Here is a 144179-nt window from a genome sequence, read left to right on the forward strand (position 1 = left end):
TGAGACGAGATTAATCAATTGTGAGTAAATAATAATTAATTTTTTGTTTAACTCTGTTAAAAAAAAAATAAAAAATTTTTTGTGGATTTGTATTTGATTTATGGCTAAAAGAATTTTAGTATTATACTCAGTAATTTTTCTTTTGGTGAAAACATTTGTGTTTAAACAATTTTGTTCAGCTTTTATATATACACACTAGCATTTCTCCGCCGTGGCTTTGCCCGTGATATCAGTGTGCTTTTTTTAATAGCAAACCTATTTATCTCACATATGAGTGCTAGCATCTGTCATGGCTTTGCCTAGGCTGTATGATTACTGTGTTTCCTGTAACATTCAGGGGATATTTAGCCATCATGGCTTGCTTCACTTGCCCTTCCTATCTAGCTAGAGGGCTCTAACCATTGGACCCTGCTTTGTTCATTAAACTCATGCTTATGAGAATAATAATGATAAATAAAAATTAAAGCCTATTCAAATTATAAAATTATCATTGTATTGTAATTTCGAGTAATCTAAGATTGTGGGTTTCAAAACAGTTGGCCTCCATCTTAAAAATATTACTTATTGCTGGTTACCTGTAATTCATACAGGTAATATAGGTACAGGTATTTTGCTTGCTCGGTTCTTAGCATTACCTGACAAACACACTAGGAAATGACTATACTTTGTTTTTCAATTTAATCTTTTAATTACTTTTTAATGTTTTAATTATTTTTATTTTATGTTTTTTATTCAAGTAACTGAAGGCAGGTACAACTAGTTGCTATGCATGTACAGAAACAGTGGATGTGTTGGTTGAGCCACCATGCTGTACACTATCACACCCCTTAAAAAATTGAAAATAAAAAAACCCAAAAATGGTATTTAAATATTTATCTGAAGAGTATTCGCAAGCCCATTATTTTCACAAGATGTCATGAAAATAATGTAAGTAATTCATATAGAAACATATGTAAGAAACGGAATTTTTAGGCCGTAAATTAATAGAGCAGAATTAGCGGTTCATTCTGGTTTTTGATCTGAAAAATCTAATAAAATAGGTCCCAGAAACATATATGCAGTAGTTTTTGAGAAATATAGGGTGAAAACCAATAAATTGGGGGTAAAAAACCTGGTTTTTTATGTTTGTTGTGTAATAATTTTGTTAGTGTTAGTTAAGGGGTAATTGAAATTCATGCAAAATCTTTCACTAGCTGTAATTTGCCAGTAAAATATTTTAAGACATAGGTTGTTATAAATTATTTTCATGAGTAAATAGGTTGTGAAAGTCCTGAGAGAACTTTATGATACACTTGCATATATAACATATGTTAATTACTGTGTCTTGGTGTATGATCTTAACAGTAGAAAACTTTTCAGTAAATTAATTTTATTGTGGTTATAAAAATTTTAAATGCAACTATAAAAATAAACATGTTAGTGTCCTGGCATGGTTGATGAATGGTTCATAAAATTAATTGTTCAAGTTTACTATTTTACTCTTCCATAACTGTACTTACCATATACCCTTCTACTGCAGAGCTTACTTAAAATATTTTTTTTAATTTTACAGTAACGGATGATTTACAATTTTAAATTTACAACTTATATGAAGTAACGGTGAATTCTCCAGTAGAATTAACCCTAGATAGTTCAAGGTGTTTCTGTAATGTGCAGGTCAAAGGGGAAGTCAAAAAATATTTACACTTATTCATATACTTTTTACCACATGTTTATTTTAATTAAGAAGGTTAATATTTACAGATCTGTTATAAAGTATGATTTTTTTTTTTTTTTTGTAAAACAACAATTTTCTAGATCACATCTTAAATACTAAATTTTCTTAAAAAATAAATGTTCTTTTATCATCAGTAGATTTCAAAATTTTTTACTAAACTACTCGCACTCTTCTGGTTCATTTTTACATTCAAAACAAGTGTTTGGTTTTTATGTATGTGCATATACTGCACTTTGCACAAGTATTAGTTATTTTACTCGTTTTTCTTTCTTTGAAGAAGCTTCACTGCAGCAGGTATAGCTAAGAGTTTGCTTATAAAAGATTCTTTTCTAAAACTTTGATGAACCGGTTTCAACCAAAAAAGTCTATCATTCCCAGTGATTTTTTCAAATATTGCAAAAAAATATTCAACTGGATCTTTATATGTTTGTTAAAACATATAAAAAAAGAATTTTTTTTGTATATAGAAATTGTCTAATTTTTTATATCTTTCCCTTATTAATTCTATTCCTTATACATTTCTTGTTAAGATGTAAAGAGAAACTTAGAATGAAAAGTTCTTCCTACACATCAGCTATTCCCATATTCTATTGTCTTTTATTTACCCTCTTCTAACTTTTACTAGATTGTGTACACTTTCCATCTTGTTTTCTTATACCTTCTGGTTTTCTTTCATCTATCTCGGGAGATAGATAAACCGGTTAGAATGGTATCCAAAACGGATTACCTGTAGATTGTTGTAAGCTTGGTTCTTCTATCACTGTAAATCATCTTTTCCCATCTATTCTCTTCAATCAGCTCCTTTTCTGCATTTCTTACTTCGCTGCCTAAATTTGTTTTTATTTTTATTGCTCTTTTACATCGATGATAAAAAAAAAATGAAATAGTGAAAAATATGTATGATTTTGCATTTAATTTTTCTGCCACGACATGCTTTTACATATTTTTATTATTTTTTTAATTAAATATTATTTTCTGAAAAATATGAAAAAATTCACTGAATTTATGAAGATTCAATTGTAAAAAGTGCAAAAAATGGAATGATTAGGAGAATGGTGATTGACTTTTCAGGTTTAAGTTAACAAAATGTTTAAATAAATTTTGGATTATTTTTCCTAGAAATTAAATTTTAAAAAATTTGATACAGAATTAAAGATTTACTATAAAATTTATTATAATTAAAATAGAATTCTAATAAATATTATTTTTGATAATATCAAGTTGAAATCTATGAAATGTTTACGATTGAATTTTCATCTGTACTTTAAGTATATGGCTGGTTAAAAGTTTGATCTAATGTTGAAGGGTTAATGGATCATGCATGAAAATGTGCAGTACCTCATTTATTTACTGTGGTCAAAATGCAGATCGCTGTGTAGTTGTGCAATTTTGTATATGTTATGATTTCTTGCTGTTGGCCCAAACAGTTTTTATGAAAATTGCTGAATTTTTTGTATTCATTGTAAAGTAAAAATTAATTTTATTTTTGTTATCTTCATATTCTTTAAATGTATTCTCTTTTATTTTTTTATTCTGTGTTGCTCATGTGTATTTAATTTGTGTCCTTTATTTTGTGCATATAATTTTTATGTTGAGTTTGTGCAAATGTGGTTAGTTCAATGAGGAGATTTACAAAAGTGGCTCAATGATAGACTGAAATGATATATATTATTTTCCCTCTATATTAAAAAATGTGATTTTTTCCCTTTATATTAATAAAATGTAAGATATTTCAGTTATCTGGGAGAAAAAAAATTTTATTACAGTTACAGTAATATTTATTTAAGCTCTAGATTAATAGCAGTGATTAGTAGATTAAAAATTCGGCCGATTTTTCTCTTTATTTTGTTACTTATTTTTATGATTTTGTTTCTTTAATAATATTCATTTTATGCTAATATTCAATTACCATGTTATATTTTATTTGACCTGTAAATAAATAATATTTTACATTTTAACAATTTAATTTCATTACCTTGTTTGTTTGATTTTTGTTTTTTATTTTCGAGTCCTAACTGTAGTCTGTTATTGATTTCATGTCCTTGTTTTATTTTATTAATTTTTTGTCATAACCTTATTTTGTTTTTAATGTTTAAGATTAGTTTCTTTACACTATTATATGTATTGTGTACAATTAATACAATTTTTTTCATGTTGTGTTTATGAAAAATATTTCTAACACGTTTAAATACCCAGTTTGTGACTCAAGATTAAATAAAGTTAAAGATTTAACTCTATTTATCTTGATGATTCATTCTATCAATTCCTGTTTTACAAAAACGAAAAATTATTTGAACTAAAACTGGAAATTTGTTTCAATCCTGTTATAGTCATATTACAGAAAATTTAAACATATAGACACGCAATAGTTCTACTAGTTGAAGTCTACAGTAAAAGAAGCCAGTTGCGAGGCCAATGATCCATTCTTGCTCTGTGTGTCAACTGATTTTTCTAAACTCTGACAAGTTTATATGAGCACTGGATTGCATCTATTTCATTATATATATATACACATTAAGATAAATTTTATATTTTCTTCATTTAATTTATTTTTATAAATGTCCCTTCTTTCTTAGACATATCATGAAAAATGGTAAGATTATTATTAGTCTGTTTAATTTCTAATATGTATATCTTTTTGCTAGAATATGGATTAATACAAACTTTTGGCATTAACCAGAATCGGTTTTTATTTTTCATTGCAGTGAATGGGTTAATCATTATCATCTATACAATTATTTTATTTATTAAAATCTTTAATATATATATTAACTGTTATGAAAATATACTTTATGTTTATTGTAGCCTTATTAATGTGTATATTAATCATTAGAAATAGAAAACATTTTTAAGATAATTAAATAGATATATTGTACAAAATTACTTATTGTTGTTGTTCACTGTTAGCTAAAACCCATCAAATGGGAAATGCACCTGGTGGAGCTGTTCAACTTCAGTAATATATGTGTTATTAAATAGGACTTATGATGTTAACTTTCTTTTTTTAACGAACATTTCATGTTTATTTTATCCTTTAGCTGCTATTATTGTTTAACTTGTCTGCTACTTTAGTGTTTGTGTAGTTTATCCAACTCTTTTTCATAAGAGGTAATTAAAATAAAATTCCCATAAAACAAGTTTAAAACATGATCAATCTTATTGCTATTCTCTAAATATTATTTTACATTTCTGTAGATTTATTTCTTGAAGTATTTTTGAACGATTAGGTTTTGAAAGGTACTGCAGTCCATGATGTCCTCATCCCACCTGTCTGGTACTTTGAGTTCCTCAGGTGGCAATGTTTGGTTTATTTTTCTTCCTGCCTTGGGGGTTTGGGGGCAGATACTGCTGTTGACTTCTTCTTCCCTTGTTGTCTTTTGTGTTGTCGTCTTTTAGTTGTAGTCTGATCTAGAGCCGATAGTTCTGGTTCTGAGTAAGAGGAGCTCCTGCTAGATTTTGTACCCCTAGTCATTTTTTTTGTCTTGTTGTTTTTAAGGTAGCTGATAACGTTTTCTTGGTCTGCCATAATTTTCTATGTAATCTTTTTGACCTTGTTTTTTGTGTCCCTGAAAGATGTAGAATTTTTGGGGGAAGGAAGGTCGCCGAGCAAAAAAAAAAAGGGGGGTCTGGCCTGGAACCCTGGGGGTTTGTGGCTCGGGGCCCTGGGACAGCGACACAGGAAAACGGCCCTTTCCCTGTATGTTTAGAGAGAGAAAAAAATAATTCTAAGTTTTTTCTGACGTTCAAAAGTCGCGGTAGACTCCAGTGAGATTGGAATCTAGTTCAACAAAATCTATTGCCAACTTAATTTCAACACTAGATGTTGAAAACTAGCTGTGTGCCTAGTCTAGAGTTGGCGGACGTTTTTAGGTATGTCAACCTAACACTTATTAAAGCTATTTAATCTACTTAAACTAAAGTAAAAGTCTATACTAATATTAAAAACTTACTCTACACCTTTGATATTATTGTTTTTAAACTAACAGACTATTTTAAATGACCTATTTAATTTTATATAAGATATCAAAAGTCACCTTGCTTATAAACACCACGTGTTCTTATACTGAAATCTTAAAACATTAATAACTTTATGAATTCTGAACAGATTTTAATGTTTTACGTCTCGTTGCACTCAGAAAACTTATCTCTAGCACTTTTTCATCTACTTAAACCATTACTACCTTTATACCACTTTTTTGACACTCTCAGGAGCACTCCAAAGTATGTCGTAGTAGGTAAAGAATACCGACTTCTACTTAGTTGGATATGCTTGGAGAGGAGCAACCAGCCAGCCATACCCGTAAGTCACATTTGCATGTCACTAGCAAAATTTCTGAGCAGGAGGTACCATCAATTGTTGTGTAACAAATTATAATCAGATCGCTTGCCAATGAAAGTGTCAAATCCTATGAAATTTTGAATCGACTCCAGGCACAGTTGGGAGATGCTACCTTGTCAAAAACTCAAGTGTTTGATCGGGCCAAAAAATTTCAAAGCGGTTGTAACGCAGTGGAGAACAGAAGTCACAAACGTCGTCCATGGACCAGCATCATCGGTGACAACATTCAGGCTGTTGATGACCATGTGGAAGGTGACTGCTGCAAAACATCTCTGAAATTGCATCAGAGGTGGTCATAAGTGTTGGAAGTGTGCATACAATGTTGTCAGACATTCTTGGATACAGCAAAGTGTCGGCAAGATTGGTTCCATGTCTTTTCACTGAGGCACAGAGAAATGTCTGAAAGACATTTGTCAGTGGCCTCTGAGTCGCTTTGAGGAAAAAGGAGAGGCATTCTTGGACCGTATTGTGACCTTTGACAAAACGTGGTCCTCCACTACACCAAAAGCAAGAGAACAAGCATGGAGTGGTGGAAAATTGAAGAGGAGGTACCAGTCAAGGCCAAGAAACACTTGTCAGCTGGAAAAGTTTTGGGACTGAAAAGGTGTGCTGTTGATTGATTTCTTGCTTGAATGAGGGACGATAAATGCAGCATACTACTTCCTCCCAGTTGTATGATGACATAAGGACTGCTTATCGCAACAGTTAATGCCAGCAACCGTATCTCAATGCCCTGCTTCTGACTGCACAGCCGCATATAGCAGGTCAGACTTGCGATAAACTCACTAAAATTCATTGAACACCTGCCACACAATTCACCATGTGATTTCCACATGTTTGGTTTGCTGAACCAAACGTTTTCCTAAAGAAGTTCTCTTTTCTTTTCTCCTAAAGAAATTTTAGGAGAGGAAAGACAATGACTGTAGTCAAGCATTATATGTGCAATTGGTTGTTGGGGCGGCCATCTTGTTCTTTTAATGAAGGAATAAAAAAGGTGTCCAAAAACCATTCTTGGGCCTTTATTGTTTATGTTAATGATACGTTTGAACTACAAAATCCTGATTATAAAATTTTATCTTATGCCGATGACACAGTTACAATAAGTTATGGAAATTCTTGATTTGTATTTTATAATAAATTGGAAAATCAACTTACTGAATTAAAACGTACGGTTAGATTCTAATAAGTTACCGACCGGGTTGGTCTAGTGGTGAACGTGTCTTCCCAAATCAACTGATTTGAAAGTCGAGAGTTCCAGCGTTAAAGTCCTGGTAAAGTCAGTTATTTTTACATGGATTTGAATACTAGATCGTGGATACCGGTGTTCTTTGGCGGTTGAGTTTCAATTAACCACACATCTCAGGAACGGTAGAAATGAGACTGTACAAGACTACATATCATATTTACACTCATACATATTATCCTCTGAAGTATTACCTGAACAGTAATTGCCAGAGGCTAAACAGGAAAAAGAAAAAGATTCTAATAAGTTAGCTCTAAATGTAAATAAGACTGTCTGTTTAATTTTTGATAATCATTATGACTACTGACTTTAATGTTGTTATCAGAAGTGAATTTGTTAAAAAAAAAAAAATGGTACACAAACTATTTAGGTATTATTTATCGATCGACATTTCAGATGGTATTTTGAAATTTCAAATAAAATATATGGTTTTCATACTATATTTGTTTATCTAGATTAAGCAAAATTCTTACTGCTCAAAATCTATTTACTATTATGTATGGGATTTATTACAGTATTGTGTGGTATAGTGTAATTGCTTGGGGGTCAGCAAATAAAAATATCAAAATACAACCTAAGGAATCATAAATATACCGCTATGTTTTATTTTAATAAACTTCCTCTTGAAACGAAAAGTCTAGTATCAAGAGATCGGAAAGGTTAAGATGAATGAACTTAAAATAAGGCTATTTCACATAGATGAATACTTAAGTGACTGTATTGGATGGTATCATATTTGGTTTTGCAATTTTAGTTTTAAATTTTTGTAGACTTTTTTTATATTTTTATTTTCTTTGTATTATTACTTTTTTTTATTTTGTGTATTTGTATATATGATTTTACATATGATTTGGCATCAGATATTGCATCTCTGCAAGAAAGACATTGTGTTATTACATAAAAAATAAAATAGAGTAAATAATATAGTAGTGAGGAACTAAAATTTTGTTTTGTAGTCGACAAAACGCTTCTGACATAGGCGGTACATTTGAAAAAACAATAGTTACCAGTGACAATGTAAATACTGTTTTAATAATGTGATGATGATGGAATGAACATTTTCGTCTGTGGTCAACAAAACACTTCTGATATCCTGATCGCAGATTACATATTTGTATGCCAGTTGTGTTCTGGTTGTAACACAGTGACCGGATGGTGGCACGTTGATGGCAATTGAACGCATCAATGGACCGGTGAAACGAATTTGAATTTTATCTAACTTTTTCATCTTATTTTTCATTTTAAATCGTTTGATGCACACCTGGGGGGGTTATTCCCTGTCCAGCAATATCATGTTTGAAATAAAGTCAATACACTTTGCAATCAGTATACTTCATAAAATTTAATGTTTAGCAACATAAATAGCAACCGTAAATTTTAATTTTATTTTGTTATTCGTGTTGTATATTTTATCGTAGCAAATCCATCTTAGTTTTAACCTTACTTTATTAATATTTTAATATCCAAGAAGGGTTTTTTGTAATTGTTTTTGACCCGGGCAATGGTAATGCGAAACCGTTATTTGCCCGATAAAAATATCACATTTATGAGGGTTTGCGTTGATAGTGTCTGATAAATGGTGCTTAACCGTAATTTTTCCTTAGCGAATCATATATAGAAAGATATACCAGTATTAGTAGAAAAAATGTTATATTTGTAAATTAAAAAAAAAACAAATTGAAAAACGTTTACATTTTGGTTTGTTGTATTATATTTTTTAAGTTAATAAATTTCTTTGAAATTTTATTTCACCATAAAATTTGATGAATTTTTATGAAATTTAGATCAAACTTTTAATGTATCACGAAATACGAATAATCTTTCAGAGATTTATGTAAATTTATAAAAAAACATTTTTTAAACCTGTGGTTATCTTGATTGTTCTGGATTGAGCGATCAAATAGTTTTCATCTTTTCTCTTACCCATTTTATTATATAAACCTAAATAATGAAATTAAAATATTTCAAAAGCTAGATATTATATTGTATTGTTTATCGACTGAAATTTTTGTATGAGTATATTACAATCGAGTTTATTACTATTTTCCATACAGTTAATCTTCTTTGTTCTAATATATAGATAGGTTCATCATAAAAGAACGGTGAATGTTTAAGGCATGAATTAAATAAAAACAAAAATTACAGTATTATATCGTTAAAAAATTTGACAAATACAACATATTTTTTTATTTGTCAAATTTTTCATTTCAAATAGTCTTATTACAAAGTGAATTTCAATGTGCAACCATTTTCACCTCGGCAAATGTCCAATCAATATTGTTTCTGCCTATATGTGATGTAACACATCTTCTGTTACGGTTGTAATCGCTTCATTATTATTTCCTTTCACCGATTCAGGTCATTTAGTAAATAGCGGTTTTAATATATCCCCTTCCCGCAAGAAAAGTCAAGAGTTTAGGTCTGGAATTGTTGGGGTTAGGCTATTTATCTACGCACAAAGTTTTCATTTCAAGACTAGTCAACAAATGCATTAAAGCGTGCTTAGTCTTTACTTAAGCCGTCTTGTTAAAAATAAATTTGACATGTATTTTCACATTCGTCCAGTTGAGGTAAGCAACAGCCTGTTAATATATTAGGATAAATATTTCCATTAATAGACTTTTCAGCAAAGAAAAAAGGCCAAGATCAATGATTTTCATTAAACCACACCAAACATTCACTTTAAGAATGTCATATACTTCTCAAAGGTAAAGTCTGTTTTCAGATCCCCATATTCGTGAATTCTGTATCTACTACATATCCATTTAACGCATTGGTTGCAGTTTTTTTTAACGCAAGCGATTTGCATGCGTTACAAATACCTGTTATCCAGTATTTATGTTTCTATCGGTATGTTACAAGATACTCGCATCATGTAAGCTTTTGGCTCTTGAAATGGTACCTGTCGGTCATTGATAGAACTATTAGTGAATTTTATATTCAAATGATGCGGTACCGGTCTCTCATGTCAGGTGTAATCTTTCTAATGTCAAAATATTATTTTTAGAATTTCTCAGTACGATATAAAAATATGAAGAGGATAAATAGCGGATACCGGTGTTCTTTGGCGGTTGGGTTTCAATTAACCACACATCTTGGTAATGGTCGACCTGAAACTGTACAAGACTACACTTCACTTACACTCATACATATCATTCTCATTCCATCCTCTTTAGTAATACATGACGGTGATTCCTGGAGGCTAAACAGGAAAAAAAAAATGTATAATACAGTTGCCACACAGAAGGGAAATTGAGGGGAAATTCTGATTACTGACAAAACACATTGTCCTTTTTCTTGAACAGAAAACATAGTAAATAAAGAAACATCTGTGGTTAAAATGGCTGTTGCACAAAATTTTTGGATGGAGGTTTTTACTTTTAGTGTTATTAATTTAACTTCTCAAAATGTTTCTTCTAATGATTTGATTTGAATTACTGAAATTTTACCGTTCTTTTATAATGATCCTTAACATTTATAAACGTATGACTACCAAAGTTAATTTCTATTAATCAGATCATTAATATTTTTATATGATACTTGTGGGTATTTAATAACTTCTTGTTTAGTGTTCAGAATTTTGTGTTAAGGATGTTTTTGATGAAAGTATTACTACAAAATGTTCATACTTCTTAGAAGTAACGCGTAATAATTTTAGAAATAATTAACCTACTAACGATAAAAGTAGGATTATATTTTTAAGTTATTTATCATTTTAATGCACGCGTAACTGTTTTATGTTAGTTAATTTGTTTAGTATAGACGGTTTAATTTTAGAAAAAACTAATGGTTTTTTCTCTTGTGTCTTAAATATAGTAGTAATATGTGTGCCTTTAAGGGAACAATTTCTATGATGAACATTATAACTGTTATTTTTGATCTTATAACTAAACCTTGTCTCACAAAACCGCTAGCAAACCAAAAAATAATAGTATGATGATTCTAATTTTTATTTTAATTTAGTGCCATCCATCTGAGAAAAAACTTCTCTTTACTTAATAACTGGTAATACAAAAATTTTGAAAATAATGATAAAATTGTGTATTTACCTTAAAAATAAAACTTTTAAGAAATTACGTTACCACTATATTAAAATTTCCTCGAGTAAATGAGAAAAAATATTTATTGCCTTGGTGTATTTTTTTAATATCCAATAAACTACTGCCTGTTGAACCGTTGTCATCGTTTCTCAAATTTATGACAATGTCTTCAAAAATATTTTCACACATACTATCTGCTTCCCGTCCTTTTTTTCCTCTTTTATTACATATTGAATACAATTTTTCCAAGTATTTGTAATTAACATCTATCGGTAGATTTTTTACGTCGTTTTATTATTTGTGTTCTGTTTATCATCCGCATGCCACAGCAACAGACAAGTTATAGTTTACATTGCAATATTGTATGCGTAAAGCAATAATTGCACTTATACATGGGAGTGACAGAATGACTCGGCCTAAACTACTGAGATATTACTTTATTTGCTAAATTCATTCTATATCTGTTGCAGGTTTTGATAATATCGATAGTAACTGTTTATAAAAAATATTAGCTTTTTGGTTATTAACATATGTTCCTAAGTATACTTTTGCGCTTAAAACTTTGATCGACAAAGCATTAGACTTATATGAGTATTTTAGGACAGAATAAACAGCTATAGTACTTTGTGTACTAATATACTTTAGTATGCTGCTTTATCGTATTTTTCTAGTTATCTGTCAAAAATATTGCGGACCGGATTTGATAAGCGGCACTTCAAGAATGACTTTTTTACAACTTCTGATGGCAGATCATTTCAAGCTTTCGAAATCCATTCTTCAGTCGTCTAATTATGTTCCTCGGTGTAAGGGGGATGAACGTTTTCAGTCGACCACTGATTGTATCTTGTAGGAATACAATCTTTAAAATATGTATTAACCCCGACATCCAGTGTTTGTAATTGACTTTTCATACCTCCAGGAATTACAACTAAGCAGTTACTCTTACTTTCTTATATCCAGTTGTTTTTACCGTTACTTGTTTTTCTCTCTTCTCGCTTAATGTAATTTTATGGCATATCAAAACAAACAGCGACTTCAGCATTACCGATTTGACCGAGACGGTATTGTTTTTTTAATTGTAGATCGATTACGTAATGTTTATATCTCACTAATTTACGCTTGTAATCTGATTGTAACTTCTGACAAATGGAGGGTTTGCAATGCAGTGACAGACATTGCCTTGTCACGAATTTCTCACATCATTCGTGGCTAGCTTTAAATTGAAGACTGTTATTCCTGGCCTTTAACATCACTAGAAGACCTTTTGTGTGGAGTTCCTTGAAATAGGCAAAAAGAGCAGCATTGATTTCCAAATATTTTCCGTGTTTTGGTCTCAAAAAAGATCTCTTCATTCATTTACATGCAAATAATCTTTGTGTCATACTGCATCACTAACGCGCGTTCGCTTCACTTACCGAAAACCATTTACCGGCGGCACAGATTTCTGATCTGTTCAGCGCATAAAATAACCTTGTGTTTAAAGTCAGCAATGTATGTGAATACTTTACCACGATGATGAAACGGTTAGAAAAAGTCAACAAATAGGTAGAAAGGAACGATTATGAAAAATCAGACCGATTTACAACTATAGTAGTACACCGTACGCCTGTTCAACATCAAATGGATGTTAGAGAGGAAACGTGAAAGAACTTTTGTCATCATGCATAGAGCATATGCACAAATTCCAGAGCGATCACTCATTAAATTATGATGTCAACAGCGATAAGCTATTGAGATGTAAAGCTTTCTGATAAGAGTCATCTTTCTAGAAATTTATGTACGATGACAAATGTTCTTTCATGTTTTTTGTCTGGTCTCCATTTGATGATGAACGTGCGTACAGATTCAGCTTTCCAGCTATTAACTCTGCATTTATGTCAAATAGCTTTAGACCTCCAATTTAAGTCGCACCTTATGTTTTGACCCTTTAATCTGTTAAAAAAGATGCATCTTATATTTGAAGCAGTACTGGTAAGTTATGTTAAAACAAATTTCAAGGTGTAAATATTTATTGATTATATATATATATATATAATATAACTTGAAATAAGATCCTGGAGCTTCAATTGTGAAAAGATTTTATGTATGCGATTAAAATGGGATTCATACATCCCTGAAAAGGAAGATACCTCGTGACAGATCCAATTGCCACACCACCCCCCTGTACCTAACCCTTAAGAGCTTTTCTAAAGGTCATCTTTTAGGCTTGAAGACATATTTCATCTTGCCTCGGTCAGGATGCCACTGATGCAAATGTCACGTGTGACATTCTATGGAATATATAATTTATTTAATCTTGTTACCATATTGTAAAGAGCGTGTCAAATACCGGTTAAAATATCTTTATCTCATTCCAAAATAAACTTAAAAGTATGTCAGTAGTTCGTGTACTTATTTTATTCCATCGTACTTATTTTGACATGTGCCCGTATCACAACTTTGCAATCGCTAAGTTTAGTACTCCTTTAACTCTACCTATATCGCATAAAGGCTTTACTGTCTTCTGGAGATTCTATCTGGTTAATCGTAAATAATCGATCAGAAAATCTTTCACGTTGCCTTCAGCTAATAATCAAAAAGCATTTGACAATTAAAACGATAAAAAAATGAAGCGAACAAAAACTTCCAAATCGCTTTTCATGTCGGTTACTGATGATTTTATTATCATTATTTTATCAAATTCAAAGTTCAACATTTTGGAGATAAATCTTTTTAAATTACTAAATGTTTGTTCTTTCTTATAACTCGTAAATTTCTTTGCGATGAGTTATAGCTATCTATTTTATTTGGATAGTTTTCATAATTTTATATAGGAAATATTGCATTTAACAAAACCAAAAACGGCGAGGCATTATTGTAAAAGCTTACATTTAAAATCTATATTATTGTAGGTTTATAAAAGGTTGATATCGGTATATTTTTTTAATGAAAATAAAAATTTAGCAATATTGTATATATCCTTTTTTGTTCATACCTCATCGATTTCAAATATTCTTTATAAAAAAAATTATAATTTTGTTATTTTACGTAAATAAAATGTTTGTTATAAATTTTAATTCAAATAAAATTACTAAAAACCTCACAATCGTGTCTTATAGAGTGTCTACAATTTGTACCACACAGTCGTCGTATGAATGAAAACATTAAAATTTTCCCTCTCTTGAATTATAGGCCTGTTTGATTCAAGAATTTGAAAACATGTATACTTACTTTCCTTCCTAAATTTTCTACTAATTCAGATGCTATTTAGTCAGAGTTAATCTGAACAGTTGATTTTTACTGTACGTATTTTACGATTTTGTCAAAGGAAACATTTTGTTTTAAATTAGGCGAAGGAGTTTTTTTTATAAATTAGTTTAATTTTTACTTATAATTAAAATCGCATACATTATAATAAATTCTTTATTTTAGTTTATTTGCAGAACTTTACTATAATCTGCGGGTTTTTATAAAATCCTAAAAAAAGCAGTTTAATATAATTTATGATTTATCAAGGTAATGTTGTTTATTCTCCTATTTTTAACAAAGAATAAATTTTCTTTTATATTTTTGTTGGCGAACGACTTGTGGATGGTTAAATTGATTTGAGTGAATCTTTTGATAAAGAATTAGTAACCGCTTTGATTACATTTCAAATATCGATTATTAAATGTATTCAGATTCCTACAATAATAAAAGTTTGATGGTAAATTAAACATTTACTTTAATACGCTGTTTCACAACAGAAAATCATACTTTAATTTGTTTTCTATGTGATTTGCCATCTCTTTTTACGACTAGACGCATGTAAAGCACCTAATAGTCTAAGATCTGGCAGCTGATTTCTGCAGGTGTCTGTTTTTTAATGAAACTCCCAGAAAATCAGGCAGGAATTATCTATTCGATCTTGCGTATTGTTTTTTAACTTTTGTCTCGATATTTTATCGGTGAAATACTTAAATAAAAATTCATCAGAAATTAGTTTCAGCGACCCAAACCTAAAATTATGCGATAGATTAATTACTCAAATGAAATTAATTGAGCCTCAATTAATGAGTTTTTGGCAACGAAAAACATTCCTGTAGTTCTTCAACCACTTTATTCACCTTACTTGAGTCCATGTGACTTCCTGTTCCCACCTTTAAAAATACACCTCAATGGTACCATTTTGGAACAATAGAAAACATTAAAAAAATGTAATCGACCACCTGAAGTATCCTCCGGTTTCTAAGTTCCAACACCGCTATGAAGAGCGGGAAACTATCACCTTCAAAATAGTTCCCTTGGGAAGCCACACAACGCTTTAAATAAAAGGTTTTTCTGAACCGGTCTCATTACTTTATTTACAGACCTCGTATGTGTCAGCAGGTCGAACGCTAACTTTTTAACGCATGTGGTACACTCTTGATCTACCGAATCATGGTTATCTGGAAATTAAATCATTAAATTTGACAAGGTGCATTGTCATGATGTAGCATCCGGTTGTCTGATGGCTGGTCTCACGTGGGCAACTCCTTTCCGCAGTCTTCCAAGAATTTCTTGGTAAACATATTGAATTACAGTCTATCATGCAATTAAAAACTCCTTATGGACGATGCAGTTACTAACAAAGAAACAAATTAAATGCTCTTTTGGGATGCGGTGAGTTTGAAGTGTTCCACTCCTTGCTCTGGCATTTTGTTTCTGGGTCGTACTCAAATATCCAAGATTCATCACCGGTATTAACATTTTTTTAGAAAATCAGAACAAGATCGCGGCACACTTCCACCCTGTTGTTTTTCTGTTCGACAGTGAGTTTTTTTTGGGACCAATTTTGCACAAACTTTTTTCACATCCAATTTGTTTGTCAAAACTTGAATTGCGGTACGGTTCAAATTCAATTGTTCTGCAATCATTCTGACAGGTAATCGCCAGTCGTACTATATCAAGTCTCATTAATTTATTTGCATACCATTTGAATTGTGAAAATTGGACTAGCGGTTGCTGAAAAATTACAACGGAACCCCAACCAAACTTCTGAACGGCGCTGCGGGGCGCTTGAAAATATTGTCATCTGACGGGTACTACTGAGAGCGGACGGAATTATCGTGGTGGGGAGTGGGGATCGACCGTTTGAGATATTTGTGATTTTCTTCTGAAAATTCGGATCCGATTAAAAAGTATTAAATTTTTCCAAAACTTACATATATATATCGATATATCATGTAGTAACGAATCGGGATTTTTCGCTACTGATCGATACGTTCCCGTGCTAAGCTAGGGGACACACACACACAAATGGCATTTAGTAGGGTAAGATTTCAATTTACGTAACATCAAAAACTTCAGCTACTGGTAAGAGGCGCTCAAACACACAATAACCCGTTTAAAATCGTAGTGTAAAACAACTGGATTCACATTTTGGGACTCTTGTTGACGAACGACTGACATGGCTACACATTTAAAGGAGCTGAATATAAAATTTTTTAAAAACTAGACATGCTGAGAGTTTTATGTAATACTTGCTGGGGGATGATCGAATACGCTTGTTGTGTTTCTACTGAGCTCTGGTCTGTTCCCGCTTAGACTACGGTGCGTAGCTTATTCGTCTGCTCAGAATAACGCTCGATGCAGTCCATCATTCATTTATCCGACTTGCTGTAAGTCTACTAGTGAATTGCGGTGAGCCATCCATTTAGACTAGACGAAACCAAATTTTCTGCTCTTACGTAGCTATAAAGCGCAACCAAAGCATCTGACCTTTGATGCGGTGTTCTCTAACCCGCATCTTTATCGATATCACGAACAGCAAAGATCTACTGCTATGCTAGGCATCTGAGCTCAGCACCTTTTCTTGCTTCTAAATATACAATTCTTCTATCCAATTCTTACTGTTGCTTCGTGTAATTACCCGCTTTGGGACGGCCTTTTCTCATTATTTACTGTATAAGGCCTTAATATAACCAGCCCAACATTTCGATACGTAGTTGTCTGTTGGATTATAAGAGCGCCTTACAAGCGATCAGTGATATGTATTCCAGAGACCCTGTTGTCCGTGATGTACAGTGTTATCTCTGAAATGATTTTGTGTAATACGATTGTGCACCGGGTGAGTGATGCACACAAGCGATACTATCTGGGGAGAACACCCTCATTTATAATTTAGGGTGTAAATGTACCTTCACTCTGTACAGAACGGTTCATTTTAAATCGTGTACGTAAATGATATATAATGTGTAAATAAAAAAGATTTCTGCTTACGTTAGCCGAAAGAAATGTGCAAAGCTTCCGTGACCTGAAGGGAAGGAAAGATCAGTACGTAAGATTGTGAGTACGGCTTGAATATGACAAGAACACGACATTAACAACCGCTTCTTTATGAAGTCTGTTAAAAGTTTGCAAGAGAATAGAACGGCTAAATTTAATCGTTTGTCGAGTCTTCATTGCGTAGAGTTACGTATAATTACAGTGAAAGCTCTCTAATTCGAATCTCAAGAGACCGACATTTTTTTTCGATTTAGGGAGTTTTCTATAGACTGGTAAAATAATGAAACTCAAAAATTGTACAGAAAAATGTCATTATTTAATAAAAATTGATTTTAATCTATAATAATGTACTACAGTACTAAATTACATTAGAAAAGACAAAATGTGCATAGTATTACGTAAAAATTAAAAAAAAAAGAAGAAATTCTGTACAATACCTTAATTATATATCTTGTAAATTTTTTTTTTTTTTTTTAATTTTCTTGCAGATTTGAAAATCAAGGGCATTTTGAAACTCCACTAAATCTTCTACTTCCGTGAACCTTCAAAGAATGTTCGAAGGTTATTTATTGCCAATTTAATTTTTTTTTTTTCATTTCCCGGAAATTAATCTAAATAAAAACACAGTTCAGGTACATTATTTAAAATGTACAGGTACATTATGATTTTTATGTTAACTACTGTTTGCCTTTCTTAGCTTCATTCTTTTATCTCTTGATGTGTTTCGAAACCGCTCTGTTGTCAAAACTTATTGTAATCTTACTTTTACATTTCTGTTAATCTTTATACAGCGTTTCGTCAACGCCTATCCTTATAATTCACGTCACGCCTTATTTGGCCTTCTTTTGTTTGTTACTTATCTATTTCCTGTTTTCAATAAATTGAGTTTCTTGAAAAGGACATCCGCTTGATTGTTAATCGGTTCATTTATTGTTACTTTTTAATTTAACGATTTTTTCTAAAACGTTCATTTTTCTTCCTTTTAACATATGTGAATTAATTTCATCGATTCTTCCATTTAATGAGGGTATCCTTTTATCAGATGCGTCGCATAATTAGAATATTGTTTTAGATGTTTATATCTCATGCGTTCATTCATTATATCTTAATTATAATCTTCCTGTTTGTCCGATATATGTTGCATCGCATTTAAATTTTATTTTGTATATACTGTTACTGATTCTATGTTGCTGTTAAAACAAATTTTTTAGGCTATTATTTGTATTTATAACCATTTTTAAATTATATTTACTAAAGACTTGTTTAATCGGATAAATTTCTTTCCCGGTAACTGTTAATTTACTCCATTTAGAGATTTGTTTATCGTGTGTTTTAATTTCATGTAATTTATTTCTATTTTTATTCATTTTTCCGTTCGTTTATTTTTATACCCATTATTTTCTGCTGTTTGAAAAATATCTAACTCTTTATATGCCGATTTCTTTAATGGTGATTTACGTAGTCTATCTATCTATCGTGCATCAAAAAGCCGATCATTTATGCTCCATCGAGTGATTCGAATCGTAAGCTATTATGTTATCTGTAAAGGTTTATTTTTTGTATGTTTCAAAATCTAGATTATTATTATTATTATTTCTTTTAATCGTTAGTTCTAAAAAGTTAATATTTTCATCTTTTTATTTTTCCATCGTTGATGGAAACCGTTGAACTTGTTCATTTCTTCATTATTATTAATTTATTTTTTAATTACTAATACTGTTACGTACACTTATATAATAAACTGAAAAAATCGGTTGCGTTTCCGCACCACGCTGAGGTAGCAACCTTGGTGTGTTGACAATTTATTAACGTGTGAAATCTCTCCCAGAGAGGCCTACCGTAAAACACTCGAAGTAAGATTTGATTTTCGCCTGATCTGGTAGAAAGATCTAAACTGTTCTCTTATAAACGTAATGTAATACGCATAAATTAACAAATATAAAAATAAAATTTACTAAGCATACCAGTATGTAACACGGCAAACCCTTTACAAAGAATCTTTTCACGATTTCAGACCGCCAAAAAATGTTTTCTTCGTCCTGTAAAGGAAATTGTGTAACACGATAAAAAATAAAATAATTTGTGTTTATCGGCGTAAAATAGAATTATAACAGTTACAAAACGTATAAAGATTCACTTATAAATACTACCGTACGTTCTGCATGGCCACGACGGCGTTTGCAAAGTCGGCTTCAAGAATGCAAAGCAAAAATAAATAAGTTTATTTTAAATAATGTTCGATATTAGTTTTGCTCAACATTCGTAAACCAGACAGGATGTAAATAAAGTGTGAAATTAAAGTGCGATCAAGATCAAAGTGTGAAATTAACGTTATCTTCCTCACTACAAAAATTTACAAACTATAAATAAAAATGAGACTAGAAATAATACAGATTACCAGATTACATTCCACATCTCATCAACTCTTCGCTTCATGCTGCATCCTATTTCTTCAGAGTACCAGATCGACCGATTTTTTCAGCTGCTCAATGGATTTGATCTTTGGATTAATCGTGGCGATAAATGTAAAGCTGTGTTGCCAAATGGTAAAATATTAAGGTACTACTAATTCTTTACTACACCATATAATTTCATGATAATACTAGTATTTATTAAGAGTCCATCAGTTTATGTAATGTTTAGCTTCAGTTAGAGCAACCAAGTAATGGAGCTACTCGCTCTGTGAATTCAAACAGCCATTATCACGGCATTAGCCCACTGTGGCTAGTCTAGTGGTTAACTCGTCATTGCAAGTCAAGAGTTCTAAGGTTCAAATCCTAGTAAAGACGTTTAAATGGATTTGAATACTAGATTGTGGATATTAGTGTTCTTTCATGGTAGGGTTTCAATTAACCACACACTTCAGGAGTGGTCGATATGACGCTGAACAAAACTACACTTAATTTGCATTCATACATACCATCCTCTGAAGTAATACCTAATGGTGGTTCCAGAGGCTAAACAGAAAAAGAGGGTAGGCCATTAGTTTAGACTCCAGTTTACATCATTGATAGGTAACTTTCTCTTTTGATACTGCAGTTACTTTTATTTTTTAAATATTTTATTTGAAATATAAACCACCAAAACACAGTAATTAGATAAGTTAAACTTGCCATATTAATTTCCACCGACTGTTTTTTGCAGTACCCTGCATCTCCAGTATGTATTAAATTCTATTTTTATTACATTAAAAGTTATTCGTTTTAATGATATCTCTTTTTTATGATAAATTATAATGTTATCTATTGTGAAATTTTAAATGATGATATGAACATAAATAGGGTATACAACGTATCCTATTCTACAGGTACAACGTATACCAAAATGAAACAACTAGCACTAGGTAGGGAATCTCGGAGAGCTCCATCAAAAACCAGTCAAATGACAGAAGACAAAAAAATGAACATAAATGTACTTGTGAAAATATTTATAATTTACACAAAAATAATACCAATAAATTAAAAAGGATAAGATAGAATTTAATAGCAAGTGAAGGTGCAAGATACTGCACAAACTGGTTATTGGAAATAAATAAGGTAAGTATAAATAATCTAATTACTGTGTTTAGGTGGTTTATATTTCATATAATGTTATATATATTATATATATTTATACAAATTTTTATGAATTTTGTTAGTTACAGCAATGAAAATTCATAAGCTTATTATGTACATTTCTTGGCTTACGATATTTCAAGACGGCTGTTCATATTTTTTAACCTTTCTAATAGTATTTTGAGTATTTATCAGTTAACAGTACATCATTTGATTTTTTTTCATCATTGTTAATAAAATTGAAATGCAACATTTACTTATAATTTAACTCAATTATTCTTTTATAATGTAAAGAATAGCCATGAAAAGCAACTGATTTTGTTTCATAGTGTAAAATAAATGAAATAAGAATCAAATTATTGTCGTGACAGTCATCTTTTCACTTAGATACCCCCAAACTTTTAATCATAATAAAAATGAATTTTATGTATGTTTACAGATAGAGAATGGGTTTTGATAGATGAAACAAAGCAATATCTTCATTTAACGTATTATTTTAATAGAAGATATACTGTGTAAAAATTTACAAGTGGTTTCACAAGTTATTTCTTTTTTGACATGGAAATTCTGTTGAGTCCTTTATTGTTTTGCTTGCTTTGGCAATGAATCTCTTGCCTGACAGCGGTTTGAAAATTGAATGAAACCATACTTGCACCTCTTTCTCAAAATTTGTAGAATATACTTATAAAGTAGATGGTACATAAATATTTCATGAATTTTAAATACCAGAGCAATCAAAGCAAGTGGAAACCTATATAAAATTGTAAAAAATAATAAGAAAATAAATGATGCATTTCATTCTATAAAAATATTACGTATGATTTAAAAGAAAATATATATATAAAAATTAGTAAAAGGATCAGGTAGTAAACCGATATCCTGTATCGATTTTTGTTACCATTCAACATTATTCTTAGCTGAAAATTTTAGCTCAGCCAAGTAAGTTCATATAACACACATTCCTGGATGCGATGTAGATCTGTTACCATCTATATCGGTGAACCTTAATTCAGAATAATGTTTTTGCATCTATTCTTGGTAAAGCGCTTTGATCTTATACGAGAGGAATCCTTGCTGCCTTAAAAGGCGCTTATAATTTTTTTGAGCGAGTTGTCTTGTTTAACAATCTTCTGTGGATTACTCCTTTCTAACCTCCACTTTTTTCCTTTATTTTCTTCCACCTTGATCTATTAAACGGGTGTTTTTCAATGATTTCTCAATGGATATCTAACGATGCGGGGTCCGTAAAAAATTCAGTGTTCTTTGTATCTATCTAGTCTGGAGGAGTGTATAGCTTTTCTTGTGTACCTACTTAGCTAGCGATTCTATTTCTGTAAAAAATGCCTATATAAATACTTCTACCTCAGGTTAAATATTTAAGGAGTAAAAATGGACCCCGTAATCATTCCTAATAAATATTTTGTTAGAAAAAGTTCAATGCTACCATACATGAAATAAATTTAATAACTAAAACAAAGCTATATTAATTTCACAACCGCTAATTGAATTTGTCTTACTTTCTTTTGTTTCAGGTAACTCAACGGTTCATTTAATATTCTAAGGGAGAGCTGCCATGTAAGTGGCCCTCCTTATATTGTGGTACCCCCTTTTATTGTAGTTTAATTTTCTACTAAAGGTACTTACTTTTGTTATTATTGTTTAATATTATAAATTTTCATGTTAAAAATAAGTTGTGTAGTTTTTAAGTTGATAGTATAATATTCTTATAAAATTGCGGTAGGTGCCTTGTCCCAGTAGGGTCCCCTGATAGGAACTTTCCTGTAGGGAATTTTTTATGTCTATTTTTGTGTATGTGTATGTTTCTGTTTCAGGTTTAACATAAATTTTACATTAAAATTACTTAGATAAGCAGTGTAAATTAAGTTTTATGAAAATAGATATAAATTTTGTATATGCTGTGTATGTTTTTTCAGGTACAATGTGATATTATTTTATTATTAGTTAGGTCGCGTCCGCGATCCCAATCCCTAATAGGGTCCTCCTCCCTAAGGGGGAGGTTTTTTAGTCGGTGAGAGCCCGACACTACCGTCTGTTGCGGGCGCAGATGGTGGCTGATACAGCTTTTTCCTCCTCCTACGCAAAACAAAAAAAAAAAAAAAAAAAAAAAAAAATTAACAGTTCATATTATGTGCATTACTAATCTTTTTGCAAAGTGATTTTGAGTTGTAGGTGCTGTACTTAGAGTATTTTTAAATTCATGGAAGCTGTGACAAAAAGAATGGTTACCGATTCTCAAATGTAATATTGAAAGCGGAAAATGATTATGGAAGATAAAGAAAATTTCAGTTAAACTGACTATCAACTTAGTTTCAAATCTGGATTGAATAAAAAGTAAGTACCATAAATGTCTAACATAATTTTTAAAATGCAGCAAAATATAAAAAAAAAACGACTATAATTTAGATACATACCATTTATTTACCAATAAATGCAAAATCAGTGTCATACCAATATTTCAAAAAAGTTAATATTTTTGTGTATTCATTTATAATTTGTTTAAATTAGCTAAGTTTTTGTTATTCAAATACAGATGAATTGTAATATATTCAATACAGTTTTTAAACGATTAAATCATTGGAACTAAATTTTTAAAATAAGTTGACAATTGTTTTCTCACTTTTACCATGTTTTGTCACTTTCTCTAAATAAAAACCAACAACAGTCATCAATCATTGTAGCATCCCATCTTCCTTGGTAGTGATGCTGACGGAAACAGTCTCCCTGCTCATCACTGACAAAGCACAAATTTTCAGGAAAAAAGTCTAGGTGAGACTGTAGGAAATGAATTTTTAATGACATCCTACGTACAAAATATTTGTAGTTTTTAAACAGTTTATTAACTATAAACATAGTATTCATGTTTTCTGTTGCCTAAAAAATACAAACTGTCTCTGAAGAACTTCCATGCAGCTAATGCATGATAAATAGCAGGGCTCGTCATTTCCTGTTCAACCGTTCAATTACTGAGCACGATATAAAAATAACATGAGGCACCCAGATTTTATCTTGATCCCTGAGTGCGAAACCAAAATTAACAGGCAGTTTTTATTGATTCATAAAAAAGTTTTTCTTTGAGATTTATGCGTACATTTACCTCTAATGTAACAATAATTGTCTTGATGATTTGAGCATTCACCAACTTTTACAGAGGCCATGTAGCAAATAAAAATGAGAAAAAAATCTCTTCAGTATTATAAAGAATTTATGAAAATATAGCAAAACACTAATAACTGTGTGAACACAACAAACAGTATAGACAATAGAAGCTAGACTGAATAAAATTTTAAGCTCTGTAATAGACAACAACAGATGTCTGTATGATATCATATATATCTACTTCCATGATACAATGTAAACATAATTTATTTATTTTTTCTTTATTAGGCATGTGTGCGTACTGTTTAAAAGTAAAAATACAGAAACTATTCTTAATTGTAACGAGTAGTCCATCAAAATGAATTTATTATAAAAAAACATTACAAATTTATGATTTATGTCAAACCTTTACATAGTAACACAATTTCAATGGCATATTGGAGATGAGCACCCAAATTACAGTGAGGAAAGTTGTGTAACATGTTAGATACAAATTTTGCATCGACAGTGTTATTTCAACGTTTGACAATATGTTTAAATTTAAAAAATGTTTTATTTAAATTTAATTATTTAAAACAAATAATTTTTATTAACTATTTTACATCTGCAATGATATTAGATTATAAGAATTAATTACATTTTTAGTAAGTAGAAGCAAAGAATATAATGCGCTAACACCAATCAGCTATGCATAATCTAATTACATGTACCTTCATTTAATGCTAGTAAAAGAGTAATCGATGAAACACATGATGTTACTGTTTCCAACTGTGAGGTACATTTCGCGAATCATCTTCTGTGACGTAGCAGAAGTTGTAACTTCGGTTATTGAATTACATAATCTGTCATAATCACAATGCAGTGATGAATATAAAGCGCAAAAGAGGTAAGAGGTACAATTGCTTTCTATTTCATTAAGAATAATGATTTTCATACGCGACCAGTCCCAGTGGTGAATGGAGCGAAGGTGTTGCTTGTAGAGCTGAAAGATTTCCTGCCTTCATGTTTTAAAATAAATATCTAAATATCAATCCGGTTTAAGTAATTATTGATTACAAACCATTGTTTAACTGTTCTTCTGCAATGTTAGGGCAAATTAATAAAAACTCCCAAGTTTCACTTTAGTAAAAAAATCATGACTACGTCGCTCATAATATTAGTATAAACATGAGATTATAATCTACAGATTTTAGTTTCACTGTATGCTTGGTCACAAAAAATGATTACAAAACACATCTCACAGTTGGAAACTGCAATATCATCATGTCTTTCATCAATTGCTCCTTTACCACTAAACAGAATGGATAAGTGGTTGAACAAGTCATTACATTGGAAATTCCTGATCTGCGACTTCTGGGCTATACAAGTCATACCATATAAAGTTGATTTCTTTAAATTTATGATGACACTATACAACCAGTCAATGTGATGAACAGAGTGAAAGGACCAATTTCAGTGCTGAATATCAGCTGTAGTTAAGTCAGCTTCGTGCTGGTATGCAATAATTTTTGTGGAAAAGGCATCAGGAAAACCATTAAAATATCCATTTTCCTCAGAAAGCCTAACTATTGATGTTCAGTTTTTATTAAGATTGTTCAGCGTTTTTTTGGAAATAGATATGTCATGTCAGGTTATCTGTTGAGTTATGACTCCTTCAGAGACATAAAAATATTAATTATTATAGTGAACTAGATTCCTTGAGTCTATTAGAATCCCTTATTCCCCAAATAGATTCCACGAATATCGATTACATCTTTGAGCTTTGTCTTTGATAAAATTCTGGATTTATCTCTTAGGCTGAGGCAATAGCTACTTTCTTAATGGCCCCTTAACAGAGTGATATCTGTCTGCTTATGAGACTTATATCGCAGGCAAATTATTATATTAAAAGCACAACAGACTAAACTTAGATGTCTTGATGAAATTATTTACACTTCTTATAATTTAATTCACCAAATTTCTTCATAACAAAAAGCATAAAGTTAAATTTTATCATTTTAAGGCGGATTAAATTATGTGTTAACTAAATATTGGTAAACAAAAAATTATACTAATACAACTTACAGACTTTGTTACTTATTTGTAATTTAATCATAACTAAACTGGTAAGTTTTCTTTTTCAGCAATGTCAGATGGAGGACTTTTATCCCAGAATTTAATCATAAATAGAATTGTCATTTTCATCAAATTAGATTGGGGAGGAAACTATAGGGTGAGTTTTCAATTTAATTATTACAATGTATAAAACATGCGATAAGTAAAGCGGTAACATCAATGTACATTTAAGAATGTCCATCAGCTCTTACGGAAGGGAAGACATGTGCAAGGAGAGATGAGAAGGGCTCTAGCAAGAAGAAAAAAAGTTTCATAGGTTTTTTAAGTTGAAGCATTTAAAAGAATTAGGAAAACTTGGGATTAACTCATCTTCTTGATTCTACTAATCTTTATTTATTTTATTATAATATTTAAGGCTTAGCTCTATGTAGGGCTTATGAATGTAATTAAATTCCATTGTATGAATAACAGTTTGTCTTTAAAATCAATACAATATTAGTAATGAAGCGATTAATTTGGATAACATCTAAAGTTCCAGGTTAACTCTTTCAAATTACTTCATATAAGAGGTGAAGCATATTGTGGCAGGTTTTAATGTATCTACCAAAGAGATTAACGATTTGTTTAATTTTCATGAGAAAGTTTTTTATGTTTTTTGGGGTAAGAGTGACATCTCCACTTTCACTGTTGGGAAATGATATTTATAACTACCGATATTCTTATGCAGAATTTACAAAATTTGCTAGAGCAAAGTGTTAAGAGAATAAAGCTCACACAGACGAAAACCCTTTAAATCATTAATTCACTTTCAGGTGTGATTTTTAATTACAACTTACCTGCAAATTACGGTAGTAAATAATTTACTTTATCCACTAAAAATTTGTGTATTTGCACTTACATGTCGTTTCTGCCTTAACTTAAAATTATGTTTTAATAAAAAAATTATTCACTAGATGGATTGTAACCATCTAACATAACATTGCAGATAGAATGTCCAGAATTCCCATTAATGATACAGATACTATTTTTGTTGTCCGTAAAGCAAGACGTCTGGGTTCTTTATTTGATAAATTCTTGTGGGATGATAAAATTGATTTTGTTTAACAAAATGGAGTGAACCGTTTTACTCTGAAGAACCTTTACAAAACACTAAGCTTGTAATCATTATGAATACATATTATGATTAAATATTTTCGCGTATAATGTGTAATGTCCAGTTTTTGGACTTCCTAAAAACATGAGCTTTTAAGAGAAAAAAAAAATGGGCTTTTAGATCATTAGCGATGCATACTTTATGAGAAAGGTAACTGTACAATCAGTTTATTTTACAATTACAAGATTAACTTTTACAAAAACAATATTGTTCTGTTGATGAATTAAAAAAAGGACAAACATATGATTTATCTGCGATCACTTCAACATGTACAGATATAAGTATATGCTCGAAATAATTTTCAGTTAATTATTTTGTAGTAACATATTATTGATGTATTTACATTAATATTATTTCATGTGTTTGATTAAATAATTAAAATGAACTTGAAATACAACTATAATTTTTTTCAAATTTTATGTTTATTCAGATCAGAAAAAAAACATTTATTTATAAAGTAGCAAGTTAGGTTAAATAATTTGTTATAATAAAAAAATCACCCTTACCAACAATTCATATTATATCCCTAGGGCTTTGGATTACTCGACAATCCTCAGGAGACATATTTTTTTGTAATTTAAAACGTTAAAATTAAAAACGTAAATAAAAAATTATACACTACAATCACCTACCTACGCGGGTCATTGTATAGGGAAATAAGTTAGGCAACTTGATAATTATTAATTTAAATAGAAAATCATCTTCAAATTTGATATGTTCCTTTATTAATTTATTGTTATTACAATAATGTTTTGAGATTGCTAGTTTTATAATAATCGGTGGAAAAATCTAATATTTTAATAAAATTATTTGTAATTATTTTTATAATAATTAGTTGTAATTATGTTTATTTTATAAAATGTGATTAGCATAATTGGATTTATCGAAACAGCCTTTCTTTATATTATTAATATGTTCTTTAGCTCTAATAGAAAAATAATGGTTGGTCATAACAATATATTCAAGAGGGCGGTTTACACGTTTGAAACTACAGCCAACTTGCCCCTTTTTTTTTTTTGAAATTGACATTACACCCACGGGGTTGTTGTAGTGGCGATCTTCACAAATCAGCTGATTTCGAAGCTGCGAGTTCCAACATTCAAATCCTAGTAAAGACGGTTAGTTTAATACAGATTTGAATACTAGATCGCGGATACCGGCGTTCTTTGGTGGTTGGATTTTAATTAACCACACATCTCAGAAATGGTCGACCTAAAACTGAACTAGACTACACTCACATATCATCCTCAGAAGTAATACCCGACTGTGATTCCCAGAAGCTAAATTTGATAAAAAGTAGAAAAAAAGGAATTGAAATCAAGTTGTATACAGAGTGTATAAAAAAGTTCTCCCGGGATTTTCATAACATATTCTACACCTTAAATTTATGGAAAATTTCATATAAATGTATGCCCTAAAATGCTTCGTTTGTGAGTAACGGCTAATGACAGATTTCACTCAGACGTCAGCAACCCCGGTGAAACAGGTCATACTGAAATTTTTTGGACATTGATTACGGGGCAGAATTAGTGATTTCAATGGTTTTTTATCTTAAAAATTAAATAAAATACCTACCACAACTGTATCTGCAGTAGTTTTTAAGGAGTTTGGGATGAAATTCAATAAATTAGGGTAAAAACCCCGTTTTTATGTTTGACGTACAATAACTTTGTTAAATGTGTAATAAACATCTAAAACCTTTAAATAAAACTTGTAGAGAACTTAATTATGAACAAAATGGTGTAAGATAATTCGAATAAAACAAAGAAAGTTTAGAAAAATTAGAATTTTATTTAGAACCAATACAGAAGATCATACTTATCAAGACTATTTATATATGTTTGCAGATTTCATCAAATATAAGATAATCATGACAGAGTGAGTACAGCACTTATAGTTAAGATTTTATTATATGATAATCGGGTTCAGAAATTAAGGAACCAAATCGTCGAATAACATGTGTTTAGTTGATTCATATGACAATCGCAAATTTCATCGAATTATAATTATTTTTGTTACCTTCATCAGTTTGTAAATATCAATGGTATTAAACATTAACTAAAAAGCTGCAAGGTACTTAATATAAAAATCATTTACAAATTAACTAATTTAAGAAGATGCATTAATTTAAGAATACAGTGTAAATTCAAGTGAGTTGTGTTACAGTAATATTATTTATATTTAAAATATTGATTCTTTTGAATACTGTTGTCGATGTATTGAAAATTACTTCTTTAAAATAAAAGATTTGTTGGATGTTTAAATCCACTGAAATTGATGAGGCAGACGACTTAAAGACTTGTTGGCATACTCTACATTCCAAATACTATCAATTAGACATTTTATAACCACAGATTTACCATCTTCTAAAATATTTATTCAGCTCATGAAATTACAAAAATGTAATTTATGACTGTAAAAAGGTTCCGTACATTAAGTTAAATGAATTTTTATTCCAGTAACAGGCTGTACTCTTATCTGTCTTACTGAGATCATGATTATAAACTTTGAACAAGGTTTAACATTTTGAGGTTGCAGAAGAATATACTTTCAAACTGATTTCATATCGAATCGTTTTCTATGACTTTGTGTCACTACTAAACATATGGGCATAACATAATCTTATGTAAAAACATTAGGAAATTATTTAAATATAAAATTATTAGTAAATAATTTTTAAAATTAATACAGAAAATCAGATTTTCAAGTAAAATGAAAACAAAATCCTAATTTATCTTTTTAATTCACATTGTTTTATTATTAAATGTATTGTAATGTTATAAATCCTTATTTGGAAATATTGTGCAGAAATTTTTAATAAGATTATAATTCTTAGTTTTATATTATGTAAAATTAATTTTTTTTTCGACAGAGAAGGTTGTTAATTATTATTTCAAGTACAATAATTTTTTTATATTTATTTGGTTACTTTCTTTCTGATTTTGTTGTGTTAAATTTATAAAATATTTAACAATTATTTTATTACTGAAAAACTTTTTTTAATTTAATTACTTTTATACTATTTATTTATGTAATTGTTAAAATGGTTATTTGTTTTACAAAAGAAAAACTAAAAATATTTAGTGTTAATTACAAATATTATGAATAAAAACTTTCATGTTGCCCAGTAAGTATACATAAAGTATTAAAACTTAATTTCATATATATGTGTAAAGAAAATGTAAATGTTTGATGTTAACTAATGTAGACTTCCTGACAAGAATATGTTCAAAAAAATATGAGATTTTTCTTTCTCAATTTATTTTATTTCAGAATGTAATATAATTGGGAGAACTTACAATTATTTCTGATCGTAACGTTTATTTTTTCATAATGCTGTACGGTTTAAAATATTGTCGATGTTCTGACCAAGGTTTTTCCATGGTTTCCCTTGGTTATAAGGCAAATGCCAGAACAGTTAATTTTGCTTCCATGGTTTGTGCTTAAATTGTTTGGTGAGAACATATTATAGTTTAATCAGAATAATCAACCAATATTTATTTTCTTATAACAAATATTTGTTTGTAAATATTTAATAATAATAATGGACATGTTATAAAACCATACAAGTATTAAGTGAATTTATTTATCTTCCCCTACTACACCTTTATTTATTTACCTAATATAGCACAAATATTTGAAACTTATCTCCATTGCCTACGACATCTAAAAGTAAATTGTGGGGGGGGGGGCAGAGCTTTCGTCATTTCAACATTGTTGTGAGAACACCAAACAACTTTGTTCAAAGTCGCCATTGTACATACAGTACAGTAGCACCATATGAAACATTAATGACTGTGTTGTTTTATTTAAAACCTTTTTTTGTCTTCAGTCATTTGACTGGTTTGATGCAACTCTCCAAGATTTCCTATCTAGAGCCAGTCATTCCTTTTTGGTATAATCCCTGCATCCTACATCCCTAACAATTTTTTTTACATATTCCAAACGTTGCCTGCCTGCAAAACTTTTCCTTTCTACCTGTCCATCCAATATTAAAGCGACTATTCAAGGATGCCTTAATATGTGACCTACAACTCTGTCTCTTCTTTTAACTATATTTTTCCCCAATATTAAAATTCTTCTACCTCCATAATCTATTCTCTTCCTACTTTTATATTCAGTGATCCATCTACATTATTTCTAAACCAGTTTATATAATCTACCTATCGCTTCCTTACCTTCACTGTGCAGTAATTCTGCAGGTATTCGTTTATTCCAGGAGTCTTTCTGCCAATCAAATATTTTAATGCTCTCTTAACTTCAGATCTTACTATTGTTTCTCCCAACTTTTCTCCTCTTTTTCCTATATAACACCCCTTTCTAATTCATTTCCTCTGTATAACTCTTCAATATATTCTACCCACCTATTGATCTTTCGTTTCGTATTATAAATCAATGTACCATCTTTGTTTAACACATTATTAGATGTTAATTTATATACCCCAAAATTTTCCTTAACTTTCCTGTATGCTCCGTCTATTTTACCAATGTTCATTTCTCTTTCCACTTCTGAACACTTTTCTTTAATCCACTCTTCTTTCGCTAGTTTGCACTTCCTGTTTTAGTATTTCTTAATTGTTGATAGTTTGTTTTACTTTCTTCATCACTAGCATTCTTATATTTTCTACGTTCATCCATCAGCTGCAATATATCGTCTGAAACCCAAGGTTTTTCTACCGGTTCTCTTTGTTCTGCCTAAGTTCACTTCTGCTGATTTAAGAGTTTTCTTTTTAACATTCTCCCATTCTTCGTCTACATTTTCTACCTTATCTTTTTTACTCAGACCTCTTGCGACGTCCTCCTCAAAAATCTGGAGTAGTTTTTAAGGAGGCCAGGTTGGTCCTCCTCCCGAAACCGGGAGCCGAAGAAACCAGGAAATACCGGCCGATTTGCCTCATCAACACGATGGGAAAGCTGTATGAGAGACTGATCGCTGAAAGACTGCGGTCGGAGATTGGGGCGGGCGGAGGTCTTTCCCCGGACCAGTACGGCTTCGTTCGGGGAAGATCGACCGTCGACGCCGTCCGACGGGTGCTAGAGTGGGCCAGAGTTCAGTCGGCAGGCACGTGGCGACGAAGGAAAATCCCATTGATCATTCTCCTAGACATCAGGAATGCATTTAACAGCGTGCCATGGGGAGTGATCATGGGAATACGCCGGGAGAGAGGGATCAGCGGCTACTTGCTCGCCGTAATAAATGACTATCTGCATGAGAGATCTCTGCGGGTACGCACAGAGGAAGGAGAAGATGACTTCAACATGTTTGGAGGCGTTCCGCAGGGGTCGGTGCTGGGCCTCTTCCTTGGAACATCGCGTACGACGGCCTTCTGCGGGAAGAACTCCCGGAAGGATGCCAGTCGGTCGCGTACGCACATGACCTCGCGCTGATGGTGTCGGGACGGACGGAGGAGGAGGTAGAAGATAAGGCAAACTTGGCGGTGGCAGTCGTCAGCAGATGGCTGGGGGAGAGAGGACTACGACTGGCACCGCACAAGACGGCAGCTGTCCCGATCACCGGCAGAAGAAGACTGAGGGGAATGTCCTTCATGGTAGACGACGTACGGGTCCACACGTCCGGTTGCGCTAAGTACCTGGGCGTGTGGATTGACAAGAATGGGCTGTCTAACACCCACCTCAGAGAGGTCACGAAGAGGGCCGAGAAGATACAAGACGCTCTACAAAAACTAATGGGCAACAAGAGCGGACCACGGGCGAGCAAGCGACGGCTGATCCTTTCAGTGGTTTCCTCCGTCTTTCTGTACGCGGTCCCGGCCTGGAAGGACGCACTTTCGAGAAAGAAGAACGTACGGATGCTAGCCTCCCTTACCAGAAGAGCGGCGATACGCATAACATCGGCGTACCGCACCGTATCTGGATGCGCAGTGGCAGTCATCGCAGGGGTGCCTCCCATCGAGCTGCGGGCCACGCAGCTGGTCTCCACATACGAAGGAACGCCGAAGGCGGAAGCCGGGAGGCAGCTGATGTGGAGAACGGCTACGGCTGGGGCATGGACCAGGAGACTGATCCCGGACTTGGGACCGTGGGTCAGGCGGAGGCACGGGGAGGTAGATTACTTCCTCACGCAGTTCCTGTCTGGACACGGGGAGTTCGGGGTCTACCTACATCGGTTCAAGAGAAGACAGACACCGAGGTGCTTCTACTGCGGTCAGGATGACACGCCGGAGCACACCTTTTACGAGTGCGAAAGGTGGGCTGTGGTCCGGCGTAGGCATGGCACAGATGGCCTCACTCCAGAAACAACTGTAGCTCACATGCTGAAAGGGAAGAGAGAATGGGATGCGGTACAGAGCACGGTGGCTAGCATCCTGAAGACGAAGGAGGTACATGGAAGAGAGTGGGGAGAAGACTTCTAGGCGCGGGTAAGCAGCAATGTCCGTAGCAAGTATACTGTGTGTTTCTTCTACTATATATATTATTTTTGTGTTGTATTGTATTGTATTGTGAATTCATTGTCTCCATTGTCACTGTGGTTGGTACTCTACGGCCGGCTCGAGATGACAAGCACGATCGCTTCGACCGTGTGCAGGAGGGCCACAGCTAGAGGTGACATCGCCGAAGAGACAACATGAAGTGTGGGTTTCATTTATTATGTATTTTCCTTGTATTGTATGATTGTGGTATTATTTTATTTTATTGATTGTGTTCCTTCTAACGGTTACGAGGGCACTCACAGCGAACGTGCCCGCGGATTGCGGAAGTAGGAATAAGTTCAGACGCCAACGTGATGGGCTGCAACTGAAGGGAGGGTTCTTCGCTATTGTCCTGATTGTGTTTTATTTATCTTATTTTATGTCATTTTATTGAGTTGTTTTGTGTTTTGCTGCTGGTTGAGGAGTGCAATCGCAGCCAACGTGATAGTGGTGGCTGACTGCGACGAGAGCTGCCGCAGCAGCGGGAAGTTACTGTGTTTACTGAATTTTATTTTATTGTAGTGTGTATTTCATTTCTTTTGTTTATGTTTTTGTGTTTATATTGCTGGTGGGATGGCATACACGATCACTGCGACCGTGTGTAGGAAGGCCACGACCAGCGGTGACGAAGCCGAAGAATGAGACGGATGGGAAGAATAGACTTTTATTAATTATGTATTCTGTATGGGTGTGTTACTAGGCTTAACTGCGTTTTCCTGATGGCGGCTAAGTGGTGGTGTGAGTGTGTTTTATTACTTGTGTTGTGTCCTGCGGATGGGTGAAAAAAAAAAATAAAATACAGGGGGCGAATCGTGGTCGCCGTGCAGGGCCAGGGAGGCAGCCTGGATGCAGAGGATGCTTTGGCTCCTTCATATGCAAGAATGAAGGTCAGTTGGGGTGCTCCGATGATGCATTTGGGACCCTCAGGTGTGAGAGGGGGACGCGGCGGTTTGCCGGCTTCGCGCAATGCGTAGCCGGCAACCTAGTGTAGGGACGGGAAGGGTAGCCTCTAAGTGGAGGGATGTAGTGGTCGTCCAGAAGGGAGGGCTGCTGCATCTTGATGAAACTGAGAGGACCCTGATGGGACGCCAAAGAAAAGGCAAGACAGGGGGGCAGTCGACTGCCACGACACTCCGACATTCCTGCGCATAGCCTAACGGCGGAGGCCGGGGATGTTGGGGGTGTTTAAGAACAAAAAAAAAAAAAAAGGTCAACAAACACCAAACATTATCATAGGCTAGACCCAGAATTATTTTAGCACAATTTGAAAGAAGCAATGAAAACTGTTTAATTGTCCAGTCAATCCAGTCGATTTTTGAATAAAATTAGTAGAATTTAGGAAAATCATTTAAGAGGTTGTAGATTAGGGTAAATATAAGTTGTTTATATGCAACTGGATAAAATAAAGGTCGTTCAATAAAAAAGTTTGCATATTTAAAACATGCACAAACTGATTTGTTTTTATTTTCATAAAATTTAGACTGAATGATTATTACAATGAAGTAAATTTCAGATTAATAACTGTTGATAAAGACTACATGTTAGATTCCTTGTAACATATAACTGATGTGGAGAGTTTTTGGTTGTGTGCTATAATTTAGCTGTAAAATTACACTTAAAAAAACCATTACATCTTTAATAAAAAAGATTATAAATTATTTGGCTGTGAAGTAGGTGGAGTTCACTAATAAGATGTGGACTAACTGTTTAATCTAATTAAGGGAATGACTAAAAAGAGAACAAAAGACTGAGCTATTTCATGTTTTTATGGTTTGATGTGAATTAAAAGATCACATTATTAACTGCTATTTTTATTTGACAAATGTATTTAAAGTTTCTATGAAATCATTCAGTTCCTTTTTGCAATGATGTAAAACTTATTCGCAAGTCCTTCTGGTTCACAAGGTTCCAGAAATAGTTTAGGTTGAAAATAATGATGATGAATTGGGAATAAGGATGAAGGCGAGCTTTTTTCAGACTTTGAAATACATATTTATGAACCACACCTAATTTTCATCATTAGCTTGCTAGGTGAGCTAAGATTTAATTAGGTATTGTAAGATAACCCACCGGGTTGGTCTAGTGGTGAACGCGTCTTCCCAAATCAGCTGATTTAGAAGTTGAGAGTTACAGCGTTCAGGTCCTAGTAAAGCCAGTTATTTTTACACAGATTTGAATACTAGATCGTGGATACCGGTGTTCTTTGGTGGTTGGGTTTCAATTAACCACACATCTCAGGAATGGTCGAACTGAGAATGTACAAGACTACACTTCATTTACACCCATACATATCATCCTCATTCATCCTCTGAAGAATTATCTAAACGGTAGTTACCGGAGGTTAAACAGGAAAACAAAGAAGGTATTGTAAGATAAATACAAATTAGGTTGACATTTATAGAATGGAGGTAAATTTGAAATCTGGTTGAAAAAATTTCAGTATTTCACAACATTCCGAACTTATTAGTACTTTGGTGAATAAATCTTATGGAATAAAATAATAGAATAAAACTTTGTACGAATATTAAGAATTCTAAATTGCAATTAGATCAAGCTTGTTAACCTGGTAACTCTTTATAGATTTGTCTGATATAGTTTAAAAACTGCTCTATAATCTTTTTTGTCTTTACATCAAACCTTAGAGATTGAACATAGTAGACGTTCCCACCAACATATTTCTGTGATGAAAACTACTAAGAAGGTAATGGGTGTGCTTATATGCTAGTAGGTTATATCTTGGCCTTTCATTCGGAGGTCCCGGGTTTGAATCCTGGCCAGACATGGCACTTTTCACACACGTGACAAATCATTTATCTCATCCTCCTAAGCAGTACCTAACAGTGTTTCTGCAGCTTAAACAAGGGGAAAAAACAAACGTTATGTCTGGACATTAATTCAGAATGTGTTCAAAACTAATTATAAAAGAAGACCGATTGGTAATTTAGTCTTCTTTTGTATTTTAATATATTTAAATGTATTAAATCCATATAAAAGAATTTAATTGTATAACATCACAACTCTATTTTTATAAATGTTTATTTCTATATTATTCCACAAAAAATCAGTAAAGAAAAAGCTATCTATCGATCGTAGAGAAACATAAAAAAAATATTTTTTGAATATCAGTTTAATACGTGAAAGTGGTGAAAATGAAGGGCATTTTCTTTCTTTTTCTGTTTATCCTCTGGAATCACCATAAGGTATTACTTCAGAGAATGATAAGTATGAATTTAAACGAAGTGTACAGTTTTGTACAGTTTCAGATCGATCGTTCCTGATATGTGTGGTTAACTGAAACCCAACCACCAAAGAACAGTATCCACTATCTAATATTAATATCCGTATAAAAGTAAATGCCTTTAGTGTGATTTGAACCGTAGAACTCTAAATTTTGTAATCAGCTGATTTATAAGATGACGAGTTCACCACTAGACCAACACGGTGGGTTAAAATAAAGCACCTTCGATTTAGTGAACGTTTCGGTTCGGTACGAACTGTTTTGTTCATAACAATCAGCTTTAAATAAAAACTACCGGTGTTTAATTTGCCTTAAATTATATGTATAAAAATTGTAAAAAAATATTTTTGTCGTTTGGTATAAATTATGTCAAATTATTTTATGTTTCTACTTTATGAAATGATTGTGCATATAATTCTGTGTATGATATTCACATTTAATGATTAAACTAAAAAATATTCTTAATACCACAAAGTTTAGAAAATATATTTTTTATTCCATTAAATGTGTAAGTAAATTTTTAACTGCGTTCAATGTATAACTTGTGTGATTTATCCAATTTAGATGGCAGTGTATAAGAACTATTTTACGTTAGTGGACAGTGAAATAAGCAAAAATGACTCAAACTAATTTTGAGGTAAAAAGTTTTTGATTTATTTAACAAAATTAATTTAAATTAAAAAAAAAAAATTATTACTCATAATTTCTTATTTTATGTTATTTGTCTGAAGGGGTTAGTAAATATAGTTCTGAAATGTAATGCAGAACATAACCTAATCAGTATGAGAAGTTTTTTGTTTAGATATTTATTATATATGTTGTAGGTGTGATCCTGTTTTTTCCTGCCCTGATACCTGTTTCCTTCAAGTCCGATTCACATTTTTAAAGACTTTTTTGTATTTCTTTGAACGACTTTCGTGGTTTTATTTATATTTTTTATAATGCCGAAAAGAAAATGGAATGAAACGTTTGGTTTGGTACTGTCTGCTTATATGTTTTAATTTTTCCATAAATGTTAATAATTTATTAACGTATGTAATATGATTATTAAAATTGTATTAATAATACAATTATGTTTTTAATCTAGTACTAAAATACGCATTATTTGACGTGAGAATTCAGAATAGGAAAGACAAAATAAAAAAATGTATGATAATGATTAGCATTTTTTTTTAAATATGCTGGTTTTAGCTTTGATCTTTCTAGAAAGTGGATTTAATTTCTGAAAGATATGCAATTTATATAATTACTTTGATAAACATCCCATATGTAAATGATAATACTGTAGCTCATTAATCTGCTAATTATTGTAATTAAAAAATTCATCATGTTATTGACAACAAAAAGATAGTAAAATTGAAAAACTATGGTAGTGCAGCACTTTTTTTCTAGTTTATTAACATGATTGTAAAGACTTATGCCAAGATTATTGATTGCTGAATGCACATCCTCTTTCTAAATAATTACCTCCCTTTTACTTTGTAAAAAATGTATTACTGCTACTACAGTTTTGCTCTTCTATCACCTGTTACTTTGGTAAAACACAAATTTGTGCTTATGTCAACCACAAAGAAAAATATTTATGGATTGTTGAAACTTTTTTACGATGTTCTATTTCAATCACTTAATTACTGTTACTTATTTCTGTTTTTGGGTACTTATCAGTTATATCTGCTCGTCACGTACTATCGTTTAAAATCAAAGTTTTAATCAAACCGTTTCTTAGATGGCACCACTGAAACGCCGTACTGAAGTAAGAAAATAAGTATTCATTCATTATATTTATTATTTTATTTATCTATTTTCTTATTTCTATATAGTGTTTCAGTACGCCATCTAAGAACTAACTACAGTTTTACCCTGTTGGAACAAAATATTGTGGTGGGCAGATAACCGATACGTACCTGTTTTTGTATGGTGTAGTTGGAATTTTTTTTTTATTGTTACTTGTTTTGGGCCTTGTGTGTGGGGCTTAAGAATATGGTTTCATTGATGCAATTTCATTTTTGTTACAAGTGGTTATGGTTGTAGGGAGATACGGTCACCATAGATCCCGTATCAAAAATTTACTCAATGAGTAGAATAATTTTTTTTACATGATTTAATCTCTTATTAGACTTAAAATTTTTGATTATTTTTGTGTGCTGTTTGACCCTAAACTAAGAGGATAAGGGAAAAAGTTAACAGTTTTTGGGTCATGAAAATTCCCTATTGGTTTATTTCCTTTTAATTAGTAGTCGGCCGAGGCAGCAAATTCCCTTCACCAGTCAGAGTTATATATCTCTGCCAAAAATTTCTTTGCCAGGATTTTTATTTCATTCACTAGTGTTGTACCCCCTCCTTTTAATGCTTGCCTTTAAATGTTTACTAATTTATGAAACATTCTTACTCTATAAAAGCCTGTTAATTATAATTTTTTTCAATTATAGGTCCCCTCAAACTTAAGTTTTAAACTTGTTAATTGTCATTAAATTTTAAACTCATTAAAATGCTTATATATTTGCTTAGAATTTTATCTCATTTGTGTTTTATAATGGAATTTTCAAGCGTGAATTGTTATTTAAAGAAATAGAAGAATTTTGTTATTTGGGAAGTAGAATTACTAAAGATGGACGAAGCAGGAGCGATATAAAATGCTGAATAGCATGTTTGGAGTGTCGCTTTATATGGAAGTGAAACTTGGACGATCGGAGTATCTGAGAAGAAAAGATTAGAAGCTTTTGAAATGTGGTGCTATAGGAGAATGTTAAAAATCAGATGGGTGGATAAAGTGACAAATGAAGAGGTATTGCGGCAAATAGATGAAGAAAGAAGCATTTGGAAAAATATAGTTAAAAGAAGAGACAGACTTATAGGCCACATATTAAGGCATCCTGGAATAGTCGCTTTAATATTGGAAGGACAGGTAGAAGGAAAAAATTGTGTAGGCAGGCCACGTTTGGAATATGTAAAACAAATTGTTAGGGATGTAGGATGTAGAGGGTATACTGAAATGAAACGACGAGAATAGTCATTGAACTAAGAGGGTAAATATTATTGTTTTATGGGCTGAGGTCAAGTACTTTTTTATAACACCTTATATTTTAAAAAATCTGGTTATAATTTCACTTTTCTATGTGAAATCATAATCAGAAATGCATCCATAATATTTTTTTTTTTACATAAATACACATGTATAGGAAAAATTGACTTGTTTAAAATATTAAGTGCTGTGTTTTAACTATATTAAAATGTATGCTACAGCTTATTTCACATTCTGTAAGTTATTGTTTGCTACTGGAAGATATTTACTCTGATATCATGTTACCCAAAAAGAAATCCAGTACGGCAGAATTGCTGTAATGGATTTCTTTTGCAGTCAATTTAAAGAGCCTTAAAAAAGAGTATTACTTCATGTGGGGTTTACTTCTTTGGATTACTTTTTGTTTTAAACAAACTGGAAATTATGTTTAGGTTATACTTTTGTCAGGTTTTTGTCTTGAGTACATATATCTTTGGAAAATGTCTTCAAGATTATATGAAATAAATTTTTGTGTCTGTTTTTGCTGAAAAAAAGCTAAATGGATGAAGAACATTTGCATGTGGTTTTAATTTGGTCTCTTTTTTCATTGTTTAACTTTTGGTCTGTTAACTTTTTAAAATAACTGCTACAAAAAGGAAGGGATTGTTTTTTTAATTTTTTTTTATAAGCTATTGTTTATTAGATTAGAGAAAATTTGTATTATGTTAAGTGATATAATCATAATGGTTTTAAGTTTTTAAGTGACACAAGTTGGAGATAATATTGAATATAATATATGAATATGATAAAATATGAATATTGGAAGGACAGGTAGAAGGGAAAAATTGTGTAGGCAGGCCACGTTTGGAATATGTAAAACAAATTGTTAGGGATGTAGGATGTAGAGGGTATACTGAAATGAAATGACTAGCACTAGATAGCGAATCTTGGAGAGCTGCATCAAACCAGTCAAATGACTGAAGACAAAAAAAAAGTGAGATAATTTCTTATGAACATGCCATTCTTAAGAATAACAAGTTTCCATGCCAGGCTTAATAGAGCAGGTGATAATTGGCTTTCTGTTATTTTCTTCACCGAGCCAAATATATTGTTGCATATCAAATTAACTAAAAAATTATATTCAGCCCTGCCGTTCATACGGCAGGGATTGACTGTAGTGTAGTATAATCATTGCTTTCAGAGAACGCGATTAGTTTTGGCCAAAATGAGAGAGTAAAAGGTTTGTTTTTTAAGTAGTTGATATATTAACAATTCTGTCAGATTAGCAGTTTTGTTTTCTTTGATATTTTCAATAGAAATTAAATTTACTTCAAATAAAGAATTTTATGGGAAAATATGTGAACGGTTGCTAAGAAAGTTTTACATTTGGATATAGATTACATTGTAATGAAATATATATAGTTTTGTTTTATCAGTCTGTAGACAATGCTTTATGATTTTACATAATTGTTTTGGATATTTCTGTATAACTGTCAAATTTGATAATTTATTTTCCTATTATTTTGCTTTCATTGTTAATTGTATGTATATAAAATTTTTTTTAATAGGCATATTATTTGTTTTGTTATTAAACATTCTATACTGAAGATGTAATTCGATTAATAACTAGATTTATTTATCTATTTAAATAATTTCCATTATCTGTAATATATTGCATTATATTAATCTTAATATACAAAATAAATGTGGGGACTTTAGATTCCCATAAGGTAATTGCTTTAACAAAAAAAAAAAGTGATTAACATTAGTTTAAATAATAAGCTTTGATGATATTTCAAAATGACCCAAATATAAGTGAGTGAAATAGTTTTCAAAACAAAAAAAAATTTTAATTTTATTACATATTTATAGATAAAGTAATCTCCATGGTTATTTTTGGTACTAATTGGTGTAATAGTAATAATAATAATATTATTAATCTAATTAAAATGTAGTGTAATTTTTTTTTTTTGTTATACATTCAAAATTTTTAGGAAAATTTTATCTTCACATTATTATTTTGATTAGCTTGTATAAAAATGGGTGTTTGTATGACAAAATTAGATGAACATAAACACAGACAACAAAATAATAATAATAACAACAATAATAATAATAATAGTAATAATAATGAAAATAATAGTGACTGTGAAGATGATGAAAATTTGTATTTTGGTTACACCCTGTTAAATGAGTTACATGATTGGGTGTTTAAATCTGGTGCTCATCGTTGCACATTTTTGGTATTATTAAAAAATGTTTTAGTCTTTTGATGTTCTTAAAAATTATTAATTTTTAGATTGTACGTAAAAAATTTGAGATCACGTTTGAAATATTAAATAGGAATGATCAATTATCATCTGTAAGAGAATGGTTTATAATAATAGTAAAGCATGCTGATCAGTTCCGATGTTATCATAAAGGAAGTTTGTATTTGAACGAACATAAATTCTCACCTGGTGTTCTGCCTGGCGGTTGGTCCCTTACACCATCACTGTCTCCATTTTGTCTTTTGTTTTTTCTGATCGTATTTATTATCTTCATCCTTCTTTTCCATTCTACTATTCTTCCAATCCTTTAATTCTTTTCATACTTCTGGAAATCTGAATGAGAAGCTATTTTAACTGTGGAACATTCAACGGAAGCGACGGCCATCATTCCATAATGAAGAGAATTATTGTTAGGATCTTTATTATAGTGATTTTCCATCATCTTCTGTTTTCTAATACCATCGGCTTATAGAAGAAGCTCCTTCACTTTTGAGGACAGTTTCTCACCCCCTGGACAATAGTGCTCTGTACGCACCACTGCTCATCCACCATCATAGAAGGTCGTCAACATTTGCAATGAAAGGAACTCCTTATACTGGGAGTAACTTGGACCCTTCATTCTTACCATTTGTATATACAAGCAGTTGTTAATATATAAAATTGTTGTTCCTTCTACTATGGGGAAATGAAATCAAGATTTTATCCCAACTTTCTATCGATTACTTGATATATGCCTTAACTATTGTATTAATACTGTAATATAATTATTTTAAATTTTGTTTTGTTTTCATAGTAAATTATTGAATTTGAAAAAAATGATGTGTTACTTTTTGAAATTCTTATTTATTCATTTAACATTTTATTTATGTAGATGGAAGTTGATGATAAACCTGGCAAAGGTGAAGGTTTTCGACCGTATTACATAACTAAAATAGAAGAATTACAACTAATTGTTGCTGAAAAAAGCCAAAATTTACGACGTCTTCAAGCACAGCGAAATGAACTTAATGCTAAAGGTATATACGTATTAACTCATTATTTTTTATTACTTTTTATGTGATAAATTTCTATTATTTTCTATTAAATTAAAATTATTTTTCTGTTATAATTATGAATATTTACTTTTGTATGTGTAATGAATAGATTGTTTGAAAAGATACATTTTTATATCAATTGATATAAAAATGATATTTTTATAGGAGTGAAGCTTGTTTTTATGTGTTTATTTATTTTGTTGAAATTTATCTTAAAAAAATGTATAGTTATTAGAGAATGTTGTAAATCGAACTATGTTAAAAAGAGAATTTAACCTTCACCTCAAGTTCAAGAGATAAAAATTATTTCAGGTGATTTAATAGAAATTTAGTAATTTAAATAGAGAGTTATAAGATAGACATTTTAAAATGTGTTACAATAATTGAATTTCTTTTTAAAATAATTTTTTATAGAAGTGTATTAATATAATTTTTTTAATAATGCATTTTGTATCTTGTGCCTTATATTTGTAGTTTGTGAGAGAAGCTGCTCCAAAATTGTGTTTATTACTTTTAAATATCTGTTCTTAAAAACTTCAAATTTTACACAAAAGTGAAACTAGTGGGATTTAATATGCGCTTCAATAATTCAGGTAATTCTAAAAATTGAATGAGATAAATTATTTTGTTTAATTTTTAAATGTAAGAACAAATTTCATACAAAAAAACATTTAAATATAATTTTACCTGGTTTTTTTAAATAACATGCTTCAGATACTGTCATTTTGATGTAGGCACTTTAATATGATACATAGTTTACCCATCACTCTGTATACCCACTTTTGAAACTACATAGTGTTTCAAAATGAATATCAAGGTTTTAAAGCTATGTAGCATTTTTCAAGTTTCACGTTCGTTGATCAATTATACATGAAACAAAAGAGCAACTCAGCAACAGTTTTAGCTATGCTAAAATTCATAATCTGTTTCCTTTACCTTCCACTTGAAAGCAATAATAGCAAAGATGGTGACCCTGTCCAATAGAAAGGATTGTGTGTTTTGCGATTTGCAAAGAGTGGATCTGTAATTATGTTTTACGTGTGTTCCATTTGAAGTTCTGTTGTGATCTTCCAGGTTACAATAACATTTATATGAGTATATGGTATAAGCAGTTTGAAACCACTGGCTGTATTTGTAATCAAAACTGAATGTTTTACATGCCATTCTTTTTGTGGAAGCAAGTGAATCTGGAATGAACTTTATCGATACGCTAAAAATATGGCTCTTTTCTCAACTGCATACGAACCACAGAACTTTATTTGGCAACAAAATGGTGCACCTCCTCACTGGTATAATGCTATATGTGATTGGTTGAATGAAATTCTCCTTGACTGCTGGATTGGTCGCTTGTTTGGCGTGGCCAAACAAGATGGCAGGGCTTATTTGGTGTGGCCTCCACGTTCACCTGGTCTGACCCCATGAAATTTTTTTTTAGGGGTTTATAAAGGATAAAGTGTATGTGCCACTATTACTGACTGATCTACCTGACTTGAGACATAGGACTGAAGCACTTGTTGCAATTACTCCAGAGCTTATTTAAGTATGGAATGAACTCCTATCGGCTGGATGTGTGCTGGGTTGGATTGGTAAATTGGATTGGTGCTTACATTGATCACTTACAGGAAAGCCTGTTTGAGTTGCTCTCTCATTTAATTTATAATTTATCAGTGTAAGTAAAACTTAATAAATATTACATAACTTTAAAACTTTGATATTCATTTAGAAACACACAATATTTTTATGTTTTTCCTGTAGTCATTATTTCAACCCCAACATTTTTTCCAAAAAAGTATAAGATATATATAAGGTTTCATATTCCACCAGAGAAAGAAAATGCATAGTGAAGGATAAGTGACCTGCATGATGTTCCTAAATTAAGAGATAATATGGTTAGGAAAAAATTCTGCAAAGTTGACTTGGAAACTCATACATATGACCATTAATTACAGTGAACAATTTTGTTGATGCAATTTTTTGATGAATTTTGTTAAGAATGGAGTGGTGGAAAATCTGAATTGATTTATACGATGATAATATTAATGATGATGATGTAGATCCTTTATATACAAAATACTAAAATATTACAAAATTATTTTTAAGTTTGTCAAAAAATGTATTTGTTTGTGTTATACTTACAAATGTGTACCTCCAGCTAATTTACCTGGTAAGGCCTACTTGTATGAATTCAGAGAAGAATTTCCAAACTTTTTCTCTTATGTTACCATCCCACTTTTAACCTTATTTGGACTGCCATCATGCTCATGCGACTGCAGTAAACTGTCCGCATAGACTTATTGTCGCATAAACTCATTTTTAGAACTTTATCGTTAGAGTACTATTCACATGTTAATACGACTAACATAATTTTTTAACTGACGTGTACTGCACTCTATTGTCTCTAAAAAGAACTATTTGCACTATCAATAGGTTGCAGCTAACAGCTGGAAATAGAGAGAATATTGCAATATTTTCGAATCATGTTACTAGCATTCTAGAAGCGTATTAGCCTATATTGAGATACACGTGTTAATTTTTGTGTTTTATTTTGTGGATTTTTTTCATTTGAAATTAGAATTGGAGTTTCAGATTCAGTTTCTGTTTGTTGTTGATTACTATTATTAGAAGTTGGTGCAGTTTCATTACCAATAAACACACCGAACAAACTTCACTAACCTCACTTTCAGACATGTTTTTTGATCTTCAAAAGTATCACTAGAACATTCACTTTCACATTCATTACCTGATCTTTCATTTAGCAAAGTTTCAATTATTTCAATCGTATTACATTAATTGCGTGTTGTAAACATAATGAAAAGAAATCTGGACACGAATGTAATGAATTTACCATGTTTACTAATAAAGTTTTTAACCTAGTCTATGGATGAAGTAGGATTTACAGTATGTTAGTCCTGAAAAGTTTAACTGCTATTAATATAAGCAGTGGCTGAAGTGTAATGCACAGTTGCTCATAACTTGCAAATGAAAAGAGGTAGTCAAATGAAACAAATATGGAATAAAAATACACTTACTTAGGTTTATTTTTCCACTTAGCCACAATCTTATAGCTACACATATCACCTGATGATGAATCAGTTTTCAGAGCCAAAGGGCTCTTTGGCAATCATTACTTCATCCACGAAATCTTCACTGTGTCCTTTAGTATCCTTAATGTAACTTTAATTATGGAAAGAACTGAAAATTGCAGGGCACCAATTCTGCTGAATATGGAGGCTGTAGAAGAGATTTAAATTTCATCTTCACAAAATTCTTGGTGGTGCATGTGATTTAGATGGCTGAGGATTATTTTTACAAAATTATCGGCCTCACGGATTGTCAGTCGTGACACATATGTCTCCTAAGATGTTTTAGTGTCTCTGCATCAAACAGAATTTACAGACAACCTGGTTCCCACCAGGTCTGTCAGGAATATGTGTTTAGAATCCCAGAACACTGTCAAGAGATTTTTTTTGAGGGTAGTGTTTTGATTTTTTTTATTATGAGAACCATAGTGCCTGTATTTCATGTTCTGCTGTTTTTCTTCTTACAGTTTTATCTTATACATTACTGAAAAGGAGTCATTTTCCCTTTTCACGATAACATTTCAGGATCTGTTTTCAAATATTCCTTTCCTTGTTGTTTGTTCTTTTCTTTGAAAATGCGTGGTCTCCATCACAAACAGATTTTATTGTAACCAATCTGGTTGATATGCCTATCCAAGTAGCTTTACTACCCATCGGGTTGGTCTATTGGTAAACTTGTCATTGCAAAACAGCTAATTTTGAAGTTGGGAGTTCTATGTTTCAAATCCTATTAAAGGCATTTACTTTTATGTATATTTGAATACTAGATTGTGGATACCGGTGTTCTTTGGTAGTTGGGTTTCAATTAACCACAAATTTCAGGAATGGTCCACCTGAGACTGTACAGGACTACACTTCATTTATATTCATACATATCATCCTCTGAAGTAATACCTTACTGTGGTTCTGGAGGCTAAACAGAAAAAGAGAAAAAAAAGTTGCATTAGCGTGTGATGTGACGAGTCATTTTGAATCTATTTATTCATCACCTTTTTTTTGATCATCATTCACAGAATCCGGTCAATCAGTGTGATGTTCATTCACAGTACTCATTTTATTGGCTTCTGGTGATGCACAAAATGTTATTGCCCACCAAATTATAGTATTTCGATCAACACTTTATGTGTACAGAATAGTACAAGAGTAACACATTATGTATATCAATATTATGGTTCAATAATATTACCTGCAATTGAAAAAACCTGTCACTTCCAGGAAACATATACTGTAACAAAGGACTTAATGTTAAATATAGTAACTTAGTGGTTCTATTGCACTTACTCCAAGTTTTTTCATATTTTTTCTGTCTCAAATGATAGCTACTCCAGTATGATAGCTATCACCAGCATTTGAAAAACCTCAGTCGGTTCCAGGAAACATAAACAAAGGACATATAAACAAATGTAGTAACTTACTGGTTCTATTACACTTTCACTTCTCATGTTTTTTCTCATTCTTATATGATAGCCACTCCATTTAACTTATTTTATAAATCTTAAATTAAATTAATTTTTGTTTCAGTACGTGAAGAATTACAGTTGTTACAAGAGCAAGGATCTTATGTAGGCGAAGTCGTTAAACTGATGGATAAGAAAAAAGTTTTAGTTAAAGTACATCCAGAAGGTTAATTTGTTGTCGATCTCGATAAAAATATTGATATCAACGATGTTACACCTAATTCAAGAGTCGCATTACGAAATGAATCATATACTCTGCATAAAATATTACCGAACAAGGTCAGTATTTTTTCTTATCGATTAACATTCAGCGTACGGTTTTGTAGATGAACAGTGAAAAATATTTCTTATGTGCAGTAGATTTTTAATGAAATTGAGTTTTACAACTTTGATGATATTAAGTTTGACATTAATGATTACATCAATCCCTTTTGTGTAGCATTTAGAATTATTCAGAATGAAAGCAGGAATATTTTCCACATACTTTAAAAATATACTGCAAACAGAATAGATTCTACTCTATTCTAAACACATTTAACTGAGTAATAAACTTTGTGGGTATATTTCAAGATGTGGCTAGTCTTGTTTCTTAAATAGGTGATGGTAGGTAATAATAGGTAAACAGGAAATGATTATTAACATATTCTATTGATTAACTAAAAATTCTAATTGAAAAATTTAACTAGAAATTAAAAAAAAAAAAAATAGTTTCTTGATCCAAAATATTTATATTCTTTCACCAAAATTTCAAACAATAAAATATCATGTTTACTATTTTTGATATTTTAAAGTAGTTTTTGTGAAGAAGTATTTACACAAACCTTATAATGAGCTTGTACTTACACAGATATATATATATATATATATATATATATATATATATATATACAGGGTCATTCACGGGAACTGGATGTTTTTAAAATAATCATAAAAAATTGAATATTTACTTTAAAAAAGTTTTATTGGTACTGAAACACTTGTTAAATCAAAGCATTTGTTACTTACTCATGAACGAAAAATTATGTTCGGCAAGTGATGTCCATTTTGGGCAATACATTGTTGTAGCTTTTCATGGTAATTGGCCTCAATGAATTGCGATCTTTAGGTCCTCCAATGTACGCAGTTTATTGCCGTACACACGCGATTTCAGAAACCCCCACAGAAAAAAATCACAACTACTCAAGTCGGGGGACCGAGGGGGCCAAGGAATGTCGCCAAATCTGGAAACGATCCGTCCCGGAAACAAGTTATGGAGAACGGCCATCGTCGCCCTCGCTGTGTGCGCTGTAGCTCCATCCTGCTGGAATAACACATTTTGAAAATCGATTCCCCGGTTTCGTAATTCGGGGATGAAAAACGTATTCAACATCGCAACGTAACAATCGGCTGTTACAGTTACGGCAGCGTCATTTTCATCAAAAAAATACGGTCCAATAACACTGACCTTTCCTATTGCACACCAGACTGTCACCTTTGGGCTATGAAGAGGTCTCTCATGAAGCTGATGTGGGTTTCTTTCTGCCCGATACCGGCAATTCTGTTTGTTGACGAAGCCATTCAGATGAAAACGGGCTTCGTCACTCATTAACAATAAAAAATTTTCATTTTCTTCAAAAATGGTAAGCGTTTGTTGACAAAATTGTAATCGCTGTGTGAAATCTTGCTCTAACTGCTGCACAACGGCTATCTTGTAAGGATGGAAATGCAGGTCTGTGTGCAGAATTCGTCTTACCATAGTTGTGCTCATTTAAAGGGCTGCTGAATGTCTCTGAATAGAGCGGCGTGTGCTTCTGACGATGGCTTCCCTTACTCGTTTGATGTTCTCCAGAGTGCTAGCAGTTCGTCGGGCACCCGGTGGCTTTTTCTTCAATATTGAACTGCTTGTTCGAAGGTTGTTTACCCGTCGCAATATTGTGTTACGATAAGGGACACTTGCATTACAGTGGATATTAAACTGATGGCGGATATCTTGCTGAACAGCAGTTACGGATTCGTCATTTCGCACAAAACTGTCATACGCGTACAGGCGTTGGTCTAGCGTCCACGGCTCCATCTCAACGACTAAAATGTAAATGCTATGAACAAAGGAAACGTCAGACACCAGCCACATAAAACTTTCCAATATCATACATGGCTCAGGAACAAGTAGCTGTCTGTTATATATAGACGTTTGCTGTACACAAAAATTTTAAATACAGTATTACGTTTGATTATTGTACGGAAAAAAACAACACTTTGAATAGAACTACAGTATTGCATATTTATTGAAATAAATTTTTTTTAAAATAAATAAATAAAATAGTTACTAATGAAACCAACTGTGTAAAATTTCAAGTTTTTTTTTATCGTTTTTCTGAAAATAAAACTAATACTGTACTTCTATAATCGACCAATAAAATTACTGTACTATAAAACAATAAAATATGATATACACTACAAAAATATTAATCAAAATACATGTACAAAAAAATAATGTAAAAATCAAAATAAAACAAATATGAATACATACAATTTATTTATACGTAGATGGTTTAAAATAGCTGTCTATTTTAGTTTAAAGTAAGTCCTGGTACGTATTTTTTTCAATAAGTGACTGCACTTTTGATATTAAAATAATGTCTTCTGATAATCTTTTTCATAAAAAATATTGCTTTAATTTTCTAACCTCTTCTCTAGCTTTGTTACACATGGTGGTAAATCCAGGTTCATCATCATTCATTTTGGAAGTAATCAATTCTTAGGCAGCAACAAGATCACGGATGTCAGTGAATAATGTCCTCTTTGTTGAGCATGTCATCAATATTGGCTAGTCTGTAGTTTCCAAATGGTTCAATAAGTTCTTGTAATTTACTTTGTTCCACACAATTTTTGTTTGTTTCAGTAAGATTTTCAATGTTAGAATTGAAGTTAGTTTGTGGAGGTTTAATACTGGCTTTTATGAAACAATTTCTCACTAACACGAATCCATAAAACTGCTTCCAGCTCCGCTAATGCTTTTAGAAAGCTCATCAGCATCCATGACTACATTCATTGTTGACAATAAGTCCTGTAACACCTTTTTTCTGTACTAAATTTTAAAGTTCTGATAGATCCCCTGATCAGGTGGTTGACGTTAAAAACCATTCCATCATTATGTTCCTAGTCATCCAAGATTTTTTGAATATCGTTCAGTTTCCACTGAATTTATGTTTACGCCCTTAAAACATAATGGTTTTGCAGCTTTACCGATTTTTAAAGGTTTTTCAAATTCACCAGATATATTCACAGCCAACATAAAAGTTTGTCTTTCTTTTGATTTCTTTCCTACTGTACATTTTTCCTCTTTCAAACACTTTGTTTTACTGGATAAAGCCCAGAAAAGAAATCAGTCTCATCACAATTAAAAATGTTTCTTTCATTATAACTCGTGCATATTTCATTTAACTTTTTCTTCCACCCAGACACCAAATTCCTATCTAGAGCCCCAGCTTCACCACAAACATTTATTAATGAAACATTGTCTGATTCAGAATTTATCTAACAACCTCCGATGCTCTAAACTCATTGTAGCAGAGTTCTTTAGCAATTTTTAGGGCTATCTCACATATCAAAAGCAGTCATAAGTCAAATTGTCAACCTGACATTTTTGGAAATGCACATTAGCTTAACTGATTTTCAGTTCAGACTTAGGATATCAAGTTTGCTTTTTAGATATCGCCTATCTTAGTTTTTCCAACATCAAAACGTTTAGCCATAGCACGCACATGGTTTTTTTTTTATAGACATTTATAACAGCTACTTTTTATTTTAATGTCAAGTGTTTACATTTTTGAGAGGTGTTAACTTGCAGTAACATTGGTTGTAATGATTTTTATACAATACACAAAATTGAACGTACAGTAAATGTATGCATAGAAAATGTACTAAAATTAAAAAAATACAGTATAGTATACCGTAACAAAAATATTACACGTGTTTAATGTACACTAAATGTATGTACTTAATGTATACTTGCAATGTACAATACACTTTCAGTAACTGATGTTAAATCATGCTGGATGATGAATTGATTGAAATCATAACATCAGCTGTATGGGAAGATCAGCTCTTTTCAGCTCAGTGGGAAACAATACAATTCACAATATGTAAACAAATTAGTCAAACTAAGTATAAAATGAAACAAGAGAAATTAACAATTTTTTAGTTCTGCTGTCTCTTTTTCAAAACTGAACAGTTTTTATAGGTAAATTCATTGTTCGTGTCTGTTATTGAGAAGTATTTTATCTACTAATACCACTATAAAAATACCGGGGAATTTAAAAGCGTCTGGTATTATGAGGAGTCCATTATTAGGAAGTTTCTTCGAATGTATATATATATATATATATAAAACAAACCAACTAAAGCTATGAGATTACAGTCACGTGTAGTTTTAAATTAACTAATTATTATGATAGGCAATGTTAAACATTGACTGATACAATCAACTCTTAACTCACAGTTATCAAAGAGTGATATTGTGAAAAAATAATTGAGTATAATAGTTCCCAAAAAATTCATGAGATGACCCAAGTGACCAAAATGTAGAATTAAACTGTGAAATTTGATGTCGAAACAACATATGCCTCTTTTACCCACTTGGAAAAGAGCATCAATAAACTCTCTTGAAAGCTGTCTCTGCCTGCTCTTGTTAGTTAGTAATGAAAGTTATGCAATTCTCACATTGTAATAGTGTTGTGAGGGTCACTGTTTTGTTGTAACTCAAAAAACATTAAAAAAACTTTTTTTCAGGTTGATCCATTGGTCTCATTGATGATGGTAGAAAAAGTTCCGGATTCAACATATGAAATGGTCGGTGGTCTTGATAAACAGATTAAAGAAATCAAGGAGGTTATTGAGTTGCCAGTTAAACATCCAGAATTATTTGATGTGCTTGGTATTGCACAACCTAAAGGTGTATTATTATATGGTCCTCCTGGTACAGGTAACTAAATAATAAATATCATTATATTTTAGTTAATAGTACGTTTTATCTTTGGATTAATATGTGATATACAGGATGATTCAGGAGGAAAGGTGAATGATTTGTAAACTGATTCTAGAGCTTGAAGCGAGGAAAAAAGTTGATACAAACATTTGTTATCAAGTTACGACCAGCTATAAAAATTTTTCCCGGATTTCAGTTCCCCCCTCCCTATGGTGAAATGAGGTCATACTGAAATTTCTAAGATATTATATAAGGGGGTAAACTAGATGGTTTCTTATGGTTTTTGACCTGAAAAATTGAATAAAATTGGTCTCAAAACTGTATTTCCTGTAGTTTTCATGATCTCCAACATAAGATTAGAAAAATCTGGTGATGAAAAACAATTTTTTTTTTTTAGGTTTTAAATATAACAATACTAAATAACTTGATTCTCAAAAATAATTAAACACAATCAAAATTATTATATTATGTCAGAAACTACTAACCACCTAACATTTATTATTAATGCGTTATGATAACATTGAGTAGTATTCATATTAATTTCGAAGCATTCAGTTAGTTTGCCAACCTAATTTTTCAAAGGTCTAAATTTATTGTATTAAAAACACAGCTGTTTATAATTTTTACTGATTCATAATGTTTTTCTGTTAAGTTTTATTCTGTTTTGATTTTAATGATAAAAGGTGATTTTTTTTTTTTGTTTTTCATAGACTTTATTACATCAGTTTTCTCAGAATTAAATCCTCTACAAGTTTTGATAATAAAATTTACAAAAGTTATTGTACTTCAAACCTTAAAAATATGTTTTTGTCATCAAATTTTTCTGTTTTACTTTGGTTATCATGAAAACTACAGGAGATATATTAAGGATATGCAAGTTAATTAAGATTAATATAGGATATGTAAGATACAAGGTGTGATCAAAAAATACGGTGAATAATTTTTTATTAAAAAAAATAATAAGGTTACATAGAATTCAATTTAATCTCCTTCAAAGTACTGTCCTTGGCTAGCAATGCACTTATCCCAACGTTGACTCCATGACTGGAGGCACTTCTGGAAGGCGTCTTTCAGAAGGGCTTTCAGCTGCTCGGTCGTGGCCCTCTCAATGTCAGCAATGGTGTCAAAACGTTTTCCTTTAAGCACAGTTTTAATTTTTGGGAATAGCCAAAAGTCACATGGTGCTAAATCCGGTGCGTATGGCGGATGTGGACAGACAGGAACACTTTTTTCGGCCAAAAACTCGCGAATGAGAAGCGAGGTGTGACACGGCGCGTTGTCGTGGTGAAGAAGGAAGCCATTGGTCCATTTTTCTGGTCACTTTCTTCGTATGTCGTTTCGCTTTGAACGCTTTTATGGATCTACGAGATGTTAAGGTCTTCCAATAGCTCACGAATAGTCATTCGCCTGTTTGAACGGACCATTGTTTCCACTTTTTGCACATTTTCAGCTGTTTTTGAGGTTACTGGACGTCCCGCACACTGCTCGTCTTCAACAGACTCATTTCCGTTTTTAAATCGGTCATACCACTTGTACACATCTTCAAAGTTACCACATTATCGCCGTACACCGATTCTAACATTTCATGAGCTTCTTTGGCACTTTTGCAGCTTAATGTTAATGCGTTGTTCAAAATCCGTGTTGGCGACAGACACGATAAACACAACCTCACTCTAGCGGCTCTGGCAGCTGACTGGCAACCTCGAACGTATTACAACTTGTCCCTGCCTGTCTCAGTTGATCACGCTGTTGGACAAATTACAGCATATGGATATAGCGTCGGCAGTTGCCGCTATAAAAATTCATTTACCGTATTTTTTTATCACACCTCGTATATTAAGGATCTTTTTTTTATTTTTCAGATCAGAAAACATTAGAAATCATAAAGTTTATCCTTATAAAATGCCTTAAAAATTTCAGTATGAACTCATTTCACCAGGAGAACTGAAATCTGGGCAAAATTTTTTGCTAGTCATTACTTGATGAAGCATTTTCGAACATACATTTGTATGGACTTTTTTCCTTATTACAAGCTCTGCAGTCAGCATCCAAATTAATTATTTCCCTTTCCTTCATAATCACTCTATATATACTCTATATACTCTGGTATTCCCGATAAGATTTCTATTGTACATATTAAAAATCATTGTCCTAGTAAAAATTGTCTTGATTAGAGGAAACTCTTCTGCAGATTGATTGTCCCCTTTCTTTACCATCTTCCTATTCTTTTTCAGCTCTTCTTCCTTGGACAGATAGTTTTATTAATCACCTGTCTGAGATAGGAGATAATGAATTGTAATCGGGTCATATAGCCTCATTGAGGAATAGAAATAAATGTAAATGATATAAAAATATGAAATGTATAATTGCCATTATAAAGTATATAGTAGCCGCTATTAAATAATAGAAAAGTCTACGTAATTATTTCAACTTATTTTATATTTAAATATGATTTGGCCATTAAGCACCACTGAATATTAATTAAAAAAGCAGATTATATTGTTTTAAAAATTTTTCTAAAATAGTTTTTGTTATTGAATATATCAGTCACTTATTACTTTCCTAGCTACGCCGGCCTCCGTGGCTCAAGTGAAAACATCTCAGCCTTTCATATGGCAGTCCCAGGTTTGAATCCCGGTCAGACACTTTCACACGCTACAAAATTGTCATTTCATCTCATCCTCTGAAGCGATACCTAATGGAGGTACCGGAGGCTAAAAAAAAAAAATTACTCTTGCATCTGTAGCTATATGTTGTGTTACTGTAGAGCAGCTAATTAATAAGCTAATAAGCAGCTAAAAAATAATGGGAAAGTATGTCGATAAAGTTAAAAAAGTATGTAAAGAAGTTTATATTTTTTTAACTTTTGTGCCTTAAGGAGATATTAAAAGATTGTTTTAACAAAAAAAAAATGTAGATTTAAATAAATTGTAAATAATCTCAGAAAAAAATTTATTCCAGTGCTCTCAAGTCTAAAAAATCTATTTTTGCCAAAAGAATGTTTGTGCTTATGCATGAATGTTGTTCTGTATTTGATCTTATAGCTCTGGACTATGTCGATCATTTTTCTTCAAATTTGGTAGACAGGTTCCAAAAATTTTTCTAAATTTAGAAAAAGGGGTGGGGATGTTTGGCCAAAATAAAATTTCAAATCTCTATTATTGGGCACTTAGAGAAAATATTTTCTTAGAACAGTTTTTTATTGAATCAGAAATAACCAAAGATTTCTTAGTATTTTCACTCCTTCCCAAAAAATGACTTTATACATTTTAATTTTTTTATCTATATCTATATCTATATCTTGCTTCAAAAAAGGAGTTAATGACTGATTTTGTGTATATATTTTCTTCATCAATAGGTCTTCAGACTACTACTTTAAATATTACTTCTATCTGTTTTGTCTCCAGAACCACCATAACGTATTACTTCAGAGGATGAATGGGGATGATATGTATGAACGTAAATGAAGTGCAGTCTTGTACAGTCTCAGGTCGACCATTCCTGCTTAATTGAAACCCAACCACCAAAGAACAGCAGTATCCACAATCTAGTATTCAAATCCGTATAAAAGTAACTGCTTTTACTAGGATTTGAACCTTAGAACTCTCGACTTCGAAATCAGCTGATTTAAATAGGTCTTCAGACTACTATTTAAATATTTTTTACTCATTCCACTTCAGTGGTCTGAAGTAACAAATGTTTAATTTAAAAAAAAAATTAAGGTTTATTTTAAATTAAAATTTTTCTTGATAGACTTTACTCTTTAGTATTTCCTGAAAAAAAAAAATTGGGCAAAAATTTTTACTCTCCTCTTAGAATATTACAACTTCATTTATTTAGAACTACGATTCTACCATTGAATTTTTTAAACTTATTTTCACTACTTAAGGCTTTTCTGTCAAATTTATTTTACCTGAATGGTTCCCCTTGAGTATAGGAGCCCCAAAGTGAAAGAAAAAGCTTTTTCACAATTTCAAATTTTAATACAATTTTATTTTAAAATGTATTTTGTTAAACAGCTATGTTACTAAAATAACTTAATATCTCTCCCCTGACTGATGGGGAGCTACCAAATTAAAAATAAAAATGAACAGTTTATTTTTTTAATTTTATTATAATTTATTTAAAATCAATTTAGCGAATATTTTAATCATTAAAAAGTCTCGTGATGCATGAGTTCCCAAATTTTTATATAAGGCAAAAACATATTTTTCGAAAGTGTAGTTCTAATTTATTAATATTAAAAATTGTTGTTATCCCATTATTTTATTGAGCTTCTTGGTTTCAGTAATTAAAATTTGAAGATTTACATATAATCAAAGAATAATTTTTTATTTATCGAGTATAGAAGTAATCAGTATTTTGTAATTATTATTTTGTGTTTCATAAAATTAGAAATAAACATTTTTTTCATAAAAATTTGTAAAAAAAGATTCATAATATTGGTTATTGTTTTTCAATAAAAAAGAATTATTCTATCAGAAAGATACAACAAATAGAGCTTAAAATTATCGAATTGAAAAAATGAATTTAATAACTTGACCGACATAGCCCAGGAACATTATGCGATTTATTGCTGGCATTTTTAAAAATAAGAATCATTTTATTATAAACTGATGACTATTGTAACTCAAAATCTTTCCTTTTTTACTATGAAAAAACCTTAAAATAATCTTTCAGTATTATAATCTCCGTTGAGATTAAGTATTTTTGAGATTAGGACAGAAAGCTTGACGATTTCCAAGCTGAAACATTTGAACACGTCTTCCCAAATCAGCGGATTTGGAAGTCGAGAGTTCCAGTGTTCAAATCCTAGTAAAGCCAGTTATTTTTACACGGATTTGAATACTAGATCATGGATACCGGTGTTCTTTGGTGGTTGGGTTTCAATTAACCATACATCTCAGGAATGGTCGAACTGAGAATGTACAAGACTACACTTCATTTACACTCATACATATCATCCTCTGAAAAATTATCTTAGCGGTAGTTAGCAGAGGCTAAACAGGAAAAAGAAACAAGAAAGAAGCTGAAAAATTTGATAAATGTCACTATGAGTATTTATGTGTTTTCCATTTAAAAATGATTTTTATTTCAAGAAAAGATGAAATCACATTGCACCTCAAAGGATTGTCACTTGTCAAAACATTTGCAGTTTTTCTGGTGTACTTCAAATAATGTGAGGATCTAGCATCTCCTTAGTAAGCAAGCTATACCTTTAACAGTTGTGTTTATCAAAATGGAAAGATTTAGGGAAAATTCATCAGTTTCTTCAAATATGTATCCTGTATTATTAAATATTTTTTTCTAATGTATATATCGACAACAGTTTTCAACTCTTTGGTAATGATAGCCGAGTATTAAATCTTGTTTCATCATGAACAGTTTATCCATACATTTTACTTTGTTTATCATGCTTTTGGTTTTGCATTTAAAAAACAAGTCATCGATCATGTCTTGCAATCTGTAGGATTGATGATCAGTTGACATATTTAATAAATTCTACTGAATAATATTGTCTAATGCATCTAAGTTGTAATTAAATGACTATTGGATGTAATTTTAAGACATTTTAATCGCAAATTTACATTCCTAAGTGTCAGCTTTTGTTAATGTATGTAAACCGTTCTTATTTTAAAAATGATTCTTGTGTGTGTTATGAATATATTTTTTTTTCCCGTATTTATTTGTTTATGCATTTATATAGGTAAAACTTTATTAGCAAAAGCTGTTGCACATCATACTGAGTGTACATTTATCAGAGTTTATGGTTCTGAATTGGTACAAAAATTTATTGGAGAGGGTTCACGTATGGTCAGAGAATTATTCGTAATGGCAAGGTAAGCTATTATATAATGTTATTCTTATTATAAGGCATGTTGTTAAACTAAGGTCTCCTGAGATAAAAAACAAAACTGAAAAATATGAAGAAACGTACTTATAAGAACTACATTTATTTATTACTTTTCTATATAGCCGCCTTTAATTTCAATATATTTTCTGATTTGTTGTATACAGCCTGGCATTATGATGCAAAATTTTTTTCATTATTCTTTGTACTTGTTAATCTCAACAGACCGTTCAGAATACTCAGCACCATTTATGCTCATTTGGCCAACTTAAAAATAATTAACCGCTTATAACCTGTTGTAGTCAACAAACCCAACCAGCATAATATTTACTTGTTTTGCTTTATTTTGTGAAGTGGCTTTCTCTTTCAGAAAGTAATGTTTGTTCACATAAAATTCTTTGTTGTTTATTTTTCACAAATCGCATTATTTAATCAAATTAAATGACTGCTAAGTTACGAATGTATCTTACTGAAACTTTATGTATACTCATAACAGAGATGAAGAAAACTATGAAAGACCTTACTGATGACTATGAAAAGCACCATCTGGTGACTCTGCACGAACTTATACCCGTTGTGTATAAAATGAAAAGTTGTGTTAAAAGAAAATCGTTGAATTTGATGAAGTGTCAAATATTTGTATTGCTCTTAATGAATATTTTACCCGTTTTTCTATCTTTGAGCAGTTTTATGTCGAGTAGGCATTTCTAATGATAAAACAATCATATTTATAGTAATGCAGAAATAACATTTATGGTGCTGTGCTATTAAATGATAATATATTTTACTTAGAATGTTAACCGTCAATTCTCTATTTTCTTCTTCTTTTTCATGGTGTTTTATGCCCATCTTGGTTTGATTTTTTTTTTCTTTTCAGTACAATGCTTCAACAATCCCTTATCATTATTTACTGCCATTATATACAGTCTCTTTGGAAATAAAATTATTATTTAAGTATTAAAGTGTTGTGCAGAATTGCTTTGTAATGAAAGGAAACATGTTACTTAGATAAATATGTCTTGTGTATGTAAATGAGAAGGTATAAAAGGATTAATTAAAACCTATTTGAATGTGACCACATGTCTAATGATTGCATTCCCTCAACGCCATAGTTGTTAATTTAAAAATTTATTAATTCTTTTTTTTTTGTTATTTATCAAATAGAGAACATGCACCATATATTATCTTTATGGATGAAATAGATTCGATCGGTTCATCGAGAATTGAGTCTGCTAGCGGAAGCGATTCTGAAGTTCAGCGTACTATGTTGGAATTGTTGAATCAGTTGGATGGTTTCGAAGCGACTAAGAATATTAAGGTATAAAAATAATGCTATTTTTAATTTTATTAGTTAAAAGAGTGTTGATGTGATTTGTAATTTACGAAGCTTTCAGTTATCTGTGACAGAGTGGTGGTGTCTCATTCTTTTATCCTGAAGGTCCTGGGTTTTGATCAGGCATGACATTTTTCACGTGCTACAAAACTTTCATTCCACATTTCCATGCATAAGTTTTTGAGATATGATAAATTTTTTCTTAACCCCCAAAAAATTATAATTTATTTAATTATCCTGGACTCGTGATTTATTATCGTTGTATATAATATTCTTTGTATCTTTGATAATATTTATAAAAAACAAAATTTAAAATCTAAACGTAGAAACCTACAAATAAATCACACAGCGTTAATAATATCTATATAAAATACTCTTACACTAATAGTATTATTGAAAATTTAATTAATGTCTATAATGATGAAAAATATAAAACCCAAAATTTTATATATATGTTTATATGTAACAGTACAGAGAAATAAAATGAATCTTAAGATAATTATTTCAAAAAAATAATTATGTGTATGAGGTCTGTTCAGAGAATAACCGAACATTTTTAATTGCATGCCACATGCCAACAGAGATATTTATTGAGATACGGTTGGCAGCATTGTGTTCTCCATAACCTTATGCTCTGTAACCACATGTTCTTAGATTGTTGATATCTTGTTTAGTTTTTTGTTATTGTTATTTGAGTGCATCATGTTGAAGTGCTAGTAGCAATTTTTATAATGTGCGATTTTCAGGAACAACATAAAATTTTGCGTGAACTGGAGAAAACTTTTACAGAAATGATTCAACTTTTGAAACAAGCTTATGAGATTCTTTGTCATATGCGATGTTATGGATGGTTTTTAATGGTTTAAAAGTGGTCGTCAATCGATTGACTATGACTCTTGACCAGGAAGGCTCTCTACTTCAACTGCATCGTATCATGCCGTGACATTTTAACTGAAAAATTGAGCGTGCATCTAGTCGCAGCAAAGTTTGTTCCTTGTTTGTTGACCGAACAGCAGAAAGAACATCGAGTGGATGTTTGTCAACTTCTTGAACAAGCCGATGACAATGAAACATTCATGCAAAGGATCGATCATAATGGGAAACGATAGCTGGGTTTAAGACTACAACATTGAGAGACAAAGTTCAGTCATCAAAAAATCCCGCATTACAAAAATCACTAACACTTGCACTCAAATAACAATAACACAAAAACTAAACGAGATATCAACAATCGGAGAACATGTGGTCACAGAATATGTGGTACAGAGTAGTTATAGAGTTCTTTAGGACTGTCTTGGTGTTTTTTATAAGATTAGTTGTGGAATATTGGAGATTTAGAATTTACAACTTAATTAGGTCTAAAAATAACAGGAAATAATTTGATGTTGAATTATATTTTTTGTAATTTTTTCAGGTTATAATGGCTACAAATCGTATCGACATATTAGATCCAGCTTTGTTGCGACCAGGTCGTATTGATCGTAAAATAGAATTTCCTCCACCAAATGAAGAAGCTCGTCTTGATATTTTGCGTATCCACTCTTGCAAAATGAATTTAACACGTGGTATCAATTTACGTAAAATTGCTGAACTAATGCCTGGCGCATCTGGTGCTGAAGTTAAGGTATGTTTCGTTTTTGTTTTTTTTCAGGATTTATTAAAACAGGCAATTGTTAGAACATATTTTCAAAATATCAATTGTTTATCCATAATGTAAAAGTTACTTTCACTGTGGTTTTTTTTAAATTTTATACAGTGAAGTAACTTTCATTTCCCACTACTGCTGGTGGAGTGCTAATAGTGCATGTTATGGAGTTGGGATCCCATTTTGTAGCAGATGTCTTGCCATTTCAGTTAACGTATTTTAAAAATGGTGTGTTATAGTTACAAAACTTGAGAAGTTTTGTCAGACTTCAAAAAGTGTATTGTCATGATGCTAAAGAAAGCAGGAGAAGATAAATGTGAAGAATAGGACAATTAGCTTGACTACTCGTGCATCAAAAATGTTAACTAGAATTGTAGTTATGGAAAAGAGAAATGTTTGTCCATTATCCTGTCAATTCTTCAGTAAGAATTGTAGTTAACACTTTTGATGCATGAGTAGTTAAGCTAAGAAGACCAATTTGGTTTCAGAAAAAGTATAGGGACAAGGGAAGTAACTTTAGCATTCAGATTAATAGTAGAAGGAAGATTAAAGAATAAAAAACCGATATAGATGGCATTTATTGACTTAGAAAAGGCATTTGATAACATAGACTGGAATAAAATGTTAAGCATTTAAAAAAAATGTAGGGTTCAAGTATAGAGATACAAGAACAATCACTAACATTTACAGGAACCAAACTGCAACAGTAATTATCAAAGAGCATAAGAAAGAAGCAATAATAAAAAAGGGAGTCAGACAAGAATGTTCCTTACCACCGTTAATTTTAAATATTTACATAAAACTAGCAGTTAATGGTGTTAAGGAACAGTTTAGATCTGGAGTAACAGTGAAAGGTGAAAAGATAAAAATGCTACGATTTGCTGATGATATAGTAATGCTAGCCGAGAGTTGTTTATGCCAGAACAAAACAAAAGTAGTGAAATGTAGTAGAAATAAAGTAGATGGACTGCTGAATATAAAAATAGGATGAGTAAAGACTATGGAAGTAAAACAGTTTTGTTATTTGTGAAGTAGAATTACTAAAGATGGATGAAGCAGGAGTGATATAAAATGCTGAATAGTACAGGTGAAATAAGCTTTCAGTCAGAAATATAATTTGTTTACGTAAAAAATTAATTTAAACATCAAGAAAGCATTTTTTTGAAATGTGGTGCTATAGAGAACATTAAAAATCAGATGGGTGGATAAAGTGACAAATGAAGAGCTTTTGCGGCAAATCAATGAAGAAAGTGCATTTGGAAAAATATAGCTAAAAGAAGAGACAGACTTATAAGGCCACATCTTAAGGCATCCTGAAATAGTCACTTTGATATTGGAGGGACAGGTAGATGGGAAAAATTGTGCAGGCAGGCAACATTTGGAATATGTGTCAGGGATGTAGGATGTAGGGGGTATACCAAAATGAAATGACTGGCACTAGTTAAGGAATGAAACAACAAGGTTGAATCAAACCAGTCAAATGGCTTAAGACAAAAAAAAAATTTAAATGTTGATTCTGTTATCAACGTAGTGATTATTACATGTCACGGAACTCAATAAGAAGATAATTCAATTATGGGTGTCCAATTTTAGAGCTATCTGTTCAGCTTTGAAGAAGAAACCTCCAGGTAGGCCATGAAGTGTTCAAACACCCAAAAATATTGAAGCAGTTATTCAATCTCCAGCTCTTAAACACGCTGCTTCGTTAACAAATTTCTGATCATACTATAAGTAGAATTTACAATTTCATGTTTACAAAAAGATGATCATGCAGCATTTAAATGAATACGGCTGGATTAACCGTAATGCTTCTTGCCAGATATTCTGGAAAATGTTCCAGTGAACTCAATTGTGCTGTTGTCACCTATTTTCATTTATTGGGTTGTGTTAAACAATTCTTTCGATTCTGTGCTGTGAGTTGTCTAACTTCATTTTACATTTGTATAATTCATAACACAAGACCTCACGATAAATTAGCTCGATTTAAACTCTGCGAGATTGAAACCTCTTCAAAACAGAATTCTTACTCGGTCCCGTCAGATTCAGTTTTGGGGGGGGGGGGAGGTTTTACTATGTGTATTTTACATATACAGAAAAAATATATATAAATACAAAATATATGTATATTTTTTTATTTTACGTATTCATCAAAATTTATGTAGATTTTTTTCATTCATTCTAGTTACTAAACATATTAACATAAAAATCCTAAACATACATTCAACACATTTATACCTAATTCTATATGATCCTAAACATAATTGATTAAGTAATCCTATATATGTAGGTAATATATAAAATTGGATTTTTCTGTATTTATTTTTGTGATACTCTTCTCCCACAAAAAAAAATATATGTATTACTCTAATTGAACTTTGTTTAATTTTGTATATTTTTGTTATTAATAGGGTGTATGTACTGAAGCTGGTATGTATGCGTTACGAGAACGTAGAGTGCATGTAACTCAAGAAGATTTTGAAATGGCAGTAGCTAAAGTAATGCAGAAGGATTCAGAAAAAAATATGTCAATAAAAAAACTTTGGAAATAATTTTTTATTATTGTTATTTTTGTTTTATTATTAAATTTTTTAATGTATAATTTAAATAATAAATAGATTAAACTGGATAATTTGTGTATTAAATCAGTGTGTATGTATATATATGTATGTGTATTGTGTGTATGTATATATACACACAAACACTATCATACAAATATACAGATGATTTATTTGATTTAAATTACGTAAGAAGGTTATACATTATTATTATTTGAGTAATGTAATTGTTATAAAAATTGTAATCGATTACTTTAATATTACATTAAGAATAAAATGTTTATGTGAATGATTTTGATAAGTTTTCTACCAGTTCTCTTTATGGAGGTAGAGTAAAGATCCTGGTTCCCAAGATAGGCATTTAATAACCTGACTGATAGCTAAAGTTCAGGGTGAACATAAATTATTCAGCGCATTTTAGGTGGTTAATAAAAATAAACAGAGCAGTGTGTATTGCGCATTGATTTTATCAAACATTAGTATAGGTACTAGAGTTAATAAATGAGTTACCTTGAATGAACACGCCGGCATGATAACAACAGGGGGGATCATCAGTTGAGCATTGTCTACCGTTCAGGAGAAAAGTAATGTGCGTACTATGGTATCATGAAAACAGATGTTTTGAATTCGTTTTAGTTTAGGATACAGCTGGGATCCTCCTTAAAAAGGTAAAATGTTACTGGTACACAAAAAGGTGCTGGCAGACCTCCCGTCTCCAAGGGAGTTGTAGATCGATTAAGAGAAGCTTGGGTAAATCAACTCTTAGTGTGAATTTAGAACCGGGAATAGCATGACCGCTGTCAATCTGAAGGTTCTATATAATCACCTAAAACTTCAAGCATACAAAATTCAGTCAGTGCATGCAATTGAAGATTATGATAACCTGTGCAGTTATAATTGTGCCATGAACATTTTTGATAAAGTGAACGAAGCTATTTCATTTTTTAAAAAGCAATCTTCTCTGACAAAGCTACATTTCATGTTTTTGGTCATGTTAACTGTCATAATTGTCACATTTGGGATAACGAGAATCATATTTGACAAACACAACAGGATATCTTGAAAATTAACAGTTGGTGTGTTGACTGCTTATAAAGTGATTGGGCCATTCTGCTTCACCGAGCCAATGGTTATTAGCGCTATTTTTCCAGACATGTTACAGGAGTATGCAGCACCACAAATTGAACATTGACAACCCAATGTTTATTTTCAACAAGATGGTGCGCGAACCACCACACTGGAGTTTACATGTTTGGAACTACTGACATGAACAATTTTCTTAATGTTGGATTGGTTATGATGAACCAATTTCCTGCCTGCCTCAATCTCCTGACATTATGTCACTCGATTTCTTTCTATGTGGGTTTGTCAAAAACTGTTGTAACCAATGAAGACTGTCAACATCAATGAACTAAAAAGAAGAATCGAAGGTGTAATTGTAGAATAACTAGATATTCTTTGTAATGTGTGGTGTGAAATTAAATATAGTCTGGACATTTTACCCACCAGAAAAGGTGCTCATGTGGAAGTTACTTGAAGTTAAGTAAGTGTTGTAAACAAAACTGTTTAATGCCCTATTCAGCAATAAAACCTGCATGTAAGCAAAGCTGCTTTGTTCTTTTTTATTAACACCTAAAACACATGAATAATTTATGATCATTCCGAATAATAATCGAATATTAACAAAAGACCCACCCATTTTGAAATGAACCCTTCTTAACTATACTTTCCACCATAATTATTACATATTCATATCATGAGCTAGTAGGAGTTACAATGGGAGGGGGTTGTTGGGGATGGGTTTTTTTTAATCATTCATCTTTCTAAGTTTTTTGTGTATACTTTTTTACTAAGTAATTTTTTTGGTATTTTAGGTACTTACAATAATGAATTTATTGATGATTTCTCATTTGCAAATAGTACTGTGATTCAGTCTATCCAATTGTTCTTATTCATGGCAGGCAGAGGTCTAGAACCCAAGTTCAACAATTTTGTCAGTTACCGATTTTAGAGTTTCCTTACTGAAGATTCTTTTCTTGTGCAATAGACCATGGCGGCTCAATTATGATTTGTCATAGTGAGCAGAGGTTGAAACTCTGATCAATTCTTTTGTCATGCTTTTTATATGTTTCCTTACAATTCTGTATGGATCTTCCTGATTTATGTATGCGGAATGTGTCCCATGTTTCATTTAAATTTAAATTATTTAATTAAACTATTTATCATTTTTTTAAAGTGCATGCAGTACCAGAGTATTGTCATTAATTCAGAGTGCATACAACACCAGGATATGTACTCACTTATGTGTTATACAATTTTAATGTGTTTCAATGTGTTATACATTATATAGGTGTGATACAACACTAGAGATTGGCTTATTCAATCATTCAATAAATCAGTTGAGAATTTTTACTTACTAAGAAAACACACATGAGCTTTATGACCGGTATACATTATATAATTACATATAATGAATTATTCTGTTATATGTGAAATGAATTATGTGTGCAGTTTTAAGCCAAGCATTATTATTTTTATATCATTGCTATACATAAACAAGAATAAGACCAAACTCTATCAGTATCAGAAAATATCTACTACTAAGAGATAGGAAGTGTCAACAATAAGAACTGCTTTGTCATGGTGAGGGTTAATTCCAAGAATATGTATTAAATTAATTTCAAGTCCATCTAAAAAAATTTTTAATTCAAAAGTTGTTTAAAAAAATTTCCATATTTGTGGCATGCAGAAATAAGAAATCAAGTGAAAAATCACATCTTAACAGTATAAAACTATTGTATGAATAGATTTTTGGTTTTGTTAAATTAAATACTAATTTTTTATAACATCATATTGTTCGATTAGCATGCTACCTGTACTTTCAAAGGTTTTCAAGAAATTTGTACACAAGATTAAAAAAACCTTTTTAGAACAAAGCAAACTAATATCTGACTACCAGTTTGGCTTTCAAACAGATCATTGTAACATTGAAGATTCATAGGGTTTTTTCTAATATTCAGATAGCTTTAGACAAAAAAAAGTCTGTTCTACTGGTTTTCTTGTTATCTGCCAAGCTTTTAGATTAAGTGTGACACACTGGCCTTTTTAAAATCAATCAGTATCTACGTTATCAGTATTTTAACATTTTCAGTTCTTTTTTAAGTAATAAATATTTCAAGGTTAAATTCCAGATTGAATTGTCTATTGAATCCACTATTTTCTACAGGCATTCCTCAAGGAACTGTATGCTGTATTCTACATACACTTCCAATATGTCAGTTTCTCCCAACATTAAAATAGCAGCTTTTACTAATGTACTTTGCTTATACTGTGATTCTCATGTAAGTGATGTTCACAAGACACCATCTCATAGCTTCAAGAAAATTTAAACAACATTGAAGCATGCTGAAAGTTGTGGCAAATAAAGTCTAATTAAAATAAAAGTATGCATGTCAGTTTCATGCTCTGAACAAATGCCCATTTGTTATATTCTATGATATTCCAACTACTGCAATCAAATTCTACAAAATACTTTGGTATTCACCTTGACAAAAGGCCCACCTTTGGAAAAACGAGAATAACTGAATACTAAATTTTGTCACTTATACTGGCTGGATTGTAGACTGAAACTCAAAATTATCTCTGCACAAGTTAATTATTTACAAAGCCATCCCTAGTCCAATCTGAAATTATGGCAGTCGGTAACTGGGATTATTAACAAAGTCTAACGTAATTATATTACATTTTCAATCCAAAGTTTTTACAGCTCGCAGATTTACCTTTTTTTGTGGTGGAGGAACCCCATTTACAGGCGCCTAAGCAGTGTTGGGCTTGCTTTCCGCAGGATGTTATTAATGTCAAAGCCATATCATCACATGTATAAACATCAAAGCCTTATCATCACGCATATCACTAAAGACTATCAAACACAGTTCCATCCAAGCACAAACACTCCCACAGGAACATGAGATCTCCTCAAACACACATACGCTCAGGCACCTGGTTGGAGTGTTCATGGTCTCAACGTGCCAAGGCGACCGTGACCCCCTAACGCTTGCAGGAGCCTCCCAGGCACTCAGCTGCAGACCTGTCTAGCTTGGCACCTCCGACGTCTTCTTCGCTGCTGGAACTCCTCTCATGGATGCAGCTTGTCTGTCACCTTCCTAGCACATCGATCCACCACAGTCCACTCTTCCTCTCTGCTCATTAATATTTGTTGAATGTCTTCCACCTGGAACATATTTCCATAGCCCAGGGAATCTAATAACTCCTTTCGCTTTTCCCTGAAACACGGACATCTTAAGTAGACGTGCAAGGGACTTCCTACTAACCACACTCCAGACAGAGGTCAGTTTAGTTTAGACCGAAAGGAACAAGACTCGCCTTGTTCCTGTGGCGCTAGACACGAACAACGTAATCAAATGCAATTTCCGAGTTAGTGAATGAGGAGCATCACTGTTTGTAAGGGGGCTGAGAAATAGTATGGTGGTCAGCCTGCTGGAGTGGTGGGTGTCCATCTGCCCCAGTTAGGTTTGGTTAGACTACGTTCCAGAGGTAAACAGAAAAAGAGAGAGGTAGTCTAGTGGTTCCTAACGGGCTGGTATAGTCCAGTTACTTTTGTACGGATTTGAATACTAGATCGTGAATACCAGTGTTCTTTGGTAGTTGGGTTTCAATTAACTACACATCTCAGGAAAAATCAACCTTTGATTGTACAAGACTACATTTACATTCACACATATCCTCTAAACTAATGACACGGATGTACATGTTATGTGGGTACCTGCGGGCCGGGCTCCTCTGCTGTGTTGCTTGCTGGCCACTTTCACACAGTTCCGGTCTTCACAAGTTATTTTTGGGGGGGGGGGGGATTTAGACAGTGAGTGACAGTAAAAAAAAAAGACAACTAATTTCTTGTGAAGTGTGTTTTTCTAGAAAAAAAATCATAAATTTGGTTTGGATCGTCGTTATCAGAAGTATAAATTTTTAAATTAATATCGTCTCCAACTGTCAACATCAGACAAAAATGTATAAAATAATTAAAAATGATTACTGGTTGTTTAATTTATACTATACTATTTTATTTGTACTTTACTGTTTATTGCATTTAATAACGTAAATTTTATTTGAATTTTTATGTATAACTACTACGTTTTTGGGTTGTGTTAATGCTTAACAAAAATTATTATTATTAGTATTATACTAAGTTATTTTTACTCATAGCTATTGTAAAAAAGTGTCTTAAGTCATTTTCATATATTATTTGTTAAAATTGTGGCAGTTTTTTTTGTTTTTACAAAAAGTTGAAAATAATTTATTAAACGTAAAACTTTAATATTGAATTATTATAATGTCAGGAGGAAAATGAATGCTGTAGTGATGAATGTGAAATCCGATTATAAACATAAGAAATCGAGTTAAGTAACAAAATAAAAAATATTTTTTTAAATAGCAAAAAGATTTTTTTTATTATTTTACTTGAATTATACATATTAAAAATTTCTTTGCCCCTAATCATGTCACACTGTAATAAGCACACTCTGAAAAAAAGACAAAAAAATGTTCAGCATCACACTGAACCTCAAAATTCTTCAATCTCAGTCAATCAGTCAATCTCTTTTCACACCGTAGGTAAATCCTCCCATCAGAGTTTTTTTTCCCATTAGAAAATAACAAATCAATCAATCCATCATTATACTTACGCACATTAACCAAAAATGATGTAGTACTTAATGCAAATCAACATACCATTTACAACATGTAATGCAATATTCGTTAAACACCTTGCCAAAATTAATTAATTAGTCATATCTAAAATTTAAAAAAGTAGTAAGTACAATAAAATCAAAATTAATTATCTTGTTAAAATTAATTATCTGAGCTAAAATTAACATGGACCTTCATATAATAAACCAAGGTTTATGAAGCTCCATGCTTCCCAGTAAAGTGTCATAGGGTATAATAATATGTATATATATTTATATTTACATAAATTATATTATATAAAAAATTGTCACCCACATTCTCTTTAATTATCCTATATTAAAGAGCAATGTTTTTTTCTTGGCAATCGTGTTTTTAAAATTTTTGTATTTATCTCTTGTTTGATCTCACTCTTCTCCACACATTAACCAACTCCTCACTTCCTCTGCCTACTTCTAATTCTCTATGATTCTCTGATTCTCAGATAGTAAAATCAACACCTAAAATATAATCCTGATTTATGTGAGTGTAAGTAAATAACTCTTTTAACCGTTCAAGATAGGACTCGATCAGAACTTTTTCCTATTATAAGATAAATATATTTACATTAACCTTACAAGAGGCACAAATTGATTTTATATCGATTACTTTCTATAAAGCAGTACCACTGTTTATTTCAACAAACTTTGCTCTTTCTGAATTCACTAATAACTATATTTCTTTCAAAAGTATGAATGAATCTTACACAACACTTTCTCTTTGAGGGTATACAATTTTACCTCCTTACATTCATAATATAACAGAAAATAATAATCCAATTAACAAAGTTTCCAATCTAATATCAGCTGTGATGCAAATATTGTGTCCAATTTTCCTGGTTTTAGAGTAAATATTTTCCAACTAGAGACATAAAAATAACAATAATAATTTAAGATTATCCAATGTTATCGATATCCTGATTTTCCAATACACCCTCAAATATTATGCCATTTATTTTTGGTGACTGAGCACATCCATTTTTACAAACAATAAACTAAAAAAATAATCCAAATGATAAACATAAAAAACTATATTTTTTACATTATCATTCATTAATAACAGCTATGAAACTGTGGAAATAAAACTGGCCAGCTTATACACCCCAACCAATCAATTACCAAACAAATAAAAGAACTCCACTCTGTTCAGCCATCAATATTCCTTAACTAATACTCTACCTAACCAATCTCTATATGAATTAAAAATAATCTACACTATAAGCCCACCTTTATTCTCTTGCTTAATGAAGCAATAATTGCATTTTTTCAAGCAGCTTGTTCTTTAAACTGTTCAGTTTCCACTTGTAATTCAGCAGCACGCCGATCACGACTTCAAAGTGATATCTTCATCTCTTGCAGCTAAACAAAATATATTTAAAGTAGTTATTATTAAACTAGATAATTTTAAAATTTACTTACAATTAATAATAAAATCAATATTATATTTTTGTACTAAGAAAGTCTTGCTTTCTTCTTTTTACTGACAAAAAACTACTTTATATCTTCAAAAGAGATGTTAAACAAAAGATATCTTAATAATGTCACAGGAAGGAACATTATGAAGTACAATACAATTTTCTTCAGTCAAAATAAGGTTTAAACAGGTAACACAATTTTTTTTAAACTAAGTAATGTAACATTTTCAACATATTTTAATCGTTAAAATAAATTTGCTGTAAAATAATCCCTCACTGTTTGCAGTTTTACTTATTGGCAGTTGCCTCATCCAATTTTGTTGGGTGAATTTTACTAGTATAACTGCAAATAAATTAACATTTAGTACAGCAGTTAACAAATGCTTTGTTATTACTGTACTATCTTTTACCATTTGAAAACAATATTCTCACCCGTATTTGGGAAGAGGTTATCAGCATTACAGGAAAATATATTAAATAATAAACATAATATTTATTTAATAATAGTACAAGATAATAAATTTACACAAAGCCTACATGATATGTATATTTTTGTGAAAATGTTTATTTTAACTGAACCTAATTATGATGATAAAGAAAATACAAGCATTGCCAGCAACTGCTTTGTCGCTATCAACAAACTTGGTGTCAATGCTGACATTTGCAAATCGCAGCAGTTGGTATGCGGGCTACTTATGTCATTTTCATTTTCTCCAGCTCAGTATGTATATTAATAGAACCAACTGGCAAGTTGCAGTTGTGTATTGAGCAGATACATTCAGTTTGTGTGTGGTTTTAGTAAGATTTGAGACACACATCATGGGGTTTTTTTTTTTTTTTTTAATAAGTCTGGTCTTTTCTTTTCATTTTATCAATGAAAAGATGACAAAAAATATTAAGACTCTAATTAGGGAGGTTGACTTTCTTCATAAACTAAAAACTAGTGAAAGCATAGCTTCAGTAGCAAAATTATGTAACATTAATGAATCAATTGTTCACTACATAAAGAAAAAGTAAGGACAAGTTTAACGGTAGGTTTTCTCAATTGGCTACGATTGTTTTTGTATGTCATGACACAAACATTGAAAAAACCAAAACAGCTTTGAATTTATGGATCAAAGATTCAAACATAAACAGAATCTCTCAGTTCACTTCTTATTTGAGAAAAAGCAAAACGTTTGTTAAATCTGAGAATGAGAGTAGGACTAGTGCAATTATGTTTTCTGCTAGTAAAGACTAGTTTACAAACTAGCCTTTACTAGTTTAGTAAAGGTTTGATGACTGGTTTGATGCAGCTCTCCAAGATTCCCTATCTAGTGCAAGTCGTTTCATTTCAGTATACCCTCTACATCCTACATCCCTAACAATTTGTTTTACATATTCCAAACGTGGCCTGCCGACACAATTTTTTCCTTCTACCTGTCCTTCCAATATTAAAGCGACTATTCCAGGATGCCTTAGTATGTGGCCTATAAGTCTGTCTCTTCTTTTAACTATATTTTTCCAAATGCTTCTTTCTTCATCTATTTGCCGCAATACCTCTTCATTTGTCATTTTATCCACCAGTCTGATTTTTAACATTCTCCTATAGCACCGCATTTCAAAAGCTTCTAATCTTTTCTTCTAAGATACTTCGATCGTCCAAGTTTCACTTCCATATAAAGCGATGCTCCAAACATACACTTTCAAAAATCTTTTCCTGACATTTAAATTCATTTTTGATGTAAACAAATTATATTTCTTACTGAAGGCTCGTTTCGCTTGTGCTATTCGGCATTTTATATCGCTCCAGCTTCGTCTATCTTTAGTAATTCTACTTCCCAAATAACAAAATTCTTCTACCTCCATAATCTTTTCTCTCCTATTTTCACATTCAGTGGTCCATCTTTGTTATTTCTACTACATTTCATTACTTTTGTTTTGTTCTTGTTTATTTTCACGCGATAGTTCTTGCGTAGGACTTCATCTATGCCGTTCATTGTTTCTTCTAAATCCTTTTTACTCTCGGCTAGAATTACTATATCATCAGCAAATCGTAGCATCTTTATCTTTTCACCTTGTACTGTTACTCCGAATCTAAATTCTTCTTTAACATCATTAACCGCTAGTTCTATGTAAAGATTAAAAAGTAACGGGGATAGGGAACATCCTTGTGGACTGCCTTTCTTATTACAGCTTCTTTCTTATGTTCTTCAATTATTAATGTTGCTGTTTGGTTCCTGTAAATGTTAGCAATTGTTCTTCTATCTCTGTATTTGAATCCTAATTTTTTTTAAATGCTGAACATTTTATTCCAGTTTACGTTATCGAATGCCTTTTCTAGGTTTATAAATGCCAAGTATGTTGGTTTGTTTTTCTTTAATCACTTTCTACTATTAATCTGAGTGCTATAATTGCTTCCCTTGTCCCTATAATTTTCCTGAAACCAAATTGGTCTTCTCCTAACACTTCTTCCACTCTCCTTTCAATACTTTTGCACAGGATTCTAGTTTAGATTTTTGATGCTAGTAAAGCTAATTGTTCTGTATTCTTCACATTTATCTGCTACTGCTTTCTTTGGTATCATGACTACAACACTCTTTTTGAAGTCTGATGGAACTTACCGTTTTTCATAACTATTACACACCAGTTTGTATAATCTATCAATCACTTCCTCACCGGCACTGCGCAGTAATTCTACAGGTATTCCGTCTATCCCAGGAGTCTTTCTGCCATTTAAAACCTTTAATGCTCTCTTAAATTCAGATCTCAGTATTGTATCACCTTTGTAACTACTACAAATTGTATTAAAATCAAAGTAAAAAAAAAAAAAAAACCTCTGATAAATAATATCTATTTCTGATTGGTTAGTGTTTGAAAAAAGTAGGATTTTCATTGTGGTTGTACACCTGTATCTTAATGAAAATTTGTTTCACAATGGATTTTCAGTATGATAACGGATTCTAACCGCGTAATACAACGGTAGAAAAAATAATTTAAAATTCAACTATTGTGAACTTTAACCACCTCTGCAGATATGTCTATATGTATGCGTACGCACGCATTATAGCTACTAAGGTGTGTTTAAAATTGAATATAAAATTTATAAGTTCTAACTTTGTGATTGGAAGAGTCTGTTCAGTAATGTTAATTGCGTTGGGATCCACACCAAATACTTCTAGGAACTTTGAATAAGGAAGTTCTGTAGATTGAGTTGTATACCTTTTTGAATCTACGAAGACTTAGTTCGAATTACTTAGAATTAGTTAGAATTAAAACGAATTACTTAGTTTTATGGCTTGTAATTTTTCCCTTATTGTTTAAAGGTTCAAGATTTGCTCTGCACATGATCTTACTTTTCTGAATCCTTCTTCATATTCTCCCAGTTGTTAAGTCTATATTAATTCAATTATATTTCGAAGTGCATTTCAAAGGATTTTATTTGTCACAGGTAAGAAGGAAATTCATTTGTTGTTGTTTACTTACGTTTCATCTTCTTATTTGTGTAGTTTATGTATTAATGCATTTTTCCAGTCTTGTGAGATTTTGTTCAGGTTTCTGAACAAAATCAGGACATCCTGATTTCTCATGGTTCCTACAGGCAAGAAAAGCCAGGAAATACAAATTTAGTTAGGAAATTTTAGGAAAAAAAATCAGAAAAAACTTTTAAAAATTGCATTTTTGTTACCAAATATTATATTAGTTATTAAATCAGTATTTTTTAAGTAATGCCAAATTATATTTGATATACTTTCCCTTTATATATTTGATATACATGTCCTGTTCTCATTTACATTAACTCAATTATTCTTTTATAATAAAGTGAGGAATATTCCAAATTGCAGTTAATTTTTTCACTGGTGAAATTTTAAAAAAAATTTGCCATTGAAAAATTTAAAGTTGTTAACTGTTCTTGGAATTTATTTCAAACTACCGTGATTTTTTTGTTGTATTCTAGATAATTAATAATTACTTTTAAATGGTGTATAAAAAGACTTTAATGACAAGTGGTTAGATATAAACTTACACCCAGAATTCAGTCAGTCGAGAAGAGGTTCCTACCTCTTCTCACGCTGTTATCATACTTTTTGTTATTTGTGTAAAATAATTTTACACCGAGCAATATGGATCGAAAGGAAATGATTTCACATAGTTTACTTTGTGAAGTTTGCTGCTTTTCTTGATTAAGATAGCAACCATTGAAAAATCTTTTTATCTGCCGACAGTACTTCAACTCGGAAGACTAAAACTTTGATCTACAGTTGTGAGAACAGTGGTTGTGATATATATGTATATTCTTTGCCCGGACTCTCCCCCTCACCCCTTCTAATCAGAGTAATAGCATTTCAGCAGCAAATGATACATTTGAATCCTGCAAAATGACAATACAATTACTTTTTTTTGTTGTAATGATTATGTTTCTAAGGAGGAGATTATGTGAGTTCTCAATATTGTACAAAATAAGTTATACTTAAGTTTACGTGAAGATATTGGTGCAACTTTTAAAATTACTTTTCCTGATAGTTGTATAGTGTCAAAATTCCAGCTTGGAGCTATTAAATGCTCTTGTCATCAATCATGTTCCTGTAATGTACTTTGATGGCATTCTGCAAATACACTGGACTAATAATGACAAAATATTTTCAAGTAAATATTAGTAACGTTTGTTTTCTGTTCTAGTTTTCTTATCTGTATTACTTTTACTTTTCCTTTAAGTTTTAATCATTATTTTCTTTATTAAATTGAAATCTATGTATCTTAATGTTTTTAAATAAACCAAGTTATGAAATATAGTTTTCTTTTTACTTGACAAAATAATGTAGGCTAATTTTTGTGAAAAGGTTCAGCAATTCTATGTGTGTGCCAATTGTTTTAAAATTTTTTAAAATTGCTTTAGTTAGCTTTTATTTCTTATCTGTAACTTTTAGTTACCATGATGTTCATCAGCAAAAAACTTATTATAATTTTGTTATTTTTTGTTTTGTACTTTACAGTGTAAATTACTGAAACAATTTATCACAAAAATTAGCCCAATTTTAAATGTATATTGAAAAAATCATTAAAAAATGAACTTAATAATAGAAAAAAAAGTTTGAGTTGGGCAGCTACGGGTACGGTAGAGACTGCAAACAAAAATATTTATGTACTTTGTGGAGTAAACGGCAATAGCATATCATTATGAGAGTCAGGAAATTTTAATGAATTGGTCAGTAAAGTCAGGAAAAACGAACCTTAAAATTCAGTGAAAATCCTGTTTATAAAAATTTCTTCAATTCATACTTATTGGAGATCCTTTGTAATTGTTTCAATTTAATTTATTTTGATTTTTATTTCAGCAGAAATATGTTAATTTTTAAAGCTCAAAATAATAATATTTAAAAGTTGTTGCCATCAGTTTCATAGGTATATAATTTACAATACTAGGTACTATTGTTAACGAAAGGGAGGGCGGTGCACTCTATTTTTATTTGTGGATTTTCACTTTCTGCTACAAAGTAAAAATAGCTGGTTTAACTGAGATTTAATTGATTTTAGTTAGGTTAGGTAAGGAAATATAACTGACGATTCAGAGTATTGAAGTTTGTATTGTATTACCATAACTTTTTTTCCCCACCCTACTCCCCTCAGCAATACAATATAATTAAAGCTCAACCCAGGGAAGTGTCCCTTTACTCTAAGGGAGCCTTCTCGCTCACCAGCATTAAATCCAGCACGGCAGTTTGGCCACCCCGATCGGATCTTTGATCTTTATTTTGCCTACCTCTAATCCCCGTGAGGGGGTAACCAGGTCCGACTATGTCGTTCCCGGGCCCTGCACGACGGCCGGGTCTCTGTCTTGATTTTATCTCTGACCTACGCTAGTCCTGGCGCCCACTGCTGCTCATCGGAACCGGCTCACCTAAGCATACTGGCACTCAGATGGGGCTGTCCACCCTTCCCTACACCAAAGTCTACGGCATCTCCCTTCAGCGCCCTTGCCGTGTAACACCTTCATAGCATACGTGTCAAGGGCCCTTCAGTTCTCTTCTGAGGACAGCATGAAGGACACCAGGTTTTCAGGTCTTAATCTGTCTAGGTCCGCCAAAGGTGCCATTGTGCACACATAAATATGTTGTGCTCCGCTGTGTCCTCTCTGTTGCAAAACATGCAGCACGGAGTGTCCCGTCTGCCAAATCGATTGAAGTAATGTTGAAACACTCTTGGCCGGAGAGCAATTGTGACATATAAAAATCTATATCGCCATGTTTCCTTTTCGTCCATATGTCTAAGTCTGTGATTAATCTCCTTGTCCAGGCTGCTTCATTTCCAGTCATCTATCTTTCATGCCATGTCTCCATTACAGTAGCCTTGTCCTCACGCTTCCCCATACCATCATAGCAATGCTCTTGCACTCTAACTTGAAGGTCAATTGGCAAAGCTGATGCCAACATGCTCACTGCACTGTATGACATAGTTGTATAACACGCCGTAACACACCCAACAACGTTCACCTGTGGACTGTGTAAACATGCCCAGTTCCTCATGACTCTCATTGCTCCACTCCAAACCGAGGCAGCATACAATAACACTGAAATTATCATTGACATGATTAATCGGCATTTGGAAGCCCTTGGAGCCGACTGAGTAGTGATCAACACATTCAGTGATTTCAAGATTTTTTTAGGTCCTTGTACAACTGTCTACTATGTGTTGACTAAATTTACATGATTTGTTGATCTGTACCCCCAGGTACATTATCATGTCTCTCGTAGCAACTGTCCACCTAGCATTAGGTTTATTCTACCCATCATTCTTCTGCCTGTTAGTGTAATGTAATTTATAATATGTATTAAATTTTATTACATATCAATATTTTTTTTTTTTAAATGTTCATGTGTTACCAGTTTAATTGACTTTGTAGATGTGTTTCACTTAAATAAAAATACATTTTCATTAAAAAAATATTTTTGAATGTACTTTTTTTAATAAAGAATGCTGCTCTTAGTTTTTTAGCGAATAAAACATGTAACAACATAAGATATTTATTGAATAAGTTATTAAATTTATATTTGCATTTGTTAATATTGTTTAATGCAGGGAATCTACATTGGATCGCATTAATGTTTAATAAACAAAATTATTTTTGCAGCACCTTTTAAAACAATAAAAAAGTAATTATATTTGACTTTATCTGTTTTACTGATAATTTACATCCTTGGTTCAGAACATCAAGCATTTGTATCTAATTCAAAGAATTAGGGCTTGATGCAGCTACCCTTTTTACTGGATTTCCATAACAGTCCTATGTTAAAGAACAATTGCCATGAGAGCTTGAGCGTTACAAATAATCCAGTCAACAATAATTACATTAACATTATTAAAAATATCAGCCATTAAAAAATACAAACACCTTACATTACAGTTATATTCAGCTTCTCGCATTCAGTCTATGAGAACCTATTTATTAAATATCTCTGCCATTACCATATATCTTGACTAAAGTTTATGTACTTTTCAAACTTGAGTAATTTTTAATAAAACTTTTAATTAATAATATAGTAGTAATCAATCTAAGAAATTGTGAGTCCACAGTATGAAGTAGTAGAGGAGTTAGTTTTTGAGATAGTCATTAATAGGTTTTAGGCAGAGCTTACCAAAAAAAGAAGAAAATAAATGATTCAGATTGTTGATGACAGAAAACATGTTCCTATATCATTATCACACAATAAAATTGTTTTATAATGATAATGTAATACGGGAAAACATCTAATAAACTTAAATAATAAGTTAACTATAAGCTTATATAATATTACTTTTTTCCAGTAAGCTGGAGATGTAATAAAAATTTTACAATATTGGTAAGTTAAAACAAATCTCACAAAAGCTTATTTGACATTTATAGTTTATTCTTGGTTTTAGGAGGAACCTTTCGTCTTCAGTGAAAAGGTGTTCTCGCAGGATGCACCATTCATTACATTTAAGCAATGGAAAAACTGCTAATGAAATAAATGCTGGTAGGTAGTATATATAATAAGCATAGGCTATTATCCAGATGGCAGGATAGATGGAGAGAGGAGGGACCAGCCAAGAGAACAAAAGAGCTGATCCCTGACCTGCAGGCCTGGCTTGGAAGGAGGCATGGTGAAATAGATTACTATTATACGGGCCATGGTAATTTCAATAATTACCTGCATAAGATTGGGAAAAGACTAGAACCGGCCTGTATGTATTGTGGCCATGATGATGATGCTGACCACACGTTTACTGTTTGTAACAAACGGGCACAATATAGGCTAGATTCAGGAATTGCAGGTATGAGGACTGGAGAAATAAATGCTGAAATGTTGCAAAGTGAAGAAAAATGGAGAAAAGTAGCCGACTTTATTAGAAAGGTGCTAAAAATAATGGACGCAGACGAAAGGCAACTGGGTTTTTAAAAATTAGATAGGGAAGGGTGGGATAGCCCCAGCGGTGAGAGTCGGCATGCTTAGGTGTGTCAACATCAATGATCCGCTGGGGACTCAAGGGGTAATAGGTACGTGACATTAAGAGAAAAGATGTGACACACGCTGCGGCTAGCCAAGGTATGGTATGATGTCAAAAACACAAATAAAGAGCACTCAAAAGATCTGACCGGCGGGCCGACCTACCATGCTGGATATTAAGCTGGTAGGTGGGAAGGCCCGTTAGAGTAAAACAGACACTCCTCTGGGTGGCGAAATACCAACCAGTTGATCCGACCCAGGGGAGGAGTGAAAAAAAAAGATACCATACCTAAAAGAAAAAATAAATCCTTATTAAAAAAATAATTTATTTAAGATATTTAAAAATAATTTTATTAAGATTTTTTATCAATCCAGGCTGTCCCTGAGCCAGTCATATAATTTTTTTTCTTTTTTTCAAAACAAAAAAAAATAAAATGCGAAATTTTATTTAGTCTCTTTGGTAAATCAATATGTTATCGTAGTAACCGATACATTTTCTTAAAATTACTAGTTTATTTTCCATAAATTGTCAGTTGGAAATTCAAGCAATGTCTTAAACAGTTTTACCAACAGTATTACCAACTTGATTGAGCTCCTACACATTTCACATTTAATTTTACTCTCAGGTAGTGTCATCTTGGAGAATGGAGTGCCTCAAGGTAGTGTATTAAGTGCCACCTTATTTTCTGCAGCCATAAACAGTATTACCCAAATGTGTGCAGGCTCCTATCTCATGTTCTCTATTTGCTGATGATTTTGCTATTTACATTGCAAGCCGTTCAACACCCACAGCAGAGAGACTACTGCAGAACATTATATCTCACCTTGAAGCTTGATCCAGGATTACTGGTTTCACTTTTTCATCCGAAAAAACAAAATGTTTTCTCGGTTACGAAACCCTTCTATGCCACAAGTTTTCCTGAATGGAGAGATCATTACTATCTCTACTTACGTCAAGTTTTTAGGTTTATATTTTGATAGCCGTCTTACTTGGGTCAAACATATAAAAGAATTAAAAACAAAATGTTCCAAACTTCTAGATATGATGCGAGTCTTTACTAACACCAACTGGGGAGCCGATAGGTCATGTATGATACGTTTTACTATTCCTTTGTTCGCTCCCATTTAGATTATGGTTGTGTCACCTACTCTTCAGCTCGTCAAACCGTGCTTAAAATGCTGGATAGTGTACATCGTGCTCTCCTTCGGCTTGCCACAGGCGCGTTTAGATCAAGTCCTGTCGCAAGGTTACTTGTAGACTGTGATGAACCATCACTTTGGGAAAGACGAGACCAGCTTTTATTATCTTATTTTGCTCGTCTCAGAGGACAGCCAAATCACCCGGTTCTTGACTCAGTGTTTAGAAATCCTAATCTAGGAAAGGATGAGGACCATCCACGTCGTACTGCACCTGTAGGTGACCGTACCCGGCATCTGCTGCAGCATATAAATGTTGACACACCGTCATTCTTTCCTACGTATCCTTGCTCATATCCTCTGTGGAGAATAAACCTTATAAATTTTACTTTTGACCTTACGACATACAATAAACAATCAACACTACCTATTATCTTCCAGCAAATCTTTCAGTGTATTCTCTCCAAGATGAAACCAGATGCGGTTGTATACACTGATGGATCGAAACAAAATGATACCGTTGGTTGTGCATTTGTTGTCAATGAAAGAACTTATATGTTTGGTCTACGCGGTATTACGAGTGTGTTTACCGCTGAACTATACGCTATAAATAAGGCTCTAAACATCATTAACCCTAAATATAGAAAAATTCTTATTTGCAGTGACTCGTGTAGTGCTCTCCAAGCCTTAAAAAACTTTTATTCCAAACATCCTATCGTCATTGAAATTTACAACTCAATCTCCGAGTTGAATAATCGTAACACAGAAGTAAGTTTTTGCTTTGTCCCTAGCCATGTAGGGATTCCAGGTAATGAACATGCAGATTCCGCTGCCAAAGATGCATGCAATCAACCTCCTTTAACCACCCGAGTTGCTACTTCTGATTTTACTAATTATGTAAAACAATCTTTAAGATCAAGGTGGCAAGGTGACTGGATGGCTACTGTAGATAATAAACTCCGGAAGATTAAAGATTCTGTGTTGCCATGTGACTCCTCATATTCAAAATCTCGGTGTGAAGAAGTAGTCCTCTGTCGGTTGCGGATAGGAGACACGAGTAGCTGATGACAAGAGGATAAGCACCCCTACCCGCATGATGCAACTGCCGCATGACTGTGCGCCACATACTCGTGGACTGCATATGTTATGCGGCGTTGTGTTGTAAATTTATTATTTTAGTGCTTTTGTTACCCGAGAATGGGCCTTTACACCCATCTCGGACTTTGTTCGTTTGTTTCTGCTTTTCTTTTTTGTTTTTTTTTTTATTATTAGTTTGATTGTTTTAAGTTTTACTTTTACCTACTAGTTTTAATTATTTTTATTTTATTTTATTTTTTTTTCATTAAAAAAAATCTGGGCGATGATAACGTGAAGACGTTTTTCACCCTCGAAAAAAAAATTATACTAGTATTGGCTCATATACGAAAAGATGCAGTAGAAAAATCACTAACTTCAATGAAACAGGCAGAAATCACCGACATTTTAAACAAACAGTAATATAATCCATTTTTAGAAAGTAAATATTAATACAATAATAAAAGCGTGTTTAAATACTAAAAGAAAGAGTTTCGACACTTATTTCGAGTTCCAAAACTCTCCTCGATACCCTATCCTATATCTTTCAATTGAACTCTCGATAATCCGAACTTTTCGTTATCTGAACAGACACGAATTTTTATTAGTTCGGATCATCCACGGGCTTTTGTATACTGCACAGTCAAAAAATTACTGGGAACCCTGTTGCTCAAGTTGAATTTTTTTCAATTTGAGTTTTCAATTTGAGATGTTCCACTTTCACTAATGTTACATTTCTCTGTGCTTTGAACTACATGACTGCCATGAATCCACGATGAAGAGACATAATTCTTCTGTAGTAACGAGAAGTGTTTTTAAAGTACGATCTGTCTTAAATTTACCACTTATATATGTGATGTAAACAGACGGTGCTTGCATACCTCAATTACTTTAAACAATAGCCAGATATTAGCAACAATTTATTATTTTTGTTATTAGTTATATATATATATATATATATATATATATATATATAATGAGTGCTACAATTCAGATCCTGCCAAGTATTAAGTATGAGGTATAATATGATTTTTGACGGCAAAAAACAATTCTGCAGCAGAAATTCACAGGCAAATTTATGGCATGTAAGGATAATGGATGGCATATCAGTCTTTTTTACTTGATATGAAAATAATGGAGATTATTTTTTTGAGCCAAATGGTGACAAGTAACAAGATTTGGGTCTCTCACACAACTGCAAAATTCAAACAGCGTTTTATGAAATGATGACAAAAATCTCCATAAAAACAGAAATTCAAAACAACCACTTCAAGACAAAAAATCATGTAGGAATCAACTTCTGGGATAAGATAGGGGTTTTGTTGGTTGGTTTTTTTTGCCAAGAGAAGAGACTATAAATACTTCATTTTGTATTGATACTAAAAATACTGCATCTTGAATGTAAAACAGAAGGAGAGACATGCTCAATATTGCTTCATGACAATGCTCATCCACATGTTGCCAAGGAAACTCAAGTCTGAATGAACTCAAGTCTGGTTGGAATCAATTGGAACCACCCAGCTTATCCTGACTCGACACTGAGTGATTGTCACTTGTTTCTCTATCTCAAGTGATCCCTTGCTGGTCAGTGTTATGACGACAATGCTGATAAGAAAAATGCTCTACAATAGAGGTTATTTTCACTGGCACCACCATTCTTTGAAAACGCAATGAAAAAACTGATTACAAGATATGAAATGTGCCTTAATAATGGTGAAGATTATGCAGAAAACTGGAAAAGGTATGTTTTCCATGTAATAATAAAAATATCCTCTTTGAAGTTTTTAGTATTTTTTAATAACAAAACTGTACTTACTTTCCAGATATCAGACGTAACTAAATAATTTTAAATAAAATGTATGTACTTATTTTAAGTAGCTGTAGGTGTGAAACCCATTTAAAGTTATCAATGATGAAGATACTAAAATTGTATCTAAAATATTGTACTAAAATTGTATTGTAACGTGTAAAAAAATTCAAAACCTGACCAAAATTTAAACCCAAAATCTTCCATGAAATATTTCAAGAAACTTTTATCAATTTTTATCAAGAAACTTTAAAAATAAATAAAAACCCAAAAAGGGGCAAGTTTTGGCCTTTTTGTGTGATGTATGTGGTTAATTGAAACCCAACCACCAAAGAACACTATCTAGAGTCTAGAGTCTCTTATCCAGAGTCTAGTATTCAAATCTGTATAAAAGTAACTGTAGAGTTACTTTTATAGTGTAAGGTTCAAATTAACTACCCTAAAAAGTAAAAAGTGATGTTTTCAGTTCTGTAAATTTTGACTTTTTTAAATCAACACTTAATTAAGGGAAAATAGTTTTGCTTGATGTTCTTAGGAAACTAATTTATCAACAGTTGGCAAAAAAAGTATTTAATGACTTTCATCCACCCCTCTCTCTCTCTCTCATACACACACACACACATACACACACACACACACACGTGGAGAGAGAGTTTGTATAATCTATCATCGCTTCCTCACCTGCACTGCGCAGTAATTCTACAGGTATTCCGTCTATTCCAGGAGCCTATCTGCCATTTACATCTTTTAATGCTCTCTTAAATTCAGATCTCAGTATTGTTTCTCCCATTTCATCCTCGTCAACTTCCTCTTCTTCCTCTATAACACTATTTTCTAATTCATTTCCTCCGTATAACTCTTTAATATATTCCACCCATCTATCAGCTTTACCTTTCGTATTACATATTGGTGTACCATCTTTGTTTAACACATTATTAGATGTTAATTTATATACCCCAAAATTTTCCTTAACTTTCCTGTATGCTCCGTCTATTTTACCAATGTTCATTTCTCTTTCCATTTCTGAACACTCTTCTTTAATCCACTCTTCTTTCGCCAGTTTGCACTTCCTGTTTATAGCATTTCTTAATTGCCGATAGTTCCTTTTACTTTCTTCATCACTGGCATTCTTATATTTTCTACGTTCATCCATCAGCTGCAATATATCATCTACCAGTTCTCTTTATTCCGCCTAAGTTTGCTTCTGCTGATTTAAGAATTTCTTTTTTAACATTCTCCCATTCTTCTTCTACATTTTCTACCTTATCTTTTTTACTCATACCTCTTGCGATGTCCTCCTCAAAAATCTTCTTTACCTCCTCTTCCTCAAGCTTCTTTAAATTCCACCGATTCATCTGACACCTTGTCTTCAGTTTTTTAAACTCCAATCTACATTTCATTATCACCAAATTATGGTCGCTATCAATGTCTGCTCCAGGGTAAGTTTTGCAGTCAACGAGTTGATTTCTAAATCTTTGCTTAACCATGATATAATTTATCTGATACCTTGCAGTATCGCCTGGCTTTTTCCAAGTGTATATTCTTCTATTATGATTTTTAAATTGGGTGTTGGCAATTACTAAATTATACTTTGTGCAAAACTCTATAAGTCAGTCCCCTCTTTCATTCCTTTTGCCCAGCCCGTATTCACCCACTATATTTCCTTCCTTGCCTTTTCCAATGCTTGCATTCCCATCTCCAACTATTATTAAATTTTCATCTCCTTTTATGTGTTTAATTGCTTCATCAATCTCTTCATATACACACTCTACCTCATCATCATCATGGGCGCTTGTAGGCATATAGACGTTAACAATCGTTGTCGGTTTAGGTTTTGATTTTATCCTTATTACATTGAGGGTTGTAAGGTTCAGTTAACCCTGCATTCTTCCGCAGTTTATTTTATTAACTCTCAAGAAAAATCTATGATTAAAAAATGTTGTGGCACATTCTCGTAAAGTCTTTGCCATGATCCTGCCTCTGTTCTGCCTACTTGATGCCAGTTAATAATAACATAAAATCAATGAATTCTAGATGAAAAGTTCGAATTTTAAGTGACAAAGCCTAGTGACAATAACATAACAAATTTTTTTTTTTTTTTGTAACTTATTTAATGGAAAATTATAAGCAGAAGAAGCCATTTGGCATTCTCAGAGGTTAGACGTGGGAAAGGAGCACCTGATAATGTGGGAGTATATCTGGGTATAAGCAATTTTTCATGCAGTGCAACTTTACAAACTTCAATTGCCCTAAAGGTTGTCATCAGGAAGGGTACCGGCCATAAAATCCTGCCAAATTGCTTCTGCATAACCCAAAAGACAGGATGAAAAGAAAAAAAATGGAAATAAGAGTGCATATTTTTCATTGTTTTATTGTTCCAGACTCTTTTCAGTATATTAAAACATCATATTTAATCAAAACTAATGCCAGTTTTTCTTATTAAAATATTTTATTTCACATTTAACGATTAAAATTATGTCAGTTCCTAACAGGGAAAAGTAACAAATACATTTCAACATTATAACACACCATGCTGTACATCATGATAAAAATTGAGTATTTTGGTCTCAAACATCTATTGTGGAGAGGGAAGCAAGTTGGAAATTTTCATTATTAAAATACAGCGTTTAGAACTATATTTCAGTCATTTCACAATGCAACGAACAACATGTGAAACGACCGTAATTTGTTTGCAGTTATTTTTTTCTTTATCTGTAAAAAGTCTTTTTTTTTAATTAACTGTTTATTATTAGGTTAAATTAAAGTTGTTTTTTTTTTTGTTTTTGAACACTAGTGAAATTAATATTGAATCAATCCAGTTATTTGTCAAGAAATGAATTATTTTATTTTGTCTGTATTTACAGCTTAGATCTTGTTATTTCTTTAATTTAATAATCTAACTATTATCAACGTATCTTTAGTGTAGGGGACCAATACCTTGCTTTGTCTGCCAATACTTATTAAAAAATCATGATGTTGGTACCACCATGTAAACTCAGTCAGATACGATAATACAGCAACCTGGAGGGCTATGTTAAATCTGCAATTTGGAACACCCCAAAACCTCAAGGTAGGTATGTTAGTAGACAACAGTATGTTGTGCAGGTAGTTGGAAATCAATGTCATGTTACAATTTACTAGATGGTTAAAACTGTATGGTTAAACTAGATGGTTTATCATGTTTTACACATGATAAAGTACAGTTTACCAGACAACTGTGTGGATAATCATGTTAATCTTACGCATAGATATTCAGAGGGATCATCAAACTAGTAAAGGTAACCCGTGAAGATGGAAAACAAGTCTGAACTGTTATAAATAAACAGAGGTAAGGCTGAAACAGTCCAACCTCTGTTTGTAAAATGATGAACACAGTATCAAAGTACGAGAAGATACACAAAATCATTTTGCAACAGAGAACGATTATAGATGATTACAAATATTGATCAAACTTTAGTGAAATATTGGACAATACCTGTGTTCAGACATGAAATCAAGTAATGATTTCTTCTTTATTTAAAATTATTATTTTATCACTTATTATATCTTACACCTATCTCTTAATTTTGTTACATTGTAATACTGGTCTAATTAATTAAGTTTTACTGTGATTTCTCTTAATATATCCAGGTAAATGTTGGAACAATTTTTTTTTATCTGTGGAATATCATATCTCTTTCTTTTTTCTGTTTAGCCTCCCAAACCACCGTAAGGTATTACTTCAGAGGATATTTATGAGTGTAAATGAAGTGTAGTCTTGTAAGTCTCAAGTTAAACATTCCTGAGATGTGTGGTTAATTGAAATCCATGTAAAGGATTTAAAGGATCCCTTTACTAGGATTTGAATCTTAGAACTCTCAACTTTGAAATCAGCTGATTTGCAATGACGAGTTCATAGAGTATCATATATATCCATCCTGTATGTGATCTATATAATATGTTATGTAATGATTACAATAAAAGAATTATTTTAGTTGACAACTACATTAAAGAACTTGTGTAATAAAATATTTAGTCGATGTTAATGGATACTTACCCATACTTATAGATAAAATGTTATATAAAAAAACACATTTAACATGAAATATTTAATGTTATATATAGATTGGTTGTAAAGTAACTATTTTAAATTCCTAATAGTTTTATATTTAATAATATATTATAATGAAACAGTTTTGTTCTGTTTCTTAGAACTTACTTGGGTAGAAATAGAACAGTACCTGTTTATCGGAGAATATGCTCAACAATGCTTTATATCACTTCAGCTAATGCAGTCAGCCTTCCACTATGAAGTGTATTTAATATGAGTTCACCAATGGTAGCTGGACCACTCATCAAATATTGCTGTATTTGATCCTAAGAATATTACAAACTGCCATGTAAAGCCAATATGATCTGTAGAACAATCATATTGGCTTGATGCCAACCCTCTACATCCAGGTTGTGAGGTTTTATAAAAGGTGTGGGCTTTACTTGAACCTGAAGTCATACCCTGCAAAATTTTCTTAAGGAAGTGGATGTAGAAGTTTTATTACATTTTTAATTCTTAGTCGAGTGTTGATATAAATTTGATGCATTCTGATCAATATTCCACTGCAGAGTTCATGCTGAAATGCTTTGTAAACATTCTCAAAACTTACAGTCATGAGAAATGCTGGTGCTGATGTTATGTATTAATAAAATAGGTGATCTCTTATATTGCAAACATCACATATAAACATTTGTCACTAAATATAAAAATTATAGCAAATTAAAATATGGAGGTAATTTACAACCTTTCTGTATACCGATAAAACTTCATACAGATTTTTTGTGTGTAGCTTTCAAAACTACACACAAACAAAAAGATTTACATTATAAGACAAATCAATAAAACACGGTTGATCAAACAACCCATAAACCCATGAGTATAAAATTAAATTACAGTACCTGTAGTTAATATTACATGGACAGACTGAGTGTATATTTTCAAAATACAAGGGACATGCACAAAAAACATTACTTCATATAAATGAAGTAATATATATTACTTAATATATATATATATATATATATATATATATATATATATATATATATATATACTTAAAACAGGTGTCCAGACCTCCCCCGTCCTCCTTTTCTAAAATTGAAGGAAGTGATTTGATGCAAAAAAAATTATGATTTTGACCAGAGGAGGGCTAACTAGATTAGAAGTTAATTTTTTTAAATGGGACACATTTGCACCTCGAATTTGGATTCTAGAGACAATGATACATAAGTCTTGTCAGAAACATTTTTCCATAAAGTGGAATCTAACCTCTAAATAACCTTCGAACTTTACCTTTCTTTTCTTTTCTTTTTCCTGTTTAGCCTCCGGTAACTACCGTTTAGATAATACTTCAGAGGATGAATGAGAATGATATTCAAACTTTACCTAGTCCTGAATTCCTTTCAAAAACTCTTTTAAGCACCAAAAACTTTATATTTACAAAACTTTTTAATGTTTTCTATGCAAACACTATAAATAAATAGGATGTATCATTAAGCTCACCCGGAATTTTGTAACCTATTCTGCATGTGAAAATAATGGAAAAAATTCATACAAACATATGTCCTAAAACGGATTGTTTGCAAGTTACGGCTTGTGCAAAATTTCACTCGGATTTCAGCTACCCAGGTGAAATGAGATCGTATTGAAATTTTTAGGACGTTAATTAAGGGACATAATTAGTGATTTCTTATGGTTTTTAACTTGAAAAAACTGTACTTATTTACAACAGAGAAATACACTGATGTGGTATTCATTTTGTCTGTCTGTAATGGTAATGCTACAGCTGCAGCAGTAGAATATGAAATAAGTTTTCCGAATAAAGCCGATCGTCCAAGTTTCACTTCCATATAAAGCGACACTCCAAACATACACTTTCAAAAATCTTTTCCTGACATTTAAATTAATTTTTGATGTAAACAAATTATATTTCTTACTGAAGGCTAAGGTCGTTTAGCTTGTGCTAATGATATGCATCATTAACTGCTAGTTCCATGTAAAGATTAAAAAGTAACGGAGATAGGGAACATCCTTGTCAGACTCCCTTTCTTATTACGGCTTCTTTCTTATGTTCTTTAATTGTTACTGTTGCTGTTTGGTTCCTGTACATGTTAGCAACTGTTCTTTTATCTCTGTATTTGAACCCTAATTTTTTTTAAATGCTGAACATTTTATTCCAGTCTACGTTATCGAATGCCTTTTCTAGGTCTATAAACGCCAAGTATGTCGGTTTGTTTTTCTTTAATCTTCCTTCTACTATTAATCTGAGGCCTAAAATTGCTTCCCTTGTCCCTATACTTTTCCTGAAACCAAATCGGTCTTCTCCTAACACTTCTTCCACTCTCCTCTCAATTCTTCTGTATAGAATTCTAGTTAAGATTTTTAATGCATGACTAGTTAAACTAATTGTTCTGTATTCTTCACATTTATCTGCCTCTGCTTTCTTTGGTATCATGACTATAACACTTTTTTTGAAGTCTGATGGAAATTCCCCTTTTTCATAAATATTACACACCAGTTTGTATAATCAATCTATCATCGCTTCCTCACCTGCACTGCGAAGTAATTCTACAGGTATTCCGTCTATTCCAGGAGCCTTTCTGCCATTTAAATCCTTTAATGCTCTCTTAAATTCAGATCTCAGTATTGTTTCTCCCATTTCATCCTCGTCAACTTCCTCTTCTTCCTCTATAACACTATTTTCTAATTCATTTCCTCCGTATAACTCTTCAATATATTCCACCCATCTATCAACTTTACCTTTCGTATTACATATTGGTGTACCATCTTTGTTTAACACATTATTAGATGTTAATTTATATACCCCAAAATTTTCCTTAACTTTCCTGTATGCTCCGTCTATTTTACCAATGTTCATTTCTCTTTCCACTTCTGAACACTTTTCTTTAATCCACTCTTCTTTCGACAGTTTGCACTTCCTGTTTACAGCATTTCTTAATTGCCGATAGTTCCTTTTACTTTCTTCATCACTAGCATTCTTATATTTTCTACGTTCATCCATCAGCTGCAATATATCGTCTGAAACCCAAGGTTTTCTACCAGTTCTCTTTATTCCGCCTAAGTTTGCTTCTGCTGATTTAAGAATTTATTTTTTAACATTCTCCCATTCTTCTTCTACATTTTTTACCTTATCTTTTTTACTCAGACCTCTTGCGATGTCCTCCTCAAAAATCATCTTTACCTCCTCTTCCTCAAGCTTCTCTAAATTCCATCGATTCATCTGACACCTTTTCTTCAGGTTTTTAAACCCCAATCTACATTTCATTATCACCAAATTACGGTCGCTATCAATGTCTGCTCCAGGGTAAGTTTTGCAGTCAACAAGTTGATTTCTTAATCTTTGCTTAACCATGATATAATCTATCTGATACCTTGCAGTATCGCCTGGCTTTTTCCAAGTGTATATTCTTCTATTGTGATTTTTGATTGGGTGTTGGCAATTACTAAATTATACTTCGTGCAAAGCTCTATAAGTCGGTCCCCTCTTTCATTCCTTTTGCCCAGCCCTTATTCACCCACTATATTTCCTTCCTTGCCTTTTCCAATCTCCAACTTCTATTAAATTTTCATCTCCTTTTACGTGTTTAATTGCTTCATCAATCTCTTCGTATACACACTCTACCTCATCATCATCATGGGCGCTTGTAGGCATATAGTCGTTAACAATTGTTGTCGGTTTAGGTTTTGATTTTATCCTTATTACAATGAATGATATTATCGCTATGCGTTTTGAAATCCTCTACTCTCTTCCCTATCTTCTCGTTCATTATGAAACCTACTCCTGCCTGACCATTATTTAAAGCTGAGTTAATTATTCTAATATCACCTGACCAAAAGTCGCCTTCCTCTTCCCACCGAACCTCACTAATTCCTACTACATCCACATTTATCCTATCCATTTCCCTTTTTAAATTTTCTAGCCTACCAACCTTTTTTAAACTTCTAACATTTCACGCTCCGACTCGTAGAATGTTATTTTTTAATTTTCTGGTGACCCCTTCCTTAGTAGTCCCCACCCGGAGATCCGAACGGGGGACTAGTTTACCTCCGGAATATTTTACCAATGAAGGCGCCTCCATCATTGCTATATGAAAATGCAGAGAGCCACATTTTCTTGGGAAAAAAAAGTGGCTGTGGTTTTCCATTGCTTTCAGCTGCGCAGTACTCAGAGGAGTGAGTGATGTTGATATGGCCGTTTAAGTCATTCTGACTCACACCTCTTACAACTACTGAAAGAGCTGCTGCCCTCTTTCAGGAATCATTCCTTAGTCTGGCTCTCAACAGATACCTCTCCGATATGGTTGCACCTTCGGTCCAGCTACTCTGTATCCCTGAGCACTCAAGCCCCCTCACCAACGGCAAGGTCTCATGATTCATAGAGGATTTATTTTCAGTCAGTATTTAAAATTGATACATTTTTTTGTTTCTTGTTTGACATGTTTTGTTTAAGTTTCTTTAACATTAGGAGGGGGGAGGATTGGCTAGTTTTTTTTTTATTATTTATATATATTTTTATGATGACATATATAAATTAAATTATAAAGGTAAGGGATTGATTAAATAATTCTAGATTCTTGCCAGTTGTTGAATCTTGTTTCAAAAAGTAGGTATGTTTATTAACAATTGGTTGACAATTTATTACTGGAATACAGTTAAATTAATGTGTTACAAAGAAACTACTTTTATATTTATGTATAAAAAAAAAAGAACTTATATCCTATAGTTACAATATGAGAGTGAAATATTCTGTTTTGCAAATATGCTAAGTCTAACTAGGATTCAAACCCACAAACTTCCAGATGAATAGTTGAGAGAAATCTTACTATTGTTTTAAAAACGTTGATGGTATTTTAGATGTATTTTATAAAAAAATAATTTATTTTGATTTTTTTAATTTAATTGAGAGAATAACATGTTGGTAATGAAATGTGTCTATTAATGTGATTAATGTAGATTAACTGTCATTTGTCGGTTGTTAAGAAGTAAATAATCTTAATTTTAAAAGTTGTAATTTTTCTTTTATATTATGTTAATAAGGTAGTAAAAAATGTATGTCAGAAAACTTTAAATATCACTATTTAATGTCTATTCGTTACATGATGCGTAGAATAAATTATATACATATATATAACATATATATATATATATATATATATATATATATATATAAATATTATTATACTTAAATAAATAATATTTTTTAATCATAAAGATATTTAATTGTATTGATAATATACACAAATTTTGTTTTAAATAAATTATAAAAGAAGTACATGCAGATGAAATAAGAAGAGCAGAAATTATTGCATTTTAGTAGCAGATGCTTTTTTAAAGTTTATCAGAAAAAATTAAAGTAATAAACTATTTTTTAATTGATATTGTTAAATAACATTGTTATTGTTAATTAGTGGTGATATTATATAATATAAAATGAATTGTATATTTTAATGCACGCTTATGTACTGTACTGTTCACAAATTATTTGTGCCCTAAAATTTAGATAGTGTGCAATTCATAATTAATGAAGTTAATTGTTCCTTCAGTGATTATATTATTTAAAATTAATTGTGGTTCATTGAATTAATTATTAATTACCATAATTAATTATTTTAATTTAACAAATTATTTATTATATTTTATTATATAAGTAATGGAGCTAGTCATGAATTTAATGTTTTGTATATATAATTTTAGTGTCAATAAATGATAATGATTTAACTGACTTTTTTTATTGTTGTACAATCCTGATTATCTGATCTACATCTTAGTCTGTATAAAGCATTGAATATATATTACAGAATTATATTCTTCATTTTTTTAAATTAATATCTTATTTATAAATATAATTTCTTTTCAGTAACATAAATAATAAACATGTATTTTTGTGTATTTTGAGAATAATGGTTTTTTCACTTAGTTCAGTAATCATGAAATGGGTTTATCACAAATGGCGTATTTAATTTTTCAACGAATTTATCACTTGCAATGGAATATGGCTTTCTTCACTTGTTTTGTGCATTAGTTCATCCTTCGCTAAAGGAGAACAGTTTATTTTTAATGAATTACCATTAATTTATAATAATAAATAATTACTCATATATTTTAATCTTTGAAAATCCGATAGATTAAACTTATCATAATAATTTCCAATTATAGATTATCCTGCATCTTTGGTTGGTATAGAATTCTATAACTACATTAAAATATTATTCCAGATTGTTTTCTGTTTTGAAATTTTGAATTACATTAAAAAATGTACCTGTAAACTTTGCTGTCCAGTACTGGAATGATTTAATCTTTGAAATACCTTTAATTCTTAAAAGAATACATTCTTATAATTATACAAGTAAGTATATTAATATAATATAAGCGTGTCCCAAAAAAAATCATCTGATTTGAATTATTTATATTTTGAAAACTATTCAATATAAAAACATAACATTAATTTTGTATTAAAGTTTTTCTACATAGAATGTCATGGGTGCTCAACATACTCGGAATACATCCACACTAGTTGAATTCATCCCACACTTTTTTCCCGTTGGAATTGGGAAATTTGCCTAGCCCAAATGCCCAGCAGCCCATACATACTGGGTTCACCGTCTACTGCAGTGGTACCCACTAAAAACCACTCCCTCATGTGATGTGGTGTTGGAATTGCCATTAAAACATTACCTCAATATCATGTGCATCCACACACCTTACATTCATACAAAATACATCTCATTCACATGCTACTGTACACTGTATGCAACTCTTCTAATATATACAAACTTCACTTATTTACATTTTTTTTTCACCCTACTCCCCTGGGCCAGACATACAATTAAGTAAAGCTGAGCCCAGGGTATATATATTTGTTCTTTTTTATTTTGTCCTTTTACTCTAAGGCAGCCAACCTGCCAACTGGCAGTAAATCTGGCACGGCAGTTCGGCCCCCTTGTTCAGATCTTTGATCTTTATTTTGCCTGCCTCTAATCTCCAGGAGGGAGTAACAAGGCCCAACTATGTCACTCCTGGGACTTTTTTTGTCCTTCAGTTTGAAGATGGCTGCCGTCACCTCATCTTGTGTGAAGCGCCGCTTTCTGTCACACTTGATGTATTCAGTAGCACCGTTATCTTTGCAAGAAAATGATCTAATCAGTGGGAGTCTCTCTATCTCCTGCATGAGGATGGGGAGCCGCCTACTAAATTGCTTCATAGCGATTTGATAGGCTCGCCCTCATGGATCTGAATTGAGCTCTCTGCAGAATTTTCTCCATTTATTTTTTTAGACTGCTTGATTTCATAATTTAGTAAGTGTCATGAAGCTACATATCTTTTTGCGCAGCCTCTTCATATGCATCTCCTCCTGCAACCCTTAACTTGGCATCCCTTAATCCTTAATTTTTGGCATCATAAACTCTGAAGATCACTTTGCATATGCACTATTTGCACGGTCCACAAATATACTGAGTAAGAGCATCAAATTTCTACCATCTCTGCTCTGTCTGGCAACATTTTCAACGACAGTTGCAACTTGCCTTCATGTCAGTCTTAAAGGTTTCTGAATGGCTATCACACAAAACAATGGGTTTTCGATTTCTAACAGTGTGGCCAAGTGATTACTTGCCGTTTTGTCCTGCAGGACTGTCCAGTTACACTTGGAACGCTCCCATCATCTGTCCATTATGGTTAAATCCAGAATTGAGATATGTCCCCTCACCACACAGGTAGATGTGTGGTCATTTAAGCAGTAAAGACAATTCACTGTCATGGGGTCTGAAAGAACCTTGCCGTGCAGTTTTTGTAAGGACTACTGGCGACAACAGCCTTACAATAATATTTTTCTGTATTTGTTTCTGTAATATTTTGTCTATATTTTAGTGTAAATATATATTATTCTGATTTGATTATAAGATAAAAAATTACGCTAAGCAAACCATGTTTTTCATGCTACTGAATTAAGGAGAATTTATATATACAGTATTCATGAAGTATAGTAACACTGAAATAAATTTCAACTCTTAAAATGAGATTCAGCAAATGGTTTACCTCAAAAAATCTATTTTTTGGTTAAAAACCTACCGCATCCCAAGGTCCCCTCTTCAAGGCCAACTCAAAAATGTTTAAAGGAAAGGCTAGAGTTGTGATACGTTATTCTAATAGGTAACTCTAACTAAAATGGTGGTCATTTAATGATTTTTCAGTTATGTACAAAAGTAACTCTTAAACAGTAACAGTGAAATAATAAAAAAAAATAAAATTCAGCAAATGCTTCACCTCAAAGCGATCTAGCTTTCAATGCGAGTTATTATTTGTATCTACTGTGGGGGCTACCTTTGAAACTAGCTGAAAAATGTCAGATGGCTGCTATTTTGATTAGGGTTGTTGTAATCTAAAGTTTTCATTAAACATTTTTGAGCTGCTCTACATGGAAGCTTTCTTTTCTGTTTAGCCTCTGGAACCACCACCATCCTCATCAGAGGATGAATGAGGATAATATGTATGAATGTAAATGAAGTGTTAGATCAACCATTCCTAAGATGTGTGTTAAATTGAAAACACTGGTATCCACAATCTAGTATTGTAATCCGTAAAAAAGTAACATGAAAGCTTGGGGTGGTTAATCCATCTCTTAAATCACTGGCATAAATTAGTGACTTTTTATATGATTTTTATTCTCAAATATTTTCTCTTTAATGCAGTGATCCTCCTAATTCTTACCTAATCACCAGCTGTACCTATTGACAACATGAACCCTATAAGTTGAACCTAAGTAACGTAAGTCAGTGAGTTATAATTTTGATCTTTGCTATGTTTCCTTGAGCTGTATTTTAATATTTAATTAATTTGGTTAACTTTAAAAACTGTAAGATTTTTCATCTTTACAGTTTTACAACACATTAAATGAGGCAAAATTTTTATGAAAATAAACTTTCAATATGCAGAATAAGACAGAGACAGAGAGAGAGAGACAGAGACAGCGACAGACAGACACACACAGAGAGTGAGAGAGAGAGACACAGAGAAAGAGACAAACAGAGAGATAGAGACACAGATACAGACAGAGAGAGAGAGAGAGAGAGAGAGAGAAAGAGAGACAGCGAGAGAGTGACAGAGGGAGAGATAGAGAAAGAGAGAGAGCGAGAGGGAAAGAGACAGACAAAGACAGCGACAGACACACAGAGAGGTAGACAGGGAGAGAGACAGACAGAGAGAGAGATAGAAAGTGACAGACAGAGAGAAAGAGAGAGAGAGAGAGAGATAAAAAGTGTCAGTCAAAGAGACAGAGAGAGAAAAAGAGACAAAGAGGGATAGAGACAGAGAGAAAGACAGAGAGAGACACACACAGAAAGAGAGAGAGAGAGAGAGAGAAAAACACAGAGAGAGATAGGTAGAAAGACAGAGAGAGAGAGAGATATAGAGAGAGAGAGACAAAGAGACAGTGATACAGAGAGAGAGACAGAAAGAGGGAGAACGAGAGAGAGACAGAGAGAGAAACAAATAGAGAGAAAGAGACAGACAGAGAGAGAGAGAGAGAGATAGTGACATACAGAGAGAGAGACAAATAGAAAGTAACAGACAGAGCCAGAGAGAGTGAGAGAGAGACAGAGTAAGAGTGTAAGACAGACAGACAGAGAATGTGAGAGGCACATATAGAGAGAGAGAGAGAGAGAGAGAGAGAGCGACAGAGACAGAGTAACAGTGTGAGACAGACAGAGAGAAAGTGAGAGGCACATAGAGAGAGAGAAAGGCAGAGAGAGAGTGAGTGTGAGAGACAGTGGCGGAGACAAAGAGAGGCGAAAAAACAGAGACAGAGAGAGAGAGAAAAACACAGAGAGAGAAAGAGAAAGACAGAGAGAGAGAGAGATAGACAGTGACAAACAGAGAGAGAGAGAGAGACAAAGAGGGATACAGACAGACAGAGACAGCGACGGTGACACCGACACAGAGACAGGGAGAGAGAGAAAAACACAGATAAAGACAGAGAGAAAGAGAGATACAAAGAGAGAGAGAGAGTGAGTCACATAGAGAGAGAGAGAGAGAAAGAGAGAGTGAGACAGAGATAGAGAGAGAGAGGCAGAGACAGAGAGAGCGTGGGAGACAGATAGAACGAGAGTGACAAAGAGGGATAGAGACAGAGAGAGAGAGAGAGATTGACAGAGAAAGAACAAGAGGGACAAAAACACAGAGTGAGAAAGAGAAAGAGAGCGAGTAAGAGAGAGAGAGAGAGACAGATAAAAACAGAGAGAGAGAGGAAGATAGAGAAAGGCAGAGAGTGAGAAAGACAGAAAGAGAGACAAAGAGAGATAGAGCGAGACAGAGAGAGCGTGAGAGGCAGACAGACAGAGAGAGAGAGAGAGAGAGAAGATAGACAGATAGAAAGTGAAAGAGAGAGAGACAGAGAGAAGGAAAGAGAAAGACAGAGACAGCGTCACAGACAGAGACAAAGAGAGAGAGAGAGAGAGAGAGAGAGAGACACACACACACACAGTGACAGAGAGTTAGAGAGACAGATACAGATAAAGACAGAGAGAGAGATAGAGAGAGACACAGTGACAGAAAGTTAGAGAGACAGAGACAGATAAAGACAGAGATATAGGCAGAGAGAGAGAGTCAGAGTAAGAGAGTGAGTCAAAGAGAGGAAGAGAGAAAGAGAGAGTCAGCTAGAAAGAAAGACAGAGAGACAGCGATAGAGAGAGAGAAGGAAAGAGAAAGACAGCGACAGAGTCACAGACGGAGAGAGAGACAGAGATACAGAGTGAGCGAGAGAGATTGACAGAGCGAGTCTGTGAAAAACATAGAGACAAAGAGAAGAGAGAGAGAGAGAAAACGAGAGACAGTGATAGGGAGAGAGAGAGACAAAGAGTGAGATAGAAAGAGACACACACTTAGAGAGGAGAGAGAGAGAGAGTGAGAGACAGAGATAGGGAGAGAGAGAGACAAAGAGTGAGATAGAGAGAGAGACACACACAAAGAGAAGAGAGAGAGAACGAGAGAGAGTGAGAAACAGAGATAGGGAGAGAGAGAGCGACACAGAGAGAGAGAGAGACAACAAAAGTGACAGAGGGAGTCAGTGATAGTGAAACAGAGAAAGAGCGACAGAGGGAAAGAGAGAGAGACAGGCAGACAGAGTAAGAGTGTGAGAGAGAAAGAGATACACAGACAGACAGAGAGAGAGTGAGAGACAGAGAGAAAGAGACAGACAGAGAGAGAATGTGAGAGGCACATATAGAGAGAGAGTGGCATAGAGAGAGAGAGAGAGAGAAAAACACAGATAAAGACAAAGAGTGAGAGAGAGAGAGTGACAAAGAGAGAGAGTGAGAGCCACATAGAGAGAGAGAAACACACACACAAAGAGATAGAGAGAAAGAGAGAGTGAGACAGAGATAGAGAGAGACAGACAGAGAGAGAGAGAAAGAGAGAGTGAGGCAGAGACAGAGAGAGCGTGAGAGACACGGAGAGACAGATAGAAAGTGACAGAGAGAGAGAGTGACAAAGTGGGATAGAGACAGAGTGAGAGAGAGAGACAGAGACAGAGACAGAGAGAGAAATAGAGAGAGGCGAAAAGGCAGAGAGAGAGAGAGAGAGAGAGATTGAAAGAGAGAGAACGAGAGAGAGAAAAACTCAGAGAGAGAAAGAGAAAGAGAGAGAGAGACAGCGACAGAGAGAAAGGCAGAGAGTGAGAGGGACAAAGAGAGATAGAGAGACAATGAGAGAGAGACAGAGAGAGCGTGAGAGGCAGACAGAGAGAGAGAGAGAGAGAGAGAGAAGATAGACAGATAGAAAATGAAAGAGAGAGAGAGAGATAGCGACAGAGAGAGAGATAGAGCGAGAGAGAGAGAATGAGAGAGTGTGATAGGGAGAGAGAGAGCGACAGAGAGAGAGAGAGAGAGAACGAGAGAGAGTGAAAGACAGAGATAGGGAGAGAAAGAGCGACAGAGGGAGAGAGAGACAGACAGATTAAGAGTGTGAGAGAGAAAGAGACAGACACAGAGAGAGAGTGAAAGACAGAGAGAAAGAGACAGACAGAGAGTGAGACACACACACAAAGAGCAAGAGAGAGAGAAAGTGGGATACAGAGATAGAGAGAGACTGACAGAGTGAGACAAGTACAGAGACAGCGACAGAGATAGAAAGAGAGAAAGTGACAGACAGAGAGAGAGTGAGAGAGAGACACACACACAAAGAGAGAGAGAGAGTGCGACAGAGATAGAGAGAGACAGACAGATAAAAACAGAGAGAGAAAGACAGGGAGAGCGACAAAGAGTGAGATAGAGAGTGACACACACAAAGAGAAGAGAGAGAGAGAGTGAGAACGAGAGAGAGTGAGAGACAGAGATAGGGAGAGAGAGAGCGACAGAGAGAGAGAGAACGAGAGAGAGTGACAGAGAGAGAGAGAGAGAGAAAGAGTCATCAACAGTGACAGAGAGAGACATTGATAGTGAGACAGAGAAAGAGCGACAGAGGGAGAAAGAGAGACAGACAGATAGAGTGTGAAAGAGAAAGAGACAGACAGAGAGAGAGTGAGAGAGACAGAGAGAATGTGAGAGGCACATATAGAGAGAGAGTGGCAGAGAGAGAGAGAGAGAGAGAGTGTGAGAGACAGAGGCAGAGACAAAGACAGGCGAAAAGACAGTGATAGACAGAGAGAGAGAGAGCGACAAAGAGGGACAGAGACAGAGTGAGAGACAGACAGAGACAGCGACAGTGACACCAAAACAGAGACATGGAGAGAGAGTGAGAGAACGAGAGAGAGAAAAACACAGATAAAGACAAAGAGTGAGAGAGAGAGATACACACACACACACACACAAAGAGATAGAGAGACAGAGACAGCGACACCGATACAGAGAGAGACAGCGACAGAGAGAGAGAAAAACACAGAGAAAGAGAGAGAGAGAGAGGCAAAGAGAGAGAGTGATACAGTGAGAGAGACAGAGTGATAGAGAGAACGAGAGAGAAAACCAGAGAGATAGAGACAGTGAGAAAGAGAGAGACAGAGGGAGCGTGAGAGACATAGAGATAGAGACAATGAGTGAGAAAGAGAGAGTGATAGTGAGAGAGAAAGAAGAGAGCGGCAGAGAGAGATAGAGACAAAGAGGGATAGAAACAGAGTGTGAGAGAGAGAAAGAGACAACAACAGTGACAGAGAGAGAGAAAGAGACAAAGAGAGATAGAGGGATGGAGAGAAAGACAGAGAGCGAGAGAGACAAGAGGAGAGAGTGATACAGTGAGAGAGACAGAAAGAGAGAGAACGAGAGAGAGAGATATAGTGACATACAGAGAGAGAGAGAGACAGACATAAAGTAACAGACAGAGCCACAGAGAGAACAAGAGAGAGAGACAGATAAAAACAGAGAGAGAGGCAGATAGAGAAAGGCAGAGAGTGAGAAAGACAGAGAGAGAGACAATGAGAGAGAGAGAGAGAGACAGAGCGAGCGAGAGAGGCAGACAGAGAGACAGAGAGAGCGTGAGAGGCAGACAGAGAAAGAGAGAGTGAGAAGACAGATAGAAAGTGAAAGAGAGACAGAGAGAGAGAGAGAGAGAGAGGGACAGAGAGAAGGAAAGAGAAAGACAGATACAGCGTCACAGACAGAGACAAAGAGAGAGAGAGAAAGAGATAGAGAGAGACACAGTGACAGAGAGTTAGAGAGACAGAGACAGAGATATAGGCTAAGAGAGAGAGAGAGAGAGAGAGGGAGAGAGTCAGAGTAAGAGAGTGAGTCAGAGAGAGGAAGAGAGAGATAGAGAGTGGCACAGTGACAGAGACAGATAAAGACAGAGATATAGGCAGAAAGAGAGAGAGAGTGAGAGTCAGAGTAAGAGAGTAAGTCAAAGAGAGGAAGAGAGAGAGAGCATGTGAAAGAGAGACAGAGCGAGAGAGAGAGAGTCAGCGAGAAAGAAAGACAGAGAGAGAGAGAAAGACAGAGATACAGCGATAGAGAAAGAGAGAGAAGGAAAGAGAAAGACAGAGACAGCGACAGAGTCACAGACGGAGAGAGAGAGACAGAGATACAGAGTGAGCCAGAGAGATTGACAGAGCGAGTCTGAGAAAAACATAGAGACAAAGAGAAGAGAGAGAGAACGAGAGAGAGTGAGAGACAGAGATAGAGAGAGTGATAGAAAGAGAGAGACAAAGAGTGAGATATAGAGTGACACACACAAAGAGAAGAGAGAGAGAGAGAACAGGAGAGAGTGAGAGACAGTGATAGGGAGAGTGAGAGGGACAGAGAGAGAGAGAGAACGAGAGAGAGAGAACGAGAGAGAGAGAACGAGAGAGAGTGACAGAGAGAGAGAGAGAGACATCAACAGTGACAGAGAGAGACAGTGATAGTGAGACAGAGAAAGAGCGACAGAAGGAGAGAGAGAGACAGACAGACAGAGTAAGAGTGTGAGAGAAAAAGAGACAGACAGAGAGAGAGTGAGAGACAGTGAGAAGGAGACAGACAGAGAGAGAGAAAAACTCGGAGAGAGAAAGAGAAAGAGAGAGACAGACAGAAAGACAGAGATAGAGAGCGAGTAAGAGAGAGAGAGAGAGAGAGAGAGAGACAGCGACAGAGACACAGATAAAAACAGAGAGAAAGGCAGAGAGTGAGAAAGATAGAGAGAGAGGGAGCGAGAGAAAGAGAGATAGAGAGACAATGAGAGAGAGACAAAGAGAGCGTGAGAGGCAGACAGAGAGAGAGGGAGAGAAGATAGACAGATAGAAAATGAAAGAGAGAGAGAGTGATAGAGACAGAGAGAGAGAGAGAGAGAGAGAATGAGAGAGTGAGAGACAGAGATAGGGAGAGAGAGAGCAACAGAGAGAGAGAGAGAGAGAACGAGAAAGAGTGGGAGACAGAGATAGGGAGAGAGAGAGAGAGAGAAAGAGACAACAACAGTGACAGAGAGAGACAGTGATAGTGAGACAGAGAAAGAGCGACAGAGGGAGAGAGAGGCAGACAGATTAAGAGTGTGAGAGAGAAAGAGACACACAGAGAGAGAGTGAAAGACAGAGAGTGAGACACACACGAAAAGTGCGAGAGAGATAGAAAGTGGGATACAGAGATAGAGAGAAGACAGAGTGAGACAGGTACAGAGACAGCGACAGAGACAGAATGAGAAAAAGTGACAGACAGAGAGAAAGTGAGAGAGAGAGACACAGAGAGAGAGAGAGAGTGAGACAGAGATAGAGAGAGACAGACAGAGAGAGAGAAATAGAGAGAGGCGAAAAGACAGAGAGAGAACGAGAGAAAGAAAGACACAGAGAGAGAGAAACGCGGAGAGGGAGAAAGAGAGAGACAGACAGAAAGACAGAGACAGAGAGCGAATAAGAGAGAGAGATTGAGAGAGAGAGACAGCGACAGAGACAGAGAGACAGATAAAAACAGAGAGAGAAAGACTGGGAGAGAGACAGAGAGAGAGAGAGAGACCGAGAGAGCTTGAGAGACAGAGAGAGAGAAGATAGACAACGGGTGAGAAAGAGAGAGAGATAGAGAGAGAAAAGAGAGAGTGAGAGAGAGAGGCACAGAGAGAGAGAGAGAGTGCGAGAGAGACTCACAAAGTGAGAGCGAATGGGAGAGAGTCCGACCGAGGCAGAGACAGCCACACAGAGAGAGAGATAGACAAGAGTTACGGATTGATATAGAGAGAGGGAGAGACAGTGAACGAGCGAGAGAGAGATAGGTAGAGTGGGGGAGAGAGAGAGACAGAGACAGAGAGAGAGAAACAGAGAGAGGCGAAAATACAGCGATAAAGAGAGAGGGATAAAGAGAGTGCGAGTTACAAAGAGAGAAAGAGACAGATAGAGAGTGAGAAAGAGAGAGAGACAGAGAGTGAGAAAGAGAGAGAGGCAGATAGAGAGAAAGAGTCAGAGGCAGAGAGAGAGAATGCGACAAAGATAGAGAGAGAGAGAAAGAGAGACAAAGAGAGAGAGAGAGACAGATAGAAAGTGACAGACAGAGAGAAAGAGAAAGAGACAGAGAGAGAGAGAGATAGAAAGCGACAGAGAGAGCGTGAGACAGAGACAGCGACACCGACACAGAGAGAGACAGCGACAGAGAGAGAGAAAAACATAGTGAAAGAGAGAGGCAAAGAGAGAGAGTGATACAGTGAGAGAGAGAACGAGAGGGTGAAACAGAGATAGAAAGAGAGACAGTGAGAAAGAGAGAGACAGAGAGAGAGAGAGACAATGAGTGAGAAAGAGAGAGTGATAGTGAGAGAGAAAGAGAGAGAGCGGCAGAGAGAGATAGAGACAAAGAGGGATAGAAACAGAGTGAGAGAGAGTGATAGAGAAAGAGACAACAGTGACAGAGAGAGACAGTGATAGAGAGAGAGATACTGACGGAGAAAGAGCGACAGAGGGAGAGAGAAAGAGAAAGAGAGAGAGAAACAGACAAAAAGAGACAGACACACACAAAGAGAGACAGAGACAGCGACATAGAGACAGAGGGAGGCAAAGAGACAGAGAGATAGTGAGAGAGACAGAAAGAGAGAGTGACAGAGAGAGAGACAGTGTGAGAGAGAGAGGGGAGTGGTAGAGAGTGCAAGACAGAGAGAGAAACAAAGAGAGGCGAAAAGACAGAGAGAGAGAGAGAGAACGAGATAGAGAAAAACACAGAGAGAGAAATAGAAAGAGAGAGAGTGAGAAACAGAGAGAAAGAGAGGGACAGAGAGACAGATAAAAACAGAGAGAGAGAGAAGAGAGACAGATAGAAAGTGAAAGAGAGAGATAGAGAAAGAGAGAGAGAGAGAGAGAGACAGAGCGACAGGGAGAAAGACAGAGAGAGAGAGAGACCTACACAGAGAGAGAGATAGAGAAAGAGAGAGAGAGCGAGAGAGACAGAGCGACAGGGAGAAAGACAGAGAGAGAGAGAGAGAGAGACAGAGTGAAAGAGAGAGGGGTGAGCATGAGACAACGAGAGAGAGAGAGAGAGACAGTGAGACAGCGAGAGAGGGGGAGAGCATGAGACAACGAGAGAGAGAGAGACAGTGAGAGAGAGTGACAAAGAGAGATAGAGACAGTGAGAGAGAAGGACAGAGAGACAGTGAAAAAGAGAGAGAAGGAGAGTGAGAAAGAGAGGGATAGTGAGAGAAACAGAGAGAGAGGGCGTGAGACAGAGACAGCGGGAGAGAGAGAGAAGGAAAGAGAAAGACAGAGACAGCGACAGAGTCACAGAAGGAGAGAAAGACAGAGACAGCGACAGAGTCACAGAAGGAGAGAAAGACAGAGAGAGAGAGAGAGAGAGACACGCACACACACACACACAGAGAGACAGAGACTGAGAGAGACACAAAGACACAGACAGACAGACAGCCAGTCAGACAGAGACAGATATTCAGACACAGACAGAGATAGAGTGAGGAGGGAATACATCCAAAATTGCCTCGTTTGCGAGTTATGGCTAATGGAAGATGTGGCTCAGATTTCAGCTACCTCTGTGAAATGTGGTCGAACTGAATTTTATAGGATGTTAATTAAGCGGCAGAATTAGTGATTTGTTATGGTTGTTGAGCTTTCTTTTTTCCTGTTTTGCCTCCGGTAATTACCTTTCAGATAATACTTCATAGGATGAATGAGGATGATACGTATGAGTGTATATGAAGTCACAAGTCTTGTGCAGTCTCAGTTCGACCATTCCTGAGATGTGTGGTTAATTGAAACCCAAACACCAAAGAACACCGGTATCCACGATCTAGTATTCAAATCCGTGTAAAAATAATTGGCTTTACTAGGACTTGAACGCTGTAACTCTCGACTTACAAATCAGCTGATTTGTGAAGACGCATTCACCACTAGACCAATCCGGTGGGTTATGGTTGTTGCCCTAAAAAAATAGAATAAAACAGGTCTCAGAACCGTAACTTCAGTAGGTTTTGAGAAATCTGCGGTGAAAACCAATAAATTGGAGGAAAAAACTCTATTTTTTACGTTTGATGTACAATAATTTTGTTAAGTGGGTTATGAACACATAAAAATTTTAAGCAGAACTTGTTGACAACTTAATTAATTATGAACAAATTAGTTTAACATAAGTTGAATAAAATAAACAGAATTTAGAAAAATTAGAATCTTTAACACTAGACCAAAGTGTATATGTAGAGGTTTATAATAGATGTTCAAAAACGAGCCCGGCATTTTCAACACATTCTTGGCACACCTCTGTACTGCTTTTGTTGCGCTTTTTAGTTCTAAGGGCTGTCCTTTAATGGTCAGCCGCATCCATAATGCGGACAATTAATTCCTCAAGAGAATGCATTTTTGTTTTGTATACAATATTTTTCATCCATCCCCAGATGCGTTTCCAGATTATCGCGTTTCACGGAACTATAATCTGAATATGAACGAAATCAGACCATAAATATGTTTTTTTTTTTTTTAATATCACGGCCACACCAACACCTAGGAGGTCCATGTTTTGCAAAAATATCTCATTCACGTAACTAATATATTCTGTACCAAATCTGAACATAAATAATATTTTTTTGAAATATCTCGACTCCACCGTCTTTAGCAGGTTCATGTCTTGCAAGAATATCTCCTTTATTAACGTAACTAAAATTTATTCTGAATATCAGCCAAATCGTAGTATAAATAATTTTTTTGGGAAATATCACAATCTCACAACTACCTAGGAGATCCATGTTTTCCAATAACATTTCGTTTCACTTCACTAATATATATTCTTAATATGTAACAAATCGGACCATAAACACATTTTTTTTTTAAATATGACGGCCCCACAATCATGTTTGATGCCAAAACTTAAAGGTGTTAGATCAGGCGATCTTTGCGGCAAGGAATGTTGACTTGCTCGACCGATCCATTTCTCAGAATTATTTTAGTGTGTGGAATCGGCACAAGAGAAGCGGAGAGGCTTACCACTGTGCTGGAAGTATACTTTGTGTCTCAATGCTAGAGGAACATCTTCAAGCAAATGTGGCAATTCTTCTTGAAGAAAGTACAAGTAGACCTTAGGATTTATGCGGCTAGATAATATGAACGGTCCAAACTGCTGATTGTAGGAGAAAATACATTGATACTAAATAAGTGTTGAAAATTTCCTTCCACCGTTACATGAGGATTTACTTCTTGTCATGTAATGATTTAAACACTGACATAGTATTGCGCATTGTTGATCGGCTGTTGTTATTTTATTGCCAGCTTTGAAATAATAATTTTTCAAATAATTTATTGTATTTCTGTCATTAATAAAAAAATTATTATCTAATGAATTTTTATTTATTTTATTAAATAATAAACGAAGAATTGTATAATTTCCAGTTTTTTTTTAATAGTAAATTTTGATTTTACAAATTTTTCCAAATTAAAAGTAACACGTACACGTTTTATGTGTTTATAACTCATTACAAAGTTATTATATGTCAAACATAAAAAACAGGATCTTTTAACCCCAATTTATTGGTTTTCACCAATTTGACTAAACTTTTTTGTATTTAATATGTTTCAAATCTAATTTTGTTTAAAGTTAAAACAAAATATTTAAATTATAAGTGTACCTAACTACACGATCAGTTTTGTACAAGATTATAATGTAAAACAAAGCAATTTCTCATAAAAAAAATTTCACCAAAATCTACTCTTGCATCACACTGAGTAAAGAAACTGATCATGTAGAGAAAAGAACGTTACACTGAGACTGTGTACAGATGTTAAGCAGAGATCACTTTCATAATGATACAAGAAAAAATATTTAAATACCTCTTAAATGTAATTTACTTAATTTCATCAGAAAACACACATTTTTATTTTAAGTATAATACAGATTTACTCCTTAGATGTTGCTATCATAAATTTGTTGATCTATTCTTCAATCTCTACCAACAAAACATTGACACACTTGCTCTTGTATATTTGAACACAAATACCTTTTTAGCAGTTATTAAAGTATTCTGATTATTTTTTTTTATTTTAAGGTCTCGCTTAAAATTTAGCCGATGAAATTTACATACCTTTCTTTTTCTTTTTTATGATAATTTCTCATGCATTCATCGGTTAATACATTTTTAGTTAATTTATTATGTTCATAAAATTTTTTTATCGTAGCTAAAAACAGTAATAAATTTATAATTTGCAATGTTGTCGAAACAGTAGTATATACTGAAATGAATATAAGTCTTGCTGAAATTGAAAACAAACACCCACATGAGATTTTCATTATTAATCGATCAAATAAAAAAATTAATCTCTTATTCTGATCGGTGTACAGTAATAGATTATTTTGATTAACGTCAAGAACGATTAGGTTTATTACTCTGCTGATAAAAAAAAATTCCCAAGCATTAGACCCGATGAATCGAGATAAAACCTTGATCTAAATAGAATGAGACAATCCAGCCAGAATTAATTGTAAGATAAAAAAATAGAAGTCATTAGACTCCATATTAATTATTTAATGTATAAACTCGAGAAATGATAAGAAAAAATGTGAAAATATTAAATATAAGAAACGATTATAAAATAATTTACAATTCAGGTGTTAATGAATACTACTTGAGTAGAAGACTTTGTGTTTCCTGTTTAGCCTCTGGGAGTTACCATTCAGGTATTACTTCAGAGGATGATATGTATGAGTGTAAATGAAGTGTAGTCCTGTACAGTCTCAGTTTGACCGCTCCTGAGTTGTGTGGTTAATTGAAACCCAACCGCCAAAGAATACCAGTATCCACAATCCAGTATTCAAATCTATATAAAAATAACCGCTTTTACTAGGACTTGAATGCTGGAACTCTCAACTTCCAAATCAGCTGATTTGGGAAGACATGTTCACCACTAGACCGACCCGGTGGGTTACTTGAGTAGAAGATTAGAAAAAATAATTCTAACCTTGAACAAATGCAAGAAATGAACATTTAAAAATTGTTTTAAATGCTTACAAAAAATTTAAATTCTTTAAGACTGTTTAAAAATTCATTAACTGTGTAATATTGTTTCTGTAAAATAAAAACCTTTCGTTATGTTTTATAAATAAATTGGTGGGAAGATAGTTTAAATAGTTCAGCAATTCATTAAAAATGGCAACAGAGACGTAAGACTCTTTCTTATAAGCTGAGGTATTGTGAAAATTTACCTGTAAAATGTTCTTTTGTCTGGTTTGGAAATTGTTATTTTTTATTAATAAGCGATTTTTTTTTCTGTTAGTGACTGATTTCATAATTATAAACACAAGTATTAGTTAAAATTTTTAATTTTCTAAGTACACAATCCATATTTATAGCCATTTTTTATTTTGAATACTCAAGTTTTTGAGGGAGCCCTAAGAAATGACATTACACTTCAGAGAGGAATATACATAAATATTTATATATGTTTAATAATGATGATAAACTCAGTATTCTACTAAGGTACTTCAAGTATAACAATACAGTTTCATTTTTTTAACTAACAAAATCAATTTGTTCATTCCAAGCAAATTATTCATCTAATAAAATAGCCAGAAAGGAGATGCTGTTACTGTATGAGACTCAAAAATCCTGTTATTAGGTGATGGAAAATTATGCAATCAGCAATGTTAATCAAAAATACTGTCATGATGTTCTTAACAGCTGTACTCTTGTTCTTCCAATCCACGCTCTATTTTTTTTTATTCCACTTAATAATGGTGAATCCACATCTCATCATAGGTTAGAATACTGTCAAAAAGCATCACCTCCTGGGTGAAACCATTGTTTCAGTTCTGGGCATATGCAAATTGTTGTCTCCTTATGGTGGTCTATCGACTCTTTTGGAAACCATCTTCTGTTTGTTTTACGGTATGTGCTTTTAGGCAGTCCTTATATTCACAATTATATACCAGTATATAACTGTGAATATATACATAAATTTTTAAATGTTAACTTACCCTTAATTTATATTTATGAATGTGTAGTCTTGTTAAAAAGAATAGTAACTTATCGTTTACCTTATTGTTTCTATCAAAAAACGACCGCAAAACCTTTTTCCTCTTTACGTATTTAACTCAATACTTGGGCTCACAAGAAAGGGCCTTATTATGCTTCTTATTCCATATCTAATAAATTATCTATCTATTAAAAAAATCTTCTGACTAATTTATTTAAAATACAAGTAAAAAATCTTATCTTACAGAAACAATATTACTCTGTTGAATTTTTAAATAATACTAATTTAAAAATTGAAAAAACCCTGAATCTTCTGTAACTGTTAAACTTGCACATAAACATGTGCTACAATAATCTTCATTAATGCCTTTTGATTTTTGAATTATTTGGCTGTTATCTTTTGTATTTAATATCTTCATACATTTTACAAAACATAATTTCATGGATTTTATATTGTACGTAAATAAATAATATTAAAATCCATATTATTTATTTACATACAATATAAAATCGCTTCTAATTTTTATTTTCTAATCGTGCATTTTGTGATGCTACTCTGATTACATGTAATTATACAATAAATTATTTATAATAATTATAATTAAAATAATCATTAGCAGAGGATGTGGGGTGATGAGACGTATAAGGATGTGGATTTATTAAGAATTCTCGTTTTCTTAATAAATTTACTACCTGTTGCAAGCAACATATTTGAAAAATTAATATATGTATATCGTATCAAACATGTTAATCACAGAATATAATTAAAGTTAGAAGAGTAAGCCAGTCAAAAAGTAAAATAAATCTTTATTATCCTCAAATAACACAGTTACAATTAAACAAGATAGAAAACTCAGCCGATTATTTCAAGTACATAACCTAATCTTTATTTGTAACGTAAACCTAATCTTTATTTATAATTATAACATTTAAAACATAAATTATTTTAAATCTACATTTGATTCGATAAAAAATAAAAAGACATTTCAATCCTATTTTCTCCTGTATGCATCACATTCAGTTTAATATTCTATTAAACTGTAATATTTTGTCTCTATATTTTAGTATAAATATATATTATTCTGATTTGATTATAAGATAAAAAATTACGCTAAGCAAACCGTGTTTTTCATGGTACTGAATTTAGGAGAATTTATACACAGTATTCATGAAGTATAGTAACACTGAAATAAATTTCAACTCTTAAAATGAGATTCAGCAAATGGTTTTGCCTAAAAAAAATAAATTTTTTGGTTAAAAAACCTACCGCATCTCAAGGTCCCCTCCTCTTCAGGGCCAATTCAAAAATGTTTAAAGTAAAAAGTTAAGGTTAGAGTTGAGATACGTTATTCTAATAGGTGACTCTTAACTAAAATGGTGGTCATTTAATTTTTTTTCAGTTATGTACAAAAGTAACTCTTAAACAGCAGTTATTATTATTTTTTTAATACTGGTAGCATGTCATTTTAATAATTAAATACTAATGTTTTAACACGATTTGAAATGTGCTGTTGTATGAGAAAATAAATGAAATTCAAAATTAAAGAGAAACAGATGTGTTCATGGGAAATTAGAGTTGTTTTAGAGGATACATATTAACAATATCTGTAATCAAACAAACAAGAAGGTAATGAAGTTTATTAAATACGATAAAAGAATTTCAAGGTTTTTTGTTTGTATGTTCATTAATAAATTTAAATTATACTATATAATATCATTTTGTAACTTATCCTTTATGATTTTTTTTCTCTGAGCCCCCTTCAAAAAAAAAATTCAAATTCCGACGCCTATCCCTCACTTTTTCTGTTTAGTCTCTGGAACCACCTTAAGGAATACCTTAAGTAATAAACTCTGAAGTAATAACTTCAGAGGATGAATGAGGATGATATGTATGAATGTAAATGATGTATATTCTTGTACAGTCTCAGGTCGACCGTTCCTGAGATGTGTGGTTAATTGAAACTGAACCGCCATAGAATACCAGCACCATCTAGTATTCAAATCAAAATAAAAGTAACTGCCTTCACTAAGGACCAATCTAAACCAGATTTAATCGGGAAGATTTCCTGATATATTTTTGCTTTCAATTTTCATCATTCAAAAAATATTTTTCACACAAGATGTACAGTTTTGAACACCTAATAGTCTCATTCCAAGACGTGGCCTGCCAAGGGAACCCACCCTAGTTTCGGAGGGCATGCCATAGGCACACCGGGAGAAGCTACTAATATAAATTAAAATAATTAAATTAATAAATAGCACACATAATAAATAAAGAACCCGACTTAATAGAGAAGGAGATGAAATCTGGCAGAAAATAGTGATACATTTTCTGTCATAAGTTGGTTATTTGTCAATAGATTTTCAAAACTAAGGTGTCATTTTGTTCTAAAAAAAATGCTTAGCATTTTCTTAAGAACACATAATTTGATAAAAATTTACACGGTCACCGTTAACATTAATATAGTGAAATACTAAAATAATATAAATAAATAATTAATAAAATGAAATATTTTATTTATTAGACAATGTTGTTAAAAATGTGTGTGTATCATCCTCATTCATCCTCTGAAGTTATTGTTCACTTCTCAATCCGATTTTCATATATAAATTTATTAATAAATACAAAATGCCGGAGAGAAGGAAAATCGAAGGGAAATGTAACATTTTTCCTTAAGAAACTTTCTGTTCAATTTTACACCTAGAATCTGTAATGTATAAGCCTACCGTTTTAGATACACACCTGTTTACAATTGGCAATTCTTCAGAATGTCTTAACATCACTCCCAAGTGCAAAATAAAATTCATTTCACAACAGAAATTCTATGAATACCTTTAAACAGTATCAGAAATAAGTTAAATTAATTAATATTTTTAATAATTTTTTTATTTTAATTTCTGCTGACACAGGGGGAACCCGATGGGTTAAGTCCTACAGGATAATTTACAGAGAGGTAGTCAGTCAACTCCCATGGATCTTGGGTCAATTGATGTGCTGCTTAATGGCAGTTTCGGTTGCTCCAGGGGTGCTTAAATAAAATTAAGGGAGAAAAAAGGGAATGTTGGTATTGTGAAGCCGTTGTTTTTCACATATATTTATGTTTTATTTACTTTTAAAATTTTAATATCGGGGTCCTTTGCATCCTGTAAGTATGTTCAGTGTTTGTGTCTAAATTTTCTGTCTTGTTTAGTTTGGTGTTTTTAAATAAAATGTAAGGGCCCTTTCCACCCTTACATATGACAAACCTGATTGTGATTTAATCCCTATTTTAAAGAGTGTGATGAGGGCTAATGACTGTAGCAGTTGATGCTCATATAACCAAAAAAATAATAATAATATCCTCGAGAAAAGATTTTATTAATATTATTTTTAAATTTAATAATAAACATAAAATGGGTATAATTCGTATTAAAATAATCAGAAGTACAAAATTTTTTATATTTTAATTTATTATTCAGGAAAAATCACAATATTTAATTAAACAAAAGCTATGAAAATTTTAACATCTTTTTTTTAAATAATAGATTTTTTTTGTACAGATATTATATGTTAATCACTTTAAAACTGATATTATTGTGAATTAAAATTGCATAAAATTATAGAATAAATAGTAACTTATACCTGTGATTTCAATTCAATTTGTATAAGTATTTTATTATAAATAAAAATAAATAAGCTACATTAATTATTATTTATAATTTATACCTCCAAGACGGATGTCAACAACTATAGAAGTATTTCATTGTTGCCAGTGACTTATAAAATACTGTGAAAATGTTATTGAATAGATTAGAACCCCAAATAGATCACATATAGAAGGGTGTGAAGAAGGATTTAAAAAAGGACGATCATATTCAGAATAAATACAAAGTCTGATCGATTCTAAAATATTACGTATCCAGAAACAAACCTTTCTTATATCTTTTACAAAATTTCAGAAAGCGTATGATTTTGTGGACAGAGACTTTTTTCAAATTTTGAGAGAATATGAGTTGACCAGAAAAATTTGAACCTCATTAAACTCACTCTTACAAACACATTCTCTAAATTTAAAATTACAGCAAATATAGGCAAACCTTTCCTAGTCAAAAAAGGGCTGAGACGAGGTGATGAACTATCACCGAACCTATTTAAACTGGTTTTGAACAAAATAAAGAAAATCTTTTGTGAGATGGATGATTTGAGTGCAAAGATCAGATACAAAAACCGAAACATCAAAATAGGATGCCTATTTTTTGTTGAAAACCTATATAAATAATTATAATATTATAGTAATATTTTACATTCACAATAATATTTTATACAATGATATTTATTTAATACAAACATTTTTATTATTTATGTATAAATGGCAATTTTTTAATATATTTTTTTAATTTTTGTTAACGTTTTTAACATATTGAACCCATACAAAAATATAAGCTAAAACAATCATTTTGTTATATTTTGGTTAAAACTATACCTTTCAATCCCCATGCACAACAAACAGCTTTTGTCATAATGCATTTCATTTTGTAACACAAATCAATAAATATTAATACATATCAATTAGTTCTGTTTTATCAATCTATCCAACCACCCCAAGGGGCCTGCACCATATCAATCTGTAGTTAAAATAAACATAACAATTACTTAACAATTACAATTATATATATATATATTTTGTATATTACAATAGAAAATTATAAGAAACTTTTAAAAAAATTATCCAAGTATAACTGTCCAATATTACCAAAAGATGTCAAAGTAATTGTAAGCGGTTAAAACCATGTCAATATAAAAACACCATTACATGTATGTATACATACATACATATATATAAATATAAATATATTTTTTTATCTGAAATGGAATATTAATAGTTTCAACAAAAAAAAATCTGTATGACACCATAATTATTAAAATTAGTAATAACATACAAAATAATATACAAATGTATCAGAATAAATTGTGAAGATATAAATCACATTTAAAGTTTATGATCATAAAAATGTTATATGTAAAAGAAATTAACAAAAAATGACCAGTAATTTACCATCAATTTATTTAAAAGATTTATTAAATATACCAAAGCGATACAAGAATATTAAGTATGTTGGCAATGAATCTTTGCAGATGATCTACTAAAAATATCAACTGTCAATTTACAGAAAAACTTTGTAATTAAAATAAACATTTTTATATAAATAGGGAATACAAGTAAAGTAATCAGCAACAGATTGTCATTATTAAACCAGAACCAAATATCTAGAAAAAAAAGGAAAAACATTAAGAATAATTTTTAAATTATTAAGCAAATAAAAACAAACACGGGAAAGAATTACAATAAAGGAATCAACACTTTTAAATCAACAAATTATTTTATAAACAAAAAATAAAGAAACAATTATTTGTTATTATAAAAAGAAATAAGTAAAGTAATTACAGTAAAAAAAGCAGTAAAGTAATCATAATAACTTTTAAACCAAATAACATTACTTGACATAAAATACAAAACATTAAAAAAAAAATGCATAATTAAAACAGAAGTATTAATAGTATTTATAAATTAAAGATAATAATTATTAGGTACAGTATAAAATAATGGCCAATCATAAATAAAATTCAAAAAAGGTAGACCGAACAAACAATTGTACCAGTGTAAAGTAAATAGAAAATGAGCTCATTGTAAAAAAAATAGGAAAACTTAATGTTATTATAATAATTATTTTATCTCCTCTTAGCAGGTAGTGTTGCTTGAGTATGATGCATGCAGCCTTCTACGTTTTCTGGCCAATCACAGACATTTTCAGAGTGAACAAAAGATTTTATGGGAATAGCGTATGATGTTTTCTTTCACCTTCACACATATAGTACAAAGTGCAATCTGCTTTATCTCGGTGGTATGATATTTAATCGTCTTCCTCTTCACATGACACTGCATTTCCTGTGGAAAAAATATATTCATTATACTCTTAGTTTTCCGAACAAAAATATTCAAATTTTTAAAGATTTTGCTGGTTTTGCAGCTTAAAAAAGGAAATTATATCATATTTTTCCTGGTGTACACTATCTTTTCCATTATTTTTTATGATTATGATGCACATACAGCAACAACTGAGATAAAGATAACACCTGTCAGACTAACATTCTCTGATAATAATGATGTTCACTATACACAATGAACAGTGAACAGAGTCCCCACAGTGAACAGAGTGAAAATGTAATTTGTAGTACTGAACATCACCAGTATTTTTTTTAAACAAATGCAAAAGTATATTCATTTAAGTGAAGAAGGCACAGGAAAATCTCTAATAAGCCCATCGTGAAATACTAGGTATTTTTGAGTACGGCTATGTCATTTTGCGAGTGACTTGTGACACACATTAAGTTGCCTATTACAATAACAATACTCACACGTAAATTACATAGTTACTACTGGATCATAAAATATGCTTTTGGATTTAGCAGAAATATAATTATTTTATCTAAATGTTTTTTAAAAATTAAACTACAGTCCAACTCTTGAAAAGTAATAACAAAAATGATTTTTCAATTACGAAAAACCTATAAAATTGTACATGTAAACTAAATTTTATGCCCGATTACTATAGTAATTACATTGCTTTCAACATAAGAATTCTGCAACTCCTGGGTGATCTCAAACATTTCTGAAAATAAAATGATGTTAAGTAAGGATCACCTACTATGTTAACTGTTCTTAACACTGATAAAGCCACTGAAAACTATTAATCATCAAAGTTAAATTACAAGGTTATGTGCCTTTATGATAGACATTTGAAAGACAGAAATGAAACTACTCTGGTTTTGATGTGGTTGTTCCCGAGCGTGTAATTCTATTCTCATAGTATCCAGTAGATACTGACCGCATCAGTTGACAATACTTAAAAAATATATAAAAAATAAAATAGTTTTCAGTAATTAAAAGTAAATAAGCAAACCGCAGTTTTAGATCTACCTGTAGGAAAACATTTGAAGAATATTTAAAAAGTTACAGGATTAAAAGAACATTTCAAACAATAGATTAAACTCATTTTTCGTATACAATACCAGGCTTCCATGGATCCAAAAAATTTTGATTGTTGAAAAAAAACAAAAAAAAATTTATACAAATAGATATTATTGTAAATTGTAGTTACGTACCAAATATTATAGTGTATCAATCACGATTGATAGGCTTTTTTATATTTATAAGTTTCATATCTAAATTCTAATGCTAGTTTCTAATTTAATTTTTTAGGTCCTGTTATTCAGTGTTTCATGATGCACTACATATTTGTCAGGATATAACTCAACTGATCTGAAATTTTCTTTCTCTGTAAGTAAATAAATGAAGAGAAAGAAGCAGGCTGGTAGACAATATAATAATATTTGCTAAACAACTATAGAACAGGGAATAGAAACGTTGAAGGAAATTGATATACTTTGATAGGTTTGTGAACTGCATTGCTCCATCCATCTCTCAGCAATTATCTAAAAGGTATGTGGCCCCCTTGTGTGGCCTTGTAGTATTTGTTTACGAAGGTGTTGACAGGTCTTGAAAATTTCAATAATCGGTTTGGAAGGATGAATATTTTTGTGTTTTATATAGGTACGTAGAATGCAGTCATGAGCAGAATGTCTGTCATGTTATTTAGGTATGTCTACATTTGGGAGATTTATAGAGAAGATTGTGTTGCATCCAGTTACTTTTAAGATAATATCTACAATTGTAATTAAAAGAAACAAGTAAATAACCACACTTAAATACAATTCGTGTCTGAGTGTGGCTCAAAGAACTGTAATTCATTACTGCTAGTAAAGAATATAAAAAGCTAATATAGAAAGTAATTTTTATCTTAAATTTCAAATTTATTGTACCTTTTTATCACAAATAATAGAAAATTCACTTTCATTTGTTTTAAATAAATACTGATAAAGCTCTACAGCATTTTTATAGATTTCTCAAGTTTATACATTTTGTTGATGTCAATAATAAAAATAATAATTAACAATCTCTTTTGATTAATGATAATTTGTGTTTAATAATTTTAATTATTATTTAATTATAATTTTATTTTTTTAAACTAATTGAATTATCTTTTGAACGATATATTTATTGTTCTTAACACAAAATTAAAACAATAATAGATAATTTAAAAAAGTATAATAAAAGAACTGAAAATTATATATTTGGTTGAGCAACATTCTAGTAAGTAAAATTCAGTAAAATAATAATCAGGAAAAAATGAAAGTATAGAGAAGATGAGACTTATAGTGGTGAAAGAAGTTATAATGAAATAAGGAAAGATGTAAGGAACAAGAAAAATATTCAGTAAATAAAATAATACAAATTTACAGAAATGGAAGAACCGTACAAATTTATGGCACATCATTTTGATGAATTTGATATTTTATTTTGTTTACTTTTTTGTATGTAAAGTCTTAAAAATATCCATCTTATCATAAATCTCAAATACAATTTACTTAAAAATTACATTACGTTAGGGCACAATTACAATTAGGCACTTACATCGGTTCAATTTCAGTCGGACAATTCCTGAGAAAGTTCTGTATTCTTTATCCTTATGAAAAAAGTAAAAAAAACAGTAACATGTAGGGGGTTCAAATCCATTAAAAGTTATACTTTTAGCTAGCTACTTGAATCTGAGGTAGTAGCATCGCAAATCAATTAATATCAGGAATATTATCTATTCACTCAAGTAAAGGATTACTACCACTTAACCCTCCATTGGGGGATCTGGGTGAATGGTGTATAGTGCAGTCAGATAATTCCACAGGGCATACAATTTTAGGAATGGATGACTGTTTTGCTTAATAAAGAAAGGTTAAATTTGTTTTCAGGTAGCTGTTTAATACGTAAAGAATAGAGATATGGATATGATATGATAAAAAAAAAGTAAAGGTTATTTGGATACTCAAAATTCACAAAAAAATCTATCAAATAATATTTCTATTCTACTCCACAGTTAAACTAATTTTAAAACTACAGCTTGGAACAATAAGATAATTCTTACATTAAGTAAGTAAATTAAACTAGCAAATTAAAAATTGGTTATCGTTATACAGAATGTATACAGTATAATTTATTATTTTATTTTTAGTAAAGAACTTACGATCTTTAGTTGTATAACCAACACCACCAACAGGATTAGAAGTTTCCTAAGGACCATCATATTTTACTGTGTAACCATCTAATTCTTGTCCCATTGCATTCATTAATGGGAATTTTCCTGTTCCACAAGACCCTCTGAAGTCTTCCGTAACTACAGACCAAACCATGATCCTTCTTCTTTTAACCAAGCCATCTACAAATGAAAAAATTAAATATAATTAGTAATAGTTATTTATATCTTAAAAAAAAAGCATCTTGTAAAAATCTGTAGTTCTTTTTGATGTTTACTGCAGCAGTAAACAGCTTAATCACTTTACATATTGGCTGCCAACTCTGTAGGATTTATGAAGCCTCCTGTGTGTTCTTAAATTCTGAGTCTGTTGCATATGGAGTTTCACTATTGTTTAAAACTCTCCTCCATTCAATCGTCATCCGTTTAGCACGTTTATTTTATTTTAAATACACACAATATGAAATTTACTTCATTATCTAAAGCTGGATTAAGAGATTTTTATTTTTGTAATATAGTAATTTGTTCAGTTTGGATTTTTGAGATAACTCAGCCGATAAATTTTTTCTTTCATTTAACTATTTTTAGTGTAAGGTGATACACAATAGGCATAGATTTACAAATAACTTATATAGACCACTGCTATTGAAAAAAATAAAATAAAATGTGCTTTATTGACAAGGCAAAAGTAAGTTACTTTACTTATTTACTTACTTAGTAAGTAAGTAAGTTACTTGACTTAGTTATTTACTTCACAGAAAATAATAATAATAATAAAAATTGAATAATTCATTCAATGGAATAAATGATAGATTTGCATAAAATTCATGTAATAATTTATTTAAATTAATGGAATTTACAACTACATAAATTCAGATGTTTGGCTACCTTTGTTATATCCATTGAATTGCAGACCATGATTACTAATTTGCAGTATCATTATAACAACATTTATATTACACAAGTAAATGCAATTTTACGCATCATGCCTGATAAAGGCATTTGAGGTTCTTTATAGATTGTTGGTATATGTCTTTGTTATGCTATTATGAATCTTGAAGTACAAAACTCTCAGTTTCCATTTTCTGAGCAAAAATTCTTTATTTAACAACAAACTTGTTCATTAATATTTTATTAATATTTTGCTACTTGCAAAAATAAAAACTATACAATATTTGAATCTTTGAGGACGAGTCTACAGTCACAAATTAAGCTTTTTATTTAGAAAAATTATTATTAAAATATATTTAATCCACTGGCAAAGAGTTAAAAAAATAATTGAAGAATGAAAATATATATAAATATAAAATATTGCAATATGAGATATTAATAAAAATCATTCGAGAAAAACTATTATTCCATTTAATGTTAAGTTATTTTATTTTAAGATGAAGAAAATTAAGGTTCTTTATTTTTTTTTTTATTATAATTCAATTAGATTTTAACAATTGCTGTTTGTACAACAGCAATATTTGTGGATAAAAAACATTTAATTTTATTCATATAAATTTATATGAAGATCTTTCAAATAATTCAGTAATTTATTAAAGACTAGTCGGAACCTGGACCCCCAAGGCCAAGGTAAAACTTCCAGCCAAGTCAGGGTCTCCCAGGGCCGCAGCGCTCGCCATTCCTGTGTTACAGAGGGACGGCGCCTTGAACACCCAAAGAGTTAAATTCGGTCGCCATTCCCGTCTACCTAGAAGGCTACGCTCCCCTGGACATGCGCACTGTTCATTATCCTCATTAGTGTGAGAATAATACTGATAAATAACAAATATTCAGACCTATATACTGATAAATAACAAAAAAATATAGAAACCTGAAAAAGAAACTAGAAAAAGACAGAATAACAGTAGCTTTTAACCTTGCTTTTTCTGTTTAGCTTCGGAACCATAACACTTCACAGGATGATGGGTTTGAAGTGTAGTCTTGTACAGTCTCAGGTCGACCATTCCTGAGAATTGTGGTTAATTGAAACACAAGAACACCGGTATACACGGTCTAGTATTCAAATCCGTATAACAGTAACTGCCTTTACTAGAATTTGAACGTTAGAAAGATCGACTTCCAAATCAGCTGAAGAGTTAACCACTAGACCGACCCCCGGTGGGTTAGAATAACAATAGCTAAAGTAACTAAAGTACACACACTTTTGACAGAAAAATTCATAACTTATTTCTTTGCCATAATAATGAAGTAAAAGAATTAATCTTTTTTTTTCCGTAAAGAATATCTTTAATTTACAACTTCACGCTCCTTGGGGGTGAAAAAATAATACAATTATTAATGTTCAAGGGAGCAAGAGCCTCGGTCTGTGGCTTAAAACCTTCCCTGGTGTAATACGAATGTATCCTGAAAATGTGAAAGCAATCGATCAGTTGGTTCTTCAGAGATTTTTTTAAATGAAATACATCAAAAAACCTTCTCAGTTATGCCCAAGAAACATGGGTAAAAATCTGGTTGCGTTTGATCAAGTGGTTTTTTGTTTATCCCGAACAAACAAAACCCCTTTTCATCTTTATGTAATAGATATACGAGATCTAAAATAACGAGACAATTTTTTTTGACAACCACTTTAAAGTTACTAGTAAACATATGGTTATTATATGACCAGCTGATTTATATTGGGTATGATACTGCTCTAGTATATTCATAACAATCTTGGTAAGTTGCAAACTGTAATGCAAGTGATCTGGATAATTTAGGCTTATGTCAGTAAATTAGTTCATAACGCTTTAAAATAAAATATCAAATTTTTAATTTTTCATCTAGTTTCGGCTTATTAGTTACATGAATACACCATAATGGTGACTGTGCTTATATAAATGCAACTGTTAAGTGAAATATCAGGTGAATTTTATTACATACTTGGGTTGATGGTTTATTAAATTTAAGGAAGTTTTTTCCACTCTATCTTCTAAACCAAATCTACTTTGTCCTAGTTAATTTGAAATTCAATTATAGATTGCATTGCCAACATAAGAAAATAATAGAGGTGTGAATTATGGCAGCTAAAAAACAATAAAAAATTAGGGAATTACCTACCGAAAGATAGTGGAGAACTATAAACCTAGGTAATACCTAGGTTCTATAACTGCCTGCTGGGTAGTGTAGGAAGTACCTGTAACTTTATTTTAAATTTAACTTAAGAGTGGATTTTCTATTTTGCATTTGATGAGATGGAAGCACTGTCTGGCATTGTGGCATTGACTTCTTACTAAACTGTATACTTATAATGTTGTCAATCTATAATATCTATAATGTTGTTATATAATCTATAATATAGTGTGGATGACAATTTTGTATATTGTATAATTTTTATACATATATATATATATATATATATATATATATATATATATATATATATAGCCTAGGACACTCCCAGTAAAATAAGGAATCCAACTTAGTCATACTTCTAAATTGGTTCAACTGTTGTGCAGCTACATTGGAACAAACATACAAACACACACACACATATATATATATATATATATATATATATATATACACACATTCTAAATACATTACACTCGTTTTTGAGCAGTGTAAAAATTGAGATACACCAATGAACTGTTAAAACTTTGTTTTTCAAAAACTGTCTGCCTTAAAAAAATCCTATCCTTGAACCCACCTTCAATTTATAATTAGTACAAAGTAACTGTGTACCACCTTAAGGGAGGTACAAATAATGTTAATTTTTCCATTATGTTAATATAACAATATATATTCTATAACATTAGAAACAAACCTGCAAATCCACTTCTAATAACACTTTACTCGTACATCCTTCCAGCTTTCCTTTCTAATTACACGCTTCACTTAAGACCTGAAGAATACATGTGCTGTTGCTGCTTTTTGAGGTCACAAATCAAATTTTATGATCAAATAGTAAATGTAATCATAACAGCAAGTGTTTCCTTAAACCCAACTGATATAATATTGAATATTGGACTTAAATAAGAATTTGTGTGAAGATTACAGTAGGGATGATGTACAGCGTAATAGGCAGTATTATATTGTGTATCCAATTAACAGGATTTGTAATCGGTGATCAGTGATAGCTGATTGGCGATTATAATAATTATTATTTATTATGTTACAGTTACGTTAATGTGCTATAATGCGTTAACTAATACTATAATGCCAGATTAAAGTAATGGTTAAAACGTAGATAGACATTGGCAATATAAGTTGTAAAAATGTTTAACTTCTTAGTAAGCAGTATTATATTTTATTTGATAATGTAAATCTATTTCATGTGTTCTTGTTGCTTTTTACTACCCTGTCTAGCGCTGTAGCAGTAGAAGTTAAAGTATGGTAACCCATCAAAATAACCTTTTAAATAAAAACTACAATGAGACAAGAGGATGGTCTTACAATATTACTCGATTGTGCTCTGGAAAAATTAATTGCAGAATATAATAGGAAAATAAAAATACTTAATAAAAATGGGGGGGGGGGGTTAACATCTTAATATTTAAATGTAAATGTTTTACCATTAGCTGATGATCTGATAACTTTGGTAAAAGACTTTAGATAGAGAAAATTAAAATCAAGAACTAGAAAAATGTGCAAACAAAATTAGGCTACAAATTTTATATAATGGATTCCAATAATAAAAGTAGAATCCAAAAAGTGAAAATATCAGAATAAGAATCAATCAAGAGTTAAAAATTTAAAGCAAAATAATTATGCTGAACATGTTTTAGAAAAAAATAAAAGCCAGAACACAAAAAATCAAAGTGGCTTTCATCTTACAAAATTTCTTAGGGAAATCTAATAATTGTAACTTTACGGCCAAAACTCAAAATAATACTGCTAAATTAAGCAAATCTGAAGAATTTTACCAAAATTTTGAAAAGTCATACAATTAGAAAAAGAACTAATTTTATGGTCACTTGACTGGAATGGATGAAAATAAATTAATGAAATAAATATTTAACTTTTTTTTTAAAAAAGGAAAACCAAATAAGCTAGTTAAAAAAATGTAAAATCTCAAATTATTAAATATTTCCACAGAAGTAATTTCTGATGAAATCTTTCAGAAAACTAATCTTTCAAGAAAACTAGATAACAGCAATAAAGTAAGCAATGAATAGCAAGATAATAAAGCAAGCAGTAACGTAAGCAAGGTAATAGCAATAAAAGGACTAAAATAAAATAGCAATAAGATATGTTTCTAACTTTTGAAATGTACTCTAGCTTATCAGAAACAAAACTGAATCAATATGTAATGACACCCTTAGCTATTGAATCTGCACGTTTTTTTTTTTTATTTATTAGTTCACATCTTATTTGCATTGACAATAGGATTCACACATTTATACACTGAACCACCCTAATTGAATGACTAATTACAAAATTTATCAGGAACATCAAAATAAAAGATTTTAAGACAGATTAGCTTTATAATTTCATCCAGATTAGGATGAAAATAACTTTATCAAAAATTCAACAATTTTCTCAAGAACTCTTATGACTTGAAATTATAACTACAGTGGCTTCTTCAAAACAAACAATATAGTACATTCAGAGTTGTATCATTCATTGAGTTGTAACTCATTCAGAGTTGTATCTTCCTGTGCAATATCTTATCTGTAAAAGCATCTTCAAGAAAAGAATTTCATTTAAAAACATTTCATTACAATGAATAAACATTGAAAAACATTTTTTTGAAATAATGATTGCCTTTACATAGTAATTTTTAATATAATTTAAAACATAATTTCAAAGACAATGTTAAACATTGCCAATATTAACATAACCATCTACTCACCATTTGTGTTCCGTAAAAAAGCAACTAACGTTTAGTAGGTTTGAACCTGATCTCTCTAAGAGAGAGATAACCTCTCTCTCAGAGAGAGAGAGAGAGAGAGAGAGAGAGAGCGCGACACAAAAAAAAATCAAAATCTGAAAGAGCTTAAAAAAGTTTTATAAAGATTTTTGGCCCTTCTATGATGATCTTCCATTCAGTTATGCAGTTATGTTCCTGGAAAACACTTCTCCAGATATTCGATCAGACGAGGAAGTCCAACTGCATGGCCACTTTCTTTCTTTTTCCTGTTTAGCCTCCGGTAACTACTGTTTAGATAATACTTTAGAGGATGAATGAGGATGATATGTATGAGTGTAAATGAAATATAGTCTTGTACATTCTCAGTTCGACCATTCCTGAGATGTGTGGTTAATTGAAACCCAACCACCAAAGAACACCGGTATCCACGATCTAGTATTCAAATCCGTGTAAAAATAGCTGGCTTTACTAGGACTTGAACGCTGGAACTCTTGGCTTCCAAATCAGCTGATTTGGGAAGACGCGTTCACCACTAGACCAACCCGGTGGCTTAAGGTTAGGATGCACTAAATTTAGCTATCATTTTCATTGATTATTTACGAAAACCATTAATGATACCGTACGAAATATGTAATAATTAATTTTTTCCCTAATTATGTTATGTGCTTAAGGTATTGACCTATAAGCAAAATTTGTTTCAAGATTCTTTAGAACTAACTTTTAGTACTCTCATTAAAAATATGTTATGGTTACATTTTTCCTTATAACTTAAAGTATCTTAAAATAGAAAGATGTAGGTGGCCAAGCAGTTACCGCTTGGCCACCTACATCTCTCAGATATCACTTCTCTGGATGTTTTTGCTTGGGGTTTTATTATAAATTATACCAAAGAAAATATTGAGATTTTAATGATTTAACACAAAAAATTTAAATGTGTTTGGTCTAATAATGCCGCAGATGCTCCCAAACACCTAGCAAGAGTTAGATTATTGTCTAGGCATCTGACCAGCTAAAAAAAGTGCATACACTGAAGTTGACTAACCTACATTAGAACATGACGAGTTGCTAAGTTTAGTAAAAAAAAAAAAAGAAGAAAGTTATTAACATGTACTTTTAGATACTTTTAGTCTGGACATCCTGTAGATTATGAAGTGTGTGTGTGTGAATATATATATATATATATATATATATAAAAAACAAAGAAAATATTATTTATAATATATAATTAATATAATATCTTATAAGATATAAATAATACAATGATAATAAATTTATAATAATTAAAATAAAAACACCTCATACTGCATGATATTTTTTTAATTCTTACAAATTAGCACTTCTGTGGTACACACCTTAGTTAAAAACCACACCATATGGCAGAGTATTTCTTCACTAAAAGAGGATGAATATATTCTGGGCCCATCAAAGAATTAATTCGGCAAATGGCCTCTTCAACACCACTGTCAGTTAAAATAACATTTGCTACATACACAGCAGATGTATATTCACATATTTCAGTCAACATCACGTCCAGTTAGTTAATTATATAATTTTCGTCATTAAACTGAATAATAATAAAAGTACTTAAATTAGTTTTTGTGGAATTTCATTATTTCAAACCAAAATGTGAACTAAAAAATAAATGGGTGAAATAACAAAAGTTTAGTGAAAAATAAAGGGCATAATAACATGGTTTTGCACTAAAATAAAGAACAAAAAGGGATTAAAAACCATAATTAAAAAAATAAAATCAAAGAATTAAGACAGAAATATGCCAGGAAATGAAAAATCTTGTTGAATATTTTTTTATACCAATTTACTATCTATGGAATTTACAAAAACTATTACAAATATGAGTTTTAACTATTACAAATATGAGTTTTATTTTCTTAATGTGTGAGTTGTAATAAAATGAACAACAAAGTAACGTCACCATGGTCCAATTGGATCAGCATGATGCGTAAACAATGTGTAATTATGTACTCAGGCCTACCATTCCTGAGAAATAAGGTGCCACCAAAGCATATCAGTATGCATGGTTTAGTTTTTAAATCCGTATAAAAGCAACTAACGTTTAGTAGGTTTGAACCTGATCTCTCTAAGAGAGAGATAACCTCTCTGTCACAGAGAGAGAGAGAGAGAGTGACACAAAAAAAAATCAAAATCTCCAGGAGCTTAAAGAAGTTAAGATAAAGATTTTTGGCCCTTCTATGATGGTCTTTCATTCAGTTATGCAGAAAAAGAGGAGCGCAATAGAACATGTTAAGGTAAAAAGAAATTTAAAAAAAATTTAAAGACAGGTGTCAACAAATTAATATTTTTAATAAAATAATATTATACTGTACATTTATGTAAAACTATAATGTATAGAACAGAACTGTTACTTTAAACTTTTAAGAGTGTTTTTATATTTTCACAATATACTAATGAAGCAACAGTTATTCATTAGTTTTATTTTTAGTTAGCAAACCTTATTATAATAATTCAATACAAAGTTTAATTTTTTGTTTATAAAAGTCTGATTAGTTATAATACAAGTCAGTAGGATAAGAAACTAATTAAATATCTCTTGTAATGTTACTATATTTTTTTTGTCTTTAATTTTTAAGAATGTTTTTATATTTTCAGTGTACTAATGAAGCAATAGTTATTCATTAGTTTATTTTTAGTTTGTAAACCTAATGGTAATTAACCAATTAAATATCTCTTATAATGTATTTTTGTACTGTTATCTAAAAAAATGAAAGTGTTTTGTTGTAAGTAACGTCTTTACATTCTATCTCTACAATTATTTTGTTTCCTAGTAATTTCAATAATTCAGAAAAACATTTTATAATATAAACCTAATAATATCATGAACACTTGTATTAGGTTTCAGTTCAAGAAAAGAGCAGGCAAAATTAAGTTTCTAGGCAGACAGCTGTTTTTCAAAGCATATTTTTCAACTATAACTAAAACATCCAAGTTCAAAACGCCCTATGTAGCCGATCACCATTGTTTGACATAACCTACATGTTTTTTGAATTGTAAGAAATCTTCTAAGCAAGTAACAGATGAAAAAAATAATTTATCTTAAATACAGGTAATTAGAAATCTTAGATTAAATTTATGATATAACTGTTATATTACATTCTGTTAATTCAATTTCAAAGGTTTTTCTGCTCTCCTGAAAAAATTAGAATGAATGACTATATAACTATATAACTATTATATATATAGTTATATAACTATACAATTAAATATGCATTTTAATTGCTCTCATTTAAAGTGTAACATTCAACTAAGAAATAGGATATGCCACGTTTAAAAACAATTGCAGTTGCTGTTTTTAAGAGAACTGCAATTATTATTTTTAACAGATGGTAAGTTTTAAGCTAGAAACGTTTTGATTCTCAATGTGGGTGGTGGGTGAAAAAGTTTAACAATCAATTGTTTAAAAGAATATTACATAAAAAAAAAACAAAAAACATGGTGAATATTTGGACTGTACAACTATGCTGGCCAGGAGTTTGACTGTGTGGTTTGTCAAGCTCTTCATCATTTGGCCATTAACATTTTACTTTACTTTATAATCTTCAATCTCAAACATAAACAATAAAACAATAAATCTCAAACATTTTTAAGTGATCATAAAAACACAAGTATAAAACATAATTATGTATAAAATATAATTCTCAAGACTTATCTCTTCTAATAGAAGAGATACAATAATATGAATAATATCTGTATGACTAATAATTAAAATATAATAAAGCAGATCTTTAAATAATTACAGTTACGGCATTCGTGATTTGTACATTTTGACAATCTTAAAATCTTACACAGTATACAGAAAGTAAGGCAAATCAGTAAGAATTTCAAATTAAAGTTTTATAAATTCTTAAATTAACAGTTTCACTCCAGTAGCAGTTATTTTAAATAAATAATATTTAGTTTATATTAATTTTAACAATAGTTTCATAAAATAAATCAACAGCACTTATGTATTGAATAACGCTAATGTACTGTCTTTTTCTAATTAGTCTTTGGAATGTAACGTATTACTTCAGAGGATTATATGTATGAACGTAAATGAAATTTAGTCATGTACAATCTCAGGTCAACCATTCCTAAGATGTCTGGTTATATTTGAAACTAAACCGCAAAAGGAAAACAGTTATTAATGACCTAGTATTCAAATCTGTTTAAAAAAAAGTTCTAAGGTTCAAATTCTAGTAAAGGGAGTACAGATATGTACTTTTATACAGATTTGAATTTTACTAGATTAAGAATATTGGTATTGGGTTACAATTAACTGCCTATCTCAGGAATGGTCAACCTGAGACTGTACAAGGCTAAACTCCATTTATATTCATATATATCATCATCTGAAGAAATATCTTGCAGCGATTCCAGAACCTAATCAGAAAAAGAGAGAATGGTAACGTACTAATTAATTTTTCAAAGTAATGCTTCTAAATAATTAAATTTTTTATAATGATTTAATAAATGTAATCTGATATTTTCATTGGCTTTTAATTATTGCTACTTAAAAATTATACCAAGAACATTCTAGTATCGAGTTAAATTTTAAAAGTGTTTATTTGGTTATTTGAAATACCAAATGAAGTTTTTCATTTGCCCAAGTAATTTCCTTTTCAGATAATGTGTATCTATGTCCAGAAACAGTTTACGGATTAACTTCTGTTAGTATTTCCTGTCGAGGTAATATTAGAATATCACTGTGTGCTGGAAAAACATAAAAAGGAGATGGACCTTGAAAGTGAGGAAAACTTACTTCCGCTTCTTCTGTTGATTCTTTTCTAGATAATACACAAACTAACCACAAAGCACCATTATAATGCACAAGACAAAACCTTTTATATCATAAATTTGAGGAAAACCAACTTCTCTTTCGTGCAAAACTTTAAGTTGTTCATATTCTTCATTTCTGGAAATAATTTTTGTTTTAAAATATCCTTTCCTGACTGGTAAAAAAGCACGCAACTTCTGAGTACCTTAGATTGCCATCGTTTTGCTAAATACTTTTCATTTGAAACAAATATGAAATTCATATTTTTAATATTTGACCAAGCCTAATAATAAAGCTGAGTGACTGTTGTTACTTGATCTTGCTATGGGCGTTGTAAAGTTGCTTTTGATGTTAATCTTTTCTTTTAAGACTATCACCAAAACCAACAAATGCACTTTTTAATGTGATGTGGCAAACGAATGCCATTCTGCCCCTGGACCAAAGTCATCCTCATCATACATTAAATTCACAAAATTTTTACGATTTTTATATTGAGCTGCTGAGCCATCTGAGAAGTAAGTTTATTCACAATATTATACTATTCTTTTAAAAACTGAAATTTAAATTTTCTAATTTAACCAAGTTGGTCTCTTCAATTGCTAAAGGATCTTTTTCAATATCACCATTAATAACATCTAGCGGTTCCTCTTTCAGTTGTACTAAATCCTGTAATACAAAACAAAATATGAATGCTACAAATTAAATATGTTTATGATTATTTGTATAATTTATAAAATAAAAATAAATTGCAACTCTAAGTGACTTACAACACACATTAACAGATCAGCGACTGTTATATTATTATTATTATTATTATTATTATTATTATTAGACGACTTTAATGTGCAAGGTTTTACATGAGAAAATCACAAAAACCTTTCTTTTGTTAAATATTAACATCCAAATTTAAATGTTAAAAATGCTAAAGACAGCAACAAAATTCTAGCAAGTACTTTGAAAAACTATTAAACAACGAGGAACCTAAGGTAAGATTTCAATTCCAAAATTCAGCAATATGAACTGATAAATCAAAAACACATAAGGAAATAAAAATAGGCAAACTCATCAAGAAAATAAACAAGGTAACAGGTGATGGCTTGATTGCAGCAGAATTACAAAAGAATCATGCAAACAGCAAAGAAAAAACTTAAGAAAGAGATATGGAAAATTAAAAAAAATTCCATTAATACATCCACTACACAAATATGAAAATGATACAGAAGTAAATAACTACAAAAGGATTAACCTCTTACCTATGACATACAAAATCCTTTCAAAAGGACTTCAAATTAGAATCTAATTAATCGCAGACTATGGCTAAAAACATTTACCAAAAAGACAGAATTCATAATCATCCAAGATTCCCTAAAGTTGCAACATAAGCTCCAATGGTCTGTGAAAACAAAAAATATTATTTTAATTAAAATGATTTTTTAAAAATTTAAATCCATCTTGTAAACTACCCCCATTCCATTAAAAATGTAGAATTCTTAATTTTTTGATAGTATTAATTCTTTAGAATTTTTTGAAAAAAAAAATTAGCTAAATTTTTCACCCCCTTTCTAGAAAATTACAACTTTGTTTATTTATAATAATGGCTGTATTATTGTACTTTTTAAACCACTTTTAAAGTTTCTTTTTTATATTTATCACCATTCAGAGAGGGACAATTTTATTAAAAATTAATTTTACCTGAAACCTTTCCCTTGAGTATGGGAGCCCCCAAAATGAAAAAAAAAATTTTTCATTTATCAAGAAACAAAAAAATAGTCCCACCGTAAAACTTTCATTAATTCCTCCACAAATATAGAAATAATCACACTTTTTCAATTTTCTTATTACCTATGTATTATATAATTATAAATAAATATTTTTATGTAAAGATGTGAAAAAAAATGAATTCACAATTTCGGTTATTGTTTTTCAATAAAAAGTAATTATTTATCATTCATCAAATCATTTATCATAAAGATGCAAACTGAGCTTAAAATGATTGAATTGAAAAATGGATTACATAACTTGACCGACTAGGAAAGTTATGGAATTTACTGCTGGCTTTTTTAAACTATTATAAATGCGTTAATTTCAGTTAGGTGCATTTCATAATTTTATACAGAGTAAGTCAAGAGAAATACTCCTACCATTCGTGCCATTTATTGATTATTTGCATAACTTAATTTTTTAAATACCACACAGCTGTCCTCCACCATGTTTTAGTCTGTCCCACAGATTTTGCATTGCTGCTTTCATCCTTTTTTCTGAGATCGCTCCTATTTCTTCTTGTATGGAGGTATTGAGTTCATTAATTCTATTAGATCTGCTAATGAAACACTTTAGACTTCAGGTATCCCAGAGAAAATAGTCGCATACTGATGGCAGGCCTTTAGAACATGTTGGCCATACATCTCCTCTTCTGGAAATCACATGACCTGAAATATCTCACAAATCATCATCGTGGATGCTCTGGCAATACGATCAATTGCTTCACACTGCAATCAAGTCGATCATACAACAAGGCAGTTCAAGAGCAAGAAGATCTTGCAACATCACTAGATATCCGTTAGAATTGACTAACACCACTTGTAGTTCCTCTTTACAGAAATAATGCTCTATGATTCCAAAAGCTTGCCAGAGATCACCAGATGGTTACACATGGGCTGTTCAGAGGATGTATACGAAACTGTTAAGATTTTTATCAGACCGATCATGAAATTTTTGTTTGTTCACTCTGCCCGATAAATGAAAATGCACTTCATCACCCCATCAGCAGGGCCATTTCACTGGTAAGCAAGTTAATAAATTTTGCACAATATGTCACCCAATTTTCTCATTTTTATCATACTCTATTAGATTTTGCACCATTATCATTTTATAAGGATAAAATTTCAAATCCTAGTGTAAAACAGTTTTATCAATGCTGTAGGATAAACGAAGGGCTACAGCATGCTTTCTGATTAGAAACATATTTGTTTATGAGTATGTATATATTCACAAACAACATACTGGCTTACAAAATAATACACAAACATCAATATGCTGACACAATCTTACTGTATGAAGTGAATGCAAAACATTAATAAAAATATAGCCAAAATATCCCGATAAAAAAACTCTTCGGTAACAAAAAATACAACATAAAATAAATAAAAATAAAAACAAACATAAACATTAAAAAATCACATTAACAAAGACTACGAGGAAATAGTTCATAAGTTTAAAAAAATTGGAATACAATATGGTTTTCAGAAGAAAAAGACAAATACAAACACCAATCACAGCATCCCTGCTATACATATACATATATATATATATATATTGAAAGTTCTGAAATGGTCAAATAGGACACAGTTTCAAACTAGGATACAATGAACAGTTAAAAGCCATCTATAGTAAACCCAGTCACTGTACTCAAACTACCTCAAACTCAACAATATTAATAAGAGCAGTAAGCTCTTATTAATGTGTATATAGCTATATTACATATACATAAAGATGAACAATATCTTAAATACATTGACACTGAATCACAAGGATCTCTATGGTAGCTATACTAGCCTCTGTACTAGATCATACAGATCCATATGATGGGCTAATATCAAACAGCGAGTTGGTGTTCTTTTTAAAACTTTAGGTTCTTAATAAGGCTGTATAGTGCATTGTACAATGATTAGTTTGTACTTTCTGCACTTAGTTTTTTCTACAATTTTTTTTATTTTTTAAAGATTTCACATCATTTATGAGAAACTTAAATAAGGTTTTTTCTCCATATTTCATTTATTCTAGATATTTTAACATCGCATTAAAACAAAGTCATTTATTTTTCTATTTTCTGCACTGGTTTCTTATGAAATGTTGAAATTTTTTTTAAAGTACATTTATTTATTAAATTTAATTTCCCTATTTCTCCCTCTTACACTTTCACTGCCATCAGATCCTTTTATTATATTTACTTTTGCAATTACTTCTGGATTGTACATTCAATATAATATACTTTAAAATCATCATTGTAATTAACAATCTTTTGCAAAAATCTTCTACAGATTTATTTAACTACATTGATAATAATTCCATTTTTTCAATATAAATTCTTTATATAATTTTGTTTTTGATTCAGTTTCTATCTTATTGTTAAGTCTCCCCATTTTTTACGCCCATTTTTTACGAACAGAAAAAAACAAAATTCCATAAGAAAAATATTTTCCAACAAACATAATGTAAATGTTACTAGATGTTAACGATTACTTGAACAAATGGTGGAAAAAAACACATTTCTTAAACATAAATGAAGGTATTTGAATTTCAATGGCCACACAGATGAGGCAAGATCCAGACTTACAGAAAGGACAAACTTACAGAAAGGTTCTTATGAGAAAATGATCACACATTATTACATTTTTAATGAGTTCTGACCATTAAGAAATATAAAGATGTTTTGTATTAGACCCTCGTTAATGAGATCCTTGAAAAAATTATTCAGGTTAATGAGTTAAATAAATGGGAAAACCATTGCACCAAATATTTTAACACGCTTTAACATAATAAAATATTCCATAACAAAAAACAATGTTGTATTAAATAAATAGAAAATTTGAATCTAGCATACTTTCCAATTAAAACTTAAAAATCTCTGTCTAATTAAAAACATCTACCCATAATACATAATAAATGCCAAGAGAAAGAACAGCAACACCAGTCACTGAAGATGGTTGCAAGAATAATTGAAAGCATTAAGTTTTACAAACTAAGTAATTATTAAATTTGGAGTGGTTTATCATTTAACAGTTGATAATTAACATAAATGTGTATACAAATCATATTCATCATGAGACTGATTGCAAAGTAAACAAATATAGATAATAATGCCAAAATATGATTTTCTAAACAAATAATACTACTTCTGAGTTAAGCAGTCCGGTGAATAGCGTACATTCATTTTACAAAAAAAAGGAGTAATTAATTAGTTTCTTTATTATCTATCCCAGTTTTTCTTTTAAGTGAGACATATATAAACGACCTGATGTAAAAGATGCACCATTAGCAATATTTTGTACTCTGAGAGTACAATATTCACTGTAGTAAGTTCCTTAATGAACAGAATGAAAGTGTCATTTGTATGGCTTAATACTGCCTGCATTTTAGTAGACCTGGCATGCCTTTAAGCAATCACACATTTGGTTCAGAAAAATCATTGGGAAACAACTACCCTCCTCACTTTCCCAAGTTATACCTGAAGATGGCTACATGAATTTCAAGAATAATTTAAAATTCAAGTCAAGTCACCTACAACCATTATGAATATATCACTTAACATAACAGACATACAAATAACTTGTTACATGATAAATCCCCTGCAACAATGTAATATATCCAACAGATCACACATAACATATAATGTAAGTAGCACAATTCACCTGGCAACAAGTCTCAAAACTCTTTGCTGCAATACGATGTAATTGAATCTAAAGTAACAAAAAATTAGTAGTTTTTAATCATCACTTACTTTTCCCCACAGAAACCATAAATCTTGGTAATTAGAATGTAAGTTCACTACGTTATTTTTATCTGTAATATGTTGTTTTATGTTAATTCTACAATCCCTGGAACCCTGATTTTGATTTTCTTTTCTAAATTCATGATTTCTGATTTTACAAAGAACCTAACTTGAAGAAATATTAGAAACTCTTTTTGATTATATAGAACAATATAAACTTTTCTTATATTGATAGATTCAAATTTTTTTTATATAAAATTTTTAGAAATGTCATTAAATAACTTTGAACTATTACAAACTTTTAAAATGCTTTGTGCTTTACTTAAATAAAGTTTATTAATTAATATAGTCATTACATTTTTATTTTTATTTTAATGTTTTTCATTAAAAAAAAAGTTACAAATGTACATACATATTAATATAGAATAAAGCCTTATTAAGGAATCAAAATCAATAAAACTTAAGGAAAATTCCAAATTCAATTTGTTTGATTCAAAAAATCTAAAAAAAACGTTTGATTTTTCATTTTTTATTCTAACAAAAGAACATCAAAAAATTGTTTTATTGGAAATATGAATATTTGAATGAAGCTCACCATCCAGATAAAAAATTATATTCATTAAGTACAGAAACTGAATATAACAGTTTTATGAGGAGAACCTTAGTTTAGATCGAAGAAAATTTAAATCTTCTGAGTTAGGTAATCAGATTAAAAAACTGCAGTTTATTTTTCATATTTTTTCTGTCTCAACCGCTTTACAGATTGAATCGATTGTCAAAATAATTCTTGCTTTTTAATTGTAATCATTATTACTCAGCCTTAAAAAAAAAATTTATCTTATCCGGTGACAGGAATATAAATTTACCAAATAACAATAATAAAATAAATAAGTATAAAATCCTACAGAATAGTCAGGGATAAAAATCACAAGTTAATATTACTTTGAGGCCAACATAAGTTTAAGATCATTTGCAGACTATTTGTTTAAAAGAGATAAGATAACCTTGTTTTAAATTACAACCAGAGCATTTAGACCATACGATAGTTCTAAACAGTAAACAGAAAAATAAGTTACAATGTAAAGATAGATTTTAGTTGTTTTAATGATTTAATTAACGAAAAAGATTCTAGTTCTATAAATAAATAAAGGCCTATATCCATAAAAAAAATAACATTAATGATGTTTTCATTATCAATAAACTGAATAAAGGAATTGAATATGCCAAAAATACTGCTAAGACTATTAAATTTCTGTAAAGCTAAGCCTTGGTCAGTTAAAAACATAACCCTACTTCTTTTTTTAACTAAGAAAGTGAATTAAATTAAAAGATAAATTATCCAGATGTCAATGTTTAAATAAGTATTACAAAAGATAAAACAAACTTAATACTTAAAATTTTTAGAACAGATTAAACAATAAACTGCGTATACAGAAAATATAAAATCAAAATGCTAAAGAATAAGGGTATGACAGATGAGCAGAGATAGTTATGAATCACCTAGTGAATTTTTTATTAGAGTTGGCAATAAAATAGATATACACTGAATGCAATATTGACATTAGTAATTAAGCGACAGAAATAATCCTTTATATATAATTAGATAAAACAATAAACTGTGAGCACACAAGTAGGCGCAATATAAAAAGTATTATTTTTCCTTAAAAGATCATAGAGTTGGTTGTTGATGTGGGGAAAGCAATATAGCTTTGGTAAATATCTTTTATTTAAATAGCGATTTATCAATTTTAATACTATTCAATAAAACAACAACTCACTTTAAAATGTAATTAGCGCTTATCGTACCAGGATAATGTGTTCTTAGCCAAATATTATAAAATGTATATAGTTAAGAATAAAACATTAGTAACTTGTTATAACATCAGTACTATTTAATGAAGATGATTTGAGAACTGAAATACTTCCTGTGTTGTAGAGGGCATTATTTGCTTTCTCATGGCTCCAATTTAACAGTCTTGTGTTAATTACCATCTGGTGGTTCATAAGGTTGTGGTTGTCACTACTATTATAAATATATTTCTCTGACTGAAGATCTTTCTATGTCATATTTTAATATTAATAAACTATTTTGTTATAAATTAACATATTTACGTTAAATTATAATTTTTTTTAGGCTAATGATCTTCATTTTCGCTCAATGAATTATGTAACAGTTGATTTATCATACAACAATATTTCAGTGATTGATCTTCAGCCGATGGAATTACTGGCACTTGCACAATATGAATCGAATTCATCAACTTCACACCATTACAAAACATTAGATAATCATAGTGCTAGAATTAATCTGATTGGAAATCCATTATTATGTGACAGTAGAAATTATCACCTTAAAAAGTTTTTTGAGGGAACTCTAACACCAGAAGCTAATATTATTTGATTGATATCATTTCAAATAATCAAATAACATGTTCTGGACCAAAGCAATTAGAAGGTTTGTACTGGAATATGGTGCCATCAAAACTTCTAACATGTAAATTAAGTCAAAATAATAAACGAATCTAGTACTAAATGTCCAAAAGAATGGAAATGTTTCTACCGCCCGCAAGAGGAAGGATTGATTATCGATTGCACTGAACTAAGGATAAAAACTTTCCCCTCGAAACTTTCTTCTTGGAATATTACAATTCTACACTAAATCATATAAAAATGTTAATCATACTGAGCTATATTTAGCAAAAAATTATTTATCATCACTGCTACTAGAATTAGATGAAGGTTTCAAGTATATCACGACTTTACCACTTCCCTCAAATAACATTTCACAAATAACTTTGACCGGCTTATCGCCTAATATAACAGTAAGTATCAGAATAAATTATTTTAAGTATAGCCATAATGATTGCACATTTAATAATAAATATTTTATTTAATGATTTTCACACTTGTTGACTATAAAATACAGTAATTAGACAAATTGTACTAAAATTGGTGTTATAAAGGAAGAAGAGGAAGTTGAGGAGGATGAAATGGGAGAAACAATACTGAGATCTGAATTTAAGAGAGCATTAAAAGATTTAAATGGCAGAAAGGCTCCTGGAATAGACGGAATACCTGTAGAATTACTGCGCAGTGCAGGTGAGGAAGCGATTGATAGATTATACAAGCTGGTGTGTAATATTTATGAAAAAGTTCCGTCAGACCTCAAAAAAAGCGTTATAGTCATGATGCCAAAGAAAGCAGGGGCAGATAAATGTGAAGAATACAGAATACAGTTTAACTAATTAGTTTAACTAGTCATGCATCAAAAATCTTAACTAGAATTCTATACAGAAGAATTGAGAGGAGAGTGGAAGAAGGGTTAGGAGAAGACCAATTTGGTTTAAGGAAAAGTATAGGGACAAGGGAAGCAATTTTAGGCCTCAGATTAATAGTAGAAGAAAGATTAAAGAAAAACAAACCAACATACTTGGCGTTTATAGACCTAGAAAAAGCATGCGATAACGTAGACTGGAATAAAATGTTCAGCATTTTAAAAAAATTATGGTTCAAATACAGGGATAGAAGAACAATTGCTAGCATGTACAGGAACCAAACAGCAACAGTTACCAATTGAAGAACATAAGAAAGAAGCCGTAATAAGAAAGGGAGTCCGACAAGGATGTTCCCTGTCCCCGTTACTTTTTAATCTTTACATGGAACTAGCAGTTCATGATGTTAAAGAACAATTTAGATTCAGAGTAACAGTACAAGGTGAAAAGATAAAGATGCTGCGATTTGCTGATGATATAGTAATTCTAGCCGAGAGTAAAAAGAAGAAAAAGAAGAAACAATGTACGGCATAGATGAAGTCCTACGCAACAACTATTGCGTGAAAATAAACAAATACAAAACAAACGTAATGAAATGTATTAGAAATAACAAAGATGTACCAATGAATGTGAAAATAGGAGGAGAAAAGATTATGGAGGTAGAAGAATTTTGTTATTTGGGAAGGAGAATTACTAAAGATGGACGAAGCAGGAGCGATATAAAAGGCGAAATAGCACAAGCGAAACGAGCCTTCAGTCAGAAATATAATTTGTTAACATCAAAAATTAATTTAAATGTCAGGAAAAAATTTTTGAAAGTGTATGTTTGGAGTGTCGCTTTATATGGAAGTGAAGCTTGGACAATCGGAATATCTTAGAAGAAAAGATTAGAAGCTTTTGAAATGCGGTGCTATAGGAGAATGTTAAAAATCAGATGGGTGGATAAAGTGACAAATGAAGAGGTATTGCGGCAAATAGATGAAGAAAGAAGCATTTGGAAAAATATAGTTAAAAGAAGAGACAGACTTATAGGCCACATACTAACGCATCCTGGAATAGTTGCTTTAATATTGGAAGGACAGGTAGAAGGAAAAAATTGTGTAGGCAGGCCACGTTTGGAATACGTAAACAAATTGTTAGGGATGTAGGATGTAGGGGGTATACTGAAATGAAACGATTAGCACTAGATAGGGAATCTTGGAGAGCCGCATAAAACCAGTCAAATGACTGAAGACAAAAAAAAAAATGGTATAAAACTACGTTTCTAAAAAAGTTAAGAAAAAAACTTGTCTAAGAAAAACGAAATACTTGTCTTCACTCCAAATAAAAGGCAATGTGAGAATCATAAAATTAAATTTTGAATAATTAAAAGCAACTAAGTTGAGAGAAATTAGAAATTTTGTATAAAATGAAAGCTGTTTAGAAAGAAAATAACATTTACACTTGTTGGTTATGCTTCCACCAATTAGATAATTCAATTACTTCCCGTTTAGCTCAACAATATAATATTTTAATACAATACAATATAATTTTAATATTTATTGAAAATATAAAAAAATTTGGCCAAACATGAATTGTAATTAAATTTTAACGCAAGAAAAATTCACACTATAAAAATTTATATAGGTAAAGTATATGGTGATAAGAATATTTATAAATAAAATGTGAGAATTAATAAAACATATTCAATAAAGCTACACTGAAATTTATCAGACTGAAAAGAGATTGTTTTGAATGATCTTTTCTTGTATTAAAGAACTGAAGCAAGAAATCAACACTGAAATTTTGTAAGGTTAGACAAATCATTACTGATGAAATATGAAGGTCATCTCATTCATTAGATTTCAAAATTTCACATATACATAATTTTTATTGAACATTATCGGTACAATAAGTTTTGTATGATGACTTTCCCTGATCAATGAATGAGGAAAACAAAGGGTGGATTAGCCTTGACATTTCTTGACTGATATAACCAAGAGGGAATAAATTTCTTAATCGTACTGTCGGTGGTAATCGACACAGATTTGTCATAAAACTTCTGAAAATAAACACTGGATATTGAATATGTATCATTCAGCTACTTCAAAACCAAACATTAAGGTAAATTTACACAAAAAAAAAATTATAATGGATATTTTCTGAGGCCAGAAATGTAAGAAGTCTTTCCTGAAACTATCACAATAATTACAGTTACTAAAAATACTTAATAAAAACAAAACTTTATTTGAAAACAGAATGTGATGAAATAGAGAAAGATGGTAACAGGGGATGTTTTTTCATAGTTTGATCTGATTTACATAAAACTTGATCAAAATATTGCATATGAGAACAGAATCGACTCATCAGTATAAAATTCAGGTGACGATAATGCCGAAGCATTTTTCACCCAGAAAAAAGTCAAATAAAAAAATAACCATTATAAAATGAAGTAGAGTCAGTTATAGTCTCTAAACATTAAGAACCAATAGATTTGGGATCGTATCACCATATCAGTAATTAAAAATTACACAAATTCATAATGAACCCTTATATTTAATAAATATTTCCTTTAGTCTGGAGAAATATTTTATAACAGTATATTGAAATTTACTGAATTTCATGAAAATGTACTTAAAATAAAAATTGAATTCTTACATTAGTTAATGTAGGAAATCAAAGGTACTGGACTAAAACTTCAAATTAAGAAAAGACACCATCATTTTTACTGGACTGAATAAATTAACTGCAATTATTTACTCGGGTATAAGTTGGAATAAGATTATGTAAAAAAAAAAAACTAGCTGGTCAGGGCTCACTTTTCTTACCCAATCGTCTAGCCAGGACCCCCAATGTGCTTCGATATCCTCATGCTTGCGAGAATAATACTGATAAATAAAACTTAAACCTCGTTCAGTTTACAAAAAAATATCATTATATGGTAGGTAAATTTCTTCAAAGCACAGTTTAGTCAGTACAGGACCCAAAACTCTGAGCGATTTGAAGAGTGTGGGTTTCAAAATAGTCAGCCTTCATCTTAAAAATAGTAGTTATATCCATCCATATTTAGTCTGGTTCTTAGTATTACCCTACAAACACCACTAGGAGGTTATCATATTTTGTTTCTTATTTTTCTTAAGTGTTTTTTGGCCAAGTAAATGGAGGCAGGTGCAGCCAGCTGGGTCGCACTACAGTAACCGTGGCTATTGGTTGAGCTACCAATAGTACACGAACAAATCCCTTAAAAAATCAAAAATAAAAAAAACACCAAAAATGATCTTTAGAAATTATCTGAAGAATAATTGCAAGCCCAAATCTACTATTATAATATATTGTCTAATCAGAAATGGGAAAAATTTGGAATCATTTTTCAAAATTTTTTAACTTTCTTCATCCCTTTGCAAAAAATCTAAAAATTGGTTTTTAGATATTCACATGAAGATTATTACACACACACACATAAGTTCACGTGCCAAAAATCAAGTTGATATCTTCATTTGTTACTGAGAAATTAAAAAAATAGTAAAAATTTCATTGTACTCCATTTTAACCCTTTAAACCCAGAATTTAAAAAAATCCTTTCTTAATGTGCACTTACACAGTATAAAAAAAACTTGAATACAATTTTTCATTAATTTATCTTCACTAGTTTTTGTTGGGCATTGATAAATCAGTTATCAGTCAAGTCAGTCAATCACGACAAGCTGCTTTATAGGTACAGTTTTTCAAAATTTATAGCTGGCTTAGACATGAACCCCAAGCCTATGGCACATATGGAGAGTTCAAATAGAAACATACACTGCCTAGAAATATCTCTTTTCCAAAGAAATTTAACAAGGCAGCAAAATACACCGGTTTAAAGTATAAAGATGATTTCATAAAAGGTTGAGATCCTAATTTATCCCCACCGGTAAACATTTTTATCGAGTACACAATCAATTATACAAAATGGTTAGCCAAAATCAGCAGAAATCATAAGTCAGTGCACGCATAGGAAGTTTTATAAATGTAAAATGATTTTACATTAGTAAAACGTAGAATCTCCTAAAATGGTCACAAACTGACCACTAAAAACCGAACTTTAATGTCCTTTGTGGATGACTTCTAGTAAGTATATGTTTTTTTTTTATAAAGAATAATTTTAAAAATTATTTAAAAATCACAAAATATATCTTTTGAAAATAACTAAGATTTATAGCGATATATAATTCATTTGATTAACTTAATTTTTATTAAATGACTTCTTAATTTACAAGATTTTTTCTGTCTTAATATCTTTTAAATATGATTATTAATCTGTCTATTGTTTTTATATTTCAGATCGACAATCTGAATAATGTAACTTGCTTGGGAGGAAAATCTATATCAGAATTAACAGTAAATGAAATTTGTCCCACATCTACAGCAGGCGTAATAATTATTATTAGCATTCTTGGGCTCATAGTAGGTCTTCTTATAGCTCTCTACTATCGATATAATCAAGAAATAAAAGTTTGGCTTTATGCACATCAGATGTTTCTTTGGCTTGTTACTGAAGATGAACTAGATCGTGATAAGCTGTATGATGGTTTCATAAGTTATTCTCACCGAGATGAAGATTTTGCGATAAAACATTTGGTTCCAGGGCTGGAGAATGGCACCCCTAAATTTAAGTTACATTTACATTATAGAGATTGGATTATAGGTGATTATATACCAAGTCAAATAGCACGGTCAGTTGAATATTCACGTAGAACTATTGTTGTGTTGTCACCTAACTTTCTAGAAAGTGTTTGGGGGAAAATGGAATTCAAAACAGCACATTCCCAAGCGTTGAGTATGGGAAGAGCAAGAGTAATTGTCATACTTTACGGTGATGTTGGCCCGGCTGATAATTTAGATCCTGAACTTAAAGCATATGTATCAATGAGCACATACCTAAAATGGGGTGACCTTGGTTTTGGGATAAGCTTCGATTTACTTTACCTCATCCTACCGACTTATCAAAAGGAATATACCACCTCTTTTCCAAAGAAATTTAACAAGGCAGCAAAATATACCGGTACTAAGTATCGATAAAGATGATCTCATAAAAGATTCAGTTCCTAATTCATCCCCACCAGCAAACAGTTTCATTGACCAAACACCATCGTTTAAACAAAATGGTCAGAAATCATAAGTCAGTGCGCATAGTATTTAGTGTTTAGGTACCATAATTCTCAAATAAATTAAAAATAAGTAACGTACATCATTTAGAGAATGTTGCTCATATAGAGTTTAAAATCTAAGATAGGAATTAGATTAAACAACTTTTTAAGTTTTATTTATAGATGAACCTTAGGAATTTTAGATTTAATCATTTGTACAAATATAAACAAAAATAAAAGAAAGAAAAATTTTACTTAATGTTAGTTAGATCTAATTTATTACATATGTATAGTAATTTATTATTTAGTTCTGCAAGTCATAATTTTTTATATGATATATTTATGATAAGCCACGTTTTTAGTATAGGCATAAAGTATACTTTTTTAAATTTTATATTGTCAATCTGCTAATGGATAAATTAAACCTGACTATAAGTTAAAAATATGAGATATATTCTTGTAATTTGCAACTAAAATTTATTTTAAGACTGATTTTAAAATAATAATTGTCTATGTAAGTAATAAAATACGATAAGCTCATTTTAGAACTTAAATGATACATAATTGTAAAATTTCTAATAAAATTGCTATCAATATTTCATTTTTTATTCTTTAATCAATTATTACAAGCCATAGAGAAAGGGTGACATAAAGCAGAAAAATTAACCTTGTAAAACTAATGCTGACTCCAAATATCTGGGATCATTTGCTTAGCAGAAATAAAATATTACAACCTTTATGTATCTGATTTATCAAACTATGAGTCCTGGGGCAGCACCCAGAAAAAATATTATT

General features: G+C 31.7%; 1 protein-coding gene, 1 long non-coding RNA gene and 2 pseudogenes across 2 annotated transcripts; all 4 read left to right on the plus strand.

Annotated features, from left to right (window-relative positions):
* Positions 1-22749: 22749 nt before the first annotated feature.
* On the plus strand, positions 22750-30990 carry LOC142321061 (uncharacterized). The gene is made up of 3 exons (XR_012755564.1): positions 22750-23470; positions 26359-26447; positions 30717-30990. It is a non-coding gene; the product is annotated as an uncharacterized LOC142321061 (long non-coding RNA).
* A 6637-nt stretch (positions 30991-37627) lies between these two features.
* LOC142322328 (26S proteasome regulatory subunit 8-like) lies at positions 37628-64593 on the plus strand (annotated as a pseudogene).
* A 32761-nt stretch (positions 64594-97354) lies between these two features.
* On the plus strand, positions 97355-98909 carry LOC142321275 (uncharacterized; the record flags this gene model as incomplete). The annotated part of the gene is made up of 4 exons (XM_075359272.1): positions 97355-97400; positions 98294-98334; positions 98627-98824; positions 98877-98909. Coding segments are annotated over 4 exons (318 nt in total), but the record flags the coding sequence as incomplete, so codon positions are not given.
* A 38567-nt stretch (positions 98910-137476) lies between these two features.
* On the plus strand, positions 137477-143538 carry LOC142320772 (protein toll-like; annotated as a pseudogene).
* Positions 143539-144179: the final 641 nt, after the last annotated feature.

This window comes from Lycorma delicatula, chromosome 3 (assembly GCF_047948215.1).
Source record: "Lycorma delicatula isolate Av1 chromosome 3, ASM4794821v1, whole genome shotgun sequence".
Taxonomy (NCBI): Eukaryota; Metazoa; Arthropoda; class Insecta; order Hemiptera; family Fulgoridae; genus Lycorma; species Lycorma delicatula.